The sequence below is a fragment of the Calypte anna genome, chromosome 12 (assembly GCF_003957555.1).
Source record: "Calypte anna isolate BGI_N300 chromosome 12, bCalAnn1_v1.p, whole genome shotgun sequence".
Taxonomy (NCBI): domain Eukaryota; kingdom Metazoa; phylum Chordata; class Aves; order Apodiformes; family Trochilidae; genus Calypte; species Calypte anna.
In genome coordinates, this window is record NC_044258.1 from 10496412 (window position 1) to 10636701 (window position 140290).

At 52.0% G+C, this 140290-nt stretch overlaps 1 protein-coding gene across 3 annotated transcripts; it reads left to right on the forward strand.

Moving 5' to 3' along the window:
• Nucleotides 1–5255: 5255 nt before the first annotated feature.
• PLXNA1 (plexin A1) lies at nucleotides 5256–118922 on the forward strand. Of its 3 annotated transcripts, none has more exons than XM_030458130.1 (32): nucleotides 5256–5349; nucleotides 19105–20461; nucleotides 26578–26760; nucleotides 55200–55340; nucleotides 57229–57329; nucleotides 57802–57925; nucleotides 60022–60175; nucleotides 60779–60878; nucleotides 69795–69909; nucleotides 75065–75265; nucleotides 83541–83637; nucleotides 83984–84174; nucleotides 87172–87323; nucleotides 87672–87792; nucleotides 88130–88266; nucleotides 88869–89036; nucleotides 89922–90015; nucleotides 90500–90739; nucleotides 90859–91002; nucleotides 91721–91955; nucleotides 93290–93432; nucleotides 96636–96892; nucleotides 99843–99909; nucleotides 105015–105161; nucleotides 105528–105687; nucleotides 106060–106163; nucleotides 106338–106434; nucleotides 107117–107307; nucleotides 108187–108356; nucleotides 110052–110264; nucleotides 113309–113459; nucleotides 116904–118922. In XM_030458130.1, the coding sequence occupies exons 2-32, from the start codon at nucleotides 19259–19261 to the stop codon at nucleotides 116997–116999; spliced, it is 5697 nt and encodes a 1898-aa protein (XP_030313990.1). In that variant the 5' UTR covers nucleotides 5256–5349; nucleotides 19105–19258; the 3' UTR covers nucleotides 117000–118922. The 3 variants fall into 3 exon arrangements, with proteins under 3 accessions (XP_030313990.1, XP_030313992.1, XP_030313991.1); XM_030458132.1 differs by lacking the exon at nucleotides 5256–5349 and adding an exon at nucleotides 10226–10278; XM_030458131.1 differs by lacking the exon at nucleotides 5256–5349 and adding an exon at nucleotides 11136–11191.
• Nucleotides 118923–140290: the final 21368 nt, after the last annotated feature.

Sequence of the window (140290 nt, forward strand, 5' to 3'; positions counted from 1 at the left end):
TGGAGACTGTGGAGCTGGGAAGTTGAGAAGTGACTTTCTTTCCTACCTTCAAAGTTGCCCTGACCCAGAGTCTGTGTTTGGGGCAGGCTGTGTGGGGATGCTGGGTTTGGGTCACTGAGGGCTGTGTGATTTCCTTGGCAGGGAGCCCTCAGGTTGCCAGAGGAAGCACAGAGCAGTCCCAGCGCTGCTCAGCGGCCGCAAAGGTGGGATGGGGAGTCCAGGAGCTGATGGACATGAAGCCTCACCCCCCAGCACTGCTGGCCCTGGGAGGGTTGAGATGGCAGCTTGACGGCTTGGAAAATAGGCTGAGATGAAGGAATATCAATACGGAGAGCGAGCTGTTCCTGCCGAACAGCCCTGGGGCAGCTAACGTGAAATGCTGGTTGTCTCGGAGGAGCTGACAGGTGTCTGCATCAAGCTTCCTGCTAATTAAGTCCTGTTGTGAGTCACGGGATGAAGAAGCTGGGAAGGAGCTCATCTGGTGCAGGTATGTCTGGGGGATCTCTGTGGGAACTCCCCGCTCACTGGGGAGGACCAGTGTGTGCATGGCTGGTCAGCTGGTGGGTGTGCAGTCCTTGGGGCAGGAAAGGGTTTTTGGGAGCTGAGGATCTGCGTTCAGAAGAGCAGAGTGAGATGTCCCGCTGGGCATCTGTTCCCTCCCATCACACCAGGTGTCCTCCCTTGGGTTCCATGCTGGCCACCCTATTACAGACCTGGCAGAGTTTTCCAGAGCATCTCCCACAGCCACAGATCCTGGCGCCTGTTCCACAAAACCTCTTCCCACATCGAAGGCTGTGTCACTGCCGGTGTGACAGGCTGGGGAAACAAGGATGCTCCCAGGTATCTCCTTCTCCTGATCCTCTTCAAGGTGACCCACTCTGCCCATAGAGCCCATCCTGCCCAGCTCTATCTGGGGGACATCTTCTTGCTGTAATTAACAGAGGTGCATCCTGCTGTCTGAGTCCTTTAACAGAAAATTCCCCATTTAGGGGAACACAAGCAGGGTTGGGTGGAGGCAGAGGCTGCTCACCAGCACTGCTCTGTGGATCTCTCTGATCCAGAAGGGTGCCTGCAGCAGCAGGATGAAAAAGCCCTGCTGGCAGCCAGCAAAGTGTTCTTCTCAGGGAGCAGGGAGAGGAGGAGCACACGCCATCCTGGTGACAGCCCCAGTGCCTCCCCAGGTCCCTTCCCCATGTGCCTCCTCAGCGCCTTTTGCCTGCCGGCCCCGCTTGCCTCTGCAGCTGCATTCCCCTGAAAAATGGCTCTATTCATTACCCGTTTTAATTTCACCCCGGATCCCCAGAGCTCCTCAGACACAGTTTGTTATCCTGGCTGTCAAGAAGCTTAAAGAGCTGCCGACGCCTCCTGGAAAACTTTGACAAACCCTCTGGTTGGGCCCAGTGTGTCCTCCCCAGCCGGCCTGCCCAGCCTTCCTGTACCCGGGTCTTGATTAGCAAAGATGTCTGTGAGGATGGGAGGAAATAAAAAAAAAAAAACAACAACCCACAAACCCAGTCTGGGCAAAGCTGATCTTCAGGAGCTCCTGCCCTTTTGGAGGGTACCCTGAACAGAGCTGAGCTGCTGAGCATGGGTGTGAGGGTCCCCCAGGCCCACATTTGGGTTGGAAACTCTGGGCTGAGGCCACTGGGTTTCTCACATCCCTGTGTGTTGCTGTTCAGTGCAAGTGGTTGCAGTTTCTGGGGGGAAGTCTGTCCTGTCTGTGGCTATAACCAAGGGAGGTGGAATGTGCAATGAGGACCTGGGTGCTTCGTGCAGGTATCTGCCTTTGAGCGGAAATTTTTAGCGGGAAAAATTAGCAACCAGTCGAAAAATCACAAGTTTAGGTGGTTATTTTTAGGAGCTCACCACTTGGACTGGGTTACCTCAGGGAGCTGAGCAGAAGAGCCTCCCCATCTCTTCAGGCTCCCCACAGCGACCTAATCCTCTCCCGATTAGTCTCTTTTTTTTACAAAGTAGTTGTCAAGCTGCTTTTAGAGAACAAAATACCCCTCGGTCTCTTCGGTAACGTAGGGAAAGCAGACCAGACACACCGGGAACAGATTGTCTCTCGATGTAATTTTGGTCGAAGTTGTGGGTAAGAAGTGCCAAGTCAGCTTTTAGCACGACCAGAAGGAGCCGGGCGAACCCCTCACGGCTGGGCTTTGGGTCCAGCTGCCACCGGAGCCATCTTCTGCCTTCAGCCCTTCCTCCCAGCACCCTGCTGAGCACGGAGCCTTTGAGGTGCCACTCAATCCCTCTGTCCTCGGGGCACGGCCAGGCTGTCAGCCCGCAGGGTTTGTTGGGAAAGGGGAATGAGGATGCACAGGGAATGAGCGGAGCAATTAAGACCCCCATGGGAGGCAGGATGAAAAGCCAAGCTCCCTGAGATAACAAGGGTCTCTCTGCAGGGGTGAGGTGTCCAGACCTGGGGGGAAGCCATGAGAGTGACAAGCGTGTCCCAGTACCCGCCGGGCAAGGTGCTGGATGAGATGTCGGAGCTGCCATGAGCTCTGTGGGACACTGCCAGCCTGGGGCTGCTTCCCACCCTGTGCAAACCCAGGATGCTTCCCTGGTCCTGTGCTGGGCTCCTGGCATGAGGGATGCTTATGTTTTCTTGCTTTTTTGCTTTTTCTTTGTCTTTTTTTATTACCTTTTCTCAGGGCTGGATTCTCTTTGGTAGCTCAGGAAGAGGCTGGTGATTCACCAGCAGCCAGGACTCCTGCTCTGTTCCCAGCTTCACCACCTTGGCTCCTCTCGTTGCTGGGTGGATGGTAACAATCCATCTTTCAGCAGAAATAAATTGCTTCTCTTTCCTTCTCGCCAGCACTGAGCAGGGGGGCACAGGAATGGCCACGGTGGCCCAGGAGTTGGTGCTGCTGTGTCACTTGGTGCTTCCTCAGGGAGAAAGAGAATTAGTCCTTTTTCTCCTGCATCCACAGCAGGAGATGGCAGTCATGGACCAAGGTACCCCTGCACTGGTCCTGGGAGAGAGTGGGTTCAAAAGTGGTGGTGGGAAATTGCCTGAATTATCTCTCCCTCCTTCATATGTGTAAGAGGTTTCACTATCTCAGTAACTCCCCTGAGAGACCCAAGGAGCAGCCTCTTTAGATGTGAATACCTGACAAGTTTTAATGTGAAAGGGATTAACTAAATTTAGTCTCTTGGAGGAAGGAAAAAAAAGGGGTGGGGGAGGGTGGGTGGAAGAAAAGTGTTTCTTTCAATATGGGGGAAGTGATCCAAACCCCAGCCACTTCCCTGCCGGCAGAGCACACTGATTTTTTTTCTTCTTTTTTTTTTTTTTTTTTTTTTTTTCTTCTGTCTGGGAAGCTTTTAAGTCTGGGCCCCATGTGTGTCTGTGCACAAACAAGAGGTGGGGGGATGGCAGGCACCAATGCCACGCTGTGTCCTGGGGGAATGTGCTGGCTACTGGTTCCTCTGGGAGAGGACAGGGTATGGGGAGAACTGAGGAGAAAACCTTGTTTGTGTTTGAAGGGATGTGATATCTGAGTTGTGGGGACATCATCTTTGGTTTTGAGTGAGCTTTGAGCAAGGGGCTCAGCACTGAGGAGCTGAAGGCACTGAGGTTTGAAAGAAAAGGGCACCTCCACTGTTATGCTTATCCAAATCAACTTTTTCCCCTCCATCCTTTATTCTACACTTGCAGGGGTCCCCGAGAGCCCCTTTCCTCCTGTCTTCTGGTGCATGAGGTTTACCAAAAGCTCTCCTCCCACAAGCCTTCCACCACGGATGGGGGCAACCCCCTAACTCCAATGGTATGCCCTGTCTAAAGGGCAAAGTGTGTCCCAGCTCTGTGATTTGGTGGGGATAAAGATCTGGATGGTTGCACCCATGAAAACCTGTGTAAACAACCTCCCTTGCATTGATTGCCAGGTGACCCCCATGACCCCCTTACTGCAGCACATGAAATCCTAGTGAACCACAACCATCTGCAGCTCTGTCTCCTGGTGGGCAGATCTGGACAGGGACATTCTCTGCAATTTCCATTCCCCAGGTTGCTCATGAAATCAGTGAAAAGTCCTCCTTATTTCTCTTGGTCTTTACAGAGATCCGTTCCCAACTGGGAGCTGATGGTGCTTTTTTCTGTAGGGCCTACACAGATAAGCAGGGGTGTGCTTGCTGGGGGCAGGCAGGAGGGCACTGCTGCCTCTGAAAGGGAAGTGCAAGTCCAGAGAAGGCCATGGAGGTGACCAGAGGGCTGTAGAACCTCTGCTGTGGAGGCAGGCTGGGAGAGTTGGGGTTGTTCAGCCTGGAGAAGACTCCAGTGTGACCTTAGAGCATCTTCCAGTTCTTGAAGGGGCTCTAGGAAATTGAGGAACTTTTTAAAACTGAGTGGGATAGGACAAGGGAGAATGGGTTTAAGTTGAAAAAGGGTAGATTTAGGGTAGACATGAGGAAAAAATTCTTCACTATGGGAATGGTGAGACACTGGAAGAGGTTCCCTAGGGAAGGTGTGGATGCTCCATTCCTGCAATTGTTCAAAATCAGACTGAGTGGGGCTTGGAGCAACCTGATCCAGTGGAGGTATCGCAGCTCATGCAGGGGGGTTGGAATCAAATAATCTTTAGTGTCCCTTCCAACCCAAATTTCTCTATGACAAGCAAGAGAGAGCCTGTAAGGGTGGGGCGGGGGGGAATGAAGGTGACACCAGTAGCTGGTACTGAGTGCACTTTAAAAAAGACAATCACGTTACCCCTCCAATTAATAATTTTTCTTTTTTTATTATTATCTTCCTGCCCCCCCTTTGTAATTTTGTTTTTAGGTGGCGTGGATGCTGTGTTGGCAGAATGATGCTCAGTGTCCACTCCCGAGGACGCAGGGCTGCAGGATGGGGGGGAGACTGAGGTGGACCCTGGGCTGCGTCCATCTCTTAGGTGAGTCCCGGCCCGTGTCTGCGGGAGGTCCCCACCGCGCCATGGCCTCTTTAACACCCCCCGTTCCCAGGGTGGCATCGCCCTTTTAAGGGCCGGAGGTGGGCGTGGAGGCTCCGCCCTCTCCCCCCCTCCCCTCCCTCTCTCCTGCGCCCCCTGCAGGCGGCGACTCCCGCCCCTCCCTCCCTCTCTCGCTCCGCGGGTGCGGGCGTGCGCGTGCGCGCGGCGGCGGGGGCGCGCGCGGCGACGGGCGGCGTTCCGTCGGGGCCCCGCGCCGCCGTCCCATTCATGCGGGGCAGCGGCGGCGGCGCGAGCGAGGCGGGCGCGGAGCCCCGGGCGGCGGGAGGGGGCGGAGGAGGAGGAGGAGAAGAAGGAGCCGGGAGCGGCGGGGGCCCGGTGAGGGGCTCGGTGTGGAATGCAATTATGGCTGGCACGGCGGAGGCGAGCGGGGACCGGAGCCGTGAGTAACCCGGTTGCAACTTTCCTCCCCGGGCGCGGCGCGTGGCTTTATCTTCTCGTTTGGGCGGCTCGTTAAAAATACACGGATTCAGCTCTGATTGCCCACCCCAAAATATTAGGCGGCGGCGGAGGCGAAGTGGGGCTGGCCCGGGCAGGGCAGTAGCGGCCCGTCGGGGGGTGCGGAGGGGCCGTGGCGGCCGGGCTGGGTTGGGCTGGGCCGGGGCCGCGCTGCTGCCGCCCGGGGCCATCCCGCATTGCGCCCCGCGGCTCCGGGAACGCGGCCGCGGGAAGCGCCTCCCGCGGGGGGGACGGAAACCCGCCGGGACTGAGCATTGCTCGTTACCCGCCCCGCGCGCCCCTCCCTCTCTCCCCCGGGGTTCGTAGTGGGGTGCTGGGGACCGGGCAGGTGCGGGCTGGACCGGGGCGTGAGCCGTTTCCCTGCCCGGAGCTGCTGGGACTGAGGCGCGGGGTGCCGGAGCTGGGGCTGCCTCTCCCTGCTGGCCGCCTCCCTTCCTCCCGCAGCCCGCCCCGGCTCTCGGCAGGGTTCGTTTCCCCGGTGCCTCACCTCGGGGAGCCCCCCGCCCCGCTGCCCGTCTCAGCCCGGCACCGCTGGAGGCTTGAGCGGGGCGCAGCCTTTCCCGAGCTCGTCGCCTCCGCTCCCCGTGTCCGCCCTGCCTGGGTTCCCCGCATTCTCGCTGCCATCCCCTTGTGCTGCCTTGTCTCCGTGTTTCCATCCTCGCTGTCATCCCTGCGTCCACGCTGCCCCGCATTGTCCCTGCCATCCCCGCATGGTGCTGCCCCACATCCACGCTCACGTCCTCACTGCCATCCCCGCATCGTCGCTGCTTCGCATCCCCGCATCCCGCCGGGGCGCGGCATCCGGGCTGGGCTCGCCCCGAACCCCTCAGAGCCGCCATCCCCGTTCCCCGCAGCCGCCGGAGGGATGCCGTGGGGATGCCGGCAGTCCGGCTCGGGTTTGCCCGGCTCGGCAGCGCGCCCGCTGGGATGGCTGCCGTCGCCCTCCTTATAATCGTTACTATTGTCACCGCGCTGTAGTTTCGCAGCGCAGCGCCCGTGCTCCGCTCTGACTGAGGCATTGGGAAGCTGCGATACCCACGTGCGGGGCTGCGCGCCCACCGCCCCCGCTATTAACGTGGAAGGTGGCAGATGAAGACGGCTGGTGGCACCTTTGGGGTCCTTCACCTCGCTGCCTCTCCGCTTTCTGCCCTGCGAAATGCACACGGCGGCTCTGGCATGCGAGCGGGGAGGGATTTGCAAAATCCCAGTGGCATGCTGAATTAAATCCCGAAATCCCTTCTTCTCCCTTGTCCTCCGTACGGGGAAATTCTTCTTTCTGCCCCTGGAACGAGCGCCGGGGTATGGGGAGCTAGGGGAGGGGGTTGGTGGTGTGTAAACAGGGCTTAACATGAAGGTCACTGGTTAAAGAGGAGATGGATGAGAGAGAAAAGATAGGCTTTAACCTCACTTGTTAGCTCCCCCCTTCCTCCTGCTTTGGGGAGGACAAAACAAAAGCAGAACCTGCTAACGGGGGGATGAATATTCATGATCCTTCTTATAAGCTCTGGGACACGGAGGGAAGAAAAGTTGGGCAGAGGAGCTGCCTTTCCGAAGCTGCTTTTCCTCTGGCTTGCGAGAAAATCCCTTTTTGCTGAGCGAGGGCTGTGTCAGGGGGAATTACCAGCCTTTTGCTCGTTTTTTTTTTTTTTTTAAATTTCTTTTGTGTGTGGCTGCAAGGAAGAAAAAAAAAAAAAAAAAAAAGAAGAGCCAAGGCTATTGACTACATCAAAGGTTATCCATTTGAAAACACCATTTTCCTCTGAACAGCAGCTAATTGCTTCCTGAACAATCTCAGGGTCTTTTGTATATACTCAGTGGGTAAAATGAGTGACTCCATGTCTCTCTCTCAAGACACTGGTGACCAAAAGAGGTGTAAAGGTGGAGAAGCCATGGAAAATCAGCGGGCAGAAGCCTCTAGGAGAATGCGTGGATAATTTCTTAAGCTGCTGCGAGGGGGAAAGGTTTTTGCTTTTTCCCGCTTGCCGCGGTGCGATCTGCCGGTGCCGGTAGATGCCGGTACTGGCAGCGGTGTGGTGCCACGGGGCCGTAAGGAAGGCTGGTAAGGAAGTTTGGATTCAAAATACCCGATCCTGCGTGCGATCCAGTGCTCCCCGTCTGCCTGTGGCTCCGGTTGCCGGTGCCGCCCGTGAGAGAGCGGTGAGCGGGGATGCGCTGCTTCCCGAGGGGCTGCGGGGAGGCAGCGGCGGGGCTAGCTGGCTCCTGCTCCGTTGGCTGCCTGGGCTTTTTGTCCTGTGCCTGGTACCCTGAAGATTAAAGTTTCGCTGGCGTTGGTTTTATTAGCACAGCGGTATAGGCATTGGCAAGACTTTTCCCCTCGGCTTAATTTTTTTTTTCAATAGATGCATCGGGTTTGGAGCAGAGCTGAGGTATCCGCCTTCAGGCGCACTTGTGCTGTGCATGGAGCTGTGGAGAAGAGCCCTTGTGCCTCTCTGTCACACAAAGCCCTTTTCCCTAGCCAGGCAGAAGGCCCTGTTAGAGATAAACAAACTCCGAACTCCAGCAGAGACGGGGCCGAGGGCCACGCCGGCGGCTCCAGGCGAGCGCTGTTTTGCTGGAGCTTTGCGCAGCCGAAATGGAAGAGGGTAATAAAAGCGTCGCTGCTGCGTGCTGGCAGGGCTCCCTCCCCTCCTCCATCCCGGCAGCAGCCGGGGCCCCTGCCCTGCTCCCCGCGTGTTAATGTCACACCAGGCACTTTATCTCGGTGCGTTTGCTGGGTTTGGCATTCGCTGAACAAAGGGAAGGATTCGGTTCTGGCGTTAGACTTAATGAAGGAAACTTGTACGTGTTTATTCTCTAGGTTGAGCACGGGTCAGGGCCTTTGTTGCTGCATGGCTTGCTCCCGGCTGTAGCACTAAGCACTGTTGGGAGCTGGACTCAGCCCTGAGCTGGGAATTTCCGTGCAGGAGAGCCCCGTGCTGCCGGCTTGCTGCAAACCGGGGGGAGCTTTGCTCGCAGCATCGGGCTTCTGCTGAGCCCCGCTGAGCTTTGTTGTGACTGCCTCTCCGTGTAGGGTGTTGTGGTGCTGCAGTCGTTTGTGTCTGCAGTGAGGAGTTGGTTGTTTTTTGACCCCAGGCACAACAGAAGGAAGGTGGACTTCAGGAGAGACAAGGGAGTGAAGGTGCTTCTGTCCTTCTGTATGTCAGCAGTGGGCACGGGTCACCTTGCTGCCCATATGCCATCCTCGCTGCCTGCAGGCTTGGGTTTCACATTGACCTGGGCTGGTGGGTTATACATGGTGGACACCTTGTGTTGCTGCTCCCTGTGATCCATATTGTGTCATTAGGTACTTGTGTGTGGTATGGAAGAACCAGTGGGCAGAGGGCTCCTGGACAGTGTTTGACCAGTGAACAACTTCGTGGTGTGCCATGTGTGTGGGAAGTCCCAAGGGCTGGAAATCATGGGTGATGGGGAGCTTCGTTCAGTGTGCCCCTCTGATCCCTTCCCTCTCCTGGGTTTGGGCTGGGGGCCCTTTTCCCAACAAGGTTCTGAGCACTGTGGGGAGGAGCAAGTGTTTGCCTCTCTTCAGTGCTGGGTAACTGGTTTGGCTTTAGGCTAGAGACAACCAGCTGCTTCTCTGGATGTAGCCCATGACACATTCTGGGCAATTGCAGATAGGTGGTATGTGGTGAGAACGTGTGCTCTATCACTGTCTCTGACCCACCGCTTCAGCCATGGCCCTCTTAGTCCTGACCAGAATGCAGCATGGAAGCTACGTGGATACCACAATGTGGTCCACCAGCTACCTGTAGAAGCCAAGTTTGAGCAAACATCTTGTGCATCATGGAAGAGAAAATCTCCATCTGATAAACAAATCTTGTTGGTTTTCATACCAGGCAGGGGCACACGTGGCTCGTCTGCCCTGCGCTTGGTGTGTCATGTAGACAAAATGCACATCTTCCCACTGGCTTGTCCAACTGTGGCTGGGCACAGGGCAGTGTCCTTGTTTGCCTTGCTTCCCTGATCACCCTGCAGCTGTGGCTGCCGCCAGCCCTTGTTCCAAGTGGAAGCTACCACTTAAACCCCTGAATTAGAAATGTTTAAAAGTTCATTTTCCCTTTAGCCAAGACTTGTTTCTGAGTGTTCTGAGATGTTTGAGTCTGGAGAAAAACTCCACATCCAAACTCTCGGGCTTGCACTTCGCAAACAATTTTGTTCCTTTCTCTTCTGAAGTCTCCTTGCATGGTACAAGGTGGACTGTGTTGAGTGGCCCTTCTTGTGGTGTGGGGTGGATTGGTGTGACAAGGGGCAGAGTCTACCCCTGCCCCATGAGTTGCTGTGTGCTGGTCTGTGCCCAACCTTGTGAGCTGCCTGATCCACAGAGGAGATTTGTTACCCCTGGTGTTGATCCGGCCCCTGGTACCAGCCACGGTGCAATATCCTCTTTGCTCCTTGAGCTGAGCTCGTGAGGGATTTCACTGGAGAAAGTGAGAGCCTGGCAGGGGTGCCAAGGACAGGCTGCATGGCTCTGGGGGACCCACTGTGTGGGTACTTTCTTCTTCCCATCTCCTTCTCCTCCCCAGCAGCTTGTGGATCAGCCCTGGGGCTTGGTGCCCGCCTTCCCATCTCGAGCATCCCACAATCCGCTGGCCAACTTGGCACTGAGACCCAGGAGCGGTAATAATCCAATTTGGGCAGTTTAGCTGCACTTTGCTATCCGTGCTGCCGGCCAGAGATCAGGAGCTTTAATCCAGCTAATGACCCCGGCTTCGAGGGTTGAGTAACCGACAACCATTTGCTTGATTTGGTTTTCCTTTCTGTCGTCAGTGGAGGACAGAGGCTGAGGCTGTTTCTGCGTCCTGCCCCTGATATCGGGGACTGTTTCCAGGTGTAGGTACGTGTGGGGACTGGGGACTTAGAGCAGCGTGGAGGGGCACTGCAATCCCTGCTTTCCCTTTGGAAGACCCCTCTTTCCTCCTTCCCGTTTTCCATCTGCTCCCCCTCTTTCTCTTAAGATAAGCCTTTCTGCCTGAGCTGTTTTGCAACATACCATTATTTTCAGAAAGGCAAAGCCAAGAAAAATAAAGCCTCTCTCTTCCTTCAGTTGCCTACTGTTTAATGTACAAAATACAGGGGTGGTAATTGCATCAAAATGTATATAATTATACTGGAGGGAGAGGAAAAAAAAGGCACCTTGCTAATTGCATGAGTGTTTTGAACTGATAAATGTTGAGAGATTGGTGTTTTCTTAGGAGTTTGGTGGAGAAGAGATGTGGTCTGGCTTGTGAGGAGTTAGGAGCAGGGTTGGTTTCCCACCATTGCCAGGAAGCCAACTGGGATGCTTGCCTTCCTGGGGTTCTGCAAGCCCTTTCCTGGGGTAGTGTCGATTGCTTAGGCGGAGGATCGGGTCCCAGATACAACTGAGACTACCCCCCCCATTCAGTCAAATCTTGGCATCATTGTAGGAGCTCTGCAAGTCCCTTTGCTTTACTTGCTTAGTTAAGCAACTGCTTATGTGTCAAAATATTCAAGCTCTTGCAGAAGTAAATCCCTGGGTGACGGGAGAGGCAGATTCCCGTCGGTGCTGGAAAGAAATTTCCAGCATGATGTATCCCCGTGTCTGGGGGGGCTTTTCCCCTCTCCTCCCCCCCAGTTCATGTCATGTTGGTGTGAGTGGGTGCTGCTGGTGGCCCTTGCCTTGGGCAGGGAGGGGGAAAGGATGATCTCATGTTCCAGATGCCACGACGTGAAAACCACATTTCCTTCTGCGAATGCCGACCCCGTCAGAGCTGCCGATAACATCACAGGTAATTGTGATGGCAATAAGTTGTTTGCTTTGTGCGTGCAGCCGTGCTCTGTGTACGGGCGGCTGCTTGGCTCTTCCTGTGCAGACTGTTAGTTTCAACAGGGGAAGAGGAAAACCCAAAAATATTTTAGGAGGAGTTTAAAAATAATCTTCCAGTTTGGCCGGTGGGCAGGATGTTTCGTGGAATTATGTTCCCTGCTTGGTCAAAGTCCAGCCCTGTGGCCCTCGGAAAGCTTTGCTGGGAGGTGTTAAGCCCAGTCTTGTTGTTTTAGCCAGCCTCAGGACTTGCTGTCTGGAAGCTGGAGGGGGCCAGGAGCTGGCCCTGATTTGTGGGTATTGGGCTAGATGGGTTGTGCTGCTTCATACCTGAAGTGGTGGCAGAGCTGGGATGTGAGTTCAAGCTCAGCTTCTGAGGCCTCTGTAAAACATATAAAATCCATTCCACAGCATCACAATCCCTCCACCCCCATCTCTGTCTTGGTGGTTTTGATTCCTAGAAGTGCTGGCATGCCAGCAGGGTCTCTGCCTGCTGCTGCTTATCTTGGTGTCCGGCTCCTGGATGGCTGCATCCTTCCTGGAGTCACGAGAAGCTCTCCTCTTGCTGGCGGGACCCGAATCTGCCCAGTGAGCCTTTCTGAAGACAAGAACCTGTTTTTCAGGCTGATGTCATTGGGAAGAAATGGGGGAGGAGGAAGGCAGGAAGGCAGCACCGCTTCCGAAGGAGAGCCGAGACCGTGACGCCGCCGGCAGCCCGGGCTTCCACCGACACCCGTTGTTATTATTCCTGATTGTCGGCAGGGCGGCCATGCCCGCGGGCCTGCCGGCACACGAGGGATGGGTCCTGCTCCACACGGCCTCAAGCCTGCGTGGGCGAGAGGCAGGAAGGGAGGGAGTGAGGGCGGGATGTGTCCGTGTTGGGCCGTTCCTGAGCAGGACGCCTCTTGTCTCTCTCACCAGCTGCGTCTCGCGTGGTGCCCCGGCCCCCCGTGGGGTGACGGCGCTTGCTGGAACTGCTGTCCCCACCTTCGTTAGCAGAAAGTGGGTTTTTGGCAGCGGTACTTGGACACCCCTCCCAGCACAGGCAGGCAGCCCCATCCTCTCGATTTTGTGGCAAATAAGCGGATCCATAATGCTAACGCCCATCGGGAGCTTGGTCCCTTGTGCACAGGATCTGGCTGCAGCAGCACACCCCTGTCCAGCCTGGGTCAGAGCTGCAAGCAAGATCTGCAGGGAGAGAAACTGCCTTGCTCTGTGCCTTGTCCCAGCCAGGACCTCTTTGTCATTTGTTCTGCCTGGCTCAGCAGGGTAAGAAATACCTGAAAAACCCCCTTGCTGTGGGCAGCCAGGAGGCTTGCCAGAGCAGGGGGCCGTGCTGTAGAAGGTGTCCATGTCAGGAGGGCACAGTGCAGGCACAGCTCCTGCCATGGTGCTCATGGTGTCTCTCTGTTTTTCTCAGATGCCCTGGTTCTGTTCTGCTGCAAGTGAAGCACCTTTAATCTCTCTGTCCAGTTTTTGCTGTGGTGCAGCTGTGGGGGGAGGCTTTTGGTGTCTTCCCTTCTCTGCCTGTCCTGATGCTGTGCGAGGCTCTGCTAGTTCTCCAGCTGACTGCTGCTCCTGGATCTGCTCCACCTTGGGCAAACGAAACATGGGGCTGTGCTGAGCTGGGACTTGAGCTGATTCCAGCAGAGGGGCTCAGGACAACATGTCTGGGATGGGAAAGAGGGAAGGATGGATTTAGTTGGTGAAACCTCATTTAGAGAAGTTTTGTGGTCTGTTTTAATCAGACCAAGCTCTGGCAGTGGTTGTGCTTGGCTCTTCATGTGACAGCAGGAACACTGGTGTCAGCATGGGGCCGGATGGAAGCACAGGAATTTTGGCTCAGCCAGGATTAAGCCAGCTCTGGAGCGACCTCCCTTTGCTGGGAACAGAGTGGGTCCAGCACCAGAAATCCTCCTGTGCCAGTTCTTGGTTGCAAAGCAGGAGGTCCCCGCGTTCCCTCTGAGATGCGGGGGAAGCACAGCTCTCCCGCTGGCTGTGCCGAGGCAGGTGGGAGGTGTGGAGGTGGTGAGGAGGTATTGAAGTGTGTTTGTGTGTCAGAGAGAGGAAAACCCTCCCTGGAGATCCAGACTGGAAGAGGTACATTGATCTGGGAAGGATCAGGTCATTGGATTGTGTTTGTGGCTGCCCTTGTCCAGTGAAGGATTTGGAGCAGCAGGTTTGGGAGCGAGGACTGATGTGTTGCTCCACATGGAGTGAGGTCAGACAAGAGAAGGATGGCAATGGCAAGAGGACTTCTTGCTGGACTTCACTGCTTGCTGTCAGTGACCACCTAGCTCTCTGCAGATCCAGCTGGACTGAGGTGACCTCTGCCAGCAGGGGTGGTTTTCAGGACATTTATGTGGAGTAATGGGCTGATGAGATGTGAGAACCAGCGTCTGGGGTGCGTGGGCCAAAGTCAAAGTGGAACATGGCTTCTGAGGGCTTGGTCTGGACTTCTTTTTTCTGAAGCTGAGGAGATGTTGTTAAGTGATCCCAAACCACTTATGTGATTTGATGTGGCAAAATTCACATCAGGCTGGGGTGTGAAGCCTGAGCTGGCCTGGGTGTTGATAGTAGGAAGTCATGGTCCTCTAGCTGGGATCCTAGTGCCTTGGGCCAGTCTGCAGTGTGACAAGAGGCGTGGAGGAGTTTCAGATGAGATGTCTTGCTCTGAGTGTGTTGATGCACACACTTCCTGAGGCAGGAGAGGAGGCAGCACGCTGTGTCCTGTGTGGATGGTGGGCTATGTGTTGGTCTCCATCTCAGTCATCAGTCAGTCTGTGTCTTTTATTGCTCCCTTGGCTCCAGGAGCTTAATGGGGGTGCACTCTTCTACTGGGAAAGATAGATGTTGGCTTGCACTTCTAGCATAGCTGAATGGAGTCAGAGAACATGTAATGTCCCAATCTGTGCCTGGTTTCCATAGCAGGGACAAACAGTCCTGGGAGGACCTGCTGAGACTGTCCCTGCAGCCCTCTCTGTCTCTGGGTGTTGCATATTCCTGTATTTCCATCTTGGAAGTACTCTTGTCCAGTCTCTTGATGGTGAGATCATGTGGTGGCTCCAGAACTGTTCTCCTTGGCACAATGTGATTTCTTGCAGAGGAAGGGGAATCACATGCTTGAGAAATGCTATTTAATTTCCTTGCTACTTGTTATTTTATGCACCTTTTTGCTGAGGGTCAAGCTTCTGAAAGCCCTTGGGCCTTAGATGGCCACTTCTCCTTGTTGTGTTTCTCAGGACAGAGACACACAGGAGGGCAGGAGTAGAAGCTGCTGTACCCAGGCAGGATGGGGTCCTTGGCCCCTGCCAGGAGGAAACTAATGATGCTGAAGAAACTCCAGATGTGGGTGATAGTAATGGAGAATGGAGCGGGGTAGCTCCAGAGCTCGCTGTTGATTTAATCAGAGTGTGGTTTGAACCAGGGATAAGATTTGTAATGATTTAACTTGCTAGGGAGAGACCTCCACCAAATTGTTTTTAATGACTGTGTGCAGTGAAGGAAGGAGTTAAAGTTTAGCCCTGTTGCAGACGATTGCATATGTAGTGCAGCTCTAACTGGGCACCACTACCGCCTTTCCTCATTGTTGCAAGGCTTTTCTCAGACAGAGGAATCTAAAAACACCCCAGCTGTATGGTGAGCCTGACTCTCCCCTGGCCTGCAGGCTTCCCTCTCCCCTGATAATCTCCCCTCTCTCCCCTTTTCTGATTACTGGTGGCTCCACAGCTCCCATGTTTGAAAATGGAGCCGGTTCCTTCTCGGTCCATTTAATATCACTGAGAGCAGCAAGTGACGTGGGGAGATTGCAGGTAAAGACCCATTAGATGCCATTTCCCCCTTTGGGGTTTGATTATATAGGGGTTTTTGTTCCTATCACTTTTTTGTGCCAGCTTCCCTTGCCAAGCTCTCTTCTTCAGTGAGACTGTAAAGCTCTTGGGGCAGTTTGCAGCCTCATCCCACTGCTGAGAGCAGCTTCTATCCAAGAAAAATGATGCTTTCTTTAGCCTTAGAGATGCAGACACACCTGGGACACCCACAGCCACGCAGGGCTCCTCCTGGGGTGTGTGTGGTGATGGGGAGCCTGATGGGGCATTGGTGGTGCTGGAGTGAGTATGACAAGTGGGACTCTGAGTGCCAGATGTGCACGTCAGTTCTTGTTGACATGCTTTAAGCCCCAGCTTTGGTTCTTTCCAGAAGAGCTGCTACTTTGTAGCCTAACCACCTGAACTGACTTGGCATCCATCAGGGTTCTGGATTTGCTGCCCCGACAAGTGAAGAGCTGGTCCTTAATGCTCTGTCCAGTCTTTGCCTTTTAAGGTTGGTTTTCCCATCCCATTACTCCTGCTTTGTGCTATCAAAAGTGATGATTATTTTCTCGAAGCATCATCTCCCATCCCAAACCCAGATTTTCTGGCTGTGGTTCTGGGAAGCCTGTAGCCTCGGGGGATGAATGCTGCGGCCTCTTGCTACATTTTTAGCTGTGAGCAAGTGGGACACAGGCATTTGCGGGGCAAGCTGATGGCTTTTGATGAAAGGCTCTTTTGAAGCCAGAGTTCATGTGTTGGCTGCGGCGAGGCAGGCAGCCCCATCCAGGTCATGCAGCAGCTGCGACCATCTCAGCATGGCCACTTCTGAGGTGAAACCATGAGCAAATGTCTGTTCTGGCATGGGATGAAAGGGGCTGGGGCGGATTTGGTGCTTGCATGTTTGCTGCATGGGCTTTGTTTCTGACGGCAGGTTTCCTGCTTTTATATATATGATATATATATAATGTGTGTGTCTGTGTGTGTGTGTGTATAGAAAACAAAACAGAAGGCTGTGGTGCTGTCTTGATGGGTGTGTGGCCCTGCTGTGGGGTGAGCCAGCTCTGTGTGGGGACACTTTGTGCTGCTGGATGCTCTGTGCTGCATCACTTGCTGCCCAGTCAGCATTACACCATGTGGGTTTGGTCCTGCAGCCCCAGTTGGCCTGTGTGCGTTCAGGCTCGGGTGTATTCTTTTATTGCAGCCTGTTTCACGGCTGGGCTTGGCTCCAGGGTGTTTGCCCAGGGTTTTCTGTGCTTCTGGGCCATGGTGGTGATGTGCGTGGTGCAGCTCACGCTTCCTGGTGACTCTCATGTAGTGGTCCTTGGCTGGGTCCTCCCCAGATGCTACTTGAGTGCAGCCCCACAGGGTTTGGGTGCTGTGTGGTTTAAAGTGTGTGCTGGTGGAGGAGCTGCACTGCTGTCAGTTGTACCGTGACCTCTCCATGGGGGTTGGATGGAAGGGAAATGCCCTTTGGTCCTGTGCTGCTTCTCCCTGGCTGCTCCTGTGGGCAGGGAGCTGGGGCTGTGCAGGCGCCTGCACTCCAGTGCGGGGCTGCCTGCTGCCTCCACTGCTGAGGGGTTGGCCCCCACTCTAATTTGTTCTGAGTCTCAGGTACCCAGATCATTTAATCCTGAAGCAAATCAGGCAAGCTAGCCTTTCCTGCTGGCTTTTTTAATAATCGCTGCAATGGTTTTAAGCAAAACCCCCACTGGTGTCAGGGCACTAGGATAAGATGTTGCTGCTAACATATATTTAGGAGCAGAAATCTCGGTGGAGCTCTGCAGAGTGTCATCTCTCTGCTTGCCCCAGCTCTGCCTTGCTTTGCTCTCGTTCTAGCTCTCGAGTAGCAGTTCCCTGCGTTAATTTGGGAATCTCCTGTTGGGCATTCTAGCCCTGCTTTGTGACAGCAGCCTGACCTCCAGCTCTCTGGATACCTGAAATAGAAACAATGAATCATAGGAACGCACCAAGAGAGTGACTTCCCTGTTCTGCTCGCTTGTCCCGGCAGAGCGATGCTCCCGCTGCTTTCCCCACACTGCACCAGGCTCCTGCTTTTGCCTCCACCACATTGCCCTCTCCTTCTCCTCTCTCCAGCGTGTTGCTGGCGTGTGAGATGAGTTTTGTGTCCATCTTCTTGGGAGGGAGATGGCCATATTGCTTCTGGAGGGGCTCAACCCTGCAGTTTGCAGCAGCATGGTGAGAACTTTGTTGGGGTGGGAAACCTCTCCCTGGCAACTCAGCAGGAACCCGCGCTGCCTGGCACTGCCATGCTGGGCTAATCCGGTGGGTTTGTGCCCACAGCACAGCTTGGTTCCACCCCTCAGTGTGGTTTGGGGCTAGTAAGCTCCAATCTGGGGTGCTTATGGGTATGCTGTGACTGACAAGCTCGTAAAAACAAAGAAGAGGAGACTAGAGTGATGCAGGTGATTTCTGGGGCTGATGGCTCCATGCTTTGGTTGTCTCCACACCTGTGGAATTTCGTGGCACTGGGCTTTGACCTCAGTGTCTGCTCATGCCTTTTTCCAAGCCTCCCTTGAGGCTATTGCCTTGGAGGGGGATGTGTAGGAAACAAGGTCTTGAACACATGGGCAGGGGAGCTCTGGTGTTCTGCAGCAAGGGTTTGGAAGTAGTGTGGAGGCTTTGCCCAAAGTGCTGGCAGGGCTGGAGGGGTGACTGGGGCTGGGCTTGCCCTGGGAAGCAAGAGTTTCATGTTTGTTGGGATGGGGAGAAGGTGGGAAGTAGCCTCTTCCTTCTGACCTCTTTCTGGCTTGGGATGGGGGTAGCAGAATTGAAGGATGCTGGGGTATGGCCATACCAGATGGCCATTAGGGTGACAATGCAGCCCCTCAAGGTCTGTGTAGGGCCTGGCTGGTGGGTCCCACAGCCCTGCTAAGGACAGGCTGCAAAGCTCTGAAGGCCCTTTGGCCTCATGCAGACCTGCCTGGTCTGGGATGCCACTTTTGGCAGTATTCCCTGCCTGTGCCACTCCCCAGGGAGGGATCTTCCTGTGGGTTATCCTGGGCTGAGTCAGAGATGGATGATAGGAGAGGGAAACTCTCCTCCTCCCCTCCCCTTGCTTTAGGAGTGTCTTGCCATGTCTGGACCATGTATGGTCCTCAGCTGGGGAGCTGAGGGATTGGCTCTTGTCCCAGCCCTGGACCTTGGGAAGAGGGATTGCCCCACTGGGAGTGGATGACCTGTGATGGTGTTGGTAGGACAGGCAGTGTGTTGGCAGGGTTTACACAACCCCACATCAGCCCAGGGGTGCTTGTGCCCCTGGTATTGGGGGTGGAGTGGGGAGAGGGATGTAACCAAAGGGCTGCTGAGCAGACAGAGAGCAGAGCTGTCTGCAGTGGCCATCTGCAGTCACCTTCCTGCTGCTAGGAACACAAAGGTCCCACTGATGTGGGGTTTCCCTGCTTCTTTGCTGCTCCATCTTGGTGAGCCCCAGCCATGGCACAGCAGCATGCAGAGCTCCCTGTTCCCCCTCTGTGTGCCCCCTTGTCCCTCTGCAGCCTCTCAAGCCTGATGGTTGACCCTGTGCTTCCTGATGCATATAAATGCCAAAAGGACATGCTTCTCCTTGCCGTGCTTCTCCTTGCCGTGCTTCTCCTTGCCGTGCTTCTCCTTGCCGTGCTTCTCCTTGCCGTGCCCACTTGCTCCCCCCAGCTCCTCCTGCCCCATGGCCCTCCTGGGCTTTGTCAGGCAGGCAGGTGGCAGGGACAGCAGGCAGCATGCCAGGGCTCTCTGCTATCCCAGCTCCTTTACAAGGTTCTCCCCTGTGCAGGGGCTCAGGCTGTGCTTCCTGCAAACTGGGCTTTGGCATCTGCTCCCAGTGCTGCAGATGCAGGGCAGCAGGCTGGGGTTGTCCTCAGCATCTCACAGGTTCCCTTGGTCTCTGCACTAGAGAGGTGTCCTCCCCTAGCTAGGTTGGTGGTGGTGGGCGTTTTGTTAGGCTGCCAACTAGAAATGTGTGAAGCTGCAAAATGTCTGCTGGGTGGGGTGGACCAGGTTTGGTACCATTCATGAAAGCCTCCTAACCCCACTCTTCTTGTCTTTTTCCCTCTAGGGCTGAATGGACAGGCCGTGCCCACGATGCCCTGAGTGCTGAGTGCAGCAGAAGCAGAGGAGACTGTCCCATTAGCTCCTCCTCCCTCCCTCCCTCCCTCCCTCATCCCTTTAGTTTGGGTTTGGTTTTATTTATTTTGTGGCTGGGTTTGGGCATGGCCCTGGCCGGATGCGAGGCTGCTGCAATGTGGCTCCTTTGGCTCAAGCACCACTTGTCCATCAATGTTTGGACCTTGCTGCTCTTGGGGAGCACCTGGCTACCGCTGGCGGAAGGCAGCCCCAAGTCTCCCTTTAGGACTTTCCCAGTTACAGACTGGAGCTTGACACACTTGGTGGTCCACAACAAAACTGGGGAGGTTTATGTGGGGGCTGTCAATCGGATCTACAAGCTCTCCAACAACCTCACGCTCCTGAGGACCCATGTGACGGGGCCTGTGGAGGACAATGAGAAATGTTACCCTCCTCCTAGTGTTCAGTCCTGCCCGCATGGGCTGGTCACCACCAACAACGTGAACAAGCTGCTGCTGGTGGACTACTCGGGGAACAGGCTGATCGCTTGTGGCAGTGCCTCCCAGGGTATTTGCCAGTTCCTGCGACTGGATGACCTCTTCAAGTTGGGCGAGCCCCACCACCGCAAGGAACACTACCTCTCCAGTGTCAACGAGTCAGGCACCATGTCTGGGGTCATCATCGAGGTGCTGAACGGGCAGAACAAGCTCTTCATTGGGACGCCCATTGATGGGAAGTCGGAGTACTTCCCCACACTGTCCAGCCGCAAACTGATGGCCAACGAGGAGAATGCAGAGATGTTTGGCTTTGTCTACCAGGATGAATTTGTTTCTTCCCAGCTCAAGATCCCCTCGGATACACTCTCCAAATTCCCCACCTTTGACATCTACTACATCTACAGCTTCAGCAGCGAGCAGTTTGTTTACTACTTGACCCTGCAGCTGGACACCCAGCTCACCTCTCCTGACTCCACCGGGGAGCAATTTTTCACCTCCAAGATCGTCCGCCTCTGTGTGGACGACCCCAAGTTCTACTCCTACGTGGAGTTCCCCATCGGCTGCGTACAGGACAGCATTGAGTACCGCCTGATCCAGGATGCTTACCTGACCAAGCCTGGCAAGGCTCTGGCCAAGTACCTGGGCATCTCGGAGCGGGAGGATATCCTCTTCACCATCTTTTCCCAGGGCCAGAAAAACAGGGTTAAGCCTCCCAAGGAGTCTGTGCTCTGTCTCTTCACGTTGAAGAAGATCAAGGATAAGATCAAAGAGCGTATCCAATCGTGCTACAGAGGAGAAGGGAAGCTCTCACTGCCCTGGCTCTTGAATAAGGAGCTGGGCTGCATCAACTCGGTAAGTTCCCACTTGTCTCTACTCCAGGCTGTTCTTGGGTGTGCTTTCTGGTCAGACCCTTCCTGGTGACCTGACCTGTCTGCCATGTGTTCCTGAGGGGAGGACTGGCACCAACAGAGCTGGGTGTTTGGCTTGCTTGGTAGAATTATTTGTGGAGATCATGGCTTCATTGTGGGGTGACTGTCTGGGTTTGGGTTGCCTCAAGCAAGAGGTCTCACGCAGGTGCCTTCTTCTGATTTTACTTCCCTGTGGATTTGGAGGGTGCCAGTGAGCTGGAATGGAAGGTCAGGATGCTCAATCCTCAGGGCATGTTCTGTGGCTCTACTGGGGAGTTCCTTGCAGATGACATTAATTTGAGAGTGTAATGTCAGCTGGGGCTTCATGGTGGCCTGGCAGAAGGTGTTGGGGCCAGTAGGATGTGGAGGTTGTGAAGATGGAGGGAGATGAGGAAGTTAGTGAGTCCTGGTAGAAGTTGGTCGTGTTTGGGATGGAGAGGCTATGACTTCTCCATGGGATGCTAGACAGGATGTCAAAGGGTACAAGGCTCCTTGAATGAGTTGGGCTGTGAGCATGGCCAGTGAAAACTGTCACCCATGGTGCTAGAGGCTAGTCCTGGTGCTAGAGGCTAGTCCTGGTGTCCGAGGACCTCTGTTCCCAGAGATGCATCCTGCTGCCTGGTGCTTATATGGATGCATCTGACCCTGCTTGTGGCTCAGCAGCTCTGTGAGGTCCTGTGAGTGGTGGATAATGGGGCTGTCTAGGTTTTTTTTTTCCAGTTTATCGCTATGGCTGTATTTTTTCCCAGGCAATATTACACATCATGAGTATGTAGCTGGGTAGTCCCTAGGCAGGGTCAGATACCTGGCAGAAAGGGGTTTTGGAGTGCTGGTGTGTGTGTTTTGGAAGATCTGGTGAAGGTCCCAACACCTCTGCTGTTGCCCATGTCCCCCCAGCCCTCCTTGCTGGTGATCAGCACCCATCCCTAAGCCCCCAGCCCTGCCTGAACAGGGTTTTAGGTGCATGGTGGTGCAGGGAGGTGGGCAGAGGGTCCCAGTGGAGCAGCCCTTCCCTCCCTACTGCTGTTCTTCCCACAGCTCCGGAGGAGACAGCTAACAGCTGCCTGACAAAGTAAAGGGTTTGCTGTCAAGAGCGCTGGGCTCACAAATCAGATTTTGGCTTTGAACTAATTCAATTTTGATGGAAAATGATGAAATCGTTACACTGCTGCCTGTTGGGTTGTGCAGCTGCTGGCTCTGGCAGATGAGATGCTCATTGCTGCTCCTGCACTCCCTGCTCAGCCCCCCTGAGGCCCTGTGGCAGCACTGTGCCCCCAAGGTTGGGGGGTGGCTCAGTCTCCCTGCATTTTAGGGATGCTTTTGTGCTAGGAGGTCCTGGGATTGTTACCTGTTGGCTAGCCCAAGCAAACAGGGGATCTCGAGGTGCTCTTTGTGTCCTGCAGACTTGCTGGGCAAAAGGATGTGTGTCATGATGAAGTGGCTTCTGCTTTTGAATGGGTTGGGGGGTGCTACCCTCCCCCAGGGGAGCCAGGTGGTGTTTTCTGTCCCAATCCTGCTCCAGCTGCCAAGCAGAGCTGGGAAGGCCATGACTGGATCATGAGTCAAGCCCTTAGCCCCTTGCTGTGCTGTGTGCAAGCAAAACCAGGCCCTGTGGAGCACATAACATCTTTCTGGAAGGAATTTCTGTGCCCCTAATAAAATGCAGCCACCTCTAGAGTGGGTCGTGGCAGTGATGGATGTCAGTGGTGAGGGCTGGCCAGGAAATAAAGGGCATGTTTTTTTTATTTTTAAGGAAGCAGAATATAGTTCCTCAAGTCAATACTTGCTTGATTTACACCTCATCCATATGGAAAATGTCCCAGAAGCTCTCTTTTCCATTCCTTTGTAGTGGCCAGGGACAGAGGCTGGTCCATGCTGGAGGAGGCTTTGCTATTGCTCTGATCCCAGACCTCAAGCAGTGTGGGGCTGAGAGATGCTCATCCCTGGGCACTGCAGGGCAGCTCCCATTCTCTGGAGCCATGGCCAGGAGGAGAGGTCACCAGTTTTGGCAGCCAGCTCAGGAGATGTTAGTGGGTGCTGGCAAGTGGAATTCATTCCTGTCTTCTGTTTCTCTCTCCCCTTATGGGATGCAGTGATTGAGGAGTGAGAAGAGAAGCAGAGCCAGATCCCTCACAGTGGTGCACTCAGACCCCAGCATGGACTTGCATGTGCAGTGAAGGCACCTTGTGGGACCATCCCCAGCACCAACCCTGCTGCCTAAATTGCTACTGAGTCCATACAGAGGTTTTGCTGCTGGTGGTGTTTCACTGAAGAGGGTTTTGGTGTTGTGTGGCCAGGCTGTGTGATTCCCCTGTGCAGTGACCAACATCTGTGTGCCATGTCCAGACGTGGTCAGCACAACTGCCCAGCGTTCCCATCCCCAAAACAGGGGGATGAAGGTTGATTTAGCAGGGCTGGGAAAGGGCAGTGGGCTGGAGGTGTAGTGGAGATGTTGCAGCAGGGAGTCATTTGGGATCCCCAGAGTCCTTGGCCCCTGGGCTGGCAGTGTGGGCAGAGCCAGTGCCTGGATCCAACAGGACATGGGCAGCAGCTTTGCCTGGGCTGGCCCAGGGAGAAAACAAGTTTTGAGTCCTTGGTGGGCTTTGCTGCCCATTCAGCTGGTGACAAAATGGCCCAGACTGGGCCAGGATAAGCCAGATCCTTCCTGGGGGCAGCTAGAGAAATGCAAGTGTTACCAAATGGTGCCACACTGGGATTATTCCCGGGCAGTGGTTAATGTACAGAAAGCCTGGCACTTGGTACCTGCCTGCTGCAGACTCCTTGGCTCTTCTTGTCCCGGGCATCTTCCATCACAGCCTCTAGGGCACAGGGGGATGGGATGAGCCTGTAATGGTGTTAACTGGCGAATTACTGGCTAATTAATAACGTTGAGCTGCACGAGCCTCGCCTCTGCTGTCTGCTCCCTCATTGCTTTCGTAAGTGGGCTTGAAGGGAGGCAATGAGACAAGGCATGTCAAGGAGACACCCGTTCCTGCTCACTCTGTGCTGCGGATCCACTTTCCCTTCTCCTTCAGGCTGCTTCCTCTGGGAAACCAGAGTTTCTTGACCCTATTTTGGGGAGACAGGTTAGTGCTGGGAGAGAAGAGGAGGCCTCGGAGAGAGGTGGGATCCTGAGGTGTCTGGGGCCAGGGGCAGCAGAGAGGGGTGGTGTAGGAAAGCACTGAAATAAAACCAAACAAAAAGTAACTAAATAAAACATCCCCAAAGCAAACAGGCCCCTCTTGCAATGCACTTAGGCTGTGGTCCTTGCAAATGGGGGAGTGGGCAGGGCTGTAGATGTGAGCATCTATAAGATGAAGTGCTTCAAGGTCACTGGCCCTCCTGTACTGTGGTGTGTGTCAGTCCCTGCCAGCACCGGCCAGGGGATGGCTGTCCCTCTGTCCCTCCATACCTCCACCTCACCTCTCCCAGCAGCTCTCACCCACCGGGGATGTTGGTTGGTACCACAACCCAAGCGCTGCCGCCCTTGGCCCGACCTCGCCGCGCTGCCTGCCTGCGCTTCCCTAACGAGGCAGTTTGCTGTTAATGAGCTAATTGTCGGCGTAATTATTTATCGAGGTGGTGTCGGCATGGAGGCGGCGGGCGCTCCTCCTGGTCCCGGAGCGCAGCTGTATTTGTCGTTTCCCAGAGAGTTTGTTGAGACAAAGCAGAGGGGAGTAAACACCGTAAACATCTCTCCTCTTGCATATTCAGCAGCCCAGGGGTTGGGGAAGCTGCAGATTGAGTTCAGAGAGAGCAGAAACTGCACCCAGGGACTGCTGGGCTTAAACACCTTTATGGCGTTGCCCTTAACCCCTCTGCTACTGCTGGTGCCCAGGTGAAAGGTGCTGGGATGCTTTACCAGGGTGGAGGGGCTCCAGCCTATATGGTCCGAAGAGGTTTTTTTTTCCCAGCAAAGTGCCTGAAGGATCCCGGGTATCTGGATGAGAGCTGGTATCAGCTGGAGCATCACTTCTGTCTTGCTCTGTGGTTGGGTTCTTGAATCTCCTGTTTTAAAATGTCCAGCCTGATGATGCAGAGGGGGATGCTTAGGGCATGTGCTGGCTGGTGGATAGGAGAGGGTGCTTGCAAGGCTGGGATTTGAATGGGTGGAGAGGTCCCAATTCCCCTCCCCTCCACTTCTTGTGGAGTCACATGGTGCCCCATATTCCTCTTTTGGGGGATGCTCATGTCTCTCACTCCTGGCTGTAGGACTTCCCTCAGTTTAGGGAAGGATGGGGGCAGGGAGTTAATCTTTGGCTGTACACCAGTTCAGGCACCCTGCAAAAACACAAGTTAGAGTAACTGAAGAAGCAACACAGCATCTCCAGACTGCCTGGGGAGACGGAACATGACGAGCTGGTGCCCTTCCTGGTGCGGCCTCACTGGATGGTTAGGTTGACAAGGCACTGAGTCCCTACTGCACCAGTAGCAGCACCACTGGCCTTGGGCCGGTGTGGTGGCACAGTAAGGGTGATGAGCAACCTCCGTGTGCCTGGGGGAAACTGAAGCCTTCTTGGTTGCAAGTGCATTGTGCTGGAGCATGGAAAAGCACCGTGCTTTCTCTCCTCTCTGTAACTGACTGTGGGTGGGAGCTGGCCCTGGTGGACCCTCACATCCTGGGCAGCAGTGAGTGGGAGTCACAGCGCCGAGCACTGCCCTTGCTTACGTGGGGCTCGGGAGCTCTCCATTTTCCCATATGCTCTGTGCACATGCTGTATGGATTTAAAACCCCTTAGGGACTGGCATGCATTTGGAGGCTGCTGCTTGCCAAAAAACCTCTCTCCCCCTTTAAATTCAACGTTACGTAAGGAGCCTTGTGAAGCAGAAAAATCCCCCGGCCAGAGCAGGCTGTCTCCCCGCTGGCTGTACCTGTCTTGCTGCCCCAACATCCTGCACCCGGGCTCACTGCCACCCATGGGGGTTTGGCTGGAGCCCCTTGCTTCACAGGCTGCTGGGGGTAAATTTTTCTGGTGTGGTGTGATTGCGTGAGGCCATTGTCTAATGTGGCACCTCCAAAAGGCCTGTGTGTCCCCCAGGCTGGATACCCAGGGCCAGTATCCATTTGTCTGCTCAGTGTGTAAGGGTGAGGCAGGGAGGATGCTCAATGGAGGGGACTAGTACTGTGAAGCTGATCCTGGGGTCCCACTCCGCTGCAATCGTCCTGGATTTCATGGGAACATCCCTCTGGCTTTGCCTTGCCCACGGGTTACCATCCTGGCATCACAGCCCTGAGGGTGAAGAGGGGCCAGCTCTGCGCAATGCAGCTCTGCCACTGCCTCTCCCCAGGCAGAGCTTGCAAAAGCTTCTCCCAGACCTGTGGGCGATCACTGAACCGAGGAGGCAGCTGGCTGAGCCAGGCGCCTTGTCTGGGGCAAGGCAGCAGGAAAAAAATGCGGGGATTTCCCAAAGACCTTCCTGCGGGAGTAGGGCTGGCAGGTGGGTAGGGTGCTGGAGGCTCTGCTTTGTGAAGTGAGGCTCTTTCAGGAGCCCTGACCTGTTTGTCTTGGCACAGCCTTGGCTGGGAAGTGTATTTTCTCTGGGGGAAGGCTGAGGTGCAGCATTCAGCCCCTTCTGCCTTACTGCCAGGCTGTGTTTTCTTTTTGAAGCTAGCACCAGGGCGAGGACGAGTGGGGGTTGTGTGTGTGTGTGTGTGTGTGCTGGGGAGCTCGTGCTGGGACCCCACATGTCTGAGGCGGCAGCAGTGAGGATGGAGTGGGAGCGTGGATGCTGGCCTGGCCCCTGCTGGGTATGTAAGTGCAGAGGGCTGAGAGCCCTGGTGTTGGTCTGCAAAGCTTGTTCAGATGCAGACATCCCCGCATGCCTTGGATGTGTCCCAAGAGCCTTACATCAGTGCGTAAGGAATTTAGGGAAGCATCAGCTCATCCCTCCCCTCAGCTGGTGAGGTGGAATGGCTGGGACAAGAGGGGCAAGGAATGGGGCTGCTGAAGCTGCCATAGCCAATGGAGTGGAGGTGGGAGATGGCTAATGGCTACCTGGGGAGGTCTGGCATGTCAAGGCGTTGGCAAAAGGCTCATGTCTCCTGTTTTCTTCCAACAGCCGCTGCAGATCGATGACAATTTCTGTGGCCAGGATTTTAACCAGCCACTGGGTGGGACTGTCACCATCGAGGGGACCCCGCTCTTTGTGGATAAGGAGGATGGGATGACCTCAGTGGCTGCCTACGACTACAGAGGACAAACTGTTGTCTTTGCGGGCACTCGGAGTGGGAAGATCAAGAAGGTAGGAAAGCCCTTGGTGATGCTGATGGGGAGGGATGACCACTCACTTTGATGGCCCTGTGGAGGTACAGGTAGGGCTGTGCCTCCATCATAGTATGACTATGATATATTGATATACATATCATATACATTGATATTGATAAATCGGGGTAATGTGCAAAGGGCAAATGAGGGGCAATTTTCCTTTGCTTCTCTTTGCCAACCAGATTTACAAAACCTCTGTCTTTTGGAAGGGTTGAGCTGTTGAGTCCTGACTGCTGGTGGATCAGAGCCCATCCTGTTGTGTCACAGGGCAGGTGAGATTGCCCTGTAGCTGCCACGGGGCAGGCTATGTCTGTCCAGGTCCATATGGCTGTGCCATTGGTCTGGGTTAGGTGGGCAGAGATGGGTGCTGATGGCTCCAGCCTGGCACAAGGGAGACTGCTCTTCCTGTACCCCAACACAGCACAAAAAGCTGCTTGTTGGTGGCAATGAGCAAATAGCTCCATGCATGCCTTTCTCTGCTTGCAGCTCCACAGGGCACGGATTTCCTGTTATCATAACATCGTGCCTGTAATTACAACTACATGCCCTGTATAAACACAGCTTGCATTAACTGCATCCTCAGCCAGGGAGGGGCAGTGTGAAGGTCCTGGTTTGGTTCCTGCCAGGAGCAGGAGGACGAGGGCTTGGCCAGAGGATCCAGCTTGTTGCTCTGTGGCTTGTGAGGTGCTCCAGCACCCCATCCTGAGCACAGGACCCTGCAGTTTTGCTGCTGTTCCTCCTGATCAGTGCTGGTCAGTGTCCTGGAGGAGGCAGGGTGTCTTGCATGGCAGGAATCAGGAGCAGGGTGCTATTGTGGGAGATTATCCCTGTGTGTCCGATTTGTCCTGCCTGTGTTCCCCCTGCATCCCTGACCTGCCTGCCTGCCTATTAGCAGTGTGTTTAGGGGCATGGGGGACATGGGCAGCATTTTGTCTGGGGGGGGGAAGGATGCTGGTGGTCCTCTCCATAACCACCATCCTCTGCTTGGATTTCTTTGCTCTTTGGGTTAGGGGGGACATAGTGGCGCCAGGGTTGAGCAGGGCTGTGGGGAGCTGACAGAGGCAGTTTGTGTCCTCCCTTCCGGATCGATGCGGGATCCAGAGGGACTGGTGTCGTGTTGCTGGCAGATTCTCCTGCTGCTGGGCTCCAGATGGGAGGTTTTAAATGGGGATGGAAAGGAAGGAGTGTGTGGGAGGAGGGTTCACAAAGCCACGGGGGCAGTGTTACACCTCTGGTTCCCTATTTATCTAGAGGGGCTGACAGTTGTTTTTTACACACAACAGTTTGTTTTTTTCCTCTCTCTCCTTTTTTCAGCTTTTCTATCATCATTGCACCTTCAGAGACAGTTGCAAGTGGCAGTCGAGGGTGGATGACACCAAGACTTGGAGTCTAGGTGTGGTTTCAGCATCCTCCTCTCCTGCAGGGCTTTCCCCAGCTTTCTTTTTGGTAGCTTCTAAACTGAGTGCCCCACGTTGTTGGTTTGGCTTTCTGGCCCTGCAGGGCATGAGGACATGGAGCAGGAGCTCCGTGAGGAGTCAAGAGGTGGATCTCAGTCCTGTCCCAGCCCTAGGGTGCTGGGCAGATTTTTTAGGCTTGTCCTGCCTGAAATTCCACAGATCCCTGGAGTTCTCTGTTGGCACTTTGCACTTTGCAGAGCAGGCTCTGAGCCCTCTGCTCCGGGTTTCCCCCACCCACCTTGTCCTCTGCTGTGACCTTGGGGTGGGCAGCTCATCCTTTCTGCATCAGCCCCTGCCTGGCAAAGCACTGCCTCAGCAGCTACCTGATCCTGCTGCCTGTCTGCCGGCAAGACTGGAGGGAGGGGAGGGCTCCCCCCTGCCTGGGGGGCTGCTGCCCTGTCCTTGAGTGGTGCCAATGTGTCCCCAGCCAGGGAATGGGACAGCCAAGGGGTGCATCAGGACATAGCCAAGGTGGCTTCTCCAGGCAAGAGGGTGCAGGAGAGGGACATCCTTCTGTTCTTAAGCCATTGGTGTTTCTCAGAGTCCTCTTGGGAAGCACCTGCCTTAGGCTTGGTGCAGCTTGGTGACTTCTCTGCCCTCTGTCTGGTCCCCCACCTCTCTTTTGGGGAGGGAGAGCTGTGCTGACAGCTGGATGCTCCCCTCCCTATCCCCAGGAGCCCTGTAATGGATGCTGCTCTGCTGAGGGGGCACCAATTTCGCCATCTGGGCCGGGGTAAGGTCAGGGCAGAGTCACTGTCGTGTCTGGATTTTCCTTGGATGGCAGCTTCCTTGCCCAGCATTTGTCCAGGCTGTTGCATGCAGACAGAGCCTCTCTTTGTCCCCCCCCCTAAAAAAAAAAGCCACACGATCCTCTGGCTGCCCTGCAGCCTTTGCCCAGCCCTGTTGCTGACAGTTGCTGCCGTGATGCTGGGGTGCTGGGCAGCACCTGCTGCCAGCACAGCTGCAAGGAGACCTGAATTTTTGGGGAGAGGGAGGAAGGATACTTGAAGCAATGTCAGGTTTGCAAAACTGGCTGTGGGATGGGGCCTGTGAGCTGGGGAGGCACTGGGGGTACACAGAGATATAGGACCCCTGGGATGCTGCACGGGTTGCAGCAATGAAGCCCATGGCAGCTGACTCTCAGCTTGTCCCCCCTGGGTTAGTGGGCACATGGTTATCTTTGGCTGGTCCCGAGTTATGCAGAGAGGCCAGGCTTGGAAAGCCCTCAGCCCCTCGTGCTTGCTGTCCTCCCTGCCAGCAGTCATGGGATTGGGGCTGCTGGGGAATTCCTGCAGCTGCTGGGTGAGCCATGTGGGGCTGACTTCTCCTGTGGTGGGGGCTGGTGCTGGGCCACTTCCTCCACCCCTCTGGGGAGGGTGTGTTGGAGACCCAGCCATGCACCCTGTGGCCTGAGAGTGCTGTGGATGGGGAAGTGACATGGGGACACGAGCTGTTGTCATGCTGCAGCAGGGATGGCCAGGGGGTATTTGCGCAAGGGAAGTTAGGCTTGCTTCCTAATGCCTGGGTTTTTCCTGGAAACCCCCTGTCCTCATCTGACAGTCTTTTTAATTAGGTGGTTGTCATTTTCCCAGGTTACCTTTCCTATTTTTTGGCCAGTCAGAAAGCTGTGTGTGTAATTGCAATGGGAGTGCTCAGCCACGGGCTGGAAAGGCACTTTTGACATTGCACCCCAAGGCACCTCTTATCTCACCTGTGCCAGGACTTGGATTTTGGGTGTGCTTCAGATATTGTTCAGAGGGAGGGAAGAAGGATGATACTCTGTGTGTGTGTCAGTGGTACAGCTCCCTCCTGGTCATAGCACCGTGCTGGGCGGGCGGCTGGGAGCTGGGGCATTGGGGCATCCTGGGAGGTGCAGTGCAGGGACCAGGCTGCCCTTGTTAGCTTGCCATCTGCTCCTTGTTATGCAAACAAGGCACTGCCTTAGGGCTGTGCTGAGCTCCAGTGAGACTCCTATGGGTTGACCCATTTTTGGGTTCTGCTGGGTTATTTTTGGTGGGGGTGAGCTGAGCTTCTCACTCAAAGCAGCCAGTGCCTCCTTGCCCACTGCCATCCCTCAGGGGCTGTGAGCTCTCCCTCCTGCCACAGCTCTGCAGGAGACATCCAGCACCTCCTGGGATCCAAGCGATGGAAATCCCTAAGGTGGGCTTGATGTTGGGATGATGCAAGCAATACATCCCAGCCAGGATAGTGTTGGACTACATGTCCCTTACAGCCAGCCAGGCTCTTGGTTTTGTGAGGATTATCTGGCTGCCCAGTTACCAATGTAATCTGTGCAGCTCCCTGCCCTGTCCTGAAACTGGCTAGCCTCAGGCATGAGCACATCAGGATGTGTCTTCATCAGGAATCTGCTCCCCCCCAGGGCTTGTGCTTGCTGCAGCTTGTTTGTTCTCTCCCACGGAAAGCACAGCTGAATGGGCCCCATGTTTGGTTTCTTTGGCTTCTCCACTTTAATAATAATAATAAACTCTTCACGCTATGTGGGTCATCCCCATCCCTACGCAACAAGACGTGGTGCTCCTCTTCTGTCCTGGGGAGGTTTTGAGGGACTGCCTTGCAGCCCTCTGTCCTCCTTGGTGGCAGGGGGATGGGGGTGCTTCAGGGGACCAGATTTGAGAGCCCTCTTGGTGTAGGGTTCTCTGAAAACTTTGGAGAAGGATACCTCTGTGCAATCCCATCCCATTGTGTGTCTGGGCAGTATGACCTGGAAATAGGTGCTGTGGGGATGGGTCAAGATGCTGACTGGGAGCTTTTTTTGTGATTTCCCTCTTTCCTGCTGGCTCTCTTCCCGACACAAAAGCCCCCATGTGTTGGCCTCTGGGGTACGATGCATGACCTGACTGTGGTTCATGTGAGCTGGAGGGAGAAGCCATCAGGTTCCCTGCCTGCTCTGCTGGTCTCAATCCCCACAGGTCCTTTCATGTCACCCTCTGCTTAGTGCTTGGGGTAAGCAGCTCTGGCTGAAAAGGGGCCCTTTGTGTCTCAGTCCATGAAATCCGGCTCCCGGAGCACCCAGGAGGGCTCGACCCTCCTCGTGACCCCACTGCTGGCAACCCTATTTACTGCCTGTGCCCCAGCAGGCTTTTCTGGGGGGGCTGATCTGTGGTGTGAAGCCTGCCCTGGCCCTAGTGGTGTCTGCTGGCGACCCCTGAGGACTCCCTCAGCATCGACCCCATGGCAGCCCCTGGAAATTCTCTTCTGCCTGTGTTGCTGCCTCTCCCCAGCTGGCTGCCCGGCACAAGGGCCTTTTGTTCCCCCATGCCTCTTCCTTCTGCCCTCTCCTGCTCTGTCCCCATCCCCCAGGGACCCCTCATCCCCTCCCCATGTGCACTCAGCCCCCGTGGGCGCCTGTGCCCAACCCTGGATGGAGGTGGGCTCCCTGGAGCATGTGTCCGTGCCTCTCCCCAATCAATGGCAATAATTTTATTGGCATGACAAGGTAGCTGACGGTTGCCAAAGTGAATCCATCAAATACCTCACAGCGGCTCCCCACCCCTTTGAGAGCTCTCTGGAGTCGTTAAGCTGTTTAATCAAGGTGGAGGCTGGAGAGCTGGTGTGTTAAGTGGATGGGGTGGATGGGAGGGGGTGGTGGAGCCTTCCCTGACCCCCAACTCATGACGGGGAGCGCTCAGCATCACCCCGTTCCTGCTCAGCAGGAAGGGGCCCTGCTTGCCGGCGTTGGGCTTTGTTGAGCCGCCCGGCACTGAACAGGATGTCTCATTGTTGGAGGAAACAATTAGAAATTCATCGTGAACCGCTGGCCTTGGAGAGCGGCCGGGGCGGCCGGGCTGGGGCTGCAGACAGCTGCCAGCTCCGTCCTCGAGTGACTCCTGGAGCGGGATACTGCTGGGCTGTGGGCTTCTGCCTCACATGGAGTGGATGGGGCTGAGTGTTGGCATGCCCCTGCCTCTCCAAGGGTGCTTCGGCATGCTCGTTCATCTTCAGGGAAGGAGAGGAAGTTTTGGGGATTCCCCTCCCTTAACCCTGCTCTCTCCCACACCCCATGCCCTCTGGGGCTTTTTCACTCACAAGTCATAACCTTCTCTCTTTTTTTTTTTTTTTTTTTTTCTTTTTTTTCCCCCCCTTTTTTTTTCACCCCTATCTGCTCTGCTTTCCACACAAAGCCAGCAGGTAAGCGAGGTCTGGGAGCCTGGCTCCCGGCCAGCCCGGGAGGCAGCAGCAGCATCACCCAGCCCTGCTCCAACCTTCCCCGCCGAAAGTGCTGACAGTGCACGTCTCTCCTCTCCCTGTCTCCGGCGCTGTGAGTGCGCGGTGTAACCCCCATCCATCAGCCCCGAGCTGCTGACGGGTGAGGCAGTGCTGCTGCCGGGCTTTGCTGGTGTCAGGGCAAGGTGACTGCTGGGGAGTGGCTCATTGCAGGAACTGGAGGAGGCTTGGGGATGGAGGTGGATCCTGAAGACCCCATATCTTCAGAAGTGTTGCTGGGTGCAGACCTGCCTTCTGTAATCACTGGAAAAGGAGTTTGAGGGCAAAACCACCTCTCTGCAGCCCTCTGGGCTGGCTGGTGCTGCCCTACGGCATGTGCTCACAAGCTGGTGTGTCTGTGCAAGCCAAATTCATCAGCACTGCCTTTCTGGAGACCAGCTCATGTCCCGGGAGGGACTGCCACCCTGGAAATAGGGTGGAAATAGGACTGAGAAAGGAAAATGCAAGAGCCTGCAGGTTTGTGCTTGCATTCCATTGCTGGTCCTACCCTATTGTTGCAGAGCTGTGTAAGGCAGTGGTGGTCATGGCTTAGGGATGCAGGGTATAAGAGCAATGTTTTGTGGTCATTGATGGGGTACACTGAGCTCCCCTAAACCTCTGTGTGAGAGTTGCTGGGTATCTGTGTTAAGGAAAGGGGTGTGTGGACTTGCCTATCTCTGGGGATGTGCAGTGTTGGCAGTGAGTGCTGAGTTTCTCCTCCTTGCTCATGGATCTGATTTGGTTGGTGAAGCGTGAAGCTGCCGAGTATTTTCTTTTGCCCCAAACGTGGGGCTGTGGCCCCTGCCTGTGACCCGTATTCCACTGAGAAGAGCGGGAGCATGACTCTTGCCTTGGACCTTGCCTCTTGCTGGGGACCTCTGTGGTGGCCTCATGGGGCCAGGGCTGGGTGGGAAGCCACCTCATTGAGATGGAAATGAGATGGGAGGCCCCAGTTCTTTTTTGTACCTCTTGTTGGGACCATTTTGTCTATTCACAGTCTTGAACACTGACTAATTTTGGCTTTTCAGGTGGGAGAATAGCCTGGGCCTCCCACTGAAGGCAGTGGAGAAGAGGGAGGACAAGGGCAGCCCTCGACCTGTCAGGAAGGCAGTGTTTTGGGAGGCAGGGGCTGTGGGTATGCCTGGGTGGAAAGGAGCAGTGCTGGTGTCCTGCCTCGCCCCATTAACCCAGATTAATGCTGCCTGAAGAATTTACCCAGAGCCTGTGGCCTGCTGGAGGAGGGAAGAACTGTGCTCAGCAGGGGCCAAGTCTGGATCCCCTTGTGTCTCAGCACTGCCTCTGGTAGAGACAGTGGGGAAGGTCAGCCATCCCCAGTCCCCTTGGGCTGACCTCCACTCTCCTGCCTTGCAGACTGGGAGGAAAGTCTGTCATAAATCAAGAGCGAGGTGGAGGAATAGTATGGCACTTGGGGATGCAGGACGTGGACTCCAGCTGCCCCTTGGTGGCTGGTGGAGCCCATCATCCATCTCTGAGGCTCTGATTACATATGGGGATCATTTGTCTGTGCTGCAGGTCCAGGCAGGGACCGCGCACAGCCCCAGACCGCTCAAAATAGCTGCTATTTGGCCTCTGTTTTTCCCTTTCCTGTTAATTATGGGCTTTTCAGAAATGGAAGAGGAGCATGGATGCTAAGGACAGACTGGTACTGATGGGGAAGGCAGTAGGAAGGTGCCCTGCGGGATCAGCATTGTGGTGTGAAGTGTGAAGGTGGAGGGGTCAGAGTGGGCACCGAATGGTTGTTGAGACCCCTGTGCCTCTGTTTCTCCTGCTGCTGGGCAATGGGGTGGGGGACAGGAGTTTGACCCTGTCCCATTTGATACCCAAGAAGGCATGGGGTGTACTGTGATTAATGTCTGTCAGGACTGGTGTGTACAGCCAGAATCTTTCCTGGGTCGTGTCTAGCCTGTACAATACAAGTTAAACAGCCCTGGGGATCAGGGCTGGGCTGCTAATCCTGCCTTGCCTCACAGAGGAGCAAATAACCAGCAGCTCAGCTCATCAAAGGGTAGCAGAGCTGGAGACACAGCACTGGGGTTGAGAAATGCTGCTCAACTAGAGAGAGGGGTCTCCCAGCCTTGGGGGATGTGGGTGCTAATCCTGGCTTAGGCCACCACAATAAGGATAATACTTAGTGTTTTACATGATGGTGCTTCACAGTGAAATGAGTTTGATGGGCTCTCGCTTTAATCTCTTGGCTGGATGCAGTTGTGTGTCTGAGGGTGGATTGGAGCAGGCTGGTGGGCAGAGCTGGGGTGGTGTAGTGGGACAGCACCTCTGGAGGGGTCTCAAAGCCCCGAGTTGATGGGATGGACTGCAGGTACCACGTGCACTTTTCGTTCCCTTTCTACCTAGAATACATTTTCCCTAGAAAACATTTTTCTTCTTACTTTTTCCCCCCCATTTTTCCTATCTCTTTTATCTCATCTCCTCCTCACCAGTGCTTGAAATAGCTCCAGCTGCTGCACACCATCCCCATGTTCTTCCTCTTATGCCCTTCAGTGGGTTCTTGAGGTCCCTGTATCTCTCCTCAGAGGAATTGTGTTGAAGGGCTTTGCACTTGAATAACTTTTGCTGCACCCCACCCAGCTGCTTCCAAGCTTGGAAATTTCACCATAACCCCTTCCCCCTCCCTTGGCATTACAATTGGGTCAAGTCTGGATGGTAAGAGTGGGGCTGCAGGGCAACGCAGTGGGGAACGTGACAGGCAGGGAGAGTGGCACCATCCAGGGTTTGACACTAGATTTTAGGGCCCTCAGGCACTTTTCTTGGGTGGCCAGAGCTGTACTAGAGCTGATCCTGGCACCTCCCCACTCTTTGTGCTCCCTTGGAGCAGCCACCAGCACGAAACCTCCCTGTGGCAGTTAGAGCAATTGTCTACATGGGAAGCAATAGTGGGAAAGTTTTATTTAATGGATGCTTAGCGCTTTTAATGCCATTTAGCATCTGGAGAGAAGGAAGAGAGCCAGCACCGTGTGACAAGCAGGCTCTCTGCAGACTGAGGATGGACAGAGGTGGTGGTGGGGAGCATCCCTCCAGTCTGGGAGAGAAAGGCAGGATAATCTGATAAAGCTTTAATTTTGCCACACAGTGTGCTCTGGATGGCAGCATCAGTCGGTCTCTCTGTGCTGGGACACATCTGGCATGGCCAGGGTGCTCAGTGTGTGGATGCAAGGAGGAGTTGTGCTGGTAGAGCTGGGGTGGGGGGAAACATCTCCCTCCCTCTGTAATCCCCATGTGGGTGAAAAAAAATGATTCCAGGCTGAAAAATGAGTGCTTGGATTTTATTAGCTACAACCCTAATGATGTATTTTGGATCGCTGTCCTGCATGGAAAAAAATTACCAGACCTTGAACAAAGGGGAAAAAAAAGTCTCTGACCTTGAAGCTGTTGGTTCACTCGTCTTCATTTCATTCCCCTCAGCTGGGGATGCGGGTCAGTTTTGGGTGCTATTTATAGTCGGCTTCACTTGACGGTTTTCTTTACAAAGCGAAAGGTTGTCACCTTTGTTTCTGATACTGCAGAGGGGAGCTGCTCAAGGGAAAAGGAAGAATAAATGAGAAATTTTTCAGTGTGTTCCTGTGCGTGGCAAAGCTTTGTAATCTGGAAAGATCAAAAATCCCAGGACTGCTGCACAGAGCTCCTCATGCGGATGTAGTCCCGGTCCGTGCTGCCTGGAGGGGTAGGGGATGATGTTCTGCTGTGCTAGCCAGTGCCTTCCTGGACTGGTCAGAACCTTTATCTGTTCCAAAACAACCATGCTTTCCTTTCCTGGACAGCTTGGCTCATTTCTCCATATCTGGCATGGTCGGCTTTGGTTGAAACAGCATGTTAGATTATTTATTCCTTTCCCCCCTCCCTGTGAAGGAAGCCATGGCTGCATTTCCCACCTTCCCTGGAGCCACCCACCTGGAGGAATCCCGCGCCTACAAACCCTCCTCTGGCCCCATCCCTGACTGACAGACTCGTTGAAACAACAAATGTTACTGTAATTTAATTTTCAGGCAAACAATAGTCCGGGGACAATGTTAAATTCATGAAACTGGCTTAATGCGATGAAATTTAATGAAGCAATTTGTGCACTAGCGTGGCTGTGTGCGGCGCTGGGGTAGCAGGGATACTGCTCCATCCTGCTGGGCTGTTCCACTTTGGAGAGGAGACGGGGAAAAGTTGATGCTCTGGGAGGTGAGTCCAAGGTCTGCAGTTTGGTCAGTAGGGGAAGGGTTAATGGGAGGAGGGGGCTTGCTCTTTGCAGGCTCTGTCTTTGTTGGTCCCATCCTCCCTTTGTATCTTGGGAATATCCCTTCACCACCACCATCACCCCACCTTCCTCTTGCAAGCAGGGAGCCTTTTGCTGAAGGCAGAGCCAGAGAACTGCCCCCAAGCTGGGCACAAGGGGGAATGTTCAGGCAGAGTGCTCCTGGCCATCCTGTTGCTAATCTCCAGCTGCTCCTGAAGATCTATTGTCCCCACTGGTCTCCTGGGGTGTTGCTGGGCAAGGGTGGGCAGCAGGCAGGGGACAGAGGAGCCATCTCCTCGTGCTGGATGTTCATCCTAGAGGGATTCTCCTTGTGGATGAGACCCATGCAAACACCCTCTCGTCTCCCAGCCCCTGCTTTGAGGTGCCAGATTGAAGCCTTAAATGCTGTAACACCCCATTTCCCATGCATTCAGACTCTTCCCAACACCGATTGCCTCCAGAGCTACCCTGGGGGTGCAGGATCCACAGGGCTGTTACCCAAGGCTGTTTCCTTTGCAGCGAGAGTCAGGAGTGATGCTGTTCTGGGAGAGCACAGGCCTATCTTTAGGAAGGTTACAGTTCACAAAGCAAGTGAGAAGAGGCAGTATGGAGGCAGGAGAGCCCCGCTGCTTGCTCCAGGGGTGGGTTGGATTTGTGCCACCCTGCTGGCATCCCTCTGGCACCCTGGAATCAGTAATGCGTGGGCTTCTGCTGTGTCCCAGGAGAGGTTTCACCGCCGTTTGTTTCCCCTCAGTGGTTGGCAGAGCCCTGCAGATCTTAATTATGTGCCAGTATCTGTGTAACAAACCTGGTGCTGCCATAGCTGGAAGCTTAACACTGGCAATGCTGCTTGCTGGGCTGGGTGGCTGCAGAGCTAAGGGGCTCCCTTGCCTTTCTGTGGACAGGTCAGTGTCCTTGCAGGATGTGATGGACCTCTGGAGCTACATGGGTGGGAGCTGGAGCAGTGGTGAATGGAGGGACAATGTTAAATGTATGTGATGGTGATTTTGCTGAGAGTTTGGAATCATATATAAACATATGCCATTTCCTTTGGGGTAAGAAAGAAGACCAGGAGACAGAAAACCTCAGCAGACCTTTTCTCAATTGTAGAAGTCCTCACTGGCCTCCTTGGGTCCCCCCAAGTACTCTCAGCAACAACCCCTGCCAAATCTGAACTCCACCAAACTTGAGTCACTGGTGATGCCCTTCCCGATCAGGTCTTAAAGCTAAATTTCCACTGAGAGGTACAGTGACATTTTTGAGAGTATATTTTGGGCTCAGCAGGGGTGCTCACAGGCAAGCTTGAGGTCTGTAGAGCAGTTTGCAGTCCTGGAAGCTGTGAAGGCAGCAGGTTTGCTGGTCTTGGAGACCGGGTTCAGGATCTGTCTGTTCTCTGCCTCCACTGGCTTTTTGCTTCCCATTGACGGCAGTCAGAAATTACCCAGCAGCTGTTGAGCAAAACGCAACTGAAAAAAAATTCACAGAGGGAAAATATGACATAGGTTTGTATGCATATATGTATGTATTTATTTTTCTTTTTAAAGCTTCCAAAAATAGGCCTGTTGTCTTGGCCCAGAGTGCCTGTGTCTGTAATTAGCTATGGAAACCGTGTGTCTTAGGGAGTCTGGTATGTGTGCAGCCACGCAGAAAGGTTCTGTGGCCCCGATGAGGGCGTCAGGATGCAGGACCTTGAGGGTGTTGGGCATGGCTGGGGGTGCAGGCAGTGAGCTCTCAGGGTGTGCTCTGTCCCTGCAGTGGCAGAGGGAGGGGAACAGCGTCTGGATAAAGATGCTGGATGGTGTTGGGCTCAGTTCTGCTGTGCTTGGTTTCCTGGGGGAGTGATTCATGTGGTGGGTGTTTGTGAGAAATAAGCAAAATGCTTTAAAAAGACCCAAACTGCACCTCACCTACATGACCTGTGCCAGCCGATTCCCGCCCCATGCAAGGGATGGGAACTTCCCAAATTGAATTCTCCATTTATTTCCCCAGGGTTTTTCTGTGTTACTCTCCCTCTCTTTCTGGTATGTTTATGAGCCTCAGGGGATCTGGTTTTACGCTCAACGTTTAAAATTAAAGATGTGTTTCTCCTCTAGCAGGTGAGATAAACACTCCCTGTCTCAGCTGTGGGTTTCCTTCCTGGCTCTCCTTCCCCTCCCATGCATCTGACGGTGGGAAAGTATAAGCCCATGGCTGGAGAAAATAACCTGGGAACGGGATGCTTGGGCTCTCCTCCCAGCAAAGCCGAGTCAGCTTTGATGCCGTGGGGAAGTGGGATGGCTGGGCTCTCTGTTGTGTGAGCTTTGGCTTCTTTCTCTGGTGGCTTCTCATTTTCAAAGAGGGAAAAAATTGCTACCTTTGGCCTGGGGAAGGAGGAGGCAGGAATAGAGAAGGAAAATGTGGTTGCCTGAGCTTCAAAATGTGGTTGGTCTCAGTGACTAAGGGCATGCCCGCATGACCATATAGCAGCACAGCTCAGCTGCAGGAGGACTCATTAAATTGCTATAATTTGGTGCTATGACAGCATCAGTGTTTCTGGCTGGAGGCTGTGTGTGGGCTGGCATGGCCAGGATGGCACCAAATGCCTGTGGTCTTCATGGGGTGTGCTTGAGCATGTCCCCCTGAGTCTCATCCCCTCTTCAGCCACTGATGCCAGAGGCGGGGAGCAGCTGTGTCCCACCAGGACACAGGAGGAGGAGAGATGGAAAGGCTTCTTCTGTGCCCCTTCATGGAGCCCAGCATCATGGCTTTCCTTCCCCTCCACAGCCTCATCCTTTAACGCTGCAGCCAGGGACACCTTTTTGCCCAACATCTGCTTGTCTGGGCTTCTGAAATGAGACCTGGGCTTAACTTTGGATATGAAAGTGATTAGAGAGCATGCAAACAGCTCCAGTCCCTCCCAGGCACCCCATCACCCAGGTGGCTGCTGGTTCCTCCCTCCTGCTCTTTTTCCCCCTGTCCCATGTGCTGCTGTGCCTGTGCAAGCATCCTCCCCACTGTGCTGCAAAAGCCTTGGCTGTAAACCCAGCCCATGTCCCCAAGAATAGGATTTTTTGGCTGAGTCTTGGCCTGATGTGCCTTTCTGAGTCAGTGCTGGAGGTGGTACCGTGTACCTGTGGAGCTGGGGTGTTTTTACAAGCATTTAGTGAGCTCCAGTCCTGCCCTGGGCGTCCCTGCTGCAGGTGGCAGCTCTTGCCGGCCAAGGCTGTTGAGTCAAAACTGTTGTTTCTGACCCCTCTAACCTCCCTAATTCTGTTTATGCTCATGAGCAGTGAGAAACAGAGCGAGCATTTTTTTTTTTTTATTTTAATGGCTTGCAAGTTTCTGGTGGTGTTTTTCATCAGGGAAAATGATAGCTGTATAGAGGCAATTAATTGGAGGAAAAGTTTATGGCAATAAATATCAAGAATGTTTCAAGGATGGTTTGGATGAAATACATTTTTTTAAAGCCTCCCAGCAAAAACAAAAACCTTGCCTTGTTTTGAACCTTGCCAAAGAGAAACAACTTTCAAAACTTCAATTTTCTTTTTTTTTCTTCTTTTTTTTTTCTCCATGTTTTGTTGGTGAGTGTGTTGTAACATTTAAGTGCTTTTTTCCTCCCTCAGCCTGTGCTTGTTAAACAAAAGCATGTGTTTTCCTGGTGTGACTCCCTAGGGCAGGTCTGCTGGAGTGGAGGGCAGGGTCTATGGAAGGTGATGGCTGCACAAGTCCAGGCAAGTCCTGTTTTTTGGCAGGGAGTCCTCCCTTTTCTTTTCTTTCTTTGTTTTTTTTTAGAGGGGGTGGGTGGGAGGAATGGACTGTGGTCAGCTTGCTTCTGCTGCCTGTGCCACCTGTTTGTCCTTTGTGCCATCTTGGATGGTGATGCCCACAGCCAAAAGGAGGAGCAAGCTATAGGCATGCATGGAGTATTTGGTATCCTGGGGCAGAAGGTGATGAAGGAAAGAATTAATGCTTCAGGGTGGTGTTAGCACCCTGGGTGCCTCTCCTTGTGCAACCATCATCTGTAGCTGGTGGGCTGTCAGTAACCCTGCTGTGGCCCTTGCTCTCTACAGCACTTGAGGCTCTGGGGAGGTTGGTGTGAAAAAAACCAACATTTTATGGGGAAGATAATTTCCTGAGGGCTATGTCTATCTCTGTGCATGACCTTGCAGCATCCCTGGGATGCTTTGGCTGTGTGAATCTGCCTCAGAGTTCTGCTCCCCACAGCGTGGCTGAGCCCTGCTGCACGCTGCCTTCCAGCCACTGCCATACCTTCGGCCCCAGCTGCGGGGCTCGGCTCTGGTGTGTTTTTCATAAAGGCTCTTAATCACATACAGGATGTTTCTGTTTGTTCAAGCAATGAAATCACACAAACAACCCACCCCCAGTTTGGCTTTTGCAGAACATCAGCTGCTCGACCCAAGTCCGCGGCAGAGCTGGAGCAATCCTCCCCTTTCCTCCTCCGGCTCTCCACCCAGCAGCAGTGTGACTTTCATGTTGTGGACATGCCCTGGAATGCTGCCCGGCACCGGGAATGGGATTAGATTAGGGCTGGGATCTGGGGCTGAGTCATTGCTGGGGCTCGTGTTGGCCAAGGCAGCGGCAGCATCTTGCAGGAGCTGGTGTGGAACTCTGGAGCTTGAGCTGGGACCAGTCCTGCATTTTGGGGGCTGGCTTGCAGGTGGGCTCTGGGCGAGCAGTGATACCAGCTCAGACCTTCTAAGGAAAATGGTTGTTTGTTGGGTGGGTTGGAGGTGTGTTGCAGGAGCCGGCTTGTTCCTGGAGCACTGGTGTTGTGTGTTTGTGCATCACCCCAAGCACCCAGCCCTGGATGGAAACGTGGCAGATTGGCCACTTGCTTTAAGCTTTGACCTTCAGGGTATTCAGTGGAAGTACCCCAGTGCTCCTCGACATCTGGAAGAGCAAAAAAAAATCCTGAGAGGCGATGAGAGTAATTTAACCAGCCATTAAAGAGTGGAGGAAAACAGGGAAGGAGCTGGAGTGGGGGTCGGGGTGGGGGTGTGGGGAGGCAGGGATGGGTTTTGGCAGGGAGTGGGTCACGTTGGCAGCCTGCTTGCTCGCCTTAGATGTGTTACGAAGTTTTGGAGGTTGCTTGAAAAGTGTCTGGGGAGCGGTGGCGAGCCAAGCGGGCTGCAGGCCAGCTCACAGCTAAACATGTTGTTGTGTAAAATTGCAGTCAATTAATTTAAGACCTGCCAATTTCAACTGCAAAGCGCTAGGAGGTTCTGTCAAGTTTTCAGTGGGATAAAATGGGGGAAGAGGGGATTAGTTTTCAGCACTTGGAAGGGCAAATAGCGATCCTCTGCCTGATCCTGCAAAGCACCTCCTCCTCTCTCCTCCTTCTGGTTGCAGTAAACTTCCCACCACTGGTGTGAAAAGTCCTGCTGCTGTGTGCCATGGGGGCTGGGGTGGCTGAAGGAATGCAGCAAGCTGGAGTCCAGCAAGCTGCTGATGGCTGTTTCAGGGTCTGGGGAGACACTGGCTGCAGTGCAATGACCTTGTCCCCTTTGGCTTTGCAGTCCTCCTCCTCTGTGGCCCTGTGGGGAGCATCCCCTCACTGACACCCTGAGGTAGTCTTATCCAAATTTAACCAGTCCTATAAGGCATGCCAAGGGTCACCCTTGGCATGTTGGGAAGTCTGTCTAGAATAGAGGATGAGCTGGAAAATGCTCAATGCAAGCCCAAGAGATGTTCCACATGCCCTGCAGATCATCCCAGAATGATTATTTGTGATGGATGACACTCTGGTACCCACCATGTGAGAAGACAGCTGACACCTGAGTGAGCATGGTGGCTGAACCCAGAAAGATCTCATTGCCCCATTCCACGGTGGCAGCAGCAGGGGCTGCACTGCACAGGGCCCCTTTCTCTGGATGTGCCCCCCTGCCAGGCACCCCTTGCGCCCCTTGTCCCCCTGTGCTGCAGGAGCATAGCTGGCTGGAAGCTCTAGCTGGTGTTTCATTGTGTTTGCAGCACCCTTCACTAAAACCTGTTTCCTGGGTTTTGCAGAGTGTGTGTTTTTATGTGCATCTCTGAACTGGCTTTTTCTTGGGTTTTGGTGGTGTGGGTTTTTTTGTTTTGGTTTTTTTTTTTCCTTTCTTTTTCTAACTTTTCTTGTTTTACAGCTTAATGAAACTTCTAAGAAAGTGCATCTCTCCTTGTGAGTAAGAGTCACGAGGCTGCTGGGGCAAGATGATTTAGGCTGTTTCCCTTGGGCTGCTTGCAGCCAGTGGTGGGGCTGAGCTCCTTTTCAGAGTTGCTTCTGCTGTGGACTTGTGGCTGTGTCTCAGCTCTTTCCTGTCCTTATCCCAGCTTGCTTTTCCATCTCCAAAACACCGTAGCTTGGATTTACACACTCATCCATTTTTCTCTGCTTCCTGTGTTCTCATCCCTGGACTGTAGCCCCTGCCATCACAGCTCTGTATCCCCAGGACACCCTCTCCAACCACTGTTGCTTTCTAATTTTCCACTGAAGAGTGCAAAAAGGAGGGCCCCAGGCTCCTGGGACCCTGAACCACCTGTGTACCCCACCATGTGTTTTGTGCTGTTCTGTACAAAGCTTTTACTCTGGCTTCAACTCCCGCCAGGCTGGGAGGAGAAGGGGTTTGGAGGCAGGGACCTTGAGAGCCTGGCTCTGTGGTGCAGGCAGTGCTGTCCATGGACTTCCCCAGAATAAATTTAGGGTAATTTCCTCTTGCTTTGCTGGGAGCTTGTTAATATTTCACTGGGACACGGGTGCAGTCTGCAAAGCCTGTGCTTCAAAGGAGGGCAGCTTTCAGCAGCTCTGAGGTTAGCTTTTGGTTTCCCCAGCTTTTGCTAGAACTCGTTATGTGGTTTTTAAAATAGGTAACAAACCACCCAGCAGGCAAGAGAGTCTGGGCAAAGCCCAGCAGGGCTGGCTATTGCCATGCTGAGACAGGTTGTGGCTCTGGTGTCTGCTTGACTCTGCTCTGGAATTTAGGGGGAAAAAAAATGAATTCACTAAGGGAGAAAGACTATGTGGATGCTTTGTGAGCCTGCTCAGGTTCTGCAATGGCTTGAAGAGATTCACTGCAATCAGGCTATGTCCCTACTGCTGCCAGCCCTGCACTTAGGCAAGGAGCTTTTTGGGAATTACTTTTGGGGGTTTTTGAGGAATTGCTTTTGCCTGATCCTGGACTCCACAAATCAGAGCAGGATTGGCCCTCCAGGAGCAATAACAGAAGAATTACTGCATTGCATGGGCGTCTTTATGTGTTTTTTAAACCGTGCCTCCTAATTATAAATAATGGCTGTGATATGAGATATGATTATGATGGATGGTGATTTTGTATTCCGTATGCATTAGCAGCTTTAACCTTGCTGGGGTAATTATGTCTCATTTCAAATTCTGATACTATTTATTTGAGGTAGGGGACTGGGAATTTAATTTCTACCGCTTTGTCTTTTAGTATTATTATTATTTGAAAAGGATACCTTTGCAAAATTGTTTTTTAATCATTCCCACCAGTTGGCAGCACCAGTTCATTAATATTTTCAGGGCCCGTGTGGGGTTGTTTTGGAGATGTTTGTAGAGGTAGATGTTTTGTGAGTATGTGAAGCTGAGAGCTGATGTGTAGGAGAGGAGCTGCTTTTTCAAGACACCTGTGTGCGTCCCATTGGCTTTGGTCTTCCCAAAGCAGCTTCTGACCTTCTGCTGCTCTTGACCTTTGTGTCTCTGCCAGCCTGGGCTCCCTCCTTCCATGAGGTCTCCAGGGCGTCCAGGCAGGAGCAGGCAGGGCTGAGCCCACCCCTCTCACTGTTTTTTTGATGGTACGTTTAATTAAACCCCACATCAACCCGAAGATTGTGCACGTGGTCCTTAATCAGTTTGAAGTCTCTGTGAGAATAAAGTAATTATACTACTCGTTTGGTTACAGTAATTAAAACTTTAATTAACATCATTTCCCACCCCTTGGCCTCCATCTACAGATACTGAGGCATGCAATGGGTGCCTGCCAGGGCTGCATCTTGGGATAAAGCTGTTTATCCAGGGGCTGTCTGTCTATCCCTGTCTCTGCTCCCTCCATCGGGCTTGTGAGGTCTGACTGTGCTTGCTGCTTGCCAATCTCTTGCTGGACTGTTGGGTGCCAACCTGCATCCCTGGCTGGGAGCAGCTCCTTGGCCACAGTGCTGGCAAGTTGTAGTGGGTGGCAGCTCTGCTTGAGGTTCCCTGGCATTGGTTGGGAGGGTGGCAAGTGTAACATCTTCTGACAATTTGGTTTTCAGTGTGGTGTGTGCATGTCTGGTCTTTGGAAGAGCCAGGCTTTCAGACAGCAGCCCCAGAGTCATTTTTTGAGCTGATCTCTTTGGTTTCCATTGCATGGACCTGCCAGAACTTGGGGTTACCACAATTTGTCGCTGAGTGACATTGTACCTGGAAAGCTCTGGGTGGGCTGCAGCCCCCCTGCACCCCAAATGATCCTCATCTGAGCCCTGTGGTCATTGTCATGCTCTCCCTCTGGCAGTGGCACCCAGCATTCCCCAACAGCCTGAAGAAGGGATTGCTGTCTCAAGAAGGGGCAGGGACTTCTGCACTGGTGCTGAAGGAAATCCATGCTCTGTAAAATCTGGGTTCTGGACCTTGAGCAGAATCCTCAGGGAAACCAGTCTCTATATTGAAATCTGCTATCTCTCCTTCAAAGCTGCACCTGTCTGCAGACGGAAGAGCCTAATTTTCACTCTAGTTTTGAACAGAGAGCCTACTGCAGAGAGATGGTTTTCATCACACCAAGTTCTGCAGGGTAGGGAGCCACAGCCCATGGCCCTGTGGCTTTTCCCTGCCTGGTGGGAAGAGCATGGTGTAGCCAGCAGTGCAGCTTTTGGGGTAGGCTTGGTCTTGGAGATGCTGTAAGAGGGCCAGAGGTTTAGGGTGTGAGAATGAAGCCTTAAAATGCAAACAAAAGGTGAGAGTGGGGAGTTTAGCAAACACTTCAAGAGCTCATGTTGGAGCAAATGAGGAGGTCTGAGTGTATTGGATGCAAAATATTTGCAGGCTCTCTCCAGTGCACTGAGCCCTAAGCCAGGCTTAGCTGGCTGTTATCGCCAGGAACACCAGGCATGGAGTGGTGGAAGATTTCTTCTCTAATCTTGGAGGTGCTTATGTTTGGAGCAGGGGCTGTTTGGGAATGAAAGGCAGAGCCTGGAGTTTTGATTGTGGTTTGTCAATAGTAGAGATGTTGATCTAAAAATTAAAAGTTAAAAAAAAAAAAATATATATATATATGAGTGACTGTAACTTTCTACCTCCTCCTTGCCGCAGGTTACGTTCCCATGAAGTAAATCTTGCAGTGTATGATTTTTGTCATTGAATTTATAAGTGATTCTACATGTCCAGTCCTGCTGCCTGTGCTGAGTGTTAATATTTAATATTGTCAAGATATTTAGACCCTGAATGATGTATTGCTTATCAGCTTCTCCTGGGCAGCATGGTGTGATTTGTCCATGGAGATAAAACACCAGGACAGTCCAGATCTGCAGTAACAAGAGGCCCAATTGGTAGGAAGGGATCAAAGCTGGTGTTAAGCAGGTGAAGCTAAATCCCTCCTGTGCAGTTGGTGTTGTCCTTCTCCCTGGGTGGAGGTGAACGGGCAGCGGATTTAGTTCCTATTATATCCCCCTTGCTGCAATGTGTTGCTGCAGCAAATGGCTTTTGGCTTAGGGACCATGGAAATAATGGCTGGTGCAGTTATACCCCAGATGGGGTTGCAGAAGGCTTTAGAGTGATGGATGGATGGATAAATGCAGGCACAAACTCTGGTGCCCTACACATCATCCCCTCAGAAATGGCGGCTTGGTTGGTGCTGAATCTGCAAGTGGGGCTGGGGTGGGAGGGGTACCCTGAAGCAGATCACCCCCCTTTAGGGTCTGTTCCTCTGCAGCCTCCCCTGTGTGTGTGCTGCTCTCTCCTCTGTTTGCAAGACTGACAGTCCCTGCCTTGTCCTCAGGCAGCTCTTGTCTTGCTGTTGTGTTTTTTTAGGGACCAGGAAGGAAGTAGCCATTTTCCTGGAGCCGAGGAGGGAGGAAGGATCCAGCTGATCTCCAGCTGTGTTGTAGCCTCAGGAACTTGTCCTTCCTCCCTGCCCCATCCCTGGCCAAGCCCTGCTGCCTCCTGGCTGGAATGGAGAACATCTCCATGACTTCTGACAGGCAGTGGGGTTTTGACTTCAGGCTGTAGGCATATCCCAAGCTGCCAGGCAAACAAGGGTGGTGTGACAAACCCTCAGTGTCCACGTTGGAATTATCTTGGTCTGAATGCATGGTCAAAAGTGTGGCAAGGGTTAGGATGGGGGGGTTGTGCTGTTCTGTTGAGCTAAGCAGCTTTGTTCGGGGGAAAATAAGTGGTGTTTGGGATATGCAGGAGAATGAGCAACTTCTAAGCTGTGTTGAGGCTGGAGATGGTGCGTCTGGGTCTGTTCTGCTCACCAGCCAGGGTGATGGGCTGGGCATTGCAGGACAATAGTAGTAAAGTGTCTGGACTGGTCCCCATGCGACAGAAGGGTGTGATCACCTGAAGGATCTGGTGCCCTGGCAGTGAAGGGATGGCTTTTGTTTGTTAAACTGAGTCCTTCAGGGGAGAGCTTTTTTCCCAGGGACCTCTTTGAGAGGTTTAGGTATTAACTTGCCCCAAGCTGGTCACATGCAGTCCAAGTCCCGTGGGAGCCAGGAGGGTGACACATTGCCATGGCTTTAGTGTGCCTGGGGCCTGCTGGGATGCTTGGGGTGCCTACGGTAATTAATAAATGGTAAAAAATTAGTCCTGCATTTCTTGACATACTCTGCCTTTCAGTGTTGCACGCCGGGCTTTTTCTTGCATGGAGGGGGAAGTAGTGGGATGCAGCAAGAAGGTCAGCATCCCATTTTGCCATGTGCTTTTTCTACCCTTACCTTCCATTTTCCAGGGCTAAAAATCCTTCTCCGTCCATTACTGTGCTCTTCTACCCTTGCAGCTCCCTCCTTCCTTCCTGTGGCTTCAGAAACAGTGGGACTAACTTACCTGCCTGTGTTCCCCTTGCTCCAGAGGAATGTGTCTGCAGCGAGGTGCAGTGCTGGGGCTTTGGTGTGCATTTTGGCAGGAGAGGGCACAGCTGGGGGCAGGCACCATGCAGCTGGAGGGGCAGTTTTGGGATACTCCACGCTCCCTCCCCCCCCCTCCAGGGAATTGATGCCCCTGTGGCTGCTGTGCTGTCCCTAGGGACACCCTGGAGCTCTGGTCTGTTCTTTTGAGCAGTGAAGCATCTGAGGTAAAGCCCTTGCATTGCATCCAGAGCACGTGGGGTTGGTGGCAGCATGCACACACTCTGTGCATGGATTATTTTGCATCATGGTTGCTCGGCTGAGGGGTCAGCAAAGACTGAGGACTGCCACCCTGCCAGGTCACAGCATCACACAGAGAGGGGTCCCTGGGGTCCCCCATCCTCTGCCTGCCCTTCCCTGTGCTGCTGGGCCACAGCCAGCACCTCCTGCCTGGTCCCCAGCAGCCCCCAGGGCAGAGGCTGCCCATCGATTCGCTTGTCGGGGGCCCCCCTCTGACCGCCTCAGCCCTGAGCGATGCTGATTGGGAAATAATTGCAATAATAATAGAGATATTTTGCTCCTGAGTGAGTAGACGATACAAACCGGGCACTGAGCCAAGAGAGTTTTGAAGGGCAAAGCTGGGAAATCAATGGCTTGAGACCGCAGGAGCAGCCATGGGGCTGGGGGAGATGGAGATGGGACCTGGGGCTTTGATGAGGAAGGAAGCAAGGTGAGTGCTTTAACCCATCCCATGTCATGTGGTCCTTGTAATTGCTCCCCCTGCTTTGTTGCCTCCATGAGTCTCTCCTATATCTGGGTCTGACTCTGGTGAGGGCAGTACTCTCATGTGGTGCCCTGGGACTTGTTCCCTTTTTCCAGTAGTTTGATCTTGCTACAGAAATTTTGGGAAGATTTTTCTGCCAGTCTTTTAATTCTGTCAAAATTGCTAGAACAGTGTGTTGGGCTGTAGTTTCTTGGTCTGCTGAGGGACCAATGTGGGCAGACGTGGTCAGGAAAGGTTTTGGGATTCTCATGGGTAGGGTTGCCCCTCTGCCTCTCCTTCTCTCTGATGGCAAACCCCAATGCCATTAGCCAATTCCCACTCCTTCTCTCTTGAGAGGTGCAGTGAGTGTCATCAGCCCACATGCCAGGGGATGACACACCAGCAGTAACGTGTGCTTTGAAACCAGTGAGATGAACCAGTGTCATACCTGTCAGTGCCAACGAGCCACTGGCATTTGTTGCTGCTGTGTGCATTGATTTAGATTAAGCATTTCTGTGTTTTTTTTTTTCTTTCTTATACCGATATAATTACAGTCCAAATATTTTCTGACTCAGGGCGATGTTGGATCCCGGGATGAAAGCCTTGCCTTGTGTTCGTCTTTATAAAGTGAATGAGTTGCACTGAATGGCAGCTTCTCTCCTGCCTTTCCCTTGAAGGGTGCGCGATGAGGCAGGGGTCGGTGAAAGCCCGGGGCGATGGTACCCACCTCGGCAGGGCCCCGGCGGGCCGGGTTGGAGCAGTCGGCAGCTGCCTGCCCGTCTGGGAGGAGGCATCTGTCTGATCTGAGCCCGGCTGGTGCATTCCTGCGCAGGCAGCTGGCGCGGGGGCCGGACGGGTGCCGGCTGCAGGCACACCCCGCATAGCTGGGATGTTTCTGTCCCCAGCCCCTGGGAGATGCATTCCCAAAGCCCTGTCTGTGCCCCCGTCACCCCTACCCTTTTGACTGGGTGCTTTGCTGGGTGAGCCCTGGTAAAGCACGGCTAGGGATCTCCCGGTGGTGATTTTCTTGATGCCTGAGCAAAACCATTCCCCCTGGATGCCAAAATTTGGTAACCTGCAATACAGTGGGGAGGGGAGAAACTCCTCCCACCCCACTCTTGCATGCTGGTGCCTCTCTCTCTCCAGCAGCCTCCAGCCCCATCAGCTGTGTCCCCTAGAAACAGCTGATGCCATGGCCATGCATCAGCTCCCAGACCCCCATGTTTCTGGGCAGGGAGGTGGGTGGGTGGGGGTAACAGTATGCACCCTGCTGGAGCAGCTGATCCTGAAACCTCATTTTAAAACTCTTGCCCTCTTTTGTAAACTGGACAGCAGCATGCAGGCAGCAGCTGCTGGCACTGCTCGTCCCTGGGGGTGGCTGGTGGTAGGGTGTGTGTGGAGGGCAGCTGGTATACCCACCCCCCTGCTGACTGCTGCCCTCGGGATGAGCCCAGGCCTTATGCCAGGAGAGGTTGTGCAGGTTGACACTCCAGACAGGGTCCCTCTCCCCCAATTGGACACAGGATACTCCCTTTCTGGCTGTAGGCTTGTGGCATGGTGTTGTGTGACACTCCCCAGCAGCTGAGGTGGCCAGCTTCCATGTGTCCTCTGTTGCTTCTGGGTGGTGATCCCATGGTTTGGGGGTTCAGCTCTGCTGGGACCTGCTTCTGTTCTGGTTTTGTCTGCTTTTGTCCTGTGCTCTTTGGGCAGATGGTGCCAAAATCAAAGAAAAATGTCTGGGGGGTGTGGGTGTTAGCACAGCCCTGTTTCTGTCCAGGGGAGATGTGTACCCATTGGCTTGGGGTGGAAGGCCAGGGCCAGAGTGGTGCCTAAGCACCAGTGGAGTGGGGAGGGGAAGGTTTCAGTCCCAGGGTTGGACTCTACCCTCTGCATGTCAAAGCTTTTTCCCTCCTCCACAGGGACGTGCTGTGGAGCTGCTCACTGGCAAGAGGTTAGGGCAGGAGGGGACCAGGCTGTGGTTGAAGCTGGGACAGGGGCATTGATCCAGCATCCTCCCTGTGCAGCCCCATCTCATCCCCCTGCTCTGCTTTTGTCCCCAGTGCACACCCCATGGGCTGGGGGACTTTTCACTTCCCCCGGCGAGTGTTGTGAGGGAAGGGGGGAAGCTTTGAAATGCAATCCCATAAATAAGCCCTTCCTTCGCATTGCCCGTCAGCGCCGTGCGAGCCCCGTGGAACTGGAAGGGTCCCCGTGAAAAGGCTGCGGAGTGTGTTTGAGGCAGATAAGTCCCTGCCTTTGAAGTGTGGCAGGCGGGCGAAGGCGCCCTCCTCTTGTAGCTGCTGCCAGCCGCTGCGAATTAATCACAGCCCCGTACAGATAAGAGTACAAAGCCTGGCTGAGCACTTCTCCTGCCAGGAGGAGGGGTCTGCGGGGGCCGCTTGGGACCCAGGATGGGGGCTCCAGAGTCCGGAGGGAGGGAGATGGAGCACTTGGCTGGGAGAGCTTTGTGGGTACACTGGCTGTCGGGTGGTGAGAGCTGTCTCTTCCCAGTGCTGGTCTTGGGGGAGTGTCTTCTGTGGTGAGACTGGGTCTCTTGGGTATCCTCTGCCTGTGCCCCCTGGCATGTGTTTTTGGTCCAGCAGGGAGCCAGTGGTCCATCCCAGCACCCCCTGGGCCCTGGCAGACCCCTGCCAGCACATGTTAAATCTAAAAGCAGCCTTGGCATGTCTGCAGCTGCCTTTCCTCTACAGCTGTGTTTCTTCCCTCCCCACCTGGCATCCTTGGCCAGGCTGAGCTGTAAAGCCCTGTCCTCCACCATGGTTCTCTAGACCCACTGCCAGCTCTGCATAGCTGCCAGGTCATGGCTGCTGCCCTTAGTTCAGCTCATGCAAAAGGTGGGCCCAGGGAGATTCTCCTCTCTGCCCATAAAGATGTTGAGAGCTTTCCCCTTTTTTGGTTTGGTGAGTGACTGCTGGGCAGCACTGGCTGTAGGAAGGTGCCTCCTCACCTGGACAAGCCTGAAGGGTGTCTTGCCCAGGGGAGCAACCTGCAGCAATGGAAGGAGCCATCTTCTTTCTCATGTGTTGTGTCTGCCTTCCTGGTGTCTTTGCTTCCCCTTGCCTTTCATGTGGGTTTCAGGTTCCAGCCTTCAGGTATAGCAGCTCTTCACTAGTGCTGGCCATGGTGGGACCTGGGCCCTTCAGAAGCTTCTGGATGCTCCAGCATCATGCTCTGTAAAGGAGACCCAAGCTTTGAAGTGAGCATTGGATCTGAGGCAGCAGTAGGACCAGCTGGTTGGGGTTGTCTGGCTGTGACTTTGCACCACCATGTGCTTTCTTAGTGGAGTGATGTTCTTTCCTCCTCTCTCAAAAGCTGTATGGGTTGGAAACTCCCTTCTCCAGCCAAGATCAGACCATCCTCAGGAGCCCTTTCTGGGCTGCCTGAGAGGGGAATTTTTTACTGTGTTGTGTGGTGACTTCTTATGCTGGGATGCCCAGGGGTTGAAGTATTGCATACCACCTTTTCCCCCATTGTTCCCTTGCTGGGCTTCTCTACAGATGGCCTGGGAGGGACCTCTTGGGAAAGTGAGATGCCATTGTATCTCCTGGCCTTGTGCCACCTCCACCATCCTGCTTGGCTTCTGGGGCACCAGGTCTGAAACTCTTCCATCTTCAGAGTGAGGTTGTGATGGGTCCTCACCCAGAGGGGTAGACTTCTCACTGGGGTGGGGAGGACATGCATGTGGGCTTCTGGCAGATCAGCCTCTGGGATTGCTTTGAGATGATTCACCCCCCAGCAGGGAGCTTGTAATTTCTTGCCTCTGGTCTCCTCCATTTGCTTAATGAGGCAGCAGCCCAACAAATCAACCCTCCTGCTCCCCAACCTTGGCACAGCCCTGGGGCCCCCTGGCTCCCCCGGGGCTCCTGCCAGCCCCTGGCATGAGGCAGCACTGCCCAGCCACTGCCTGAAGCCAGCCCAAGGCAGGCAAGAGCGAGGGCAGGAATCCTGAGCAAGAAATTAGTGCGAGTAATTATTAGTATTGGGTAATTATATCAGCGTCAGGATGAGGAGAAAGGTTAATGGGTTTATTTATTTATTTATTTTTAGTTAAATGTCTTTTCCCCAGGGAAGGAAGGCAGGCAGGGTGGGCAGGAAGGAATATGTTTCCGAGGGGGCCTGCTCTGATTAAACCACATCCTTTCCCCCTTCCCCTGCCCCCAGCTACCCTTGGGGGGGAACCCATCCCTCCCTGCTCTCTGGAAGAGATTGTATGGAGGCACCTTGGGCATCCCTTGCACCACTCCACCATGTTTTAATCCAGACAATCCATCCTCTTCTTGCTGCCTGGGATGGGCAGGTTCCCACCATGCTAATCCCACTGGAAAGGCCCAGATACCCTGTTCCCACCTCTGCCTGCATGGCAGTGGATGCTGTGGACTGTCAGATCCTCCTGGTGTGGGTTGACATCATGGTCTATCTGCTGATGATCTCCTGGTGCTATGGAGGAGAGGTAGGATAGGTTTGTCTTCCATAAGCCACCTCAGAAATTCCCTTGTGCCCTTAGTTTTGACTAACCAAAAAACAACTGAATGATTGGCCAGATCTTTCAAATTTCATTTTCCTGAATTCCAAACCTGTCACTGGAGCATCCTTTGAAGGAGAAGGTGCTCTAGAGAGGAGGTTTCCCATGTGTGCATGCTTGGGGTAGCCCCATGCCCTCTACCAGAGACACCCTGATGTGTGCAGGCTGGGCTACAGCCCTGTTTGACTACTGAGAGTATTTTTAGGTTCTTCCTGGAGCCTCAAATTAACTGGAAGTGCTTCATGTTTTTTTTTATTTTATTTTATTTTTAATACATCTCTTTCTCTTTCCCAGCACTGCACAGTGCAATAATGTAATGGGGAAATTACCCCGCTAGTTAAAAATTACTGCCAGCGCGACATCCAGCTATAGATCTATTTTAGAGCCAGGGTAAAACTATATCGATTCTTCTGCACTGCAACTGCGGCCCATAAAAGGGATGGAAAGGTGCGTTTGTCACTCTGCTGTAGTGAGGAGGGAAGGCAGAGCATTGCTACTGGGAGGGGGGATGCTCCCTGTTACCCCCTCCTGAGAGCTGGCTTGGATGGAGCTTTGTAGAGGAGAGGCTGAGAGCCAGGAGGAGAGTGACATGTTGAGGGAATGCAGGGAGGTAGGGTTGGGTCCTGGGGGTGATGCTGTGTGCTGTGGTGTAGGTTAATGTGGGGCAGGAGGTGCTGTGTGGCCCCTTACTGAGGGTACTGTAGGCTTGAACCCTCTGTGATGTTTGGAGTAGGAGAAAATGTGGTCCTGAACAGGCTCCCAGCATCCCTGGGTTCCCCAGTGCACAGTGGTACCCAGGGTGGGGTGATGGGGAGGTTCACAGAGTCTGTGTATGAGTCTGGCAACGGATGCTGAGAAGATGGATAAGTACCAGGACCTCTGGGTTATGGGAAAGGCTCTTCACTCCGGTGACAGGACATACAGGGGGTGTTTGGTTGTACCCTGGACTCCCAAAAGTTACCCCTTGGCCTGCAAGCCCTGTCCCCACATCCCCTGGAGAGAGGGCAGACCCTTTCCTCACTGCTGCGCAGGACTCACCACTGTCTGGCTGCTCAGGGGTCTCTTTCTTAATTAAATACATTTGTTTTGTAAAACTGCCTAAAAATAATCCGGGGCTGGTGCGTGCAGGAGGCTGGCGGTGAATCAAAGGCGCCGCTCTAATTAAACGGGCCCCGGTTTGTTTGTGAGCCGCATACATTTCCATGCTAATCAGCTGCACACCGGGATCCTGCTTTCCTGGCCCCGTATCCTCCTGATTGGGAACTATGCAAATGCCTGCTGAGATTTATTGCAGGAGGGGGCTGAGGTGGCCAGGGTGCTGAGGTGGCTTCTAGGAGGGCCACAAGAGCTTGGACATGGCTGTGCTGGGCTGTGGGCAGGGCTATGGGATGCATTATGGGAGACAGAGCAGCAGATTTCCCCCTGTGCTGTGGGGGGGATCCTGAGTCCTGTGGCTGGGGGAGGCTGGACCCACTCCTCAAGTCCCAGCAGCAGCATGGAGCAGATCCCGTGAAGCATTTGCTCCATCTCCCTAGATCCATTCTGCATCTTCACCTGCTGCTGGGAAGAATTGCACTGGCAGAATGGACTGCTGGTGTGGCCCCCATCCCATCCCATCGGAGCAGACCAGACCAGACCCGCTGAGCCATTTCTCCTGCACTCTCTCCCGTGAGGCTTCCCAGTGCTGAGGATCCCTCTGATAGGAGGGGTGGTGAGAGATGGCATTAGCAGGAAGCATCTCTCACTTAGGGGTTTGGCAATGTAGCACATCTGAGTTCAGCTCCTGTTTGGGGATGCTCCCAGCCCCATGGTGCCTCGTGATGCCATTAGTGCCAGAACAGCCAGAAACCAGTGTACTTGGAAAGAGCTTTAATGTAGTTGTGAGCTGTGAGGGGATTAAAGCCTTCACCGCGTTCCTGCTCAGGGAATTAAGGCACTTTCTGAACCTCTGTTGACCCCCAGCTTCCTTGAGACCCTCTTGACTTCCCCAGTCATGAGTCCAAGTGTTTCCTCTGATGGATGGGGAGACAGAAGCTCTGCCTTTGTGCACAGCAGCATCCTGCCCAGCCAGGATCAGTGTTGTGTGTGAGACCCTGGGCTGTGCATGAGACAACGCTCACCTCTCCTTCTCTCCCCACAGATCCTGGTAGACTTGTCAGCTGAGAGGAAGCACCAGGCACTGCAGTACGAAAACGTTGTAGCCCATGAGGGAAGCTCCATCCTCCGTGACCTCGTGCTGAGCCCTGACCGACAGCACATCTACGCCATGACTGAGAAACAGGTAAAGGGAGGGGATGGCAGCTCCTCTGCTCTCCTGACTTAGCAGCCCACGTTGCATCCTCAGCCTGCAGCCCTGTGCCCTGGGAAGCCTTCTGGGCAGCTTCCCAGTGGGGTCAGGGCCTTTGCTTCCTGGGGTCGGGGCTGCTTGGGGACTCCTGTCCCAGAGAGCAACAACAGTTCCTTCTGTCTCATCTCTGCTGTGGCACTGCCCCAGGGCACTGACTGTGGCCTTGCTATGCCTCTCCTCCCTGTGTCCATGGCCCAGGCAGTAATTGTCAGCAGCAGCTGCTTGAAATCCCTGGGGAACCAAGGTCTTCCTGGCCCTTCCCTGTAGCAAGGGGCTGGCCATAATCCTCCTCCCTGTTCTGGCCATCCCTGCCCTAACAGGGTTTTTTCAGGTTAGCAGAACCTCCTTGTTCCAAACATCATCTTCTCCTCCAGGGCAACTGTTTTGCACCTTGGGGTTGTTGGGACAGTGTGTTCCCAGACCCCAGAGTGCCCACCTCAGTCCCTGCTTTTTCTGAGCAAGCCAGAGGTAGAAGACCCATTCTGGATCTGGCACTGTTGTCCTGGCAGTGTGGTTGTGTCTCACTGTAGGAAGTTTTGGTTGGCTTTGTGAGTGTTTGTAGTCTTGCTAGTTTGACTTCATCCATACACGGGCTATCCTGGAGCAGGTGAAGCAGGTTCATGTGACAGTGACAGCACTTTTTTGATCTTGTGTCAGCAGGGAAGCATGCTGTGCCTGCTGGGGTGATGGGATGTGCTGTGCCTATGTCTGGCATCATCCCTGCTCTTCTGCACAACAGAGGTGTGTGAGAGTTGGAGCTCAGCACACAGCAGGTCTCCTGGCCACCAGCCTGGGGGCTTGGGAGGGGGAAGGATGCTGGATTAGGGCTGTGGGTTTGTCCAGACATCCCCTCAGGGATGACAGAGCCCTTTTCTTTCTCCTCCTCCCAATGTCTGTCTCTGGTTTCAGCTCAGCTGCAGGAAACCCATGACTCTCCAGATGAGGCAAAAACTGGGTTTAGACTCCTCTGTATTTCTGTCCCAGGCCTGGCTCAGCTAAGCCTCTCTGCTGTAGGGGAGATGTTGGAGATGTGGTTGCATGTGGGGGGTTATTCCAGGCTGGGCTGGGGATCTCCCCAAGGGCCACCACAGTTACTGGAAGCCACAGGGTCTGCCTGGAGGGGAGCCTCTGCCCACCCCTTTGCCACCACCTGCCTCAAGTGATGGTGGGACAAACAAGTGAGAATGCTACAGGTATCCTCATCATTATGCAAAACAGAGGGTGACCAGCCTTTTCCCTGCCCTCTAGGCATCACAGTGAACCTGTTCCCTGATGAGGTGAGAGGAGGGAGAACACCCTGGGTATAGTCTTCAGTAGAGAAGTTTGCCAGTTTTAATTAATGAGTGAGTCCTGCCCTGGGGGAGCAGTGGGGAAACTGAGTCATGGATGCAGCAGGCATAGGAAGCTGCCTGGTACTGCCAGCTCCTTATGGCAGGTGAGCAGGCAGCTCCTTCCTGCAACCCCTCCTTGTTCCCCCCCCCTTCTCCTCCCCTCTCCTTAATAAAACCCACTCTCTTCCCTACTAGGGCTGGGTGTTATCAGAGTGCTGGTGGAAAGTAATTAAATGAACAGTTGTAACAGAGCTCGAAGGGCTTGGCAGACGAGGGGATTTTAATCAAATCTGGAGGAGCAATTAATAAAGGACCAGTAACCCTTTCAGAGCAGGGATGTGGTAGCTGCAGGGTGCCTGACTGGCACTGGCAGACGGCGTGGATCTGAGCTGTCCCAGCTCACTCCCACTGCTGTGCCATGATGGAAGGAGCTTGGGCACAATAGGGAAGCATACAGCCTGTCCCCTGTCACTCCCTGCTTGTTCCTGCAGGTGACACGGGTGCCGGTGGAGAGCTGTGAGCAGTACGAGAGCTGTGAGCTGTGCCTGGGCTCCCGGGACCCCCACTGTGGCTGGTGTGTCCTCCACAACATGTAAGTACTGTGGGATTGGCCCCAGGGCCATGGCAGCCATGGCATGGCTGGCAAACTATGTGTGACCCCACTGTTGGTCTCCTTGGGGACATTCCTCTTGGACTTTGGCCTCAAAATGCAGGAGGATGGAGTGGTCCAAGGGGCCTCCCATCCCTCCCCACAGCTGTGCTCCCTGGGCTGTGCTCATGAGCACCCATCTATGGCAAAGGTGCTGGCAGGGACTAATCCTGCCCATGGGATTATGCTGTTCTTGTGCCAATAAGAAAAAAAAAACAAAAAAAAACCCCAGAAGTCCCCAGTGCTGTCACTGTGGGAAAGCAGAGGTCCCATACAGACCTCAGGCATCCAAGGTCCCTAGCTGGGCATCACCGCTGTGCCAGAGGGTCTCTTTTGCTGTGGTGGCAGCCTAGAGCCATGCAGGACCCTCCAGGGGGATTCTTCTCCTCACCTGGGTGGTTTCATCCTCCCCCAGATGCTCACGCAAGGACCGGTGCGAGCGGGCGGACGAACCCCAGCGCTTTGCCTCCGACCTGCGTCAGTGTGTCCAGCTGAGTGTCCAGCCAAAGAACATCTCAGTCACCATGTCAGAGGTCCCGGTAAGACACCTCTGCTGCCTGTGATTTCCCCCCCAGACACCTCCTGACCCTCTGGAGGCAACGGCAGGAGAGTCAGCAATTAAAAATAAGTAGTGAGTGTATGACAAATACGGAGAAAGGGGAAGAGAGGTCCAAGACAAATAAAACATAGTAAAGTGCAGGGCATTGACGAGGGCTGGCCTATTGATGGAGATAATAAACCAGTTGATTATTCAGAAAAGACATAACCAAGCAATAAATATTTCTCTATAATACAAACAACAACATCAGCATTGCTGTTCATAGGCCAGCGATCCATCTGGCTCAATAGCCTGTCTCTGACCCTGGCCTGCAGTAGATATTTTGGGATGAGCCTTTGATGCACAACTCACTGCTCTCTCTGTGCAGGCAGAAAGGATGATGGACTTTCCCAAAGTATTTTCTGGGCCATTAGCACTGGGAAGAGAATGTAAACAGCATATCCTAGCAGTAAAGATTTGAAAACTGCCAGGTCTGGATATCTGGCATTCAGGAGTCCTCAGACAACTGGCTGAGAAGTTCCTTGACCTGTGGGTATTTGTAATAATATGACTTTGTAATAAGTGAGGAAATGTTGAGAAAAACCCAGGAAACAGAAAAAGTGCTACTTGGTTTTTGCCAAGATGTGAAAAGGACCCAATAGTCAGAGACTTCTTATTTGACATCAGGTTTAAAAAAACTAAAGGGAAAAAAACCAACTGGTGCAGGATATAGCTGATAAAGAATTAAGGATGGGAATATAATTAATGCCATTCAACAGGTTTTTATGTCAAACAAACCACATTTTGTTCTTCGAAATTATGACAAATTAGAAGAGGAATTGCAGGGATGTGATGTCTTTGGGCTTCTACAAGGTGTTTGACTTGGTACAACACAATGTTCTGATTAAAAATTAGCATTATATAATATTGATTAAGCATGTGTTAAGTGAATTAAAACTGGCTCCATGTCAGATTTCAAAGTTCTCATAAGAGGGGAGTTGCCTCTGGATGGAAATAGTTTGGAAAGTGCTTCTGCAGGGGCTAATGTCGATTGGTAATGTGGAATGAATGTGAGAGGGCTGTGATGGGACATGCTGAGGATGGCACTGGGATGGGACAGGGTGATATTCTTCTGCAGAGCAGTTGGGGCTCAGTGGGACTGGTTTAGCCAAGAAATAGGAGTTTGTTATAGCTAATTCTAAAGTTGGACTTGGAAGGAGAAGCCAGGCATATGCCCCATGTCCTGGAAAGTGGTGCCAGGGCTGAACCCTTGCTGCAGGGTTCTTGATGCTTCTTGGGTACTCTTGATACTTCTTGGGTGAAGCTGGGAGCTGGGTAGCTTTTTTCACCTCTCAGGTGGTTATCTACCTGACTGATGGCAGGGTGCTGCATGGAGCTCTGGTGTGGTCCTCGTGGGGATGCTGCATGCAGGCTGGAGTCCAGCTATGAAAAGAGGAGGCAGAAAACCTCCCGTAAACATCATGTAAATGAGCTGAAGGCTGGAGAAAATGCCTTGCAGTGAGAGACTTCCAGAGCTCAATCTGCTTAGCTTATCAAAAAGAAGATTAAGAGGTGACTTGATTACAGAGTATAAGTGCCTTTACAAGGAGCAAATATCAGGGACTAAAGGGCTTTTTAATCTATCAAGGAAAGGCATAACAAGAACTAATGGCTGGAAGCTGTGAAAAATTCAAATTAGAAATAAGGCAAGCGTTTTGTAAAGTGAAAACTGCTGACCCTGGGAATGACTTGGCAAAGGAAGAAGTGAGTTCCTCCCCTCCTCTGCTCTGCCAGAGTGGATGCCTTTCCCTGAAACACTCTGGTCCTTGGTCTCTGTAGAGGTGAGGCATAATGGCTTGTGGTACCCAGAGGGCAGAGGATGAGAGGCTGTGAGTCATTCTGTCTTTTAACCCATTTAAATCCTCTCTCCTTGTATGAGCTGGGAGATGAGTGGATGGGGCTCACTTGCTAAAAGCCCAGAGTAGGTGGAGGAGGAATTGCACCCCTCGTTTTTTCTGTTTGCTGGACTTGGACATAGCAGACATGGAGTTGTCTTTGCTAGCTTTCTCTACTAATGTCCTTGCCTCTCCTCCCCAGCTGGTCCTGCAGGCCTGGAATGTCCCAGATCTCTCAGCGGGAGTCAACTGTTCCTTTGAAGACTTCACCGAGTCCGAGAGCCGCATTGAAGATGGGAAGATCTATTGCAGCTCTCCCTCTGCCAAGGATGTCATCCCCATCACCAGGGGCCGTGGTGAGCTTCTGCCCTGGAGTGGGAAGGAAGCCTGAGATAAATCTTCTCCCCCTTTTTGCCCCAGAATCCAAACGTGGAGTAGGATAGTCCTCCTGTGACAACAGTTTCCATCCCATGAGCAGGACCTGAGCTGGGTTCTCAGGGTGTAGGAGGACAATTACTGCTCATGGAAGACTGGTCCTTGCTCTCCTCCAAGCACAGCTGTTTGCTGGCACTGTGGTGATCTGTGCATCAGTCCAGGGATCCCTGGTCTCGTTTCCACCTATGTGCTTTAGATGACAGTGGGCTCTAGAACATTTTGCTGTCCCCAGAACTATTAATCTCCCTTTTGGTACCACCAGTACAACCCAAGGCACCTACCTCCATGCCAACAGGTTGAAGTTAGCTGAAGGAGCAATCAGATCAGTACAGACACTCTGTTGGTTGATTTGGTGGCTGCGTGGGTGTGGACGAACACTTCTTGCAAGCTTCAGGGGATTTTGTTCATTAACTGGGATGGGTGGTGATGCTCAGCTCCATCCAGCCCATCACAAGCCTTGGACTGAATGCTGGGCTGTGCACTGTGCCCTTTCTGATGCCTTCTTCTGCCTGGTTCTCTTCCAGGGGACAAGCGAGTGGTGAAGCTCTACCTGAAATCTAAGGAGACAGGGAAGAAGTTTGCCTCTGTGGATTTTGTTTTCTACAACTGCAGCGTCCATCAGTCGTAAGTGGCTTGGGCTTGCAAGTGTGCACTGTGAAGAGATTGGTGGGGCAATGTGAGACTGGGGGAGAGATCTCAGCTTTTTGGGTGCTGATGTTGCAAGAGGAAAGGGCTTGCAAGAGTGCAGTGGCGTTTGCAGTGAGAAACCTTCTCCTTTTACCCTTACAAACTGGGATGGTGACCAGAGTGCCCACAGCTGGTTTGGGCATGTGGGAACATGTAGCATCAAGACAGAAACTCACTTTAAGATGAGGGCTTTGGGTTTGGCAAAGCTTTGGAAGAATAGTGAGTTTACTGCATTGCAGACTGTAGCACAATCCATGTGACCAAAAATGCCAAGCATCTTGTTATTCCTGGAAACAGTTAATAGGAGTGAATTGGCAGTGCAGAAGGAGAAACCTGTGTATTCCTTTGGTGGTACCTGCTTCCCAGGCTGGCGGGAGAGCAAGTTGGAAAGTCACAGCAACATGGGATAGATCATGCTGCATGTCCTGGGGCGTTTACCCAAGAATTTCCTAACTGGAAGTAACTGTGAATTTGTTCTCTTGTCAGGCTGCCTTGAAATCTACTCCACAGATGGGTTTTTAGGCAGTCTGAGATATGGATGTGATAAAATAGAGGGTGTGTGGATTATTGATGCAGGGTGAGCCTCTAACAGCAAGCTCCTGATGAGGAGCTGTGGATGGTGTGTTTGAGCAGCAGGGAGAGGGCTCTGCTGTGGCAATGTCAGAGAACATGCTGGGGTGTGTTTGGACAAAGACTTTGGAGCTCAAGAATGTGAGTGATTACATTACCCCGCCAGAACCCTCCCATGGATGGTGGCGCTCCGGCTGATCAGTAATTATAGATAAGCAAATGCAGGGTGATCTCTCTTGGGCAGTTTTCTGTGAAGCATCTAGGCTGGCTCGGGGAATTCTGCTGCTGGTTGCTTCTCCAAAGCCTGTTCAGATTTTCCACTTTGATCTGGGAAAAGCAGGTGAGATGCTCATGCCCTAGCTGGGTACCTGCAGTGAGCTCTGAGGGGGATGCATCAGAGGAGACATCCAAGGGCTCATCCACCTCTGGGAGAGCTGCTGAGATCTCTGTTTGCAGCAACTTCTCCTGCAAACCTTGTGCCTCACAGCCCTGGGATTTCTGCATTTCTGCCCTGCCTGCTCTTTTCACGGGGAGCAGGTCTCGGCTGCTGTGTTGGCAAGGGAGGAGGAGAGAGTTTGTGAACTTGACTTTCTCCCTCACCTTGACTCCCAAGATGAGCTTTGTCTCCCTTCACGTTGTGTGATTTCAATAACATTAGCTCAGCTCAGGCTGGCTGCATGTCATTATTGTGCGAATCAAAAAGCAGATGTGGCTTTTATTTTTCTAAATGAAAGAAAGACAACTTTTAAGTACAAATGGCATGGCAGTCCATCCAGTTGGGGCTCCAGCGTTTTGGTCCAGGGGGAGGAGGTAGTGAGGGAATTGGCATTTTATTTTATGTGCCTGACACAGGAGGGGAAAAAAACCCAGTCCCCCCCCAACAAACCTACAACAATGAGCCCTGACTGATTTATTACTGCGTTGTTTAATTTTGGATGCATTATTTAAAAAGGCTAATTATGGATGCATTAATATTTATGGGCTCCGGTTGGAGCTGATAGAAAAGTCCATGTTCTAGGCTGGTGAACATTATTATTATTTTCTTTACGTTGAGAATTTTAGAGTTTGCAGGCAGTTTTAACTGTGTGACCTGCACTCAAGCCATAGCCAAAGAGCGTGACAATACCTAGGATGATTCAGTACTTTTAAATACTGTTTGCAGACAGGCGTCTTTAATGGATCTCTTCAGAGTTAATAGCCTTTCAGATCCAGGTTTCATATTTTGTGGAGGAAAATCTATACATCAGCCTGATAAATTCTGTATTAGGGAACAGTATGCTTTTCCATGAGGCTAATGTTTTTTCCTGTGGAGTTCTCTGAGCGCTGTGTATTATGTTTTATATTTGGGAGGCTTTACTCAGGTTGGGGGCCATAGGCCTGCATGTTGAATCATTTGTCAGCTGAGGACAGAACCTTTACGTATGATTTATTTATTATTTTTTTTAGATGGCAATGGAGAGAAGGGAGGATTGTAAGGCAGCTTTTCTGGGTGGCTTCAGGGAAGCCAGTGCAGCTCCACCATGTATGTTGGAAAGAGTCTTATCCATATTTTTCAACAGATACCTGGAGAAACAAATCATCAAATTGCATCACTGAAGCTCTTTTGCAGGTGATGGAGCTGATCTGGCTGCTTCACAAGCATCCTGGCTCTCTTGTTTCTCACTGCCTTGCAAAACTCTTCTTCCCACATGTTTTCAAGGGCTGCTGGAATCAACCAGTCCAGGGAGGGGCGGGAGAAGGGAGGATACAACTAATCCCTTGTCTGATAGGAGAGGAGGGGTACAGAGAAGGTTGTGCTGTGCCTGTATGTTTGGCTTGTGACAGCCAAGGCTGAGGGGGTGGCTTCCAGGTAGAGCACAGTTGCTGTCCTGTTGTTGCAGGGCTTTATGGTGTCACCTGGTATGATGGAACTGTCCCCATGGAAGACCAGCATTGCTGTCTCCCATTGCTCTCCTCCATGAGGTATCCGTAGGAGTTCTAGTCTGGGACTCACATCCTCTCAGAGGCTTCATCAGTGTCACCTGGCAAGTTTCTGGGGCTCCCAGGCTGGTGTTCTGCACCCTGGCAGCTGTGGGGCTCCTGTGATGCATTTCCAGGTGGTGGCATCTTTTGGCCACATTGCTGTTGAAGGCTGGTGCATCAGGCAGGGCTCGTTTCTGGCTGAGCTGTGAGAGAAGCATTGAATTAGGGGAGTGGAAACCTGGAGGTTGATGCAGGGGTAAGAAATGAGTCCCTTGCAAAGGAGAATGTGGGTGGCCAAGAGTTGCTGCCAGCCCACAGTGGGGGAGCAGGGCTGCCTGCACAAGCTCAGCTCCTGGTGACAGGCTGTGGTTTCTGTGGTAGAGGATGGGATGGAAAACCCCATGGCAGGGACAAGGGTGGGTTCCCTTGGGAGTTTCCTATGGGGCACTGATCAAGCATGGGCTTTTAGAGGCTGCTCAGTGCCTTTGATTGCCGGAGTCCAGCGCCTGCGCGAGCAGATGTTGAGGTTGTCAGCGTTCAAACTCCCTCTTCAAAGTGTTCATGGGGAAATGAGTCCCCTTTCAAGATAAAGACTTAACACCAGACTCCCTGCCTGCCTCCAGCGGAGCCCGTGCTTGCTGGAGAGGAGGGCAAATAGAGAATCCTCCTGGAAAGCCAGCAAGCGATTCTAGGGAATACCAAGATGTGTTTCTTCCCAGTGTTCTCTGTTTGCCCTCTGGGTTTCTCTTCAGGAAACTCCACTCCATAAATCCTGTGGCAGTTTGGTATTTTTGGAGAGCATAGCTGCAGGGAGGAGGCTGGCAACTGGAGAGGGACTGGGAAGAAAGACAGAAACCTTCAGCATGTCCTTTGGGTAGGTTTTGCAGCACTGCTGGGTTTCTGTGGAAGCAACAATCCAGATGGCGGCATAAGGGAAGGAGGAAAATCCTGTGTCAGTGGGTCTGACTGAGAGGGGATCTGAGCAGCCTGGAAACATGTGCTGGTGCATGTCTATGCTTTGTCTCTTATCTTGGAGATAGTCATAGTGGTACTGGTCCTTGGTTGAGCTTCAGTGATTGTTGTGACACCCAGGTCCTATCAGCTGCGGGGTGCTGAATGTTTCTGATCCTGGAGCACAGGGCAGACATGCCAGGGGGCTCTAACTCCTCCTAGCTGGAAAGATGCAACTGCTGTGGCCCTGTCCCACAGATCAGGCTTTCCCTGTAAGCCTTCACTAAATAAATGGGATCTTAATGTGTGTCCCAGGGGCTGGGAGCGGTGGGGCTGTACCGGGAGGGCAGGACTGGGCTGTACTGGTGGCCAAGGCACCCACTGCCACCCTTAGGAAAATGCCAGCCCCTGTGCTGCTGGCCTTGTGGCTGCCTGCACCAGTGAGCTGAATGCACATGGCCTGGATGCTTTGCTGGCCCAGCGCTGCTCCTTTACAGATGCTTGCAGATGCTTTTTTATCAAAGGCATAGACAGATGCTGCAAGCAGTTGAGTGAGTGTTTCTGAGTTAGTGTGGCTGAGATGCGAGGCAGTAACAGATCCCTGCATATTCCTGGGCTGGGGCAGGTGGTAATCCTGTAAGATGGCCCCAGAGACTGCTTGGAATAACCTGGTTTATGTCAGATTTGTTGCTGAGGAGGAGGGATGGTGCAGCCTGCTATTGTGTTTCAGTGAGGGGAAGCAGCTGAAGGCATTTCAAGTGAATTACCTTAAAGCCAGGGCCTGAGTCTGCATCTTCCAGACAGAGTGATGGTAAATGCCCTGGCCCACCCCAGCAGTGAGCCTGCATGACCAACTCCTACCCTGAGGCTAAGGCCCTTGTCAAAATGCAGTAGAGATGGAAAAATGTCAGGCTAGCATGAAAGAAAGGGTGGAAATGGATTGAGTTGGGCAGGGATGAAGGGAGGTGAGAGCTGATCTCCCACCCTGCAGTTCTCCTGGCTTTGGGTCTGGCCACTGGTTGGGAAGGGCAGGGCTGCCTGAAGGTCCTGCCTTGTGGGGCACTGCCCATCTGTTCCTGCTGCTCTTCAGGATTTCCTCCTCTCCCTCAGGCAGAGAGATGGATATAAAGCCCAAAGCACTACAGTCAGCCCATCACCCCTGACAGCTGTTGCTCCAGATGTAGCTATGCCAGAGCTGAGTGTTAGCTAAGGATGCATCCTTTTTGCCAAGAGGAGGTCTGAGGAGCAATCAGGGGGCTTGCAGGCAGGCTGTGCTCTGTTTGCAGATGCTGTTTCCGTCAGCACCATATTTATTTCCCTTCTGAATGGACCTCCAGTGTTCTGCTCTTAGTGCCATTCAGCTTGCTCCCATCCCTCCTCCCTGCCCTTTGCTCTGTGTCCTTCATCCAGGAACGCCCTGCTCCATGGAAATAACCTCAAGGTGTGTGTGCACACGTGTGCGCCACGCTCACACCGCCCATCCCTCTCGTGTTTGCCCCTCAAGATTATCTCACCTCTGTGGATCCCAGTTTTGCAGCAATCTCTTTGGGCACATAGCATGCCTGGGGCTGGCAGTATGGGGAGGAGAGTGAGCAAGGAGCCTGGATATGGTGTTGCTGGCTTCCCATGCTTCTTATCAGCTGCAGCATTGCTTTGGATCAGGCATGGAGGGAGCTGCGACCTCTGTGGCAGCCAGAGGTGCCTTCTGCAGAGCTGCCTCTGCTCCTAGCAAGGAGCTGGTCCCTGAAGTCATCCCTTGGTCTGGGCTTGTCCTGTAGTGATGCTTGTGGCCCTGCACCCACCCTGGAGATGCACCCAGCTCCGAGGTGCTCCTTAACTGTCCTGCTGCCCTCTCCCTGGCGTGGCCTCAGCAAGTTTGGGATCAGTTGTGAAAGTGGAGGGGAGCAGCATCGAGAGTTCTCGACCCTGCTGTGTTGTGAGTTGGGGACAAATGTGGAGAATGCTCAGACTCTGCCCCTGGGTCACCCAGAGGTCGGCAGAGGTGCCCTGCTGCCTGCTGAGCTGCCTGCTCTTGCTAGGGGAGGCTGCAGGCTGCCAGTGATCCTGAACTTATTGTGGGATGGGGCACTTTGCAGAGTGATCCTGAAACACAGCTTTGAGGCTGGTGCTGCCCGTCTTGCACGGGGACATTAGGAGGGCACTGCTGGTGGGTCTGACCCCCTTCCCCTGGCCCAGCCTTGGCTTTGTCTGTACTTGGCCCCTGGCAGGGCTGGGGAGGAGGCAGATGAAGAGCATGCTGTGGGGTGGTGCCTGTGCTCACCCCCAACATCAGTGTCCTGCCTGACTCCTTCAGATGCTCCCAGCATGGTTTGGGGAGGGGGGAGGCTTGAACACATAAAGGAGAGCCTCCCTCTAATTATCAGGAGTGATGAAAGCCTCTTAGGCAAGAAGTGATGAGGGAAGAGTGCCTGACCGTGGGAAGGAGAGAGACGGCACAGATGGCACCGTGCTGCTGAGCAGCCTGCTCCTCTGCTGGGAACAGACACCAGCCCCACGGACACCCCGGTAACATGGCCACATCACCCAGCCCGACCTGCACAGGGGACCCCTGCTCTGCTCCAGCCCGACCTGCACAGGGGAGCCCTGCTCTGCTCCTGCCTCGGGATTTGGGCAGGCAGGCATGGAGCTGGGGTGGTCATTCCAGAAGGAATGAGGCAGGCTGGGGATGGGGTTTCGCCTTGTTACTGACTCACTCATCACTTTACAGTGTCTTTGGCCAGTTGTGTGGTGCTGACCCAGGTTCTAAATGCAACAGAGATGCTGTGGAGTGAGAAGTGTGATGGTGAATGCTCGTGTGGCTGAGTTTGTCCTTATGGCAGATGGAAAACCTCAGCAGAAGGGAGGGTGTGAAAACCATCTCTGAGGATAGGGCTTTAGAAATGGTTAAGTTAGAAGCAGACAAGAGGGTTGAAGTAGGAGGATGGGAACCAAGCACCTCAGGGTATACGTCGGATAATCAGAGATGTTTTAGGTTCTTTGGAAGGTGGAGACCAGGAAACATGCTTGGACCTGCTGTAGTTAAATGAATGGCAAAAGACACCCTCAGGCGAGAAGTGTCCTGAAATAGCCAGAATTTGAGTTTGTCCCTGAAGAACTGCAAAGTGGAGCTGCAGTTTGAGGCACTGAGGTGCCTGGAGCAGGGCTGTGCTGGGTTCTTTACCTGCCTGCTTTGAGGTGCCTTGCATGGTGTGGAGAGGGGGACTGAGCACTCTTTCTATAGACCCTGGAAGACCTGGTGGCTGAGAAATCTCTCTTCTGAGGAAAGACACTGAGTGTCATAGAATCATAGAAAGTTAGGGGTTGGAAGGGACCTTGAAAGATCATCTAGCCCAACCCCCCTGCCAGAGCAGGGAGGGGTCAGGAGAGGGTTGGTGGTTATGCCCTGGCACGTGGCTTGGACCGTGCTTCTCTCTTACATGACCTCTCAGTGGTTGCTCTACTTTCATGAAGGTTAACTCATGCTTTCCCTTCCCCAATGCCTCCACATCTTTGATTTGCCTGCCCACCAGTCCCTGCTTGAGCCCTTATTGGGAGGGCAGGAGCAGTCCTTTTGCTTTGTGTCCCCTGCTCCCCCCACCCTCTGCACCTCCCTCCATCAAAGCAGCCAGAGATAGGAGGCTACAGTTCGGCTTTTAAGTTGAATCTCTGCAGCTGAAATAAAATTGCATATATTTGCATAAGGAGCATCTCAATTAGCATATTTGTGGGTAAAGCTAAAAGGGCTGTTCATTTGGAAGTGAGAATGTGAGCGAAACATGGAAATGACTTCCAGCCCCCTTTGCAAGCAGCTTAATTAAATATTTCCTTAGTGTGTGTGCATGGATTTGGGAGACTTGCTGTATCTGTAATGGTGTGTGAAACCCCAGGGCAGGCAGGGAGCACTGATCCTGCCAAGCCCTAGGTGTGTGTTTGCCTATATCCTGTGCTCCCCATGGCTTTGTCTCTCTGGTGTGCTGTCCCCACACCTCCAAAGTGACAAGGTTGCCTCTCTGACCTGGTGATGCCATGTTTTCCTATTGCTTCCCGGGGGGCAGAGAGGGAGCTGTGATTTAGGAGCAGGATGAGGCCGGGCAGGACTGCCTGCCTTCTGCCAGAGCTGTGTTCTGGGGGAGATCCTCCCTTTCTTTAAATATAATTGCTTTGGGCCCAATCCTGTTCCTGCTTGGATCAGTGAGAGCAGGTATACTCCTTCCAGGGAGAAACATAGTGCTGCTTGCTTTTTTTTTTCTTCTCCTTTTTTAAAAGCTTATTATTTTTCTTGCCTTTGAGCTTATGCCTCAGCAGCTCTCCTGTCTGCTCCTTGGGCGGGCAGCTTGGGCTGCACAGGACATGCCTGGTGCTGACCTGCCCTGTGAGGGCTCTCTGCATTAACACAGGACCTAGCTGCTGCCCTAGGACAGTGTGGTGGGGTGGGCTGAGCCCCTTCTATCCACATGGGGGTGAGCTCCCCAAAATCCACTCTCTAGCTGTGGAGGTCCATGGGATTCCCTGCTTGCAAACAGAGATGCCTCATGTATTTTGGGGTGGATTAGCAATAGGCTGTTGCGGTGCTGCCCATGTGAATGGTTGCACAAGGAGGGGATTCTCTATGTTGCCTTTTGGGTGGGGGAGAGATGTAAGGTCCATGGGGCTGATTTCTTTGTTAAGAGGGATGCAGAGCAGGGCACAGGGCTCCCAGCATCCCAGGTGCCTGAGTTCATCCCACGAGAGGTGAGGAGGAGGGGATGTGTGCTGCACAAAGCTCCTGGAGAGGAGTCTGGAGAGAGGGATGGGAATGTCTGGGGCTGGGAGGGGGTGAAAGCAGACACATGCACGCACGCGTGGCCATGGAGAGCTGAGGCCGAGGGCGGCTGAGGGAGGGGGTCACACACAACCTATTGTGAGCAGCTGAAAGGCTCTACAGTCCCAAAATGTTAATCTGACCCAACCTTTCACCAGTTATAATTTTCCTCTGAATGAGCGTGCATTAATCTGGCCCTTTTTCTCCTGTTCCCCCGTGGTGCAGAGCCCTTGTTCTGCTGCCTCTTGCTAAAATCGCCTTTCAGCAAACCCAAATAAAGCTCCCAAAGTCTGGAGCTCGGCCCCCCGCCCAGGAGCAGGGCAGGCAGGGTCAGCTTGCCAAGCCGAGGAGGGAGCGTGGCCACCATGGCTGAGGCACAAACCCTGTGGTGCCAAAAGGCTGTTTCCCCCCTCCCTGCCTTGGGCAGAGCTTGGGCTTCGGGGTGCTCACGTGGTGGTCCTTCCCACCCAGGGACATGGGGTCACCTACGGATGCTGTCTTGCTGGAGCATCCTGAGAAGTGTCTCCACAGACCCAGCCCTGACACTTCCCACCTCTGTCTCTCCACAGCTGCCTGTCCTGTGTGAATGGCTCCTTCCCCTGCCACTGGTGCAAGTACCGCCACATCTGCACCCACAACGCTGCCGACTGCTCCTTCCTGGAGGGACGTGTCAAATTCTCTGAGGTAAGGTGACAGTGAGCTGGCTCTTCCTTCTCCTGTCCTGGTCCTGTTGCCATCCTCAGCGGGAAGGCTTTAGAACAGGGCAGACTACTTTGGAAACCTTTCCCGGTGCCTGTGCTGGGGCTTCCTGGGAAGCAGTGAGGGAGGAATGGGAAGCACTACTGGGACTGTGTGAGGTGAGGTTGTGTTGTTGCGGAGAGGCTGCTTGGGAAGCCGGGTACAGCTGAGAGCACTTTAGGCTGAATGAAGGGAAAAACAAAGGCAGAGATGCTAAAGCATTTCCCTTTGATGTTTTTGAAGGGAGCAAGCTTGAACTGTCATTGCAGAACAGCTTGTTTTCAGAGAGGGAAAGGTTGAAATCCGTAAAACAAACTGTTTCGCGACACCTCACGCCTTCTTCATCTCAAATGCTTTGCTGGGAAACATGTTCTTTTGCAAAGGTTCATCCTCTGCAGAATCTGTGTCATCCACTGGGGAAACCTGTCACTGGCAGAGTGTTTGCAGGAGGTCCTCATGTCCCCAGACTCTGGTGGTATTGCTGGCTGCTTAGGTTGGGTCTGGAGGCCTGTCAAGCAACCACTGGCTCTACAGAAAATGCTGATTTGGGTCCTGAGGGTGGGGTTTGGGAAAGAGAGTTTCTCTGTCCTGGAAGGGAACTCTGGTTGAATTTACCTGGGTTTTGAGTTGCCTGTTCAGGGTCCCAGCGGGAAGGGTCCTGCTTGCCTGATGGTTGCTGCTGGCAGCAAACAGTGTGCTGTATGCATCAGAACAGCTCAGATGGTTCTTGTCCTGGAAAAAGCATTTGCCCAGATTATCTCAAATAAAGTTTGGTCTCTGAGCTTCAGCAGAGTTTGTGTCCCAAGAGCCTCCCAGGCCAGGACTGATCCCCAGGAGCAGAGATGAACAAGAAAGGCTTTTCTCTGCTTCACAGGCCATGTGTGAAGGCAAGCAACTGAGATGTCCCCCAAGGTCCTTCAAGTGGGCAGCTGAGGGAAGCTGCCTCTTAGCCAAGTACATCAGGAGAGAGGAAAAGCCCAGCCATCAGTGTTGCATGTGAGCAGGCAGGGTTGGTGCTTGCCATTTCCACATGCCAACAGGAGAGTACTGGGTTTCATACTGGGCCTTCCACCAAGTGGCCAAACCCTGAGCTCTGTCACTGTCATTCACCTCCCTGGAACTATCATCCAAGTGCAAAGGGGTTGCACTGTGCTTGTGGCTGCTTGACCGTGTCTGGCATGGGTTAGAAAGAGCCCAGTCTGGCATCCCACATGAGGGGGAATTCAGTAATGTGAAAAGATCAGCAAAGCTGTTTCCTCTTAGTTTGTGCCCTGAAGAAATCCGGCAAGGAATCGGCCTGTCCCGGGCATCCCAGAAGCTCTTGAGGTCATGCTTCCAGCCAGCCCTGGTGCTGCTTCTGCAAACGTGACACATGGTGTGCAGACCATTGGGGCCTGGCAGTTGTCATCTCCCCATTCCCCTTACTGAGGGGACGGGAAGGGTACTGGGTAATTCCCCTTCCCTGTTCATTGAACCCAAAAGCATCTGGCTGTACCTCCTGGGGATGTTATCTCCGGGACACGTGCTGCTCTCCCACTGACCAGCTGCTTGGGAACTTGCCTCACTCCTGAGCATGGGCAGCCTGGTCCCCAAGCAGACCTTTTGGCCACACTGGAGCCTGGAGTGGTGCCTGGCTTGAGGTTTGGACTGCCTGGCTCAGCCTGTTTGCACATTGGTGTGGCCTCAAGCAGTTCCTAGCGGGGATGGCCAGACACCCTCAGACCAACCACTGCTGTGGGCTGTGTGTCTGAGCTGGGACGAGACATCCTGTCCCCATCCTGGCCCCCATCAGAGTGGTGGGGTGGGTGGACTTGGTGCCAGCCCATGACACCACTGGACAAGTTAACGGTAGACATCCAGTCCCATCCTCTCTGTGGGAGGATGTCTAACTGGGAAGGTTATTTTAAGGAGGATTTGGTTTATTTTTGTTGGCTGGAGTATGGTGGGCACTGGTCAGGAGGCATGGGGGCTGACAGCAGTACTTAGCTCCATCTCTGCTGGTTCCCATGAGCAGTTCACCACTGTTTCCTGGGTGGCAAAGCAGAGTTTTGTGTGAAAACACTTGACCCATGGCACTCTGTCCTGGGCATGCCAGAGATGTTCTCCTAGATTTCTGTGGGTGGCAGGGAATGAATGGGATGTGGGTGGGAGCCTCTGCTCATGTAAATAATGTGCCTGGCCTGGGAGTGGTGGCAGCAGGAAGGATGTCCCTGCCTGTGTCTGCAGTGGCTTTGAAGCTTTGGTCTCTTTCTCCTCTGTGGATGCAGGGCTGGGGAAGGGTTAATGAAATAACATTACCCTGTTGTTTGCTTTTCCCAACTTGTGGTGCCCAGGGGCAGCCTGCAGGGTGAGCAGTGATGGATGGTGGAGTCTCCCATCCCCAAAAAATGCTCTCCTATGAGAATCTCCACTGATGCAGAGGGTGGAGAGTGAAAGGCTTCTGGCCTGCAGGGACCAAGTGTGTGGGTTCAGTGTAAGCAGGTTCAGTTTGTGTTTGTTCTTCGTTCCCCCACCAGTGGGAATGGATGAGGATTTTGTGAGGGAACCTCAAAGCCAGGATCAAGCCCAGCCCCAAGCTGCCTTTATCCCTGTCTCCACTGATGGCACAGCCTTGCAGCTGGAGCTGAGAGCTGCCAGAGAAACCCAAACCACAGCATGAGTCCAAAGCTCTTACCTCTTGAAGTAAACCTGTACACCTTTGTCATGTTCTCTTCCAGATAGAAAAATGGTTTGAATGGAGAAAATCCAAATTGTGAGATGTTTGGGAATGTGTATGTGTTGGGATCCTTCTTTTCTGCTCATCATAACCTTTCATCACTCCCTGCTCCTGGGAGCTGGGGCTCTGCTGGAGGGGTGTTTTTGGCAGGACAGGGAGCTCCATGGGCTGTGACAGAGCATTCCCATGGGATGCAAGTGTCAGGCAATACTGGGGCGAGATTTGTCAGTGGTTGGAATTCCTTGTAGAGGAAATGAGTTGTCTCAGTGCCCCCACCCCTCCTGGCACCCTGGGCACCCACCAGCACCAGGTGCTTCCTGTTGGGGCACAGGCTGACATTTTTGCTGGATGAGACACTTCTGCTGGCAGATGCAGAGCATGTGATGTTGTCGGGGGGACTTGGGTCAAACTTTGAGTCAGCAAAATGAACTCATCTGCCTGCCTGTGTTAGGAGAGGGACACACGTGCCCACTGTGCTCCCTGGGCACTGATGTTGCAAACATCCCTGGTGAGCCCAGCTGGGGAAGCTCTGGCCAGGCTGGCAACAATAATCAGAAAACGGAGATTTTGGTATTGGAGTGTGAGCCAGGAACTAGTCCTCGTGTGTGTGTGTGTGTGTCTCATGGGGTCCCCCTTAAATGTAGAGAGAGGGACCAAGCAGGGGGGCACTTGTCCCTTCATGAACACTTCTGAGCCAGGGGCTGGTGGGGAGTGACCTCCTGGCAGTGTTGGGGCCACTCTATAAATTGCAGTAGGCACCTGGGGTCTCCTCTCCCTGCTGTGATCCTGGAGCTGTTACAGAAGGGAGGGGAAGCTGAAGTCCAACTTTGCAGGGGGATATCTGTGGTTATGGAGTAGGGAGGTGGCAGAAGAGCACTGGGGGTCCCCAGACTTGTCCCAGCCCCGTCACCATCTCTGGGTTGGGGCTGCTCCTCTCTGCTCTCATTTTGTTTAACATGTTTTGGCAATAAATTGTTTATTCACTTGAAAATTGTTCTTTTGGGGAATACAGGCTTGCAAAGAACGGGAAACTAACAGAGTAAAACAAGTTGGGGGTTTCTGTCAATATTTGATAGGTTAAACAATTTCTTTTTCATTTTTCTGCATGGTTTGAAAGTTAGATTAATTATACCAGCTGAGATACAGCCCAGTGCTGCCCCGCACCCGGCCCAGCTCGCTTCAGGGTGGCAGGAGGCATCTGGGCAGTGTTGGTCACATGTGGCTGCCAGTGGCCTTGGGGCAAGAGCTGCCCTCAGAGCCATGCCAGGGCTGTCAGTGGCCTTGCAAGAGCAGCAGAGGGGCTGTGTCTACCCCTGGTGCTGCTGCTGCTGTTTCTGTTTTTGGAGCAGCTTGTTTTCAGCAGCATCTGTTATTCCCCCTTGATTTTATTTCAAGGCAACATTTCCAGGAGTCACTGCCATAGGTGTGAGACCTCTGCCTGGCTCAGCAAAGCCACTGTGGGATTGCATCAGGCTGTTGTTGCTGGAATGGCACCCACCGGGGCTGTGGAACTGTTTTGCTGCCTGAGCTCATTTATTTTTGCTCCATCCTGCTCCCCTGTGCTTTGCACACAAGGCTCACTGGCTCCTCTGGAGCAGCAGGGTGCCCATGGCTATTAAAAGCCCTCCTCACAGGTCCTTCCTGGGGAGTGCAAGGGCTGGCAGGGTGATGCCAAGCCTCTTGACCTTGCCCTCTTCCCCAGCTTGGACTCAACAGCATTGCCTGAGCAGAGGTGCTGTCTTCTGGGCAGCCTGCATCCAGGCTGGTTGGGGTGATGCTGCTTTGAGCTGGCCATGGATAAAACCAGCAGCAGCAAAATTTGCTGCAGAACAGGTTCTCAGCAACACTGCAGATGCTCTTTGGAGTGTCAAAGGGGAAAAAGTTTCTTCTGCCCACTTGTAAAGGAAAAGGAGGGTGGAGGCTGTAAGAGCAGCAGGAGGGCTGAGAGGGTGGCTTCACCAGGCACAGCCCAGTGGGTGTTAACTCTGAAACCTACTGACTGCAGTGGTGGCATTCAGGCTCATCTTGTTACCAGCCATTGTGCCCAAACATGTGCTGCTATCTCAGACCTGCTGGCTTGCAGGTCCCATAGCTGAATCCTCTCCCCACCTTGCACCTGGATCAGCCTGAACTGTGCAAAACACCCCACTGCCTCCCCACCAGAGTCCTCTGGGCTCTTCTTTTCTCTGTTCAGGGCTTTAGTCAGAGCAGCCATAAGATGCTGCTTTGAGGTTGGCTGCACATAAGGATTTAGTGAAACGTGCTCAAGGGTAGTATTTTTGGAGCATGTTTCCCAGCCTGCCAACCAAGGTGGGGGCCTTGGGGGTGCTGGGGGGGGCTGCACTGAGTTCCCTTCTCACCGGCTGCCCCTTGTTCTCCTTTCAGGACTGCCCCCAGATCCTGCCCTCCACCCAGATCTACATCCCTGTGGGCGTGGTGAAACCCATCACCCTGACAGCCAAGAACCTGCCCCAGCCGCAGTCCGGTCAGCGCAACTACGAGTGCATCTTCCACATCCCTGGCAGCACCACCCGTGTCACTGCCCTGCGCTTCAACAGCACCAGCATCCAGTGCCAGAACACCTCGGTGAGTGCCCAGGCTCCCTTTGTGGTTGCTCATTCCTGCCCTGCCTGTGGCAAGGCCAGGTTTGCTCTCCCAATGGCAAATGAGGGGTTCTGGTGCTCGTGGGGTAGGGTCCCTCTGTATGCATGGGTTGGCTGCTGGTTGGGGTTCTTCTGGATTGGATCAGTGCCAGAGGCTGCCCCAAGGAGGCTGCCAGGCTTTAGGAGCACTTCCAAGGAAATTTGCTTTGGAAAGCTGAAGAAAGTTGGCTGAGCTGGAGCCAGCTGACCTGGGCATACCAGAACCTTGCCGCCTTGCTGCTTGCTCATGCTTCCCTCTGACACCAAGCCGTCCCACTTCATAGGTGGGATGGAGCTAACACCTTCTCCGTGTCCTACTGTGTAAACTCCATGTGCTGCTGTGCCTGCTAGCTCCGTGAGTGCTTCCCCTTCATCCCAGCAGCCTTTGGCAGCCCCTGTCCATCCCCAGCTCCAACCAGCAGCTGCCTCATCCCTCTGCCTGCCTGCCCTCCCTCCCGGTCCTGCTGGTGCATCTCTCCTTGCTCTCTGTCCTTCCTCCCTGCAGCTCTGTCACTCAAGCTTTCTCTGCAGGCAGCTCTGCCTGCTCTGCCCTTTCCAGTTACCTTGTCCCTAGCCAAGGGGGTGTTTTGCAGCCCCTGGGTGAGCTATGTGTGCCTCTTGCTGTGCAGCATTCTCTGCAGGGAGCACCAACCCCACAAGCAAACCCACCCAAGGTGTAAATAACCCCCCTGGTACCTTGTGTTGCTCAGTTCCTTGGCTGCCCTGCTGGGCTCTGCACCAACTTGCCCTCACCTGTGTGGAGCTGACTCCTCCCTTTTCCCTCCTTTAATCCTTTTAAAATTAGTTTTCCATCACTCACACTATGAAAGCTCATTTGCAGCCTGACACCAAAGGACTCCCCTGTCCTTTGGTGGCACAAGGGCCATTGAAGATGAGCCCTGGCTCCCTCCCTTCTCCTGAGCTCCTGGGACTGTGAGGCTGCTGGGCAGGAGGAGCGTCTCAAATCCCTTCTCCTTTCCCTGGGCAGGAGTGCTGGGGGGATGCCATGCTGCTGGGGTTCTTCCTTGGTGCTGCACAGTTTGTGAGGGGCAGAAATGTACCCTGTTCTGAGCTGCCAGCTGGAAAATGTTTGTGGTCTGTGCTTGGCCTGGAGGTGAACACGTGCAGAAGCACAAAGTGTGAGTTCCAGGGAGGGCAGGACCAGAGTGGTGACTGCAGAGCTCTGCCTCAAGAAGCCATTGGTGTAGTGGCTTAAACAAAGGTTTTGTTGTCTTGCTGCTGCATTCACAGAAGTGAAGAAGCTGTGTTGATCAGTGTAGCTGGCTTAGCTGCTGGTCCCTGGTGTTGGTTGTGAACCTTACTAGGGCTTGACCATGCAAATCTATCCTTGGACCCAGTGTTGCCCATTGCCTGCATGGCTTGGTACTGGGACTTCGAGGGCAACATGATGTACATCCATATGGTGGATGTGTGTGCAAAGAGACATCACTGGCAGAAGTTCCTTCTCTGGGGTCTCGTTATTCTTGTGCAAAGCAAGAATTCCAACCCAAATCATTCTATGATGCTATGAAAATTGCCAGCAAAGCAAATTGGCCAGAGACCACGTGGCAGGCACTGTGGGATGTGTGGGTGCAGGAGGCAGCAGCTCCGTGGGACCATGGTCTCAGGCAGGAGACATGGCTTTTGCGAGCAGGGTGGCTTCACAGACAGATGGAGAGAGTTTTGGCTTGAAAGAAGTTGTCTTGCTTTCAGGGTCTGCTTTTCTGTTTTAATGTTTGAGGGCATTTAGCCAGGCTGATTTATGGTGTGGGGGATTCAGATTCACACTTCTGCGATGCTTTCCTCCTCCTTGTCTTTTTTTGCAGTCCATCTGCCTGGTTGATAGCACTTCAAGCTTGGGTGCAGTCAACCACCCATGACCCACACAGTTCTTCTATTGCAGTTTTGTTTTTGGGTTAGGAGTACAGGTCTTGCCTGGAGTGGAGGACACTCTTGTGACTGGAAAAACAGGGAAAAGAAGACATCCTCCCAGCCAGAAAGTGAGGAATGGATGTCCCTGCCTTGGGAAAGCATTTAACCACACTTTGATTCCAGGAGCTCAGTAGGATCTAAGCAAGAGGCTAACTCTGTGGAATTAGGAATATTTTCCTGAATTGCACATGAATGGAAGGGGTAGTAAGTCAATCCCCTTAAAACTCTCTGTCTTTAGTTTTAGTGCTTGTCAAACTGCAGTGACTTCTTAGCACTTTGAGGAATGGACATCTTGGTTAAATATTCAGCAGATCATTCATTAAGGTTTGAGTGTTGACTATAAACAGAATTTGAGACACCCAATAGATCTTCAGCAATCTCAAGAGAGACCAGACTTGTTGTTCCCCACACATCCCAGGGCAGAAAAAGAAGCAGAAAAAACCCTTTCTGTCTCCTCACTTTGGTCTCTCTCTGCTTTTCAAAAGGAAAGCAACCCTAGAGGTTTTTCTGCATGCTTTGTAAAGAAGCAAAAAGAAAAGAAATACCTAATTAAGAAAAACAAGCAAACAAACAAACAACTATTTTTTGTTAATTGGTTACTTTGAATCTTCTGGAGGCAGACATTTCCAGGCTTGCTTTTTGCAGCAGAGTATGGAGAAACGATCACCTGTCTTAATGTGTGCAGGTAATGCCTGAGTTTAATTTTCCAAGCATCCCTGCCTTTGCCTATTCTTCCCCATCTGCCATCCCTCAACGAGGCTCATCCTTCTGATTGCTGTAAAAAATAAACAGTTTTGCTATTGGAAAGTAGCACAGTCCCAAATCTGCACTACTCCTTGTAACACTGGACTTCATCCAATTTAGTCCTGGCCTTGGCAAAATGGCTACAGGTGTTTCTCCCTGCTGAAATTTTGGCTTTTTCTCTCCAGAATCATCCTCTTCAGGCTGAAATAGCTGCTCTTTCTCTTTAAATGTAAAAACAGGAAGAATCCCTGATCTCCTTTCTATGAGCATTTGAGTTTGTCCTCTCAGCACTTTAAATCAGGCCTCATGCCTCAATTATTTTCCTTTCCTGTTAACCAAAGCCCAGTGTGGTGAGGAGCAGCTGTGTCACTTCTCTGGCTCCCTTTCGGCTCCTTCCTTGCTGATCCCCCTGGCAGGGGCAGCTCACCCTGCCCACCCGTTTCAGCTGGGACTCTGGAGGATGCTCTTCTCTGTCCAGGCTGAGGTCAGTATATTTGCTTGGGAGACACATGGAGCAGCATATCCCTGTGACCAAAGGGCATGGATGCAGAACAAGCTGGGCTGGTGGGTTCAGCTTGTGAGTGGTACCCAGCACTGCAGAGCTGTTGATGCTGAGCCTGGGATATGCCCAGTCCCGGGCATGAGTGATGGGAATGTAGGCAAAACTTGTTAGATTTACCTTTTCTGGGTAGTTTTGTACTGTGATGGAGCCTCGATGTTGCTCTGATGAGTTCCCAGGGTCTTGGGTTCCACACCCTGCTGAATTTTGGGCAGGAGGAATCCAGGCGAAGAAGCTTGCATGTGATAGGGAAGGAGTGGGGGAAATTTATGTGAAAGAGCAAAAGGAGATTCAGAATCAGAGGCCAAGTGTTACCATCAAGTTGTGCTGTTGTGTGGATGATGGTATTTTACTAGGCCTAGGGTGTATTTATAGAGGGACATAAATCAAACACACATGCCCTGCTCTGAGTGCTGCACACCTCCAGTATATGTATCTCTAATTAACCAGCCGTGGAGAAGGAAACAGGATTGGAGCCCACAACCCCAGCACCATTTGCCAACAAAGCCATGCTCTCCGTCCTAGCAGTGCCTACATTTATCTTTCCTGCAGCAGTGTTTAAAGTGAAAAGGGAGTATCAGGAGAGTTTGATAGGATCCAATTAAATTCCAGCAGATAAAATAATGATGAATTGCAGTTGAGCCCTGGCGAGACGCGATGTACATTACTGCCATCCCCATAGTGCAGGGAAGGAGTTGAGGTCATCAACTACAGAAAAATAGGACACAGCTGCAGCCCAAGCACTCTTCCAGAAATGCAGCCCAGGGGGACAGTGCATGTCAGAGGGAGGGGGGGTTGAGAGGGAAATTTGGATGTGTGGGTTTGCTTGCAGAGGGCAGAGGAGCAGCCCCTCTGCTGCGTTCCTCGGAATCCCTCCCTTCACGTGCTGGATTGTGGGGGTTGTGGCTTGGAGTGGGATGGATGCCTGGACCCCCGGGGTGCAATGACTGTGGGGCCACCTCTGCATTGTCAGGGCTGGGAAGGGTTAGTGCCTTTGGCTAGTTGGAACAGGACTTGGAGGAGCATCCCAAAGTGCATCTCAGTGTGATCTGCCCCCGGATTTGGGGTGCCCCCTCGCTGGCTGTGGCTGTGTCCTCTGGGAGTGTGGCTCTCTCAAGACACCTTCTCACAGTGCTGAATCCCTCAGCCCAAGGGGAGGTGGGTGGCTCTTGATGCTCATTGCTGCTGTCTGGTGGGTGAGCAGTAGGCTTGCTAGAACTAAATGTGAGACCTTCAGGGGATTTGGCATGCACAGCTCTTAGAGGGTGCTGGACTGGTGAGCATCCTCCACAGGGCGATGGGGCTGGCTTGAGAATTAGAGCTGTGAGAAGCAGACGAGGTTGTTGGCTGTAACTTGGGAAGATGGCCAAGATAAGTTTTAGATGAAGAACCTTGAGAAAGACTTGGCAAAGAATCCTCTCACCTGAACCTGCAGAAGAATACCTTGCTGGGAATACCTGTATCTAGGTTGGTGGGGCTGATGTGTCCTCTGTCAGCCCTTCCATGCTTGCCTTGCACACTCTTCCAGAGGGCATGGAAAAGCTGGGTGCATTCGATAAGGAGCCAAGCAGTTCTTATCTCTGTTGCTGACTCACTCCAGGACATCTTTTCTCCCATCCCCTTCTGTGGACCATGCCACATGAGCATGCTTCTCTCCTCTGGGTGCCATTGGTTTGCTTCCAGGGCTGTGCTTGTTTTTTTGTTTCTAGAGCAAACGTCCCTTTCCTATAACTGGGCCTTGTGACTGTTTCACATCACACTGTGACACAGCTGGGGGTCCCAGCAGCCTTTGTAGAGCGGAAGGTGGTGTGATACCAGGGCTGCTGGTATCACAGTAGGTGCATCCCCCTGCTGACACCCGCCCTTGGCATCCTCTCCCCTCCCACATCTCATCCGAGATAGCTGCCAGCCACAGCGATTGATTACCCGGGAAGTTAATAACAGTTAAGTGTTTAATGGATGTTTAGCACTGTGTTAGCTAGAAGCAGAGAGGAGCCAGCATGATGGGACCTGCTGACTGCCTGGGGGCTCTTGTTTGGATGGGATGGAGAGATTGGTAACCATCTCCCTGCCTGATTCCCAGCATTTGTGGGCCCTTTGGGGCCAGAAGGTGGCCACTGCTTTGTTCAGCTGCCACGGCTAAGATGCTGCCACCTCACTGGCTGTGGTTGTGCCCATGGGTGGAGAGGGCACCTTCCTGCCCCTGCAGAACAGTTACAAGGAGGCCTTTTGAAAATGTCCTTCAAAATAAGAACTGCTTTGGAAATTAGCAAGGGATCTGATTGATTTTGATGTCTTGGGAGGCTGAGGCCCAAGTCCCTGCTGCTGCAGCTCCTGCCTGCACACAGCGAGCTGGGGGTCCACATTTGGTGTCCTACAGGGACCAGTGACAGCATCCAAGACATGGACCCACTGCTAGGCTCTGCAGGGCAGGTGAGAAGCTGCTGACAGACACACAGAAGCCCATGGCACATTTTTCATTGGTATCTGCAATCCCTTGGTGATCCCATGCTGCAAACCAGGGCCACCACTCCTGCCCCTGCCTGCTGCTTCCCTCCATGCAGCCCTGTGCTCCAGGCTGCTCCCCACTATGGCAAATTCAGCATCCTCAGCACTGTGTCCTTTCCTACAGAGACACTGTTTCTTGTGCCATTGTCCTGTTGCTGTCTCAGAGCTGGTGCATAAAGAGTTAATGCTCTCCCTCCTTCTCCCCCTATTCTTCTTCCTCCAACCCACCTCCCAGAAGAACCAATTTCCAAAAGCAGCCGGGGCAGAGAGATGCAAATAAGTGTTTTGGACAGCTGCAGGCTGGATGCCTTCCCGAGATGCCAGGGCCCCAAATGAGACATGTCAGAGTACAAATTGAAAATGCCAATTTCACTTACGCTGCCACGTGGCTCGTCACAGCTAAATTCTGCTCCGCCACCGCCCTCCCCAGCGTGTGCTCCCTCCTGCTGTCTGGGGATGGTCTCTGCTTGCTGCTGCAGGTCTGGCTGGCTTCTTCTCATTGTCTTGTTGGGGATGTCCTTGGGTGGGTGTAGGATTAGGGGAAGGTGAACAGATCTGGACTTCCAGCCTTGTTCTGGTTCCAGCTTCCCAGGCCTAGTGAGGGGAATGTTCTGTGAGGTTCTGGTTGTAGTTGGTGCATGGCCAGGATGTGGCTGAAGGTCCTCTGAACACACGCTGTGGGAGGTGCTGTGTCTGAGGCTGCATGGTGTGTGTGTGTGTGTGTGTGTGTGAGGGCTTGTCCTGTAGAGGGGAGATGGTTGTGGAGCTGTTATGTGCTCAAGAAAGGGTTGAATTTGCAGGTGGATGCCTTACTCCTAACAGCTTATGTGAGCAGCATCCTTCCTCTCCAGGGAGAGCTGTGTTTTGGGGTCCTCCATGCTGTGTCTGGGTGTGGTGGCCCCTGAGCATGGGACCACAAGCTTAATGCTGTGGGAGTGTAACTGAGGGCCAGGCTTGGCCTCTCATTTACACCTTGTAGGGTTGAGGGAGGGGTGCATTGGTGTAGCTGTGTGGCACATTGGGCACGTACACCATTTTGGTGCCTGATTCTGGACTGGCTGGTGACACTGCCTGGATGGGAGACATCCAGTATGGAAGGGGCCACCTTTGATGAAAAGATGAGAAGGACCCAAGCGTTTCTTCATGACCCATCAAGGGGGTGAAGCAGAGCAGATGTGCTCTGTGGGGGGGGCAGCAGCTAGGGCAATGCTGGAGGAGATACTGAGGTCACCTCTTCCAGGCACAACACCGGAGCTGTGGAAGGTGATGCTCGGGCTGGCTGGGGGAGGTGGTGGGGCTGCAACTGGGTGAAACACTGCCCGGCGTGTCCACCGCTTCCTAACAAACTCCAGCAACCCATGAATCATTCATTTAATCTCTCCTGACACGCCTGTCATTTGCTCAGGCGAGGAGCAGGGAATCTCTTGCCGAAGGAGGTCATTAGCTGTCAGGGATGGTTCCAACTGCCTTCCTGCCTCTGTATCGATTAAACCTCTCTGCCTGTGTGTAAAGACTGTGTGGGGAATATTGATGGAGCTGCTGGGACTGGGGCTTGGGTGTCAAGGCCAGGAAGAAGGGTTTGGATGGGGAGGAGATGCTGGCTGGGATGGAAGGAGCAACAGAGGTGAGAATGTCTGGACAGCAGCAGGTGCTGTTGCCTGAGTTTGGGGTCCCCTGGGCCTGTGGGGGCGGCATCTCCCAGTATCACCTCCCTATGTGGGAGGTCAAGGGATCAAGGGTGGTGGTGCCAGTCCTGGAGTGGAGTACAGCCAATGGCTGATCATGGTGTGGGTTTGGGAGTGGGGAAGTTGGGGGTGTGTGTGTGTGTGGAGGTGGTGTGTGGAATGGAGGGATGCTCTCCTGAGATCTTTCTGAGGGCTGGCAGAGCACCAGGCTGGTGCCTGACTGTGCCCTGCCTGTGGCTGTGGGCAGCTTTGTTACTGTGTTATGGGCCATGGGGCTGGAGCAGATTGTAGGAGACATCCTCCTATGAGGTGGCTCTACTGAATCTGCTTCTGTCATGTGTCCAGCCTGTCCTCCCTGAGCTTCACTAATGTAGAGTGTGGTCCCAAACATGATCCCAAGCATCCGTCTGTGGAGTGGGGATGACATAGGGGAGGGCTCAGGTGACTGGAAGGGAGAGGTATGTGTGTGCTGCAGACACTCATTGTTTCCTTCTTGCCAGCAACAACAGCTTTAGACCTTTGGTTCAATGGGTTTTGGGTTGATTTAGTAACCACCTGTTATGCTTATTTAGGTTTTTAGCCAGGTTTGCATGTGCTATCTCCAATGCTTTGACCAGTGGCTTTTAGGCCTGTGTCTTCCTAGCCAGTAAGTCAGAACCAGGGCTCCATCCCTCCTCTGGGGTGGTAGGAGACATCCATGTAATGAGGTCCTGCAACTCTCTTCTATCCCTTCCTGGGGCATTTCACCTCACCAGTTAATTGGCTCTGCTTCCTTCTGTCTCCTCATGCAGTATTTCTATGAAGGGAATGACATCAGTGACCTGCCAGTCAACTTGTCTGTGGTCTGGAATGGGAACTTTGTCATCGACAACCCCCAGAACATCCAGGGTGAGTGAGGGGTGGGAAAGCAGCCCAGTTTCCCCCTGCCCAGCCTCCAGCCCACCCATCTCCCCTGCCCTGACCGCAGTTTGCACCAGTGCCTTTGGGGGAGGGAGTGATGCTCTGGCTACATCCACCAGATGAGTTTATAAACCTTTTCTCCAAGAAGCTTTAGGAGAGAGCCCAGAGCTCTGCCTCAGCATTGAGTCCAGGGTTATGATGCCTGGACTGGGTTTGTTCCTCCAGGAGCTGCTGGCATGCATGCAGCAAGCGGGAAGGAGGGTGAGGGGGTGAGGGTGGGTGTCATTCTCCCCCACACCCTGTGCTGACCCCTGCATCCCTCCCACCATTGCAGCCCACCTGTACAAGTGCTCAGCCCTGCGGGAGAGCTGTGGGCTGTGCCTCAAGGCTGACCCACGCTTCGAGTGTGGGTGGTGCGTGCTGGAGAAGCGCTGCTCGCTGCGGCAGCACTGCCTGGCCTACGAGACCAGCTGGATGCACGCCAGCAGTGGCAACAGCCGCTGTACCGAGCCCAAGATCACCAAGGTAGGTGGGGACGGGCAGATGGGTGGTGATGGCCTGTTCTGAGGAGGGGAGATGGGGATGGGCTCCCCAGTGGCCCCTCACAGCAGCCCGGTGTGCTTGGGCTGAGCATCACTTGTTGCCACTTTGATTTCCCAGGCTGAAATCCTCTCGCCAGCAGCCCCATGCACTGACTGGGCTTCCTGGCTTGTCTCTGAGATTGCCACCACTCCTTCATGTGAGTGGAGAATCCCAGGAAATCAGTGGCTCTAGGTTGCTCCTCATGTTGTCATGCTTGTTCATCATCATCTGCCTTCCCTGACAGATTTTATGACCTTCACTTAATAAGATTGTGTATATTAATGTTCACATGCCTGTCAGGCCAGGCTCTGAGTGCACAAGGAGGGTCTGGTGGGTATTTCTGCTGGATTCCTTCTGTTTTCCCACAGTGGGCTGGGCCTCGCTGGTGTTAATTACTGGAGTCTTAGCAGAATCTTAGCACAGGATCTGATCTGCTTGGGTTTCAGCATCTTATCTGACCGAAGCTGGAAATGAGACTCATGCCTTTTCCCCATGCTGCCAGCCTCTTGCAGGATACTGGCACTGCAGGGTGCTGGGTGGCAGCCATGCAAGGAGAGGGGGGTGCCCTGCCACTGGCCATGTCCCTGCCTGCGAGAAGTGCTGCCTGAAGAGAGTTGCCTGGGGCTGGCAGAGTGCTGGCAGAAGAAGGGATCTGTTCCTGGGGGAGTGGGGTCAAGCCCCAGAGCCTGCAGAGAGGTCTGGTTGTGTGCAGGGCTGCAGGACACCCCATCCCCCAAGGCTTTCCACCATGCTCAGGCTGACCTTCCCAAGGCTGGAGCCCTGGGAATAGTAGGAGTGGAGACTGCAGGGGCCAGGTCATGCCAAGGGTGTCCTCGCTATATACTGTGCCCTGTCCTCTTGTGCTCACATGGCCAGAGCTCCAGAAACACCCTCACACACATCACTTGCAGAAGCTGGAAGAGGAGTTCAGCCTTGGTAGCAGTTCTCCTGCCCTGAATAATTATGAAATTTTGCAATAATTGCAGGTGCAGCACAAACAGATGTTAGCAGGTGGGCTTGACCTTGGTGCAGCTCTGTGTTAGTGCCCTGGGGGCTTTCAGGTGGTATGGATGTGTGTAGCTGTTGGTGTGATGCTCCTCTAGCAGCCTGCCTGTTCCTGTTGCTTCCCACAACTCCTGTCACACACCCCAGGCTGTGGGCGGGCTTGGAAATGGTCCAAAGAGCAGCGTGGTTCAGAGGGCAGCATGAGGTGATGGGGACCCACCAGGTTGTGATTATCTTCCTGGGTAGAGGGGATAGGCTGGGATGATTCTTCACTCCAAGGATGAAGAATCACTTATCCATTGCTTGGTGGTTGGGACAAGCCCTCTCCAAACCTCCATGGGGTCCTGACCAGTGCTGGCTGTAATTCCTGGAGTGATATCCCTTCCCCTGGGAAGGGGGAACCCCTCAGCCTCAGCACCCCCTGACCCTGCTGTGTCCACTGGAGCTGAGATCGAGTCCATGGCTTATACCAATCAGAGCCATTTGCTTGTTGATGTATAAGGAAACCTGTGAAACCAATTAACAGAAAAGAAGTGGTGTGTGTTGGAGTTTGAAGGTGGAGGGAGGAAAGGGGAGGATTACCTTGCCAGCCCCCTCCTCCTGCACACCTCATTTATCTGTAACCTCCCTGTGCTGGGTAGCTGTGATCTCATTTCATTCCTGGGCTCCTACCTCCCCAAATGCTTGGCCCTTGTCAACTTTGCCACAAAGCAGAAATCGAACACACCAGAGCAGCTTTTAACTCTCATTTAGAAACAGCAAAGAAAACAGCTGCTTCTTGCCAGTCACCCCGATGGAGCTTCATTTAAGGGGCACTCTTGGCCTGGTGGGGGCTGCAACTGCCATAATGAGCTCTGACCCCTGACTTGGGCTGGGGCTGAGCTGGGTTTAGGCTAACAGCAGCTCCCTGCATCCCTGGAGGGTTTTGTTGCTGTGTAAATTGTGAGTTGGGGCTGCCTTGGCAGGAGCTGCATGTTTCCCACCCCACCACCTTTCCTCGCAGCAGGGGTGATGTCCAGGAGAGCCTGGTGCAAGGAGGAGGCTCCAGCTGGCTCAGACCCCAGGGTCGCAGCCACCCAGAGTTGCCAGGAGTGCAAAGAGCTCATGTGTGTTTGGTGATGGTGTGAGCATGGCCATAGCTCTTTCTAGGTGATCCAGTCCTGTCCCAGGTCCCAGCCAGGGCATGCAGCCCTGCCATTCATCCCAGTCAGTGCTGCAGGTGGGCACTGGGCCCCCGGGCTGGTGAGCACTGATGTAAAACTGCCTGTTGTAATTGCCTGGTTGGAAACAGCAGTGGGCCTGCACCTCTGTTCATCCCTCATCCCTCTGCAGTCTGTCAGGCCACACCTGCCTACTTTATTGGGCATCATCCTGGTAAATGAGGCATGGCACCAGGGTGAGGTCCCTCCCTTCCCAGCTGGCCTCAGCTCAGGGTTTGCTGGCAGAGAAAAATCTTTTTCTTCCATGCCCACTGTGTGCAGGGACATGGTGGAGATACTTTCTCCTTGGAGGATGTTTTGGACATGGAGGCCTCATCCTTGGGTACGTGGGACTTGGCCAAAAGCCAGGCATATCCACGTGCTGCTTTGCCAGCTCAGCTGGAGCCATGGCTGATGCTGCCCTATCTCCTTCCCATCTGTGTGCTTGTCACCTGTGAGGCAGCTCCATCTGCAGTGGAGTGTCCAAATCCCAACTCTCTCTTTGGACACATCTGGCATCTCCTGGCTTGTTTCCGGAGGAATTGTGGATGTAGTTGTCATTTGGGAGGTCTTTCCCTCTCTGTGGGCTCCTTACAGACATTTATCATCACCCATCTTCCCCATGGTGCTTGTGGGGGAGTAATACACATCCCGTGGCTGCCTGAGGCTGCAGCCTGCCCAAGTGGGGTGCCCTGTGGCTCTACTCCCTTGGCTGATGGGCCATGCTCTCTCCTAGCTGTTCCCTGAGACCGGCCCCAGGCAAGGAGGGACCCGTCTGACCATCACTGGGGAAAACCTGGGCCTGAAGTTTGAAGATGTTCGCTGGGGTGTTCGAGTTGGCAAGGTGGTCTGCATCCCCATCGAGAGCGAGTACATCAGTGCTGAGCAGTAAGTGCCTGGGAATGCTCCAGGTCACCTTGGGAGGTGAATGACAAGGGGGACTGGTATTCATATACTGCCCATGGCTGCAGAAGATGTTGGGCTGACTGGGCTGAACTGGGAAAGAAGTACTTGCTGGTGTGATTGCCTGGGAAGGAGCCCAGAGGCTTTGGGGAAGCTCCCTCAGGGCTGGCAGTGCCAACAGCCACCCCCTTGTTTTCTCTTGAACCTGCTGGCACTTGAGACTTCTGCTTGGCATCAGATCTGTGTCTTCCTGATGCCAGTCCATCATCAGGCACAGGGAGTGTCAGTGTCTTGGTGCCAGGACACTGAAGGCTTCTTTCCTACATCCCTTAGGATTGTGTGTGAAATTGGTGATGCCAGCCCAAGCAAGGTCCATGAGGCACGGGTAGAAGTGTGCATTGGTGACTGCTCACCCAACTACCGAGCTACGTCCCCCAAGAGTTTCACCTTTGTGGTAAGCCCCATGCTGGGAAACAGGCCTGGCACTGTGGGAGGGAGGTGATGCTGGGTGGTTTTGAGTGGTTTTCCCAGGTGTGTTGGAAAATGGGCCATCATTTTTGTGGGGGCAGGCAGGGATGCTCTAGGCAGGCATTGGGTCATTCTGGTTGAATTTCTCCAAGGCTGCCACTGTTCTGCCTCCCCACAGTCCTGCTGGCCCTTAGCACTGTGCCCTGACACCGTCCCACAGGTCCCTCTCCTCCGCATCCTTCTCACCCACTCAGGGCTGCTTGGGGACACAAGCCTTGGTCCCCAGCCCGTATGACACTGGGATTGCTCTTTTCCTTTGACAGACACCCACTTTCTCCCGTGTGGTCCCAGCCCGGGGTCCTCTCTCTGGTGGCACCTGGATTGCCATCGAAGGCAGCCACCTCAATGCTGGCAGCAACGTCTCTGTCACCATCGGGGGACGGCCCTGTGCTTTTTCATGGTGAGGATCACAGAGGTGGTAGAGGATGGGTGACAGACACCCCTGGAGGCAGTGGGACCCTCAAATAGAGCAGCAGCCAGGAACCTGTGCTGGGGAGCCAGGAGGGACTCCGGGAACCAAACCCTGCAGATGGCCAGAGATGTCTCCCACCAAAACCTCTGTGTGTCAGAGGCTATGGGAAGAGCCCAAAGAACGGGGATTTTTCTCTAAAAGCACAAAACCCTGAGGCATGAAGTGGATAATTTTTAGATTAGGGATGATAATGGAGCGGCTCTTTAAATATTTTCCTGCGGTAATTACTGGTTATCAGCCCTAATCGCTGCTGTTTGCAGCAACTGCGCGATGGGAACGCTCAGGAGCTGCTCAGCCTTTCCTGGCTGCCTTTTGTTTCATTTCTTGAGTTGGGTGTTTTTTTTTTTTTTTGGTGGGGTGGTTTTGTTTTTTTTTTAATTCTCTTCTTTTTTTTTTTTGGCACCTTTCTCTCTTCAGCCCCATCCTTGGATGTTTCAGAAGGGGAGAAGGGCTGGGGCAGGGGGCTCATTTGCTGCCCCTGGTGCCTCTCTCCTGGCTGGGCACTGATGGGTTGTGTGCTTCTGCCCTAGGAGAAGCGCCCGTGAGATCCGGTGCAGGACCCCCCCTGGGCACACCCCCGGGGGCTCCCCCATCCTCATCAACATCAACCGGGCAGAGCTGAGCAACCCAGAGGTGAAGTACAACTACACAGAGGACCCCACCATCCAGAAGATTGATCCTGAGTGGAGCATCAACAGGTGAATTGTGGGGTGCCCTCAGGGAGCTTGTGGGATGCACAGGGGGCTGTTTTCCACATGGATTCCCTCGCTTCCTGAAGGATAGGTCTTGGTGCTGCTGTAATAGCTGCCAGGCCATGCTCCAGAGACCGTGGTGAAAGGACCATCAGCAATGGCTTGGCACCAGGGCCCTGCTAACTCCTGGCCTGTAGTGCTCAGCCTGGCAGGAGGCAAGAGCAGAGAGCGCTTTGGATCTGTGTAATTTCAGCTTGACATTTGGCAGCGGCAAATAAAATTAAAATATCTCCCATCGGGGGATTTTTTGAAATGTTTACATATTTTTCTAAAAGGTTTGAATTGGCTGGAGAGGAGGCGAAGGAATCCATTAAGAGCTAACGCCAAGGGAAACCTTCCCCAGGGTGTTGATGAGGATTGAACTTCCCAGGGGCATGGCCGAGCTCTCCAGGACTGTGGGGCTTTTAACACCAAGCCATGGAGAAAACCTGGCAGGGCTCAGTCTGCCACCCACTGCTTTTGTGGTGGAGAAATGGGGTGGCAGAGAGGCCCTCCTGCTCCTTGGGTTCCATTCTCATTGCTGATGCCTGGTCTCCTATGGCTTAGAAGCTGCCTTCAGACCACAAACCTGGGCACACAGGGTGGGCTGTTGGTGTTAATTAGCAGGTTTTATATTTCTAGTTGGCCCCTGGGTCAGCTGAGATGATTTGACAGTAGTTCATGCCAGATCCTGTCAGCCGTGGTGACATCTGGGTGGGATAAGAGGTCCCTGTGGTGTTGTGGTTCATTCAGGCTGGGGCAGATGGGCTTGTGAGGATGGGTGTTTTCCTCCCAGAAGTGGGGACCCTGTGCCAAGCTGCCTTTCCTAACCCATTATCTCCATGTCTGTAGCGGTGGGACGTTGCTGACTGTGACTGGCACCAACCTGGCCACCATTAAAGAACCCAGGATCCGGGCCAAGTACTGCAGCTCTGAAAGGGAGAATGTAAGTAGTGCTGGCTGGGGCAGACCACAAGAGTGAGGGATGCCATCCCTCTTCAGTGCAGGGTAGAAAGCACATCCCTTGTCTGCCAGGTGTGGTAGCCTTAAGGGGCTGAGATCCCAGGGCTGCCACCCAAAGAGCAGCACTGATTTACCTGCAGAGCCTCTGGCCAGGTGCTGCCAGGGTAGAGTTGAAATTGGAGTGTGCAAAACTGATGGCAGGACTGTGGGATGTCTGCAGGATAGGGACAGAAAGAGCCTGTCCCTGGCAAGCTCCCACCTGCCAGCCCTCACCTATCTGTTGGGGACAAGAGTCTCTCTCTACCCTGGGGAGGGATGTAGCACCTGTCTATGTAACAGCACAGGCACAGGCGATTCCAAGTGTAAGTCCCATGTCCAGAAACACTGCTTGCAGGAGATCTTTGTGGGGTACAGTCCTGACCTCCCTGTCAGGAGCCAGGTCTGACCTCGGGCTGTTCCTCCTGCAGAACTGCACTGTCTATAACGACACCACCATGGTGTGCTACGCACCCTCCATTGACAACCCCGTGCGGAGCCCTCCGGAGCTGGGTGACCGTCCAGATGAGATCGGCTTCATCATGGATAACGTCCAAGCTCTGCTCATTGTCAACACCACCAACTTTGTCTACTACCCAGACCCTGTCTTTGAGCCCCTCAGCCCTACTGGGATGCTGGAGTTGAAGCCCAGCTCTCCTCTCATCCTCAAGGTAAGACAGCGTGCGGCTGAGGGCAGAGGGTGCTGCCCATGAGAGCGTGAATTTGCTTTATGTTGGGTTTTTCAAGTGTTCCCCATTGTGTCAGAACTGACAGTCTCGTTCCCTCAAAGGGTAGGAACCTGCTCCCTCCAGCTGCTGGTAACTCCCGCCTGAACTACACCGTGCTGATTGGAGACACTCCCTGCACTCTCACTGTCTCCGAGACCCAACTCCTCTGTGAGTCTCCCAACCTCACCGGCCAGCACAAGGTCACGGTAAGTGCTGGCACTGGCACCTTGGCTTCTCATGTCACAGGGGTTCAGTCTTTATCCTGGCACCATCCCTGCTGTGTGCTCGTCCTTGAGTGAACACCAGATAGTTTGTGCATGTGCAGGAGCATCCATGGGTGCCTTCTTTCTGCTCCCTGGGCATTGCTTCCCCTAGTTACATGTCTGGTAGGACCAAATATTGTGTCCCCTTCCCAACATGCTCAGCTGAGCATTCCTGTGCCCTTTGTGGCTCTGCCAACAACCTCCCTTCAACCTGGGTGCCAAGACACAGCCTGTGCCAAGGTGGGAGGGATTCCCAACCCTTCCCCCTGGTGACAGTTCATGCTGTAAGGAAGGCTTCTTTGTTTGTGGGGTTGTAGCACAGCAGTGCTTACACTCCCAGACCCTGCTGGCTAGAAAAGGACCCTGCATGGTCTTCCTCAAGCTCCCTACCCATGGGGGAACTCTCCTCAGATCCCATCTGTTACTGTAATCTTGTCTGAATGAGACATCAAACTCTGCCTGCTCTGGCAGGGTGTGTCCTACATCCCATTCAAGCACACCATGCAGCTCTGCACCAGCTCTTGCCACCCCTGTGGCTTTCTGCATCCTTTTTTCCCCAGCCTGGGGTCATTCCCCAGTTCCCCGGTGCAGTGGGGAGGGCTGTCCTGGGCACGTGGCCCCTGACGCCGTGTCCTTTTTCCCCGTGTCCTTTTTGGTGCAGATCAAGGCTGGAGGGTTTGAGTTCTCCCCAGGGACACTGCAGATCTACTCGGACAGCCTGCTCACCCTGCCCGCCATCATCGGGATCGGCGGTGGGGGCGGTCTGCTCCTCCTCATCATCATCATCGTCCTCATCGCCTACAAGCGCAAGTCCCGGGACGCCGACCGCACCCTGAAACGCCTCCAGCTGCAGATGGACAACCTGGAGTCTCGGGTGGCCCTGGAGTGCAAAGAGGGTGAGGGATCCCTGTGCTGCAAATGTGGGGGTGGGTCTTGGAGGGTCTTGTACCATCCTGAGGGCTTGGTGTGCTCCCCAACCCTTTCCCCACTGTCTTCAAGAGAGGGAGTGGGAATGGGGAATGCTGTTTTGTTAGAGGAAGCAAACTCATTTTGAGTGGAATTTGAGGATTTTTTTCAAGTTAAGAAATTCCCCTCCAAATGGGAGGAAAAAGTGAGGAGGGTAGCAAGGGCTGCCTGTGAGCGGGCAGTCAGTCTCTTATTATGTGACAGACGGATGCTGTGAAGTTGGACAGAATTCCTTGTATGATCATGCTGATAAAACCTAATTGCCCATTATCCCCCTGAGCTGGCTCCCAAGGCCCCGACCCTGCCAGCTACAGCTACAACCAGCCAGGGCTTTGCGGATGGAGCAGGCTCCAAAAACAAGATCATAAAAAGGGGGAAGAAAGAAACGCCCTTTGCTTCCCCAAATCCCCATCCCTGCAGATGCCTGTGGATGGCACTGGTGACAGAGAGAGGGGAGGGAGTTGGTGGAGGGGATGGTGTCTTGTCTTCCACAGCTGGCAGATAAAAGGATCTGCTTTTAATTAAAAGGCACAATCTCTTCCTTGCCTTTTCTCTTTTCTAGTCCCACTAGTTACAGATAAGATAGCATGCCTTTCAAGCTGACGGTTTGTTTTTTCTCATCAGGCTGACGAGCCTGCAGTCCTCTGCCTGCCTTTCAGCTCCCTTTAAAGTGCTGTTAATTTGATTTTTCTGAGAGTTTTCTCCCCCTTCACCAACCCTTTCCTCTGGTGTATCTGCAGGGCTCCTCTCCCTTCAGCTTTTCCCTGTAGGTGCAATTAATGGTTCAGGACCCCCCCCACATTGTGTTCCCCTGGGAGTCACGGCTGCCTCTGCTCAGATCAGGAGGTGCCAGGGTGGGTGTGTTCAAGCTCTTCTCTTGAGTAGTATTTAGGTCAAAAAGAAATGAGGACATTCTTGTGGTTTAGGCTAATGTTTTCCCCCAGAAGCTCTGGCTTTGTTCAAGCCTTGCTGTTTCCTGCTGTCCCCAGCATCCCTGTGAGGCTGCAAGTGCTGAGCAGGGGGAATTTGAGCCCCCCAGGACCCAGCGGTCCCATTCCCAAGTCTACCATTTGATTTATTCTGGTGAAATCACCCCCCACCTTCCGCAGCTCATTTTCTTTATCTGTGAGATGGTGGCTGTGCTGGGGGAAGGGATATAGGGGATCCCACCTATGGGGTGCTGGTCGATGTGGGGGTGGCTGGGTGCCTATGCTGTGTGCTAGGACTCTGGATATGTTGCTTAATTCTGCTTTTCCCACCCCAGCCTTTGCTGAGCTGCAGACTGACATTAACGAGCTGACCAACGACCTGGACGGGGCTGGCATCCCCTTTCTGGATTACCGCACCTACGCTATGCGGGTTCTCTTCCCAGGGATAGAAGACCACCCTGTGCTGAAGGAGATGGAGGTGTGGTTCTGTCTGTCTGTCTCTGTAGTGTTTCACGCTGGGGATGTGCCCCTGCAAAATCCCCTGCATGGGTCCCCATGCCCCAGCCACAGGGCTGACAAGGTGCTTTGGTGGGATACTGGTGGTCTGGCCTGGAGCTGCAGAGAGCATCTCGCCACATGGCATCCGAGGCAAATGCGCACTGGCTGCTGAATGGTTACTGCACTCTCTGACATTAATATCAATATTTATATTAATATCATAGCTGCTGTCATTTTCTACAGCACTTGCTTTATTCAATTGGATTTGTTTGATGCCTGACCGGCCGCTCGTTTCTAGCAGGCTTGTCTGACATCGCCGGCTTGCTTGGCTCCGTTTCCCCACACAGAACCCATCCTTGGCATCCTTCCCCTGCTCCCCAAACCATCTCCCTCTCCTCTCCTGGCCTCCCCACGTCTGTTTAATTTAGTGTGTGCAATTGCACAGCAATTGGCTTCTTGTTTGCTGGGCTGCTCAGGCTGCTCTTGATTAGAGACAGGAGGGGGCTGACCTTAGCTTCCCCTTGCTGCTGACCTGGCACAGTAATTAGTGTCGTCCTGGGCTACACAATGTATTTAGGAGAAGTAATCGGCCCTGGTGCAAGATGCATGGTCACTAATTACAACACAACGAGCTCTTACCAACTGCAAGTGCACGTGCTGGTGTTGTACGCCAGCATGGCCACAGTGTGGGCCCTGGCCCTCTGCCTCCTCTTCTTCCCTGGTCCCTAACCTCAGGGCAGTGGGGACCCCGTTTCCATGGATTTCCCCTTGCAGGAGCTCAAATTTCCGGATGCTCAGAGGCATCATAGCTCTCCCTGGGGCACAGCCCTTCCAGTCTGTATGAACGCCTGACTCTCCTCTCACCTCTGCACTTGATCTTAGAGGATTTTCCCTAAAGAGAGAGGAGCAGAAAAGGTATCAAAAAGTGTATCAAAGGAGAAACTTTGCATTGGTTGCAGCAGGTAGGGTGGGAGTTTGTCTACTTTCAGCTCTTAATTCAAAACATCCCACTTGAGAGAGCCTGGTCTGGGAATGAAAGGGTTAAGGTTGCAAACGAGCAAAAGAAAAAAAAAATCCCCGAAAGAGATTAAATAAAGCAACTACAGTTGTGTAAGCCTCATATAATTTAATCAGGTTTGCTTTTATTTGTCTCCTTACTCAGAGTGTAACATTAGCTATCGCAAATGACGGGAAGGAACCAGCACTTGCTCACACATGCGCTGATCCGCAGTGAGCATCAGGCTGTTGGTACCAGCTCCCTTTCTCTTTAGGTTTTTGGAAGAGGGAGGTTGTGGCTTTCTGCAGATTTAAGCCTGATTAAATATTTAATTCAATATTATTCATTTATGGCTGCTAATGATCAACAATTTAAATACAAGAGTCCAGAGAGACGACAGGCATGTGGGGTGCTCAAGCACTGCTGTGCTGCTTGTGATGGATGGGGGTTTCATGTCCTTCCATGCTCCCACCAAGGCTCCAACAGGATGGTCACTGTCAGGCAGGACCTGTTTCACATCTTGAGATCCTGCTGCTCTGCTGGAGGGAGAAAGCCTCTTGTCCTCTGGTCTCCTTTGCCTTGTTTTGACTGTAGAAGCACTAACAATGTGCAGGGGTGGGAATGCAGCAAGTCTCCCTCTGCCCTGGTTTTACTGGTGGTTCTGGTAGATCTCCAGCACAGCTGCTGCTCTTCAGCCAGCACTCTGCTCTTCCCGTGCTGAGGAATCAACTGGCATCTCTGCATCCCTGTAGGGAGCAGGCGATGCTGCGGAACCTCAGGCATCTGCCTGAGTTACCAGCATCACCGTATTGAGGTCCCTGTGCAGTCTGGAGGGAAAGCATCTGGGACCCTGGGGAAACATAATTTAAAGCATTTCTATTCCTAGCAGGACATTTTCGTCTGACCTGCATTAAGGGAAATTGAGCCATATGCTTGTTCACACGTTGTCACTAAAGGAACCCCAAAGATGCAGGCAGAGAGGGTTTTCACTCCCCCATCACCCTTCTGGTATGCTCTGGGGCAAGTGTCCCCACTCGCCTTGGTGATGAGGGTGACGGTGGCACTTGAGGGCTTCTGTTTTAGAATTAACAAGGACTGTGTGGGAAATAGGGTTTGTGTCCAGTGGGAAGGAGTATTTTGTAGGGGAAAGTTAAAACTGTGAGGAATTTCACTGAACTGAAAAGCACTGATCCAAAGTTTTGATTGAAGTGAAATGATTTGATGTGTCAAAACCCTGTTCTTCCTTTTGAGTTGGTGTTTTGAAATGAAAAGTGTTGTTTTGTCTCCAAATATCGACATAAAATGAAATTCTTCACTTACTCTCCCAATCAGGAAGACAAGGGGGGAAAAAAAAATTAAAATTGACGTTTTACCAGAGTGAGGCTTTTATTCAGAGGAAACCATCTTTTCTAATGGGAAAACTTTGTGTTGTAAAAATGCTCATTTCTGATGAGAAATGTGGTGAGGGCTGACCAGAGCTGGGCTGAAAGCAGCAGCTCAGGGATGAAGGCATCCCAGCCCAATCCCTGCTGGGTCCTACATGAACAAGTGTGCCAGAAATACACTATCATGTCTCAAGGGGAAAGGGGATATTTCAGGCTGTGTCTGGAGCACAGCAGAGCCAGGTTTCTGCTATTTGCTTCCCTGTCTGAAATCCAGCTCCCCAAAACCAGGCAGGATTGCTGCTGGCAGAGCTCAGGGTTGGGGCTCTATTTGCTTTCTCTGTAATACCCAAAGCTCATGTTGCAGTGACCTGGGTGGGAACTGAGCTGCTTGTTAGCTGAAATTGAAAGTTATAATTTTGTGTGTGTGCATTTGGGAGAGAAGGAGTGGTTGTTTGTGGGAAGGGGGTGCATGTATGAGCCTGCACACGCGTGGGAGCATCTTTGTATGGAAGTGTGTTTGTGTACATGTATACAGAGATATGCATCAATGACCTGAGACTATGTTAAACTGATGCTGAGATATTGCAAACTAGACAATACTTTAGGAAGAAACTGAGGCTCTCCTCTCTTCCAAAGAGGAAGCTTGGTAGTATGGAGGGAGCAAATCCAGCTGCTTTTTGACCCTTTTTCATCCTTTCCTCTTGGGAGATGAGGATGAATCCAGGGTCTTGTGCAGCCCAGCCACCTTCTTCTTCGCATCCCCTTTTGTGCCCATCTCCCAGCTTTGCTCTATCTTTGCAGGTCCAGGCAAACGTGGAGAAGTCCTTGACCCTCTTTGGGCAGCTCCTGAACAAGAAGCACTTCTTGCTGACCTTCATCCGCACTCTGGAGGCTCAGCGGAGCTTCTCCATGCGGGATCGTGGCAACGTGGCCTCCCTCATCATGACAGCACTGCAGGGAGAGATGGAGTATGCCACGGGTGTGCTGAAGCAGCTCCTCTCTGACCTTATTGAGAAGAACCTGGAGAGTAAGAACCACCCAAAGCTGCTCCTGCGGAGGTGAGTGACCATACAAGAGACTGGAGCTGTGAGATGGCACCAGGCTCTTCTGCGTGTGTGAACACAAGCTGGTGTCCTGTAGTGATGCCATCAGTGATAGCTTTGGTGTTGGCTGTGGCAGTGTTGGGACTGAGTCTGTGATCAAACATTTCCTTGCCCCTGTCTGCATGCAGTCATGAAAGGAATGCGGGAGCAGGTGGACCCAGCCATCTCAGGAGTCTCACATGGGATGTTCTTGCTCTGGTTTGACCTGTGCAGGTTCATGTTGTCTGGGAAAGAGGAAACAAGATGCTTGGCAGATGTTGGCTGCCTGGGCTGGTGCAGGAAGGGTGTACACCAGTGTCAGGGCCTGCAGTGATGCTCCCACCTCCCTCCCCTGCTCCAGGTGACCTGGCAGTCCCCTCCTATCTCCACATGGGACAGCTCTCCTTGCCTGGTGGCTGCCTTGCTACCTGAGTCCTCCTGTCCCATCTGCCTGCTTGGGATTTGCCCACCATGCTGGGCACGTGGGGATTTTCCTGGGAAAGCTAAGTGGATCTTCACAAGCTGGGAGTCTTGCTGGGGCCAGGGGGGAGTGTGAGCAGGTGGCAGGCTGCCAAGCTGTGAGTCTGCCTGGCCCATCAATATTTAATGATAGCTCTGAGCTCTCCTTCATCATGGGCTGATGAATATTGAAAGATACACCAAGTGCTGAACAAAACCAATTAATAAGCTCCACCAACCTAGCTCGAGGCCTTCCATGCTGTGTTCTCCCTTCACACGTGTGCTGTGCCTTCCCGTCACCACCTCTGCCAGCCCAGTGCCATCAGCCTTCAGTGGAGGTGCAGGGATGGCTGAGAGCCACAGGGCTGGCATGTCATCAGAAGGACTCAAGAAAACCAGAGCATCTTTCAGACATCAACCAGTGTTCATGGCATGGTGGAGCAGAGAAAGTCAGGTTTTGTGTGCCCAGCCTGGGGAGATGCCTGAGAAAGACACAGATATGAATTAATCCCAGTTACGTGCCTGCTACCTTTCCACTGCTGGTCTCTTTGGGCACATTGCTTTCTTACTATCTTGGCCTCATTTGTCACTCTACAAATGTGCCCTTATTTTCACAAAGCGCCTCATTAGCAATGTACCAGAGAGGTGTGGTGCAAACCTGTGTCTGGCTGGGAGAGGGGAGGTCTTGGAGGTGTCAACCCCTGTTCCCCAAGATCATCTTTGAGCTCTTCCCTTCTTACTGTCCCTCCATGATGCCAGGCTTCACTGAAATATTTAAACAGCATTTCCAGCTGCTGGGTCTCTCAGAGCATCATGAAGCTGGTGCCATCAGAGTGAAACTTCAGAATGAAGTAAATCAATAAAATATAAATAAAATGCTGTGCAGGAAGCCAGCAGCTGCAGTGGTTGAGCCATGGGAACAGCACAGGGGCAGAGCCCAGCCCTTGCCAGCACAGTGAGAGCTGTCAGCCCGAGGACTTTTGGTCCCCAGCCATGGAGCTCAAGAGACTATTGCAGGTGGAGCTGCAGGAGGTTTAGGACAAGGCTGAGGTCCCCTGTCTGGTATTTTGCTTATGCCTCAACATTATTTGATGAAGAGACTTTGTTCTTCCTGCAGCCACAGTGTGGACTGAGTGGTGCTGAGGGCTGTGCTTCTCTGTCCTTCTTTTTGATTAACCCTGCTCTTGGGTGTGAGAGTGTGCTTACCACCCAGGGCAACTGGATTAACATGGATCTAACTGGGAAGAGCTGTTATTTATTTATTTTGTTATTGGATAATCCCCCTGTTGCTGTGGCATATGCCTCTAGCACAGATAAAGACAAATACATGCTGGAGCCCAGGTGGTAGCACTTCAGATGAGTGTTAGAGGCTTGTCAGCAAAGGACCTGGTCTGGGGCAGGTCTGCTGAATAGCTTTCATCCACCCCTCCCTTGGCTTTGTCCCCACATCTCTGTTTTCTTACCCTTGATGGATTACTTTTCCCTGTGTGTGTGTGTGTGTATGTAGGAAGGCTCTCCTCCCCTGGAGGCTCAGGCATTACCATGGTTTAAGGAGGGCTATGCTATTCCAGATATGGCAAAAGGGCTAAGCCCCATTAGCACGAGATAAATCCTTGGAAGGGACCATACAACCCTGAGTCAGCTTGAATAAACTCTGAAAAAGTGGATTTCCTACTCCAGCCATCTGGCCATTGGGAACTACTCCCATCCCATCTGCTGGGCACGGTGTTGTCATTGGGTGGTGTGTGGCATTGGGCAGTGTGGACCCTTCCTGGTGTCTTGAGGTTCAGCCTCCTTCTAGGTTTTCTTTCTTGAGTCAACCCATTTGTGTCTGTTCCTCTGGTGCAACAGGAATGCAGCCACATTTGTGAGTTATTAGTATTGCTTGTGCTTTCAGGAGTGTCTGCATTTGTAAGTGACAATTCTGATGATTAATGGGTGGATAAGCTGTAGAAGGGTAGAATAACTGAAGAGTGTTGGGGGCTGGCTGGCATTTTTACTGTAATGGTACTGAAAGCCACTTTAAAAGAACAGACATGTTAAGGAGAATTTTAATTCTATAGCAGCAAGACCAGACTGTGGTGCAGCCCTCCTGTGGAGAGAGCTGCCTGGTTCCAATGGGACTCAAAGCAAGAAACAAACTTCATCTAACTAGAAGGACGAGGTAGAAAGCTGGTCTTCCCCTTGGTGAGACTCCCCATGGGACAAGATCATGCTCTGCTCTCTCTGGATCTCCCAAATACACTGGAGACCAATTTGCTTCTCTCTCCTGGAGTCCTGCTGTGGCTCAGCCTCGAGTTTCTGCTGTCTGCTTGTGCCCCTTTGCTTCAAGGCTCCTGCCTTTCCAGATGTAACCTTTTAGAGCCAAAAATAATATAACCACATTCCAAGGCTGAGGTGCCAACAGGGGAGATCAGAGACCTTTAATATCCCCTCCTGATGACTTTGCTCTCTGCCTTCCCTACAGAACGGAGTCTGTGGCAGAGAAGATGCTGACGAATTGGTTTACATTTCTGCTGTACAAGTTTCTGAAGGTGAGTTTGGGAAGGGGTGGCAACCCTGCATGGGTGGGGAGGTGATGACTGCCTCATGGGGACAGGCAGTGTGGTAGCCAGAGCCTGGGCTGATGTGCTTGTCAGGTCTGCTGGTCCCTCCTGGAGCAGAGACTGTTTTATAGGCCTTTGTTCCCATCTTGTGTTTCTGAGGTGTGATTTAGTGATTCTGGGTCTCTCTGAGAAAGAGCTGATATTGAGAAGTGAAGCCCAAACAGAGATTGCTTAATGTGCAGCGAGTTTGAGGTCTTCATAAAAATGGTGGCCAGAGAAAGGGTAAATCTGAAGCAATTCACCTGAATCTTGAATCCCTTCAGAGTGGTTCCCATTCCTCCAACTTGCCTCTGCTTGTGTAAGTTGGGAAGTAAAAGCCCTGGGAGCTTCTATAGGCATCCAAGTGCTTAGAGGATATTTCTGCCTGTTTGAGCTGTGGTTTGATGGGCTGTGATATTCACATAATGCTGCTGCTGCTTCTTCATCTCTTTGACACTGAGGCTACCTGGTAGGGGAGTTATTTCCTCCAGGCATCTCTGCTGCTGCTTCCTCTCCAAGCGGTGCCTTGGTGGGAATGGGGATGCCCTCTGGGGCCTGCTGGCAGCCAGGGATTCAGCTCTCTCCACGGCATGTGCACCAGTGTGCAGATGATGTTGGATCTCCTTGTGCCCATGGCTGTGTTGGTGAGCCTGTAAGCTTTGACTCTTCTTTTTCCCAATGTCATTGGGGGTAGCAGAAGAAGATGCCAAAGTGTAAGGGGTGCTGAGGGAACTGGGGTTGTTTAATCTTTAGAAAAGGAGGCTGAGGGGGAGACCTCATGGCTCTTCACAGCTACCTGGAAGGAGGTTGTAGTGTGGGGTCTCTCAGTCTCTTCTCCGAAATTACAAGTGACAGAACAAGAGGAAATGTCCTTAGGTTGTGCCAGATTGGATTGGATATTCGGAAAAAATTTCTTTACCAAGAGTTGTCAGGCACTGGCACAGGCTGCCCAGGGCATTGGTGGAGTCCCCATCCCTGGAGAGATTTAAAAGACATGTAGATGTGGTGCTGAGGGACATGTGTTAGTGGTGGACTTGGCAGTGCTTGGTTAATGGTTTGACCTGATGATCTTAGAGGTCTTTTCCAACAAAAATGATTCTATGACTTTACTGCTGGTTCACCCAACCCATATTGAGAACATTTAGCTCATCAGCACCAGTGCTTCCACCTGCTAGAGCTGCACCAGCAGCCATGCAGACTACAGAGCTGCAGCTTCAGCCCACAGAGCACTGGCTTGGTCCCATGGCTGCTTCAGGATGACACTGGTGGGGTGAAGGGTGTCTCTGCTCCCACCCTGGGTTTGTCAGTCAGCAAAGCTGTTTCTTGGGATCCTGCCTTGGGATCAGTACAACAAAGCTGGGTGGCACACAGCCATTTTTTTTGGGATTTCATCCCTCATTAAGAAAAAGAGAGTTTGAACCATTTCCAGCCAAGGGATGAGAGTGAGCAGGAGTCTGCGGAACTCCAGTGATTGTCAACGAGAGGTGATTTATAATATCACTTACATGCACTTGGCTTTTTGCCTTTGTGGAGGGGTAGCCTGTATCTATAAAAATCTAGCTGTAGCGTGCGATGGAGTTTGCTTTCCAGGAGTGGGAGAAGAGAAAAGCTGTGCTATTCATAGGGAGATGTCAACCTGCCCTGCTGTCTCTTCATGCTGGGTCTTTGCTCAGTGAGGTCACCCCCTGTCCCTGCAGTGTGATCAATGGGGTCAGGTAGGACACTGGTAGATGGTTCTTTGGGCTCTGCAGGGTCAATGGGCCAGGCAACAGCAGCTCACATTGTGGATAAACTCCCTCAGGGCTCCTGGAAGTGGACGAGGTTGTGCTTTGGTTGAGCAAAGTGCAGTGCACATCCTTCAAACACCCACAGCAGCATCTGGGGATTTTGCCTTTCTGGGCATGACTTGATGCCCTTGGTTGGTCCCTGGCTGGGCTGGACCATCTGGAGAGTTGACAGAGGTGTATTGACCTTGGTCAGAAGCTGCTTTAGATCAGCTCATGTGCCACTACTGTCCTGCATCTGTCCTTGTACAACCCTTTACCCCTTAAGGGAGGCTTCCAGGTGCATCACCAATGCAGGATGGGGGCAGGTCTGAGGATGAGGAGTAGCAGGAGAGATGGGGATGGGACCAGGGAAGTGCCTTTCTATAAAATCTTTATGTATGTCATGGCTTTGGTGGGGGAAAATGCCTCCTGTCTGTGGATTGTAGCAGCAGGAGAGAGAAATTCTTATCTAGGTGCAGCATTATAGGAGGAACATGTGCAGAAGGCCTGGATAAACCCACTGGCTGTGAGATTTGTCACTCTGGGGATCACCTGCCTGGGGAAGCAGTTGAAACTCTGTCACTTGGATCACTTGAGTTAGACTGGAAGAGACTTGAGGATGTGCTCATGGCCTCTCCTGAGTCAGTCCCACCAGAGGAGACCCACGGGACTGTTTTCCACCTGCCTCCCGGCAGTGAGGATCACAGGGACCACCAAAGGCAGGAGAAACCAGTGGAGTAAATGGAGAGTTATCACAGCAGACAGTCTGCCAGCGGGGAAACTGCACCAAACTGTGGTAATTGTGCATGTAAATGAGGCAGGCAGACGTGTACCCAGCTGCCAGATCAGCTCCCAGCAAACCTGCCCAGGGCAGGGCCAGGGGCTCAGCATTGCCTGGCTGGGATGCAGACAGGAATAGGACAGGCCCCCTATCCCAGGGCCAGCAGCATTGGGAGCCCGTGACTGCTGGTGCTTTCACAGGGACCCTGTAGTAACATTTATCAGACTCTTAATGAGGCACCCCAGGGGAAGGGAGAGGGATAAATTGAGACAAGTGCTGAAAAATGCACGATATTAGGTGCCTGATGAGCTAGATCTAGTCAATAAGAGAGCCTGAGCATTAGCTGGCTCGCCTCTGCCTGTTCCCTGCCTGCTCCCTGCCTTCCCACGCCTGCACACACAGGGGGCTTGCAGCCACTCTCCTCCAGCTCTGCTTACACGGCCCCCAGAGCCCTCTTTGCTCGGGCCCCAGCAGAGAGCACATTGCCTTGGGGCTGGCAGCGTGGGCACAGACACGTTGTGGGGTCAGGCTGCCCTCCATCACCCTGTGGAACCACATCTCAGTGTCTCACCCAGTGGAGAGCCTCTTGGGGCAACTGCCCCGTGCTGGTTTCTGTGATCCCTGCTCATCTTTTTGGTCTCTGTCAGGGACAAGCCCTAAACCACCCTCAGCTGTTCTGTCTTGGTGAGTTGTGACCCAAGGCAGCATCTTGGCCCTGGTCCTCAAGAGCTGGTGGGGATAGTGGAGCTTGGAGTGAGATTTTGGATTTGAAGTGTAGAACCCACATTTGGGGATGCCAGGGTGCAATGTGGAGAATGTGCAGAGTCAGGGAGACAAAGCAGAGTGGCTGTTTTAGTTGACATGAGGGTGCCTGGCAAGTCAGGACACCAGGGTCCTGGGGCACATAGAAGCCCCCAAAAGCCTACATGGTGCTAGAGAAGTGATGCACCCATCATTAGGATGACTGATGCCTCTGTCCCTTGGAGGAGGCCTTAGGGTCAGCTCCAATCCATGCATCTAAAAAGAGATTTTTACTCCCCATCAGACCAGCTGATGCCTGAGGAGGTGAGGCTATGGTGCCTGGAGTGAAACTGGGCCTCCAACATGGGGATGGCTGACCCCACCTCTCTTGGTGGGAATCCCAAAGGTGGGCACAGAGGGGCAGCAAGCATGCCTTGCTAGAAAGGGGAAATCTGCAGGCCAAGACAGGAACAGTCATGCCAGATGTGAGCAGGACTCCTGCACCAAGCTGTCCTCCACCCGCACCACTTCCACTTAGTTGGAAGTTTTATGTGAAGCTTTTAGAAGCAACCAAAAGAAGCAACTCTAGTCTTTCCAGCGTGGCTGGACTCAGGGTGCCATGGCAGCTCCTGGGGTTACTCTGCAGCCGGTGTGGTGCTCTCCCCTTGGTGGGCAGCCAGAAATGCACAGCACCCACCTTGGGTCTCCCACTTCTCCAAGCTGACTTAATGAAGCCAAGTTTGCAAATGAAACATAATTTTGAAGACAGGCGTGTTGTCGGAAGGTCTGGGGATGATGTATGCCTGCTCCTGCTTGTTAGCAGCTGTCTCTTTAATTACCGCAGATGCTAACGAGATGCTAACAGCATATGGTGACAGGGAGAGCAGCCACACTTTGCACCAAAGTGCGATTGATTTGTGAGGTGGCTGGGAGGGAGGAGTGGGGGCTGATGGGGTAAAATCTGCTGGGACTGCTCGCCATCCTCTCTGATCCCATTGTACCCCTTTTTCTCCCTTAGGGCCTGTAGTTGGAAGGGCTCATCGGGATGCAACGCAGGGAAGGGCATTGGGCAGTGGGAACACATGGGTGGCAAATAGTTTAACTGGAGGAAACCTCATTGCCTCATCCCCTCCATCAGTTGGAGACTCAGAGTACAGTTGTCAATGAGATACTTTCTTGCTTTTCCTTCCCAGTGGATCTGGCTCAGTTGTCACATGGAGAAACCTCCACTGACCTTCTCTTATGTGAGACTGGGCTCCTGGCAGATGCTAGAACTGCATCATGATACCTGGGCAAGAGCCCCCAGGCTGTCCTGTTGTGGCATGACCTTACCAGTCGTCATATGCTTTTCTTGGCTGAGCCAGCTTAAAATATTGGCTATATCCCACATGCAAAGTCCCCAGACCCAACCTTCACTTCACTAGCTCTGAATTTAACATGTTTTACCTTATTTTTGTCCTGCATGAGCAGAATTCACCACGAAGTGTCTGGAAACTCTGGAAAGCTGATCCTAAGGTTCGGTAGCCAAGAGAACAATGTCCAGAGGACTTGGAAGGAGAAAATTAGTTTTCCACTGGATTAATTTTCCCATGTGCCCTCTTCCTTGTGGTCTTGAGGGAGGGTTGGAGACTATAAAGCTGCATTTGGGTCTCAATGCTGCAGGACCACAGCAGGCTCCTGACATGGTGATGGTTCTTGAAAGGCAAAGCTGGTGCCTGGCACATTCTTACCTCTCTTTCTTCTCTCCTCCATCCCCTGTCCTGCAGGAGTGTGCTGGGGAACCACTCTTCATGCTCTACTGTGCCATCAAGCAGCAGATGGAGAAGGGACCGATTGATGCCATCACAGGAGAGGCTCGCTACTCCCTCAGTGAGGACAAACTTATTCGGCAGCAGATTGACTACAAAATGCTGGTTAGTGCAAGCAAAAGCCTCACTGGTGCTTGTCAGAACTGCTAGGTCCAGCTTTTTAACAAGATCTTAGGGGCAACCAAATTATTTTACAGTGATTCGTCTCCTATTCTCTTTGGCATCCCAGGGGTGCCTCTTGCCCTGTCTGTGGTGCCCGTCTCAGATAGGGTCAGAGATGAGGCCATTGCATGGGAAGGTTTGCTCTTGCTGTGGAGCTGAGAAAGCCAAACATGAACTGAATCCACCTCCACACCTCTCCCAGCAAACCCCATGGCCCTGACAGATATGGGGCCAGGCAAGACAGGTTTTGGTGAATTGTGCATGCTTTGTTGACTCACTTCAGTCTTTCTTCCCCCCTGTGCTGTGCAGACCCTCAACTGTGTCAATCCTGAGAATGAGAATGCCCCAGAGATTCCTGTCAAGGTGCTGAACTGTGACACCATCACACAGGTGAAAGAGAAGTTGTTAGATGCTGTCTACAAGGGGGTGCCCTATTCCCAGCGACCCAAAGCCGGAGACATGGACCTGGGTAAGAGAGAGCTCTTCCCTCTTCTCCCCAAGGAATGTGGATAAGAGCGGAAGTGCCAAAAAAGCTGTTCAAGGGAGGAAAAAATCTGCATCTCGCACAGAGAGGAGACCTGGCAGTACCAGACCATTTGTGCTTGTCCAGTCCATTTTCACTGTGCTGGTGGCACTGACTGTGTGGAGACCTGTGGATGAGAAAAGATGGGTAGAGGAGCCTTCTCAGCTCTGGCTGTGAACACCATGTTGATAGTTATTAGTGCTGGGGTTCAGAAAGTGGTGGGAGGGCTCTTTGATTTCCACACCTTGCTTCTACCCTCGCCTCAGCTTTTTGCTTCTGTTCCCTCTAACCATGAACCCTTCTCCCTCATGGGGACAGAGTGGCGGCAGGGCAGGATGGCCCGGATCATACTGCAGGATGAAGATGTCACAACAAAGATTGACAATGATTGGAAGAGGCTCAACACCCTGGCCCACTACCAGGTAAGGTTTTGTGCAGCTCAGATAGATATGTAGGTCTCCTTTGCTGGAGATGGATATTCCTGGGATGGGGTGCAGTGTAGTTTCATCCCTCCTGGGCTAGTTTCTTCCTGCTGCAGGCTGTTTCTCCTGTGCCTGCCTGGTATTGCAGCCTGCTCACCCCATCTCTGCCCCCAGGTGACAGATGGTTCCTCAGTCGCCCTGGTGCCCAAGCAGAACTCAGCATACAACATCTCCAACTCCTCCACATTCACCAAATCCCTCAGCAGATACGGTGAGTTCATGGGGCATCCTCTGCTGTGCTGGCAGGGGAGGTAATACTGGCTGGGCTTGCAGAGGGCAGGTAATTTTAACTGTGGCTCACGTGAACAGGGTCCTCCAAGCCCCTTGCTCTCATGCACCATGCTATTTATTCTGGTGCTGGGGAGGGAACAGATGCTCTCAGAGTCATCTATTTTTGCAACATGTCAGACTCAGGGGAGAAAGACACGTGTCATATGACTGCTGCAAGGGGATCTCTTTCCTTTTATTCCCCTGAAATCTAATTAAAATAGGCAGAGAGGCCTTTTGTACTTAAATGAGCAGAGTTGAGGGCTCCAGTGAACATGCTGGCCTTGCTTTGGGAAGGAATAGTGTGGTCAGCTCTGACTGACACAGGAAGCATCTGTGATCCTGGCACCTGAGTGCTGGGAGGAGGACAAATCTTTGCAGAAACCCTTCCATGGTGGTCCTGGCTCCTGTACATCAGCCAGGCTTGGACATAGCCCAGCAGGCTGTGAGGATGGTCCTAGCAGAGCTCCCAATATGTGGTGGCTGCAGAGGCTGGATCCCAAAGCTCCTGTTTCATAGCCGTGATGTACTGCAAAGCCACAGTGGAGGGAAGGGGGGGACAGAGAAGCTGGTGGCAAGGTGGAGGTGGGCAAGGTACTAGTGTCCCCTGTCCTTGGTGCTTGCAGAGAGCATGCTGAGGACAGCCAGCAGCCCCGACAGCCTGCGCTCACGGACACCCATGATCACCCCTGACCTGGAGAGTGGCACCAAGCTCTGGCACCTGGTGAAAAACCATGACCACATGGACCAGCGGGAGGGTGACCGGGGCAGCAAGATGGTCTCTGAAATTTATCTGACCCGCTTGTTAGCCACCAAGGTATGGCATGGGGACACAGCACTGCCAACTGGCTTTTCAGATGGGTAGGGAAAGGTGGTGATTTGGGTTGCCTAAAAGTTAGTAAGCATTGCTTTTTTATTAGACTTCTGCTTCCACACGGGAGGAGCTACTCTCCCAGTCTCTTTCTTGAGCTGGAGGTGGTGGTTTTGTGTGTAAGTCCTCGGTGAATGTCACTTGAGAGGATTTTCCTATTTGCTTCTTGCACTCTTGGTGTTTCTACTGTTCCCTCTGTCCTTGAGCAGCTACTGGACTGCAAAACAGAGAGGGCAGGCACCTCATCCCTTTTGGTGTTTGGGATAAGGCTGCAAAATCAGTGATGTGGGAAGGGTAATTACTCGGGGCATTTGGCATCACAGCAGGTTCTCCTTCCCTCAGCACATATAAAACCTTCTGAGTGGAGAGCTGTGTGTCTGAGGTGACTGCAGACAGGGGTGGAGGACCTGTTATGAAGAGTCCAGCTCAGGATACAGAGACTGGGCTTTAGCATCTTGCCTTGACTTGGCTCCCTGCCTGTGGGACAAGGGCTTGTTCAGTGATGTTTGTCCTCAGGTCTTGGGTACATTTATGAGACCTAAATAAACCTTGATATGACATACACGCACTTGTTTTTTGTTCTGTATGGATTTTTATCTGTATGCTTTTAGTGTGCCAGGTCATGCAGTAGATATACCTCATTACTGAGGTGTCTGTTTTCCAGTATAAACCAGTGAGAACCAGTACAGTTACACAGACTACACTGTACTTCTCTTCCAGGTTTTAGGAATAGAAGTGAAACTGGTTTAAAGGCTGATCTTTAACTAAAGGCTCATCTCTGTGGGCTCTGGATGTTGCTGATTTGTGCCTTTCTCTCTCCTTCAGGGCACCCTGCAGAAATTCGTGGATGACCTGTTTGAGACCATCTTCAGCACAGCACATCGAGGGAGCGCGCTGCCCCTCGCCATCAAATACATGTTTGATTTCCTGGATGAACAAGCTGATAAGCATCAGATCAATGATTATGATGTCAGGCACACCTGGAAGAGTAACTGGTAATGGAGAAGGGGCATTGGGATGGGGTGCTAATGATATCACAGCTAATGATACTTCTGCCTCTCCCATGGGGAGTAGAAATATGTCCCTGGAAATGATCCAGGGCAAGAGAGGCCCCTATCTCTATATTTCGGGTGTGGGTAAATCTCTTGCATGCCTTCCTGGAGCAGAAAGAATCCCAGGAATGCAGTGCTCCCTGGCCTCTTCATCCCCACATCCCTGGCACCGTGCTCCCCCTCACGGCTGTAGTCATCTGAGGACCACAGCAGCTCTGGTCCCACCTCAACCCTGGGCAAACACCTCTTGGGCTTCTCCATCCTCTGGCCTTCTCCAGAGTTGCCAGTCCCAGTTCTCATCTGCACTGTTCTAATGGTGTTTTCCCCCTCCCTACCACCTCTCAGCTGAGCAAAGTTGGCATAAAGCTGTGGGTGCATCCTCCCTGACCTTGCCCACATAACCAGCCCATCAGCTCTGCTCATTGCTCTCTGAAAAGTGAGTGGAGCTGCTGAGGAGACCTCTGTGAGTGCCACACTGGGGCAGGGCTGGAGCAGATGTTCTCTCCTGCTCCGCAGCCCCCCCTCGGCATTTTTCTTTTCTGCTGCCTCACTGATTTCATCTCTCTGATCTTGCCCTGACTGGAGACGGGAGACGGGTACGTACATTCCCGTGTCTGGCATTTGTTAAATGGCAGCCAAATTGCTTTTGTATAGTTCAGTAACTGTTGGCAATTAGCAGGGCAGGAAAAGAAACATTTTTAAATGGAGATGTGAGAGCGCGGAAGTGCTTGGAACTGATTTATAACTCGGCTTTCTATATTAAAAGAAGGAGCAAAAGGCAAGAGAGGAAAAAAAAAGCCCCGCTCCACAGGGGCTGGGCTTGCAGGCTCCTGCATACTAATGCCTGTACTTATCTCTGGGCTCTAATTCGATGCGTGGAGCTAATTTCTCCAGGCCGTTCCCTTCTCAAATGAAATATGTACATGCACCCAGTACCCTCATTAGGGAAGGCCTGGGAAACGAAGTGTGTTTTGTCTAAGATAAAAGCATTTGCTGGGTGTGAGTGCTGAGGGATGACAGAGCAGAGAGGCTTTCTGATGGGAGGAGGTCCTGAGGTGCTCCTGGGAGAGGGAGGGGTTGGGAAATGGAGCCATGGAGGGTGGCATGTGTGTCAGTGTGCAGCAAACATCCAGTCGGTGGCTGGCCAGGAGAACCACTGCCTCTGCAGCTGGGAGCTCTATTTCCAGCTTTAGAGGCTGCTTAAATTCTCCTCTGGTTTTAAATGTGCTAATGAGTCCTTTGAGGAGTCCAGTTAACTCCCTCCTCCAACAGGGGAGATGAGTGAAATACTACTCAATGTCTCTGAAATGATTATTGATGAGAGAAGGGAACGGTGCCTGGTTTGACCCATGGCTCAACAAGGGCTCTTCAGGATGGGTGGATCCTTGCAGAAACCACAGATTTGTTCTCCCTGTTTTGCATTTGGAGATGCTGTCAGTGCTGAGGAACTTCTCCACAGAGAGCTGTAGCGATGTGAGGGTGGACAGAGGGGAACATCCATTTACCTCATGTTTTTTGCATCTCTGGGGTTCTGGGAGAAGTGGCCTGCTCGTTCTCCACAACTTGAGGTGCATGTATGTGCCAGCTGCCCTAGAGAGCTTGGTTCAGTTCCTGACTCTTGTTTCCTTCATTCCACAGTCTACCTCTACGTTTTTGGGTGAATGTGATAAAGAACCCCCAGTTTGTGTTCGACATTCACAAGAACAGTATTACTGATGCCTGCCTATCTGTGGTGGCTCAGACATTCATGGACTCCTGCTCAACTTCTGAGCACAAGCTAGGAAAAGACTCTCCCTCCAACAAACTACTGTATGCCAAGGACATCCCCAACTACAAGAGCTGGGTAGAAAGGTGAGTAGACTTGGCAATAGCTCCTTGCTTCACCTGGAGGACTTACAGTGCAGGTTATGTGGTGTGGGGACTTGGGCTGTGGAGAAGACTCCTCTTGGCAACTGTCTGAAGAGGTACTGTACAATATTTGTGGAAGGTGATGCTCTTGTTTGGGACATGATGCTTTCTTGTGATTGTCTTCTGGAATGAGTTAGCAATGACTGTTTGGCAGAGTCATTTCTGACTTGTTTAAGGGTGCTAAAAGCAACCTCCACTCTCAGGTTGTCTGGTGTTTTCTGCTGTAAAAACTCAGTCTGTGCTAGGGAATTTCTAACACCTCCCTTGATTGCTTTCAAAGAGTGTTGGGAAGTCAGCCTTGGACTAGAGAACCTTTTTTTGTGCCACAACAATACACCCAGGTTTTGTTGAAGTGGTTGAAAATTACCATTTCCCATCTCTCATCCAGTGGGACATCTCTCCCAGGATCCTGATGAGAGTGTTTGCTCTGAGGCTGCTATCACTGTGCCGAAGAGCAGGGGAAAAGCAGGTCCCCTGACTTCCTTCCTACACCCTCCATGTTCACTGTTAGCTGTCGAGAGACATCCTTCTGTTCCACTGAATTAATGCAGTGTTAAAGGTTCAGGGTTTGAATGCTACTGATTGCAAATTGATGCGCTCAGGCATAACACTGTGTTTAGCTTTATCCTTTTGGGAGGCAAACCTAGGAGATGTCCTCCAAATAGAGCTACTGTTAAAATGTTGCTGTGCTGTAAAGTGGGACTTCATCAGGCTTAAGAATTGGCAGATTTCAGGTTGCTGTGCAACTGTCCCTCTTGTTGTGGTTAGCTGGGCTGTAGATTATAGTCTTTTTTTTTTTTTTAATTGAGGACCTTTCACTTTTTCAGCATCTAGACCAGGTAACAGAATGAACCAAATGAAAGTTGTCCAGGCAGCAATAAGCATTAAACTCTGTAGTGTGCAAGCATGAAACTTTGTAGCCTGAATCAGCCTTTGGATACTTGCTTGTTCAGTTATTTTTGTCATGCCATTGGCATGGCTGGTGCTTGGCAGGCAGGTACAAAGACAAGCTTGTCCCCTTGAGGAATGTAGAGCTTGGATCAGAAGAAGAGGTGCCCCTGAAATATGAAGTGTGAGATGAGAATTGAGCTGCATTGTAATAAGAGAAAGTTCTTTGCAGGGGATTGAAGAAGGCTTTGGAGTGGGGTTGTGTAGGAACATCACAAACTTCAGACCTTGCCAGACCTATGACAAAAATATTTCTCTCTGTATGTGCCCAGAGAAAAAAAAAAGGTATTCCAGAGGGAAACACTGGTCTAGGCACACTGTGTGCCTGGGGGGAGAAGTGGGAGATCTCACTTGGGACAGATGTTCTGCTATTGCTCACAGCCAGGATGGTCCCAGAGGCAGGCGAGCAGGGAGCAGAGCTGCTCTGGGCAGGGTGTGACTGTGTCTCCCACTGCTCCTCTGCTGTAGAGGTTTATGGTGTAATCAGTGTTTCTGGCATTTGGCCCAGGTATTGTCACAAAGCTTTGCAGAGACAGGATGGAAACAACACAAGGGTGAGTGAGTGGGACTGCTAGCCCCAACAGCAGGTCTGGCTGCCACCGTGGTTCAGGCACCAGCTGAAAAAAAAGGCATCCTGCCAGTCTGAGGCAAGAATAGCATGGAGAGGGGCTGAGGAGCCTGGGGAAACCCAAAGGAACTGCTACCAGGGCCATGGCTGTGGTAAAGGTACTCCAGAAATGGTAAATGTGACTGAGATCTTGGTCTACATGAACCACATACACTGGTATTGAAAAAATGATCACTTCCTGCCATCCTTTGTGTTGTTAAAAAACCTTGAATGTAAAACTGCTTCAGGTTACCTGAACATCTTGTTGTGTCAGTCATAAAGCTTCTTCAGCAGCTCTCTCTTGTCCATTGAGCTCCTACAGTTCCCTTCCCACAGGGACCTTCACCTGTGCATTGGCCAGGAGGTTCTATATGGGCTTTCTTTGCTAATTGAAGCTGGCTGAAACTGAGAATGTTTGGCTTATTGTCCTTAATATTCCTCAATGTAGGTAGAAGTAATATCAGCTTTAAGAGATATTGCTCTGCTGGTGATGTCTTGACCCATGTAGCAGATCTCTTGATGCCTGGTTTAATGAGAGATCCTCACCTCGGACCACTGCTCTCTTGACAGCATCGAGGAAATCTCTGGCATCACTTTCTGGGTGTGAATGAGCCTCTGTAAAACCGTCCAAGTATTTTAACAGTAGCTGAGTTCAGCGCCATGGGATGGAGTGGATCCTCATATCCATCTCCTCAAGTGGTCTCAGGGCCATCTGCTCCTATCTAAGTGCTTCAGCCGTGTTCCACCTCAGCATTCAGCTGATGATGCTGATCACTGTACCAGAAATTTCAGAGTAGTTTGAGGAATCATGAGTAAAGTAAACTGGCACTCTGCATTGCCAGGTGGTGGGAGTAGCCAGGACTCATTTTGCTGTGGGTAGTGTTGTGTTTTTTTTTTTTAATAGAGGCCTGCCCTGGCTTTCGGAAGGACCTCAGCAGCTAGTCCACTGCTGCATATGCTTTTGGTCAATATCCTGTTTGGTATTCTGTTTTACCATTATGATTCTGGACCGTATTACCTGTGTCCGGATTTCCTTGTATCTGCTGAGCGTATCAGTCAGGCAGCTATGGGATGGGACTGCAAGTCTTAGGGTGTCCTATGAAATATAAGGTAGTATCTTGCTGGTAGCAGCCATCAGAGAAGCACAAGAAGGCATGAGATCATCAAGTCATTTGGCCCAGGTATGTGCTAAGGCATCAGCTGCCTCCTCTGCTGCCTGGGATCCCTTGATTTCACAGAATTGTCTGCACAACCTCGGGTTTTACTGAAAGCAAAAGTTACTCCTAGCTTGCTGGTGGTACATCCCCACCTGGAGGCAGGCTGCTCCTCACCTTGCCTCTCCAGAGGCCATTCCCAGCAAGCATCATGGCCGGGACTTGTTCTTTTCTTTCTGTCCCCATTTCCAACCCACTCTTCCGTTTCTCCCTTGCAGATATTATGCAGATATTGCTAAAATGCCAGCGATCAGTGACCAGGACATGAGCGCGTACCTGGCGGAGCAGTCGCGGTTACACCTCAGCCAGTTCAACAGCATGAGTGCACTGCACGAGATCTACTCCTACATCACCAAGTACAAGGATGAGGTAAGATGTGCTGATGGGGACTCAAGCTTGGCTGCAGGGGCTTCCTTTGGCCTCATTTCTGCAGTCCTCACACTTTTCCCGTTAGAAAAAACACCCAGTGAAATGCAGGAGGGCAACACAGGCTGTGCTTGTGCTCAAGCTGTCGAGGAAGGAAATGTCTGGGAGGTGTGGAAGTGGGCACTGGTGTAGGCAGCATTTCATTCCCTGTATTTGCTGCAGTGAGTAATGTGGGAAACACCTATTTTTCAACTCATTTGGCATATGAGCTCTGCAGGGTGGCAGAATTTGGGGTGTTATCATGGTGTGCCTTCCTTCCTTGCCTCTCCTATCCACTGACTCAGTGCTATGGCGGTACCACCACTGTGTGATTATACAGGCAGTGTCTGGCTCCACACCCGAAGGATGCTGGAGGATGTGTGGGCCTCTTCAGTGCTTGCTTTCTGACCATTAGTGAGAATGATTAAAACCTTCTCTGCTGTAATTTATACAAATTAACTTTGTAAAGCACTGCTCAAATCCACATCCTGCATCTTTTTATTAAAGCAATAAAATATGTAACTACAGTATAATAGGATTCTATACATATACAGCATGATAGTATAGGCTTTATTGTCCCAATAAAACGGGTTCATGACTCTCTTACTTAGAAGACAGAGAGCCAGAATTTCTTGTAACTGGGAGAGAGCTGGGACAGTCAACCTCTTGCTCTGCTGGGAGAGGAATCAGAATCACCCTTGTACCCTGCAAGAATCACATGAGGCATCTCCCAGCACCTCTTTGAGATGTGAATTTAAGGAGTCCATGGGCAGGTTGTAGCAGACTTGTCTCCTGGGTCTAAAGTCAGCACTGGGACTGTGGTGGCCAAAATCCTCATGTAGCTGAACAGTTTGCAGGAGTGAGGATGAAGAGAAGGGCCTGGCTTGCCTACAGGGATGGGAGGAAACTTTGCTGCTTGTGAAGGCACTGTGTGGGTAGTCATTGTGTGGCTGGTGACCCTGCTGGTAGGACTTCTGTGCTGTTCCCCAAAAAACTTGGGATGGCATGTCTAGGAAGGCCCCATCTATATGATGAATTGGCTGTGAAGGGTTTTCAGGGATTTTACAGCTTGTACAACAGCTCTGTAGCTACCATGAGGGTGGAAGAGGAGTAGTTTGAAGGATCTGGGTCTACTGCAGTGCAGCCGTCATCCCTCAGCCATCATCAGGTTCTTGCTTCCTCCAGGCTAAAAAGTCCTCCAAGCCTTTAATAAATCTCCAAGCCCTGGGCAAGAGCAGAGATGGGACTGTGTGGCATTAATGAGCTGCCCTTTAGGGACTCAGGTCCTCTTCATGCCCACTAATGGCAGCCTCACATCTGTTGAGTGTCTTGCTATCGCCCCTTCTCTGAGCATTGCAAGTGTGTTCACAGCTCTCAGGAACTTCTTTTATTATTTGTAATGGGATTAATAAATCGCAGCTGTTCCCTTTGTTTGTTTTCATTCATTAAGCACAATTATATGCAGCCCGATTGCACTCTCTTTGATGCAAAATTGGAGAGAATAATTTTTCCTGTTGTTCTGTGCAATAATATGCTGTCATTGGCTGTGAATGAAAATCATAATTAATTTTCATTTGGGTACTTGCATCTTGATAATCAGTGGTCCTGGCTCCTTACAGCAGGTGACAAACCTGGGACTCTGTCTATGCTTGGCACAGGTTTCCTTTGACTGCATTGTTTCTATAAGGCTTAGATAAAGGAGGAGCAAATAAACGCAGGGGCAGGTTGTGAATCTTCAGACATCTCAGCATCCCAGGATACACAGGTGTCTTACTGGAGAGGTGGGTGAGGGCAACACGCTCCTCTTCCACTTCTTGGAGCCATCTCATTTGGTTCCAGCTTCACCACCTTCAAGACACGAGCTTTTGGTTTCTGCATGAGGGCTATTATAGTTTTTATTCTGTGTGTAGTGTGAGGGCTGGCAGCGGCTGTGGAGATGGATGGTGGGGGAGTGTCCCTGGCGGCAGGTTTGTGGCAGAATCTATGAGCTCTCACAAGTCCAGCTGCACTCCCTGGTCTTTGCTGCCAGAGGAGGTAAATCAGATGATCCTGGCTCTTGCTGGCAAGTTTCCCCTTCCTCAGGACCTGTTGCTGCTGTCAAGATGCAGCATTCCCCTTTCCTTTGGGAATATATTTCCCATCGAGCATCTCCTCCTGCCCCTGCACACAGAGACCAGCCTCTCCTGTCCCAAAAATCCTGGTGGAGAGCCAGGCAGGTTGGTGGCCAGAGGCTGGTGCAGGGTAGTGTGGTGGCTGCTGCACAGCATGGCCCCGTGCACTGCTCCACAACCCGCTGGCGCTGCAGCACTCTTAATCAAAGGGAGCTGATTCCCCATTAAGAAGTTACCTGTAGGGCTCCTGATGGACTTTGCCTGCCTCCTAGTAAGTCTATTAATTATACAACAGTTTGTTTCCAATTATGCAGCCAATGAAATGGTTAATCAAGTCCCCTTTGACGGATGCCTTGATATTTAATTGCAAAAAATTTGCTCTCTCAACTAGCTCACCCGAGGAGATGAGATTTCTGTCAGGTTTGGTTTTTTAAATCAGCTTTTCTGCTCTGCTGGCATGATGTGAGGGAGATGAGGCTGCTGGGAGGGCAACTGCCCCTTCATTTTACACTTCATTACTCCCTTCTCCCCATTCTGAATCTCGTCCTCCACCCCTCCCTCTGCTGCCAGCCCTTCTCTAGCCCTGCAGGCATCACTGCATCCAGCCCAGGGTTAGGGACAGTCCCTTCACCCTGTAATCTGTCATCATGGCCAGGAACTTGTTCAGAGAAGGGGCATTTCCAGGGAAAAACACCATGGTTGGATGGGATGTCTGTTGATGAACCCCTTGCACAGGACCAAGGGCTCCCAGCGAAGCAGGCTTTGCTTTCCTTCCAGCTCCCCAGTGACCCCTGACTGTCCCACTTGAGAATGAGACAGGTTTTGCCATGGGTGGCAAATAGCCTCATGAGTTTGTTCTGTCTGTGTTCATGGAGCAAGTTCATGGCTTGATCATGGTTCCTGAAATGCAGCCCTGGCCTCCCTCTGATGTTGGAGTGTTGTTGGAGTCACAGATGTGGTGGGAAGGTGATGTCTTGGTTTTGGGGTTCACCCCTCAATGTTGGATGTTCATTTTCTTTGTTTTCCCCATGTGCAAGTTGGCTTCTCAGTAGTACTGAGTAGGTCCCTGGTGTCACTGCAGCCCCTTGAGGAGCTCTGCCTGTGGGGTGTCCATACGCAGGCGGTGTCTTCCTCCTCATGCCTCCCTGGCCCTTTTCTGGCCTTATTAGGGACAGGAATGAACCCTTGGGACCACATCCCTATGCCCTTATGCTGCTGATGGGCCAGTGCATCCGTGTGAGCGACAGGGAGGGTGGGAGTTCATCTCATCATCTTCTCTTCTCCCCTCTCCCCCCAGATTTTAGCTGCGTTGGAGAAGGATGAGCAGGCCCGGAGGCAGCGGCTGAGGAGCAAGCTGGAGCAGGCGATCGACACAATGGCCTTAAGCAGCTGAGAGGGCAGTGGCAGTGCCAGCACCCCGGGCAGCGGGGCCGCAGGAGGGAGGGAGGGAGGGAGGGAGGACCGGCCAGCAGCACCCACGGGCAGAAGACTTTGGGGCTGCCAGACCTGCGGGATCCCCCGTGCCTCCGCACGCTTCCCACAGACAAACAAGGAAACCTCGTGCTTTAGTGGAAAACAAAACAAAACAAAACAACAACAAAACAAAACACAAAACCTGACTACAGCAGCAACGTTGATAAATCCTCCCCGTCACACAAGAGACAACCCCCTCAACCCACCAAGATGCAGCAGGGACCTTGCAGAGAGGCGATGCCAGGCGGAGGAGAAGGGACTCACCTGCCCTATGGACCCGCTGGGCATCCTCTGCCCGGGCAGAGCTCCTGAACCCCCAAGGAAGGAGGGATGCGACCACGGGGCTTCTCGGACAGCATTTGGATGTTGTTGTGTCTTTGGTGGAGGGGGGGTGGGTGGACGGGTTCCTATTTTTACTGTACTTGACTTGCTCTCCCCTCCTTCCCCCCCCCCCCAGCTGGCCACCCCCTCTCTTCCTCCTCCTCTCTTCCTCTGTCTCTTCCTCCTTCTCTCTCTCTTTCTCTCTGGCCTTCTGCCACTAGTGTTAACTGCTATATTTGCACAATTTACATGAGACAAACAAAATTTTTAATTTAAAGAAAAAAACTATAACAAAAAATGGGAGGGGAAAAATATTCAAAATTTTTGCAACATACTAACAAACAGTTTTAAAGAATAAGCTAAAGGACTGTTGCTGGGGAGGTCTAGGGATGGGGGCAGTAGGGGTGGGCAGGAAAGGGAGACATCCCTGAGCTTTGATATTTCTTAAAATGCGTCCTGTGCCATGTTTTATTTGAATGTTGTTTAGTGCAGAAAAAAAAAAAGAAAAAAAAAAGAAAAAAGAGGTGAGTTTTTTTAGCAGGATAGATGCTCTTATTTAAATGCTGCTGGAATGGTTCTGGAAGTCACAATTGGAAAGGAAGGGAGGTCCTGAGGATGGTTTCCCTTTTCCTGAGGGATTACGGAGGGATAGTTGGTGTTTTGTTTTGCTTGTCCTTGTTTTCCTGGTCTGGTGGCCATGGGCAGGTTTGGGCAGTGCTGCCTCTGCCTGTCCTGGGATGATACCGGGCAGAGGATTGCTGAAGGATCCTGGGTGTGATGTCAGGAGAGTTCATGAAGATCCAGCCTGTTTTGTTTGGCAGTTCCCCTGGTGTGCTGGAGCAACCTTAACAAAGCCCCTTTATTTCTTCTCCCCATCATCTTTTTGTGCTGATGCATGGGAAGGGACCAGATTCCTGGGGAAAAGAGGAGGCTTCTGACTGGGTTGTCCCCTGGAAAACCCCATATGGTGACCAGGATGCTCGGCCACCACAGGGCTGTCACCCACTCCCCCACCCTGGGAAACTCAAATGTGTACAGGCCTTTCCACCTAAGGTTGACCTTTCTTTCTCTGTCTTCTTCCTTCTTTCTCCCCCTTTCCCTCCTTGCTTTCACCATGTCTTCCCTCTGCCTCCTCTGCCTTGCTGGGGGGTTTGCTGGAAACCCAAGGTCTTTCCATCATCTGCCCCTTTAAAATGTCACATCCTCATGGGTTTGTGCTTTCCAGAGGTGAAAAGGTGCCGAATGCTGCCCTAAATGGCAACAGGTGACCAAAAACTTCCAAAAACATGAGCAAACCCCTTTCCTTTTCTGTACCTTTTCTGTGCCGAGAGCTCCCATTGCTGCTCGGGCCACAGCAGATGGGGCCAAACTCTGCCAGGAGTGGGTGGCTGTCAAAATCCAAGTGGAAAGAAACGCAGTTGATTTCTGTCCATTCCCTTAAATCACAAGTTAAGGTGGAGAGGGAGAAATAATGAAGTTTTTAATTAAAAAGAATAATAATAAAAGTGTGTATATATATATATATGTGGTTACAATCTAATTCTCGTGCCCCAGTGGGGTGCTGTATAGTTAACTGAAGGAGAATCAAACCAATATAAATATGAAATGAATTTACACAGCCAGTTAAAACAAAACAAACAACTCCAAATAAAAAAAAAAAAAGTATACCAAATGGTCTGGAAAAAATTTCCAAGCCTTTCTCACCATGCAGAACAATCGTTTGAAGCCTGCACATCTCTCATTATGTTGTAATTTTGTTTGGTTTGGTTTTGTTTTAATAAGGAGGGAAAGGAGATGTTGATTACAAAAAAAAAACCTAAAAACAACAACAACAACAAAAAAACCCAACCACAAGAGCAAAACTATGTTTGAAAAAGAAATAATAATTGTTTCACAAACCTACGAACCCTGAGCTGTTGCTGGATTTCTGAAAGCTGTGGGCTGTTGCATGACTGTGCTAGATTTTAGTCTGAGTTGATCTTTTTAAGAAACAGAAGAAAAAAAAAAACATAAAACAAAAAAACTGCAAGTGTTGAATATTAGAGGTTTGTTTTAGACCTGTTACCTACTTTTTTATTATTTGAAATTAATTTGTCTCTTTCTTGTCCAAAAGAAAAAACAAAAACAGAAAAACAAAGCAAAAAGAGACTTCAGAGGTTCACATATCAAATGTGGTACTTGGAGAGCCTTAAAGGACAACTGTGTTCCCACCTGCCCCATGCCAGGGCCACCACTGGCTGCCAGCATCTCTCTGGACACCCTGGTGGGACAGAATCCACCTGGGGGTGTCCCTTGGGGGGTCCTTTGCAGAACTCTCTGCCACTGCAGGTTGGGCGAAGGGGTGCCTGCAGCTCCCTGGGGTGCAAGGTTGGCCCCAAGGGTCTTCCCTGTGTTGCTGTTGGCCGGGTGGCCTTGGTGGGATCTGGGAAGCTGCCTGGAGGATGGTGGCCATGTGCTGATGGTTGTTGTGATCTGGTGGGAGGGGAGTGGTGGCTTTGAAGTCTCTATGTGAAAGCAGCATGGGTGCTACCTGTTGCCGTGGTAAGAGTGCTTTGGGGACCTTCTGTTGCCATTGAGGGAGCCAAGTGCTTGGTTTTTGTGGTGATTGAGAGGGGATGGTGGGGCTCTCCCTTTTGCTGGTTGGAGAGGATGGGGATGTGTTTCTGTAAGCATCCTCCTGAAAACTTCCTCGTTGGTGAATGAGGTCTGGAAGTACTGCTAAGAACACAGTGTTTATTAGACTGTTGCTCTCTTGGCAGCAATGCTGTGCTGGAGGGAATGGTGAGTTTCTTGGCCGTGGTGGGCCTAGGCAGCAGAGTTTCCCTGAGAGGTCATGCCAGGCAGGTTGGCAGTGCCATGGCGTGGCTGTGCTCTCTGCATCCCTTGTTGAGTCTCCCTTGTGCTGTGGCCTGGCTCTTCTCACCCCATGATGATGCTGAGAGCCTGTGTTGTGGTCCTGGTGATGGCTTCCCATTGGCTTCCTCTTGAGTAGATTTGGGGTGTCTGTGGTTTGCTCCACCAAAGGATCCTTCCAGCCCCTGCCCACCCCTCTGGGGTCCCAACACTGCCTCTAATAGGGAGGGTGGTGGTCAGGGTGGGCATTGCAATGCTGCCTGCAGCCTCTGGTGCTTCTTGGTGCTACCTTTGCCTTTCACGTGTTGCCCATCGTCCTTAACCATGCCAGGTCTCATCTTTCCTCCCTCACCCCAGTCTGGCAGGGGGCAGAGCTGGGCTGGCAGTCCTGGTCTGGCCCTCCCTGGGAGTGAGGAAAGGTGGGGAGAGGCTGGGAAGCATTTGTAGGACTTCTCCTACTGGCAGTATTGCCTGTGCCCCAAAACGGGGTGAGATGGAGAAGCATTCCCTGCCCTGGGGCTGCATTTTGGGAAGCTCTTGTGCTGCTCCCCACCATTGGAGCTGTACCCCAAAGCTGCACCCCGACCGCCGAAGCAAGAGGATCCCTCCCTTGCTCCCCCTCAGCTCACATTGCCTTTTCTCTTCAGTTTGGGGTTAAAAAAAACATGCAGCCCAATCTGGAAGTGCCCCCGGTGCCTGGCTCCAGTGTCCCCCTCTGGACAGAGCCCTGCGCCACCCCCAGTGCTGGCCCCAGCCTCAAGATGGGGGGCAGCAGGATGGGGAGCAGGGTCTCTCCCAGCTCACCCAGTCCCGAACAAAGCGCACAATGAGCTGTCCTTTAAGAAAGCAAGGGGGAAACCTAGCATGGACCTGGCAAAAGGCAGAGGATTTTAGTAGTTAAAAAAGAAAAAAATCAAATGGGGAAAAAAAAATAATAAATATCCTGATTACCTTTCTGTGATTGTTTCAGACTTGAAGCAACAGACCAGCGCGGCTGGTCGGACGCCCTTTGATCATGTAAATATCCTGCTATTTCCTATTTTAATGTTCTTCAGATTTAGTACTTGTAAATAAACACACGCATCAAGGAGAGATTAAACATTTTTGCTAAAGCTGGTGTCTGGCCTGTGCTTTCGGGGCGATGCAGGTGGGACAGGTGGTTGGCTTTGGGGAAGGACCATTCCCTGGAGCAGCAGCAGAATCTGCTGCAGTGCTGGCATGACACAATCCAAACTGGCAGAGGGATGGGCCAGCACCCCTGGGGCTCCTGGGTACGGATGTGGGGACACGGACCCTGAGCTGAGGGGACAGGGACCACCCCCAAAGTGGTCCCAGGGGCTGTTCTTGGTCCTTTCCTGGGATAGAGGATGGGTGCAGGGTGGGAGGAGGCTTTTTCATCAGCCAGTTTCCTGGAGGGCTTATATTGAATTGTTTTAAACCATTTGATTCCACTCATCTTTCAAACTGCTCAGAGCTTCTGGTCAGATGCAGAGGAGTTGGATCCTTTAAGGTGAGAGCAGAGGTGAGGTGAGAAGAGGTAAATAGTTGCTCAGCTGCCATATAGCAGGGTCAAAAGGTGACAATTGGGACAGTTTTGGTTCTGCCTCTGGGCTATTCTGGTCCTTCCTTCCATGGGGACCTAACGGGATAACAGCACAAGTGCTTGGGGGTGGGGGGACAAGGGACATGGTGGTGGGGCCATATCTCTGCATGCTATGCAAGCTATGGGGCATCCTTTTTTTCCAGATCCTGCTCTTTAAGCTTTGCAAGCTGCTGTGTCACCCCGTAACTCTGGGTTCCTCCAAAGTGCATTATAGGGTGTGCAGGATCCTAATGGCAAAGCACCAGGAGAGGAACAGGCCAGCAGCTGGCCACCACCCACAGTGTGGTGATAAACTTCCCTGGTGACACTGGGGACGTTCCCAGTAAGTGAGTTTGGGGGAGTGTGTCCCTGGGGGAGGTGGGGCTGGGGCTCTGCCCAGCATGCAGACAAAAATCACTCAAACTAAGCTACTTTTCTTTTATTGTTTTCTTAATGTGTTCCCTTCTTGGGGCCAATTTCCCAGGGGTCTGGGGCTGGCAGGGCTGGTTGTATGTTGTAGACTGTAAACTCATCTTGGCTCTTCATTTGCTATATGCATAAACTCTGTTTTTTCTGTTTCCTCCCACAGTTTTCCTACTCTCCATCAAGGACACCATCACCTGCAAGTACTAAACTTCCAGTGTCTTAACCATAAGGTCATTAAAACAAAGATTGGTTTGATCTTTTAATTATCTCTTAAAAAAAAAAAAAAAAGAGTTTTTTTACCAGCCATTCAAATGTTTAAGAAAATCACATTGGAGCTGATTTTTTTTTCAGTTTTCTGGAAAGAATTTAACTGAGGGCAATGGAGAAAAGACCATCATTTCCCCAAAGTTTGTGGCTTCAAAGCACTGTCCTGGTGGCCAGGTGGGACTTGGTGGCAGCTGAGCATCAGGCAGGTGAGTGCTCTGCTGGGTAAGGACACTTACTGAAATCACACTTCCAGAAGTTTTCAGTTCAACATCCAGTGGGTGTGAGGGTCCCTTTTTAATGTGTGGGGGTGAGGATTTCTCCCTGAAGAGTTGGGTTGGGTTTCAGGGAATGGCGCCTCCTCATTGGGTGTATTGGATGAAACCCCGTGCTCCAGCCGACAGCAGCCGCCTGACAGGGCAAAAAATGGAGCTGATCCTTCTTGTCCCCTCAATGCCCTCCTCACGGGCTTGGTGCTTGTTGGGGTTCCCTGCCATTCCTGGGGACAACAGCCATGGATCCTCTCCTGCTTTGGGAGGAAATTTCTTGCTCAAGGACCTCTGTGTGATGCCTTGGGGTGGAGAAAAGGGAAGGGGTGACCTTGCCACCCCTTTGGGACATGCTTTTGTGTCCATAAACCTTCTTGCTGGACCTTGTTGCTTTACTCTGAGCTCTTTGCGGGCAGGATATTTATTCTTTTTTTTCCTCCTTCTTAATATTTGCTCTATTATTTTACCAGGGAATAAAAGCTTGAAAATCTCCTGGTTGGCCAAACAAATAAATACCCAGTATTTCACAATCGCCAGGATGTTCTTCAATACAAATTGCACCAGTTTTCCCAAGGAATAAGAGCTGCTGGCATGAAGCCAAGGCCTCCAACGACAGCTACAAATGTCTTTGTTTGCCTCCTCAGTTCTGGTGCAGAGCTAAGCAGAAAAAGATTATCAAGGCCTGCAAATGATTGTGTAATCCACAAATGCACTTTATTTGATTAAATGATAAAATGTGAACCTTCCAGCAATAACGTGTAGCACTGCCACCCAAGATGGCAGTAAACCACCGAATCTCCAGCAGTTACAGTGTGCCCAGAGCTGGCCTGAGCTCCGTGGTGAAGACAGCACATCTCCACATCTCCTTCCACCCTGCCTGGCCCCGGGGATTTTGGAGGCTCCTTTGCCCCAAGCTTGGGCTTCAACTGAGTGACACATTCCAGAGCACTCCTGTGTAGTCTGAAGGTCTCACCCAGGGCTTTTGCACAAGACCCCTGTCCCTGCAGCACCACTGTGGCCTTGCACTTTCCCTGTTTGCCTCCTTGTCCTCTCTAACCCTAAGGAGATGTTCTCCTGCCTTTGGGTGTCCCTGTATATTCTTTCCTTTGTTTCTCTTAAACATGTAGGGAGGGTCAGGAGATGTGCATGGTAGTGGGTGGTCCTGCAGAAAGCCCTGTGTGCTCTGTGTATGTCACCTCAGGGTACAGTGGGTGCAGGACATGGGGACCCACCATCTGCAGCACTGGGATGTGTCATTCTCCTGTCCTCTGATAGCCATGTGCCCGTGGTGTGTCAATTGCCAGCAAAGGTCCTCTGGCCTTTGTTGAGCTTCACTTCAGAAAGACAAGAGGGTCTGACTTGAGGGGTAAACACCTCCTTTACCTGCCTGCCAATGATGTCCCCGCAGTGCTTATTTTTTGACTGGTGTCACCACCAATGTTCTCAGAGCCTGAGAGGCTGAGCCACTCTTCTTCAGGCTTAGCCAAAATCGTTGCAGAAACATCTCCCTCACCTGCCATCCCCATGCTCCTGCACTGGGACAGAGCAGCTGGGCTGGGAGTGTGGCTGCTCTTCCAGCCTGGAATTCATTAGCAGCCAAATCTGTCTGCTTATGTGCAGAGAGCACCAGAGTGCTCCTTCCTTCCTCTCCTGCAGCATCACCCCGGGCAGCCCTGGTCCTTCCTGTGGTGCTGCCAACCTTGGCCCAGAGACATTCAAACCAAAGGGACAGCTGGGCTGATTGGGCTGTTCCAGGTACGTTGCTGCCCCTCAAGCTCCATAATCCTGTAGGAAAGGGACCTGCCACATCTTTGGGGTTCAGGAAGATCCCTCCAGCAGCCACTTCCCACAGGAGACAGTCTTTTGACTCTGTTTTCCTGTGTCTGTAATGCTCTGTGACCAGATGCAGATCTGCGTATACACACACACACACAAGGGAGATATATATAAAAAAAATATGAAAATTAAATAACTGTCAATGGAATATGATAGAATGTGATATGATATGATGTAATATAATATATAAGATCAATTAAAATCCAAGTAAAGTATTAACATGGGCTGCAAGTGCCAGGCCATGTGCTGAGTTCAGATGTTGCCTGGGGAAGGCCAGAGCCAGCACCATGCGGCCTCACAAGTTGAAGAATACAACGGGGGGTTTCTTCCCACTCAGAGGTGATGATTAAGTTTCTTCTGAGCTGCTGGGAAGAGAAAAAAAAAATCTATAAATTGTGAAGGCAGTAAGGGCCGAGCAGGGCAACACCCCCTTCCTCTCCCCGTCTGGACTAATGAAAATCGCAGCCACGCTGGGAGGTGACTGGTTTATGTTTGTTCTTTGCTTTAAATGTAGTGGTAAAAAGCCCACAGTTTTGGGCTTAGATCGGAGGTGGGATCATTAGAAGGTGGCAGGTGATGGTTGATACACATTAATGTGCCATGAGCAGTCAGAGCTTCACTGTTGGCTTCTTCTTTTTTTTTTTTCGATTGAGGCAAATTATTGCTTCAGGAAAAATGCCATCTCCCTGGTGGAGTTAGAGCAGCAGGAAGGGGGAATGTCAATTTATCTTGAATTTTATGGCATCGGACTGACATCTCTGGAGATGCGAGCCACTTCTCCTGGAAGGTGGGTGACACGATTCTGGGCACTGCCAGCTGCCCCTTTTTTGGAGGGTTTGCTTTTGAAGGGGCTGATATTGGTGTGTGGTGGCACAGCTGGAGACCATGACTGGGAATGTCAGCCATGACTGCCAAGAGCAATTTTTACATGTAGTGAAGTTGGTTGAGTAGGACCATAGTAAGTAGGTATCTTGATTGCCCTTCTGGTCCCTGGTGACTTGGTGGCTCACCATCATGTGCCTGGCACTCGTGGTCAAGAAGGTCACCTGGGGCTTGCAAACCTGGGAGTGACACCTGAACTGGGGGAGCCCCACTCCTCTGTGGGCTTTTGAGGTGGTGACTGGTGTGACTTTGCATATTCTGTTTCTAGGTGTCCTTTCCAGCATTAACACCATCACAATTGGATTGAACTGGCCTCCCCCTCCCTCTGCTGGAAAAAAGCAGAAATGTTCAACATCCAACCTTGGGACCAGGATGATGATGAGGAGTGTCTCACTGTCCTTTGTCATCAGGCAATGTCCCCTCAGCAGCCATGGTGCCACCAACAAGGTGGCTTCTGGTAAGTGATGGGGATCAGGAGGGTAATTTCAATGCTCATCTCTCCTGTATCACAAAGAAAGGCAATACACAGTGTACAGTGAGTTAGTAGCTCACAGACCACCTTGATCAGGTCCATCAGGGCAAACCAAGGCACAAAAGCAGAGCTGCTTCTCCCAAGGTTATGCAGAAGGTTGCAGCAGGGAAGAAACCATTCGCAAGTCATGCTGAACCCCCTAGGAAACAGGCTTTTGTTGTGGGCCCAGATGCCTGGGCCACTTTGGCTGTCACAGTATCCTGAGCTGGAGGTCTATTTCTTCCCAAAATGGATTTTTCCCCCCCCTTTTTTTTATGAACGAAATTCTCCCTTTGCAGCTCTTATTCTCTTAGGGGCTCTTCCACTCAGCGGTAGCCCAATTTCCTTTTATAGCTCGTACAATGACTGTCCTAATTACAATTAAAACCAGCAATGCTCTAATCAAATCTTTTACTATTCTAGACAAACTCAGAAAATGAGTAAAATTAGTGACACATGGCACAAAAAAGAAAAAAAATAGGGAAAAGAAAAAAAAAGAACGTAAGCTGGTGCTAATGTGGAGAGAGAGTTAAAGAGGGCAGCAGGATTTCGATGCTCATCTGCAGTAATTGGTGGTGGGGAGGAGGCATGGGCATTGCTGAGGAGGAGGACTCGAGCATCCCTGGAGGCACCTCCATCCTGCTGACCCTGCACTAGCTGGACATGTTGGTTTGAATAATCCCCTCCCACCCCAGGAGTTACCATGGCAACAAAGCCTTTGGATGGCGAAAACCTTCAGCATCAAGAGTTGATCAGACCCTAAACCAAAACCGGGTTAAAGGCGGAGCAGGGACGTGTGGATGGTGGGGTCACTGGGGCAGAAGAAAGGCAGTGAGCAGAGAGTAAATAACAAGAAAGGGAGAGGGGTCTGATGTCGGCCAGAGCTTGAGCCGATGGCCAGAGGGGGTTTCACTGTGGTGGGAATTCGTGGGTGTAAATTTGTAGGCTGGATAATTGTTTTTAATTTCCTGAAGGGCTGGCTGGATGAGTTTACCTCCCTGCTCCATCACGCCTTCCAGCTCTGCATGCTGATTTTGTATAGGAAACACCAGGTGTTGTGATGTGTAAGGTTGGACATGTGTGCCACATGAGTGGAAATGTGGTCCTCAGCTGGTATCCTGCCAAGGGGTAGGGCTGGCTGGAGCCAAAGGGCTGCTTGTGCTGTGGCTGACTCAACACATGGTTCAGGTGTCTGTATGTGAGCATGATGCTCCAGACTTACCAGATAGCAATCCATGACATGGAGATGTGTGCTCCCATGTGTTTCTGTTTGGGAAGAGATAGAGAAGGAGGACTCATGGCTCCATTCCTTGGATCAAGGCTTCTGGATTGTGTAGGGGTTGTAGAGGTGGGATGGAGGCATACTCAGGGAGTTAAGCACTTTCTATAGTTTGCTGCTCATGGGGGGTTACAGATTCTGTCAATTCTGTCTGGTCTGTCAGAGCTGATGGTTGCTCTGGGCTTTACCTTCTTCACAGGTAGTTGAAGCAGAATAGCTCCCAAAGAGCCAGGGTTGGTAGTGTGTCCCACAAAGCCCAGTACACTGGTTTTCAAATTATTTAGCATTATGAAAAGCCTCATGTTGGACCTGCCCAATGCATCAGCATTTTCTCTTCCTCAAACTGTGGCATGATATTCCCTTAATTGCTTCTATGAAACAGCTGCAAGTTTGCATCCTCCACCAGCAGCATACAACAGGGCTTCTCCGTGCTCACATTCACTGTTTTTCCCTCTGACTGCCCTATATCTTCCTTGTTGCATTTACTCCCCTTTCTACTGGTCCTTCTCAGTAGAGATACAAAGACCAGGTTGCTCACAGGTGCTCTTTTTGGAATAGGGACTAACTCATATCAGATCCTCTTGGAGGTCTCAGGAACCTCCCTCACTTATCTCCAGCTCTTCTCCTTGGTCTTCTTTTTAGAGTGATCTGGAGTTTTCAGGAGCAAGATGAGAGGTCTTGGGTAAAATGAGTGGGGAAAACAGGCTCATATCTTAAGGTTTGCCAGTTTTCCATCCGGATCATTCAGTTTCACAGCTGGATGCACCCTGGTAGGTCCCACAATGGAGAGGTACCTCAGGGCCAGGCACCGATTCAGTTGGGTTCCAACACATTAACAAGGACCTGGTTGCTCTCCTCACTCCTCTCCTTCACTCTCCATCTTTATTGCTTTGTCAAAGTACTTTCTAGTATAATACTTATATTTTATAGGTCTGAAGCACAAGATTATTCAATTTGCTTTATAGGCAGAGTTTGACAAATCCACTTGGATGCTCACACTGTGGTAATTGAAACGTGCTGCCTGGGGAGAAGGGAATTTCTGCACTGGCTTCAGCCTTTGCTCCTGGCTACTGTCTGGTCACAGGGCAGGAGTCACTGAAACCTGATGGGATCTATAGGGCAGGGACTGCTTGGGGGGACTCAGGGTGGTCGGGGTGGGATAGGAGCTGGGGAGCTCCAAGTTAATTCATTGTTACCTCTCTTGTTCTGATCTTTCTCACTCAACCAATCCCCAAGGGCAGCTGAACTGTTGGAACCCAAATTGAAATTAGAAATTACAGTGAAAGCAAGAGGATGACCAGGAGATGAGCGTGAGGCTTCAGATGCCTTCAGGAGGAGATTTGGTAATTCATCCCTGCCCTGAGCCAGCAACTGCAGAATTTCTCAGCTGCCTCCATATGAATCAGGGCTGAAAGCAGCCTCTCAGGGCAGAAAATGTCTCTTTGAAGGAGTTTGACATCTTCCTTCTAGAAGGCACGAAGCATGGGGGAAAACTCTCACCTCCACCACAGCAGGAGGAGAAAACTATGCCTTGAGGAAGGTTTTGATGCTTGAAGACAGCTTTGAGCCATGAGTCTCTGGTTCACTAGGCTTTCAGGAGACAGTCAGTATCTCTCATACCTACTCCACCTTCATTTTTGGGGGATTTCAACCAAAGCTTTGAGCCTTATGCTTATTAAGGGATAATTGTGGTGTCTGTGGCAACAGAGGTTTGGTACAGTGACCCAGAAACCATTCCCAGCCTCATGTTACAGGTGTCCTTGATGTCCAGCTCTTCATATGAGGTTTAATAATTGATCTTGGTTCCTTGCATTAGATAAATGCACGCTGGCAGACCAGGTTTCTTCCAACCCAGCAGCAGAATGGCTCTCAGAGGGGCAGCAGTGCCCCAAAGCACATGCTCTGAAAGCTGAAGTCACTTTTCCTATTTAGAGAAGGGTTTGTCAGGCAGCAAACCTCTCATCTAGTATCGGTCTTATGATGCAGCAATGCTCAAGGCTCCTGGGAAATCTATTGAAACACCACAATTGCAGGGACCTCACAAACCTCTGGGTCACATCTCTGAGCATACTTTGGCTAGAGGCTGATGTGCTGTGTGTTGATTTGAGGTCTTTTTGTTAGAAATTTCCACTCAGTATTCAACAAAAAAATGTCAGCATTACATTGAAAGTGATATCGATCCTAGATGACACCAAATGCTTTGCAAAGCCTTGGAAAATACTGGGTATGTTGGCTATTGTATTATTGCTTGAAATATTTGATTTTGGTTAAAAAGGTGTTCGGTTTTTTTTTTAGTTGAAAACTATGAAAAATGTCACAGTCAGGCCTAGTAAAGACTTCACTAGATGGAACTGGTGGGGTGTGAAGAGGCACCATACTCCAGGTTTCTGTCTGCCCTTAGGGCAAAAAGCTGAATGCAGAAAGAGTTCTTTGAAGACAGCTTTTGGAGACAGCCCTGTCTGCTCAGTCCTGCCCACAGGCACAGAGGACAACTCTTTCTGCTTGTTCCTTGCTGCCTGTGATGAGGGGAGGAGGTGTTAGATGCAGCTGGGAGGTGTACCCATAGCCTCGCCTCCCAGCTTTCCCACCATCGCAGGGCTTTCCATGGCAGTCGGAGGAGGGATGAGACTGTCAGCTCATTGTTTCTTCTTCTGGAGAAGTTGCCCTTCTTTTCCTGTTTTAGACTTCATCCCCCAGGGCTGTTAACACAGCATTTCCCAGAAGGGCTAAATTTAAAGCAAATTGAATCATATTATATTTTTGGCTCTGGTAGGTAGAACTGTATAACACTCTGCCTTCATTTTTGCTTTCTCTCTCTATGCAGAGTGTATATCATAGGCTGTCATTGTATTTAAATAATAAAGCAGAGCCAGGATTATTTTGTACACTTTTTTCTCCTCTCTGATATCCCCATTGAAAAATGCATGGAAAGCAACAGATGTTTCGACTTTGTAGCTTGAACCTTCTCAGTTGTTTGAAGATTTGATGTAAAGTTCTTTGAACATCAGTTTCAGAGGAGACTCTCTTAGTAACCGTTGCCAGGCAAAATTCATAATTAATGAAGATTTCAGGGTTCTGGTGGCTTTAAAAATGTTGTTTCATTATTAGTGTTATTATTTTGTTCCATTCTTAATCAGCTCAGAGGAGCGGTGCTGTCCAACTGGAAGAAACTTTCACAACTGCACCCAGCCTATGGCATTGGATCAGGATGCCTTTTTCAGGTCTTGTAGCTCAGAAGGGCTCTCTGGCTAGCCATGGGGGGCACGGATGTGATTTTTGGCAGGGGATGTTTAAAAGTGCCTGGTAATGAGCTGCTGGGGTTCAGGCACTTACCTGCTGCCCACTGTATCCAAGCAAGGAGCTGATCCAACTCGGAGGCCTGGATTACCCTCTAGTGGCTGCAGCCTAAATGAGAGAGAGAAGTGGGCTTCTGAAGATGTGGTTGTGATGCACAAATGGGGTCCTTGCTGCAGCGTGGAGGGCAAGCCAGGAGGCTCTAGGGCAGCAGACATCAGTGCTAATGGGAGTATCAGAGCCCAGAGACCCTCAGGAAGAGCACTGGCTGAAGCACCATGAAGATGCTTGGGGAAGCTGAGGTGTGGTGCTTGCTGCTGGATTGCTGGCACCTGGAAGGGTGTTTTGGGGAGTGTTTACTTCTGTGGATGTGGTCGCCAGGGTGGCTGGCACAGCATCATGCTGTTGTGGCTATTGCACCTGTGTAACTCTCCAGAGTCATCTTTGGGGTGTCTAAAGCAGATGACAGCACCATGGCGGGTAGGCAAGGAAAAACTGTGGCTCAGGCTGTGGGTTTTCTCTTGGTTGTCCCATGCTGTCACCCAACAGCTGCTCTGGGTATCTCTGGCATGGGGTGATCCTGTTCTCTGCCATGTCAAGGGATGGGTCATGCTGGACTAGCCTTGGCCACAGTGCCCTGCTTAGCAGGAGTGGACATGCTCCTGTCTGTGCTAGCCCAGATTCTGGGCAGCCTAAGTAAGATTTCTTCCAGTGTGTCCACCCACTGTTAGTGCTCCAGGGAGATCTAGGCTCATGACAAAGTGACAATCCCTTGTTCTTAAGGCAGGATGTAAGTGATTTTATGATGTTTTTAGCAATAAGCTAGCTGGTACACAGGCATGTGTCACACCAGTGAGACTGACTGTCCTTGGCATCCCTTGGGAGAGGCAGCAGTGTCAGCAGTGACCGGTGATACTCCACTGCCACCAGCAAGCCACCACTGGCTGCCATGGCAGAGGCAGTCAAGTCATGCATTTAATTGGTGTCTATTGGATTTTTCTCCTACAGCTACAGTTTGTGCTACTTATTGTGACATCCATGAGAAGCAGAGATTTGGGGTTGTTTGTGTGTCTGACTCGGAGGATTTCTCCACACTGGCATCTGACCCCTTCCCCCCATCCTGACGGCTGTTTTTCTGTGTCACTGGACTGAAATAAGAGGAAGCTTTTGGGTTGTGAGGTTGTGGGATGGACAGAGTCAGAAGATCAGAGGAATGAGAGGACAGCCCAGCCATCAGGGCAGCTGGAGGGATGTGCCACTTTCCCTGCTGCTGATGCCCCAGGACGTTGCAGCAAAATCCTTCACAGCATGAAGCTGCATCCAGGCCTCTGTCATGTCACCATCATGTCACCAGGCATGGCTACAGGGACAGAGGAGACAGACTGGGTGGTCTTGGGGTGACACACACCATTGTGCTGGGTTTGCTGCCTGCAGAGCTGTAGCTCCAGAGCAGGTGGTGGCTTCTCCCTTTGGAGGTGAGCAGGCAATGGGTGGAATGTGGGTTCTCCTAACCCTGTCAGATCTGTCATGCCTCCAGCACAGCTGAAATTTCCTCTTTGTTTTCCATCTAGGGACAATTACTAAGGGGCAGTGACTCCAAATTGAGTGCAGCACAGAGTGAGAGAAAATGATGGAGGGTACTAAAATGCACCTCCTGTGAGAGGTGTGCCTCAGCCACAGCTTTCACATTTGCAGCATGTCCTTGTTGCTGAATGGGCCAAAGTCATGAATGCATGAGCTGGGACTTAGCAGAGCTTCTTCTCCCAGCACAGATACTCCTCCTTTCCACCAGGTAGGAGTGGGCTGGAAAAGTCTGCATTGAGCAGCTGAGAGGTTGAAGCATTTCTGTAGCTAAATCTACTTTTCTCAGGCGACTTGGGTCTGCAGAGTAAGTGGCATCTCACCACCAGCAGAAATCTCATAATTATGGGCTTGGGTCAGTGGTTGACTACTGTTGTTCAGCCCTAGCACCCCAGTGGGTGCCCACACTTAACATGATATTGGGGTTCAGCGCACGCTAGTGCAGTACAATGGGCTGCAACCCTCATCATGTGATGAAGTTTCATGTTCCCAGGACATTGATCACTGGTCCTTCCTGAGGTTTAGGTTTCTGTGCAGTTAGGAACTGGCCATGATAGAGTGTGTACTGCCACAACATTTTTCTTATAACCAAGGGAGAAACACTGCTAGTGTTTCTAGAAGAGAGGAGAGGTTTGACATGGAGAGGTGTTTGCAGCTGGGAGACAGTTCTTGGCTGTGCCAGGGTGTCTGGTAGCCTGCTTCCTGGGGCTCTGGATGTTGCTTTTGCCCCATTGTCCTTCAAGGAATAGAATGCAATAGATGGTGACAGCACGCAGAGTTGTCAGACTTGGGCTGTCATCTTCAACCAATGCAACAGAGGCCTCCAGGGCTTGCTGTCCTCTCTGCCTGACCAGTTTGCTGAGCTGTGTGCATGTGAGGGGCGTCACAGTAGCTCTTGTCCTGATTCTTTCCAGACTGGCCAGACAGCTTCTTGAGCAAATGTTTCTGCCCTTTTTGTCTACCTGGGGTTGATGGGAACCTTACCCCTTCCTCTGGTCCTTCCTCTGGATTCATCTCTGCTGTGGTGCTGATCAGGTCCAGCCTGATCAGAAGGTGCTGGTGTTGTGGGGCAAGGAATAAAGGTTGATGGGACTTCCTGCTGGAACTCATCTCCTGTCTGGGCACTTTTTGGGGATGTCATAGGCCAGCAACTGCTACCAGAGAGCATCCTGAGTGAGGTCACACTGATTTTGAGAACAGGGAGTGGAGTTCAGCTGTTTTGAACCATGCTGTGTCACCTTCCGTGGGCCAGAGTAGGTCCTGCAGCATTTTATATACTAATCTTTTAATTTGCTTTTATTTGTAGGTTTCTCTCGAGTACTATGAAGAAACACTTCTGCAAACACTGAGGACCCATATTCCTGCAGCTGGGGCTCAGTCCGTGCAGCACCTCCACTCAATTATAATATGTCCCCATGCCTTCTGCACCTCTTAACCCTTTCTGTGTGGCCTCCACCTCTCAGCCAAGCTTTGCTTTGCAAGATGCTGCTGCTGTTTCCCCCTTGCATCCAGGAGTGACAGCCAGCACTGTCCCTTCTCACCTCCGTGTCCCGTGGTGCTGGCAGCCCCCCCTGTACTCCCTCCGTGGCAGATGCAGCGCTCGGCAGAGGGGAGCAGCTCTGGACTCTAATCTGAGTAGACAGATTGAGGTCAAACGCGCCCTTCCTGCAACAAGCGGGGATGGGCAGGGGAAGGGGAGGGCGTGGGCGTGAAGTGGGGGAGTGGGCGGGCGGGCAGTCGGGAGGGCCAGAGCCCCTTAGGCACTGCCAGGGCTGGGTCCAGGCAGGCAGGTGCCCTCTCCCGAGGGGCAGCAGGAGGCTGGGGGTGGTGAGGGAGGCCGGGCAGCGTGCGTGGGGTGCAGCGTGCGTGGGGTACAGTATGTGTGGGGTGCAGTGTGGCCGTGGCAGCCCGGTTTGTGTGGCTGGTACAAGGGCAAAAGAAGGGCTGGCTGTGTGGTGGGATGTAGCAGCGGTGGGCGTGTTACCACCAGCATCCAGTGCAGCTTGCTTGGCCCTTCCTGTTGCTGTTCAGGCTCCCGAGACTCCGCTGAAGCTGGGGAAGGGGGAAAGATGTCTCTTTTGGATGAGGAGTGAGCGGGGATGACTGCAGCTGTGCCTTGACTTGCTCACAGCCTTAGGAGTCATAGAACTGGGGTCTCACCTGCCCACTCTTTGGCCACTCAAGCTACTGGCTCAGATGATGGGGAGGTTTTATTGCTGAATCTCTGTGTATCAGCTGCTCCAGCTGCTCCCATCTGCCTCTCTGCCCGCTGGGATGTAGTTGCCCACAGGCAGCAGAGCCATGGTGCCCACTGCAGAGCACCCTTCTGCCTCCTGCCCCCCTCCCAGCACCTGGGCTTCCCTCTTGGTTCATCCCTGCTGCCAAACTGAGCATCAAGGGATGAGTGACAAGGAGTGGAGCAGGATGAGGCGGGTTCAGTCCACCCAGCTTTGCTCTTTCATGATGCTTTGGCATTTGCGTGCTCTGTGTGGATGCTGCTCACTGATGGCAGGGCAGGACTTGCAGTGTTCCTTGGGTTGTGTCCAGGCTTTGGTGTGGAGCCTTTCACTGGTGCCATTGAGCAAATGGCACAAATAATATGGAGTAAGAGAAAGGACAAAAGACAAGGTTATCAAAAAGGAAATAATCCCCAAACAAATGGAGAGCCCTGGCCAATCAGCCTGTGTTTTCAGGGTCTGGTGGCTGTTGCAACACAACACAGTATACTGAGCTCATGAAAAATACACCTGGGCTTTGGGATCCCTGGGTCTCCCAGACAGTGTCTGTTCCCTCATAGCACGTGCTCAGTTTCCTTTCATTCCAGGTAAGCCTGTATTATTAAGAAAGTCTTGAGTAGCTCTGAAAGCATCTGCTCCTAGCTGGTATTTCTTGGACATGTCTAAACTGTAGAATGCTGCTCGATGCTTGAACTCTTTCCCTGCTTGCTGGGAGGGGCACAGATGTGTGTGTTTTGTGGCCAAAGTCCCCCCTGGCTGCCTTGGCACCCTGCTCCTCACGCTTCAGTGTCCAAAGGTGATGTCTCCACGGTGTGACAAGCTCAGTGAGAGGGCCCGGGAGCTGCACAGCTCCGAGGGCTGGGCTGCTCTGATGTAAATCCTGTTAGTGGTGAAGAGGATTGAGGGGGAGAGAAGTGTGGAAAGAGAGTCAGCTCCAGACAGAATATATGTATTTTTTTTTTTGCCTGCTCCCCGGGAGACTTTTGAGAGTCACAGAGCAGCATTTCACATAGTTGCTCAAGTGGAACTGCTCTGAATAAATAGTTGCATTTCAGCGGTGGAGATTTAAAACCCAGGTCTTGGCAATGCCTGGCTGGTGAAAGTCCCTTGGTACTTTTCAGAGCAGTGGGTGTGTTAACTCCAGTACCTTGGCCAAATTCCCAGCTGGGAACCACCTCATTAAATCCCTTTCATACTCTTAGCAGGCTTAATCTTAAAAATTCTGACCCTCCCTCCCCTTCTCCCCCCCCCCCTTTTTTTTTATTTGCCCCATCTGCCTCACTGCTCTGATGAGGCATAACTTTGAGCTTAGATACGTTTCTAGCCAGTTTATATATTTTTACTACCCATGTCATCCTTCTACTTCCACTGATTTTTCTCTTGTTCACTAATTACACCTGGGATGGAAAGAGCAATCCTATCTCTTTCAGCCAAATAAACCAAAAATTCATGTGCTTCAGCTTCTTGGGCTATCTCCCATCTTCTGGTGATCCTGGCAGCCTTTTTATGCATCTGTTGCTGATCTTGGGAGTGGATGACTAGTTTCTCTCCTGAACTGAGAGATGCCCTCCTCTGCTGGAAATCCTCCTCTGCATCCACCCTAGGATCAAATTTGCCTGTCTCGTGGCTCTATCTTATTAACCAGCCTGTAACTGCCTTCTACATGCAGGGTATTTCTTATATTTTCATTCATTTTTTTGCTTACAAACTTTCCATTTGCAGTAGAAATTCTTGAAGATTTCAGGGACTGAGCCATCCTCCAGCTGTGCTTCCAGTGTGGTAGCCACATGGTCTTCCTTGGTTTTCTCTTTCTTCTCATGGGCTAGTTTCATTAAGATGAGCTCATTATCATCTAAATAATTAGCAACTGTTGACTGGGGTAAGTCCTGAGACGTCTCTAAGGGAACTCCATTGACAACCTCCCTGCAGCTGAACTGTCCCCTTCCCTAAATCCCTAAATGTCCTGGACCATGTGCTTCAGTCTCATCCTCTGTGCTTCAATAAATCACTTCCCATCATGGCACTGCATCAAATGAATCACTAAAATCTGTATTTTCCTTTATCTAGAAGATCTGTTATTTTCACAAAAAGTGAGACAAACATGAAAATAAGCCCCAATAGGATAGTGAGGCACCCCCCACCTTTCACAGCTCTTTCCAGTCTTTGATGCTTCCCTTGCACACCAGGTTGGCAGCTGCTCAGATTACTTTTTCATCCTTCTTACTTACCGGTGCTGCATTTTATGTTTTTCCACCTCCTTACTGGTGGATTTATCAAAGCTCCTGCTACCACTTCTGTTATTTTTTGGGGCAGTTCTTCCAGGAATTTAGACCAGGAGCTACCTGGCCACATGATTTAATCACAGGAAGATCTTGGATCTTCACTTCCATCTCAGCTGTTGTAAGTACTTCTTCCATACTGGTCAACCAGCTAAGTTCATATGCTTATAATTATTGTCCCTATCCAGAGCTGCTGAGAATAATTCATTTAGTCTTGAGACCTCACCTAGATTTTCTGTGAACTTTCTTCTCCCATTACAGCATGCCTTGCTCTGTCTTTATTATCTTTGTGTTTGTATGGCCAGAGAACCTTTCATTATTTGTTTTAATATCCTTCCCCAGGTCTAACTCAGTTTGACTTCTGGCATTTCTCACTCCATCCCTTTATTTCCTGGCCCTTAAAAATCTGCTGTCTTTGCTGCTTAATCAATTCCCTTTCTATGCTATCTCCTTATTCCTTCTATTCTCATTATCCTACTCATTCCAGTAAGCTAAGTGCTACTCAGGAGCTTTAATATTTTTTCCATGTTTGGGGTGCAGTCTCCAGGGACTTTTAGTTTTAGTTTAAAGACATTTGAACCTCCCTCTTATGTCCAAGGATGGGTTTGCCCTTTTGAAATTGGGAACCTTTAGGCAGCACTCTGCTGTTGTTTATCTGTCTGGTCTGTTTAAAATAAGGCACGAGTTTTAAATAAATCACTATGTACAAGGCTATTTTCCAGTTCCAACACTTCCACAATGTTCTTATCCCTCACCAGTGTTGAACCTAAAACACCATCATGCCTTGCTGAGGCATCTATGGCTATTGTTCAAGTCTTTAACCATTGTAGCTAGGATGTGTTGTTTTTCCAGTTTTGGGGGCTTTTTTGGCTTTTTTTTTTTTTGAAAGCAAGTCCTCCAGAATGAGTATTTTTTTATAGTTTCTTTTCTTCGATAATAATAGTAACAGAAATCTCAGTGTCTATCCAAATCTATCCCTACTGCTCCAGGGAGGACTTTCAGCACTCTCAAAAGACAGGTGTGTGTCCATCCCTCTGAATCATCTTCATTCTTTGCCTAAGCAAGTCTGTGACAGGGCAAGAGATGCAACCACAAATGCTAAGCAAACTCTCAGGATAATGGTCCATCCTGCCCAGCTCTTTCCCTCTGTGGAACTCATCCAGCCTGGAACTCTTCTGCTATGTGGCTTGCAACAGGGTCTTTTTCTCTTCTTCAGCCTTTTGTAGGTCAGGCTACTGAGGCTGAATCACTACAGCTGCCCATCCTACTAACAGCCTCTGTTCTGCCTCTCTGGTGAGGTCCTTTGATGGCCAGGAGTGAGGATCCAGCAGCTCCTGCTGCATGAACACCTCGTGCTCACCCTCAGCTGCTTTGCAGAAGCATGTTTTCCTCTGAACCTTTCCTCTAATTATCTTCTTTTTTTTTTTTTTTTTTTTTTTTTTTTCTTTTTCTTTCTGTAGCGTATTAGTTGTGTCTTCTGGTCTACGAGCCCCTTGGGACTCTGAGGAGAAAACATGAGTTGATTTCTTTTGGAGAGAGAATGAGCAGCCTCCAACTTGCCAGCCTGGGTGGATTATCTTGTCCTCTTGGTTTTAATAAGCTGCACAAGATTAAAGAATGGCTGTGGATTAGATTGTTTTTGTTTTTTTTTTTCTCCAGAGTTTTAGCTTGGCACATAATTGGAGGCAGAACAGAGGAGTCTGGGTCCTGGTGCACCACTGCCTTTCACACTTGGCACTGGCAGCAAACCCATTAGTGAATCGTGCTGGTGGAAAGGGACCAAGAGGTTTGTGGCTTTGAAGGACTTACATGTTGTTCAACATTTTGCAGTGTTTGAACTGTTGGTATGTGTTGGTTTTGTTTTCTTCCCCCCTCCCCTCCATTTCATCTTCAATGTCTCCCTCACCACAAACCTGAACTAAAAAATACATTCACTTATTAATTTATGAGCTGTGGTCAGTGCTGTGAGAACAGAGAACTGGAGGAAAAAGGGTTTGTGCACATGCAGGGCTGTAATGAGATCAGGGATGGGGCAGGCCCCATGTTTGGAGTCTTCTCCTCCTTTCACTGGGACTCGATCCTCACGTGAAGGAGAGTGGCACAGGACAGCATCAGCTCTCCAACAGTTTAATATTTATGTGGATGATTGATAGCACAGTGTGCAGGAGCTTCAGACATAGGGATGGGAAAGTTCAGACCACGAATATTTTGTGTTTGTGTCTGACAGCAGTGCCTAAAGGAGGGCACAGGAGGAGATAAAAGTCCCCTGGTGCTCTCCTCTGCTTCCCAGGGCAGTAGTGACCACAGCCTGGGGCAGCTGCTGAACTCCATGGGGTGTCAGGAAGGGTCTGCTCCAGTTTCTTTCAGGCCTTAGAGCAAGATACCTGCAGGTACCCTTACAAATTAAAAAGTCTTGGCTCCCTGTGGTGATGATGGAAAAAAGGAGTCAAAGGAGGGTGTTGGCTCCTTCTCATGGAAGGGAAGGATGAAGGCAGGGTTTTCCTGCATGGTGGGTGACCTCCTGGCATTAGCTTTTGCCTAGTGCAATTGGCTTGTGTGTGGGCAGAGGCAATGACAACAGAGGGGCAGCTCCCAGATGGCATCCTGTAGAGTTATGGGTGGTACCTTTAAAAGGGGGGGCCATTTGTGAGAGGTGGTGACTCCCTGCCCCTCCTGCTGCTTCAGACAACCACTTAAGGGCAGCCTGGCACAGTATGTGCCTTGAAAGAGCACCTGAACCAACAGGAGCATCCTGGACCTCACACAGCACCTCTCAGGACCATGATGGTAATCCCACCATGCTGGGATAGGTGAGAAGGTTCTCTGCACCATGAGTATGTTGTGGAGTATGGGACCCTATTTCCTGCTCTCCCTGTCTCATGTTCTAAATCACCACCAAGCTGGAAGGGTGGAAGAGCAGGGAACAGACCCATGAACATCATTGCCACCAAATCTTCAGGCAATTACCCACAGTAAAGCAAAATTAATACATTGCAGTGAGAGGGCTCTCCTATTCTCCACCTGCATTTCTCCCCTCTCTGCCTCCTCCTTTCCTGCCCTCCCCCCTGCCAGCCACATGAACTCTTCAAATGCTTTTAAGGACACATGGATCCACATCGAGGAAGGATGGGGCCAGTGGGAAGTGGTCCACTTGAGCAGAGCCCTAACATTGGATCTTGGTAGGATGGAGCAGAACTTACCCTTCTTCCTGTTCCCACTCATCTGATGCAGCTTCAGTCTGTTGGGGGTGACCTGACAGGAGAAGTAAGTCCCCTCTGTCCCCTCTGCTCCTGCCTGGAGACCATAATGCTGTCAGGTACAGGTGCTGCCTCCTGTATTGCTAGTTGTATTTGCCTCCACTGAAAAGCAAAAGATGTGAAGAACAATGGAAAGTGGACATATTTTCCTTATTTTAAGCACTGTTTGCATTTGGTGGCATTTTGAATGTAATCCTGCTGGATCCTTGCAGACAAGATTGATTTGCTTGCTTAACCCTTCACCCCTGCTCCCATCACAAAGCAGACTTTGCTTATTGCAAGCCCCATGGTGTCCCAGTTCCCAGCATCCTCTGAACACACAGTCTGGGACTAAAGAGGT

Excerpts from the sequence above, each read along its gene's own strand:
- PLXNA1 (XM_030458130.1), top strand. The coding sequence starts at position 19,259 with ATGGCCCTGGCCGGATGCGAGGCTGCTGCAATGTGGCTCCTTTGGCTC. Across the intron at positions 91,956-93,289 it reads GGCCCTGGAGTGCAAAGAGG|CCTTTGCTGAGCTGCAGACT; the intron begins GTGAGGGATCCC and ends TTCCCACCCCAG. Across the intron at positions 113,460-116,903 it reads TCACCAAGTACAAGGATGAG|ATTTTAGCTGCGTTGGAGAA; the intron begins GTAAGATGTGCT and ends CTCTCCCCCCAG.